This window comes from Trachurus japonicus, chromosome 11 (assembly GCF_045865225.1).
Source record: "Trachurus japonicus isolate A0001 chromosome 11, Traja_1.0".
Lineage (NCBI taxonomy): Eukaryota > Metazoa > Chordata > Actinopteri > Carangiformes > Carangidae > Trachurus > Trachurus japonicus.
This window is the reverse complement of record NC_140917.1, coordinates 21,133,209-21,268,252: the sequence shown is the minus strand read 5'-3', so window position 1 is coordinate 21,268,252 and position 135,044 is coordinate 21,133,209. Positions and strand designations below refer to the sequence as shown.

Genomic DNA, 135,044 nt, shown 5'->3' with positions numbered 1-135,044 from the left:
TGATAGCTCAATAGTTATGTGATCCATGAAACATTTTAATTTGTGCGTATTAAAAGTTCAAGTTCCTGAGTGAAGTAAGTTGAGGAGGATTTGAAGACTGTAAAAATATAATATCCTGAAAAAAGCAAAATATTGTATCAATGAGAAGAATAGAAACTAAATTGAACAGCTCAAGACTGAAAAACAAATAATGAAGACTGAAAAGAAAGAAGAAAGAAGAAGAAAAGAGCGCTGGATGAATCAGTATTCAAGTGCAACTGCATTTCAGCGTAACGCTCGTCTGTTTGTGCGATGGATCTTTGTTACAACAGATTTATTAAATAAGACACAGTGCAGGAACAAATGTCTAGTGATTTCAGCAGCTCCTTGTGTACGTGTTCACCCAGATGCTCACAGAAATGTTGATGTGCCAGGATGCAGTCAGGCAACACCTCCTCCCAATCCCATAACTCTCTGTACTCAGACTCTGACCTAAGCCCATTTCATCCTCTACTGCTACTGAGCAGCACGCAAAGACTGAGAGTCTTTCCTTGGTCTGTGTTCAGGTATTTGCATAAAAACATAATGAAAAGGACACATCCGTCCATTTTATTTATCTTTAGGAAATTTTGATGGCATTTTTGCACTATTATTATTTAAGAGTACAGATACCCCTCCCCCCCCGCTGCATCCCCTCCAGCGTCATTCTCTGTGGTAAATCAAAACAGGAATGTCGTCTTTATTGTCTGTCTTTCTGATGAGCTTTGATATACTGCTGCCTCAAGCAATGGTTGGCAACTGGTAAGCTCCTAGAAGTAAATTTTACAAGCCTAAAGTTGCAGAGAGTGTGTTGCGCTACTGTGGTACGGCTGTTGATCTGAGGAGCTGCAGTGAGTTTATGGTTTGGATGCACGTCATGCAGGCTTTCAGATTCTTCTGTTTCAAGGCTGTGGAAAAAGTCATGGCAGTATTTTAATTCTGAGTTCATTTGAGTTATCGCTGATGATCTTACAGTTGACATAATCTGAATGATGGTTATGTTTAACCTCCCTCAAAGACTAAACTCCGTTCATCAGGTCAGAGGCTGTGTTACTGTTGCTTTTTCAACTCTGTGTGACTCTTCTCTTCGTCTGTCATCAAGACAGCTGACACCGAGCTGCAGATTAATTAGCTAGATACTTTCTGCTTCTGTCTCCCACACCCACTCCAAAGTAAATAATTCCACCAGCCAATTCACAGAATTATCATCCAATCAATCACTGCCTCCCAAATCTCCCAGTTGTCACAGCAGTCATTATTATTATTATTAATTGTCTGGGGTAGTGATTGTGAACATCTGTGTGGGGGATGCTTGATTCTCCACAGGCTGCAGGAATCCAGACCTCCTTTGGCCCCTAACTCCCTGGCTCACTCCCTTGCCAGCCTTCACTGCCTTCTCTCCTTCACCTCTTGCCCCCCCACCCCCACCTACCTTCCTTATCTCACAGCTTCGTTTTGCTCTCTCCACTGGCTCTCTGTCTCCTACCCCTCTATCAAATTTGTGGCATATGCGCACATTCACACAAACATATGTCAGCAACACAAAAGCCTGACTTGGCACCCATGGATTTTTTCTTTTATTCTCTTCTACCTGGAGAGAGTACAAAGGTACAAAGTGGAGCCGTGCATGCCATGTGAGGGCAGTTTTGCTCGCTGTTTACGTAGAGAAAAAAAAGACTATAATAAGCTTTTGGCATGAGGATTCAGCATTTGGACTTCTGCACACTGCACTTCAATTCAAATCATAAAACAAAGGTGGTCATGGGTAATTGCAATGAGACTATGAGGATCTTATGAAATTCAACTGGAAAATAAATTATAAAATACGTCACCAATATGTCCTCTCAATCCAAAACTTCTGAGGTCTGAATAGGCATCAGTGCTGTACAAATAAAGTTCAACTTATACAAGTATAATAAAGCACGTAGGGATAAATCTTGATGCTTTAAACTACATCATATAATAAATTAAAATGTATCAAGTTGTTATATATTAATGATTGGAAGAACAGATCAACATCAAATACAATTTGTCTGAGTAGATTGATTCTACGGCTTTAAAGGGCAAGAAAGGTAATAAGAAGAAACAGTGGACCTGGGTGTGTTCAAAGGTAAACAATAAAAACTTGTGTCTACCAGCACCTCTAAAAACTGAAGTATAAAAACTGACAATTGTTTTATGGTTGGTTACTGTGGATCTATTGGGTTACAGTAATATGTAGTGAACTATTTCTTTACCAGGACCAGTAACTTTATGCAAAACATAGTCTGGAACATGACGGTCCTTTAATTAAACATTTGAGTTTTACACTTTGGTATTTGTATGGATTAAACACATTTAGTATAGAGTATTAATTGGTGCGTTTTATGGATATGAGGACGTTTGCCCTCTTACAAAGTCGTCAAAGATGTTGTTTCCTCTTGTTTCCAGCCATCATATTGACCTAAGCTAACCAGCTGCTGACTCTAATGACATATTTACCATACAGATGTGAAAAAGTGTTTAGATTTATTATCTTGATCTAAAAGAAAAGCAAATTACACTTTATCAGGTGTATGATTGAAAAAATAATCGAATGATGAAAAAAAATATCAGAGGTTATTGTTGCCACACTTATGACTGACTCAAACAGTCACCTCACATCTTTGATAAACAGCAATCCCTGCATTTCAAATTATTGAAAGTATTTTAGCACATATACAGGTTGGCAGTCCAGCACTACAATAGCTGTATAGCCTACGCTCTGCCCTGTGAGAGCCGTGTTTCTCTGGCTCTGGTGGGCACACAAAAGGTGAGTGGGAGTGGAGCTGTGGCACAAGCACCATCTGTCTCGGGCAGCACATTTCCACAGCTGTCCAGGGAGCAGTTGAACAGTTGAAAGTTCAGGCAGAGGCATTAATTTGCCCGACCAGTTCAGTCCTAAGTACCTATTGTTGCTCTTGCAGTACCAGACAGAATTTGTTTGGTCCCTGTGAAGCTTTCCGGTCCAGCGGAGGCAGTGCAGCAGAATGGCACGGAGCAACAGATCAGTAAATGGAGGGGATGTTGGCTGTGAAGTAAATGGCTCAGCAGGGTGTTGAGGAGCAGGCTGTAAGGCATAATGACCAAGCTGCAACCTACGGTGAACCAATTGTGTGTCTGTGGCTCGGTGTTTCTGTCATCTGGGTCCAAAGAGATGTGCTGGTAAAGCAGTGCTCCCTTGGTGTGGTTCGTTAGCAGTGCAGTCAGGCACTGACTATTCTAACAAAACTGTTATACTGAGTCACTCTGCAATAATAAATCAATACGGAGGATTGTTGAGTTAATTTACTGTGCTGTTGGACTGGTTTTCTCCTCTATGCGTGGTCATTTTGTCAAGGAACACTCTAAAATTATACTCACCATATAGGTTGCACATTAAAATCAGTAACTATGCAAATTCAAAATTCAATTTTGATTCTGGCTTACATCAACTCACACCAGCTGAAATTGAAGTGGTTTTATTGAGGCACATATAGCCTATAATTATATTGATAGGTTCTTAATATATATAATATAAGGACGCTTCAAAAATGAGATGATACATTTCAAGGTGCTATCCTTTGAAAATTAAGTCTCAATATAATTTCACTTCACATAGACTCCTGGATCTTTGCCATCTTACATCACAGTTTCTCTGATTGCCAGGCTATAAACTAAGCTAAAGAGCATACAGTAGTAAACATGTAGGTGATAAAACTGCATATCTGTCCTACAGTTGTGCATCAATTTAACCCCCTCAAAAAAAGCTACAACTTGATCTCCTCAAGGTGCCTCTGTCTTAAAGCTCTGTCTCTGCTTTTGGGTTGATTACACAACCTGTGTTATGATTTCATTACCATAAATTGTGAGAATGGCACCATACGCATATTTTCCATATTAAACAGTAAGGCTGTGTATTTTGGCTGCAGCTGAGGTGAGTGCACAGATTAGAGCTAATACTTTTCATCTGGCAGAAAAGCAGATGATCTTTTCATTGGCCAGTCAGAACGTCTGGACAGGGATGGTGCAGCTGGAGATCTGACTGGACAGATGAGCTTGTGATCTCTTGATAATGATAGCAGTGCATCACAGATAACATTCATTTGTAGAAGCTACTGTTTTACCAAAAAAGGCAATGTTTTCATACATGTTGACATCCATAGTCATCTATTCTTTGTATATTGTGTCTTAAATTCCCTGGCTGCCACAACACTCACTCCATTTTATTTTCAGTCCCCCCTATTCTGTCCTTTTCCTGTACCTGTGATAATAAGTTTCTCTCCAGGCATTTGACACGTGGATAGTCAGGGGTGGTATGAAATGACTGTGTGATGGATTTGTCCATTAAAGCAAGCTGAGCTAAAACCTGCAGAGTCCCTCTGGCTGTCTTTCTGTCTGATTTTCTGTGTTTCCCTCCCTCCCTCTCTGTCTATCTTTTTCCTTTTTAATACAGACGGACCCACAAAAACACTCTCACACACAAAACACACCACTCACTATTTCCCTGCTGTGAGCGACCAGCTGTAACATTTACTTGCTTTTAGCAAGAATAATACACCTTTTATGTAAACAGAAGTGATCTTATTATTAAAACAGTGAGTCATTTCAGGTTTGTATGGCTCACTTAGTAACAGAGCACCCCTACCTACAGCACTTACTCAAACCTCTAAGGCCATGTCTACCTCTAAAGATGTTAGCTGTGGGATTTTCATCTGTAATGCATTTTTGTATTTATTTAGTTTGTAATAAAGCTTAACTGCTACATATCCTTACATAAGAAATGATCCCTTTGCGAACATCTGTAAGAAAGTAAGCCAAATCAAGAACTGTCCCTGCTTTCCCTTATAGTTTCTCGGCTGAAAGTGCCGGCCTGGTTCACAGCTGAGGCATCTGGCTGAAGTCATTTGTTTTCAGAGTGACACTGACAACACCCACACTTTGCCAAAGTCCTTTTTGCAGCCTCAAAATGCCATTCAGTTGGCTTTCATGGACACTTTCTTGGATCCTAACTGACAAAGGGTCCAAATGGATGTTACATTAGCTCCAGTGCCATGCAGTAAAGGTGCAAGTTTCTTCCCTGCACCCTGCCAAGTAAGACACATGCATGTTTGACTTTGACTTGGGAAAGTAAATGAGATCATGACTAGGTATTCACTGTAATCCAATATTTATGGAACATTTATCGAGCAAAACCTGAGAGGGGTAGGAATGGGCACTTACAGCATGGAAGCATGGTTTTAAGAAAGACAGTTGACAAGCCGCCCATATGCAGAGATGTTAGCATCCTATATATAGAAAAAAAAGGAACAGTAAAAGACAGCAGCTGGACACTAGAACATATGGACTTAATAGCTCAAAAATGATGAAGTTGCTCCTGAATTACTGTTATCTAAGTTTGAGAGAGCCACGAGAGTTTCAGAAAAACCTCAAGGAATATAACTCAAACACTGCCTGTCATGGGCTTTTAGATTAACACAATTATCAGCTCCATCCATGCAGCACTTTACAGAGCACCGCTCAAGCTCTTATCTCTAGCAGTCAATTATAAACACTCAATTAGTCATTTTGGAGGGTCTGAATGAGACTGACCCTTGATGAGTACTAATCTAATTTCCATATTTAAAGTAGGCCTAATGCTCTGTCTACACCTTAATTTCTCAGTGGTGGATATTATCTACTTTACTTTATTTGTTACTACCCATAAACAAACAAACAGACAGACAGGAGAAGAAGAAAAAGGTGAATAGAGTATGGTTAAAACACTGAGAATTATAATTAGATATTTGGTGCTGCACAGTGTGGTAGTCTACGGTTTAGTCTCTCAAGCACAGACAAATAAAACGCATACTAAATCAGTACAGCCCCTCTGCAGGGAAACAGCCTTCTGCTGGACATCAGCGCCCTCTAGCGAACGGTCCTTTCACTCGGAGGAAGTGACGTCAGCTCATATTCCGACCAATCAGCGGCCGCGGTACGAAATTCGAACGTCAACTCGCTGGGAGGCGGATAAAGTGAGAAACAAATGCTACTTTTTGCTGCCTAATTTAACGATAAATGGCTTTTTTTGGAGGCTTTAATTCACGTATCAACTAATTTGGCCATAAACGCATGCTGGTAAGTTGCTTTCGTATGTAACATTTTACCGCAACTCCAGGAGACTGTTGGACTAACGTGTATGTCATCTAGCGTGCTAACTTGCTAGCAGGTTAGCTTCGGTGTTTTGTTTTGCCACACCATCACCATCGTCATGCTGCGCTGTTGATCGGCTACACAACGTAAAACCACTTTGAACAAAGATCTCGAGTCATGGCGAAAGAGCGGGCCCAGAAGAAGTCCTTCCAGCAGAGTCTGGAGGATATCAAGGGCAAGATGAAGGAGAAGAGGAACAAACGGCTGGCCAGTGCCTCGGCTCCAAACAGAGGACGGCCCAGAAAGATAAACAAAAGCAGTGGTGAGGAAATTAAAGCACAATTTGAACGGAAACAGTTAAAGCTCATTATTTTTTCCACAGTTAACTTTATTCACTTGTAAAATGCAGAAGGTGTTGATACGGAAATGGGATTTTAGTCTCAAACAAACACGTGTTTTCTCTCAGGCACTGCTTCCACACACACCATCCTGATGGGTGTCCAGCAGAACAACAAGTCGCTGGCCGTAGCCCTCCAAGCTGAGAAGGAAAACGTAAGGCAAGCCAAAGCAGTGATCCTGCAGCTGAAAAGAGAGCAACAGGCTCTGTTCCTTCACCTCCTTCTGCTCAAGAGGAAGCTCAAGGAGCAGGAAGCTCTGGCAGCGACTGTTTCAGAGGTACAGTTTGGAGACCCGGTGCTTATTTTTCTGCACATCCAGTCAATGTTTCATCTTAGAGGGGCTTCTGGGTTTTACTATGAGTGATCCAAATATGTAAAATTATTATTAACTATTCAGTCATTGTAAAAAGGATGATATTTTGTTTCTTTTTAATTTAGATGAAACCCACCAACATCCCGGTTGAGCCACAGCACCATATAAATTTGACAAGGTAACTTTATATCAAAAATCTACCACAGAAAATTTCCTGGAAATGTCCTTTATCAAGATTTTAAGATGTTTCTTTTTGATTTTCAGGAGAAAGCGGGTCAGCCAGAGCACTGATGAGCCCACAGTGTGCAATTTCTCACCAATCTCTGCTGGTACACACACAATACAACAATAACACATATCAATAGGATTGATCATAACTACAATTGATTCCCGTTGTTTGATGGCTCAGAGTTTTTTAAATGTAGCCTGCTCTTTAGATCACTCTACGATAGCTGTTGTGTAAAGTTAACAGTGTTAAGAAACTGTTGCATTTATTGTAATGTCAAAATTGAGTTGTTATTTTTTATAATGTTGATTTTTGTCTTTTGTCACAGAACATGAACCCTCTGAAAAGAGTGGACAACATGAAGGTGACAAGCATGCAAGTTTACCATCTACAGTGGGTGTTCGGCGTCGGCATACAGAGAGGAGAAGCAGGAGAAGATCTGGGCGTGTGTGGGAACAGAGGTCATTGGCTGAGGGGGACAACACTGCAGGATTTGGGGTGTTGGTAGCGAGTCCTATTCTCAGTGACAATCCAAATCCAAACCAGCAAACAACAGAACCAGAAATGGCAGATCCCATTGATAATGAGGAGTTTCATCACTCTACTCCTGAACCTGTTCCATCTAAAAAGAACAATCAACCCCCTAAGAAACAAGCCCAGCAGCAGCAGCCCCGCACCAAACCAGAACCGGCTGCGCGGAAACCCGAAAGAGGCCGCAGGGCAGAGCGTGCCCCATTAAAGAAACCATGGGAGAATCCCAAACCCAGAGCCCGCTCCAAGAGTCGGGACCGTTCAGCCACACGTTCTAAAACAGCACCTGCAACACAGAGCAATAAGCTCAACACCTCGCTGGGATTTAATGACACGTTTGACTTTGACTGTGAAGAGAAGATTCACATCACGCCCTTTAAGGCAAAGGCAGAGGACAGTCAGGTGTCCACGCCCAGCAGCACCAAGGCCCCAGGAAAAGGACAGGCCCAAACTGAAGCATTACCTGTCGCTTCCAAACAAGGTGACTCCAGCTCGTCATCACCATCTTCTGAATCAGAGGACAGCCTGTATGTCCCCCGAAAGACCAAGAGGAGGCAGACTTTGACTGACAAGACCAAAGCTATCACCACCCGAAGAGGACGGACCTCTGAAGTTAGACTGAAAGCAAACATCCCTCCAAAACGGGAAATCTCAGGTGACACTTTAGGCTTGTCCCTTAAACTCCTCCAACTTCACATTTCATTTTATACCTTTTATAAGAGAAGGTAAAGTGGTTATGATTAAACCATTTATTGCTCTGTTTTGTGTTTTACAGTCTTTAGAGACGAGGAGTCAAGTCCTAAGGCTGCAGAGACTGGAAAAGAAGAAGCTCATCACCATCAGTCCCCCGACTCCAGCTTCTTTAACAGCCCTAACCCTGTGGGGACAGAACAGGAAAATCACCAAGGTGAGAACATATCCTGAAACAAGTCAACTTTATGTTAGTCATAATGGTGTTCATGTTCTTATGCCACAGGGAGACTGAGAAAATGTTGTCCTGTTATGTATTCACTCCTGAGTATTTAGGCAGTAGTAATACGCAGCTTCATAACAGGTGTAGGGATGGGAATTTATGAATGTATTATCTTACAGGTATTACTGATTCTGCTCGTCACTTCCTTCGTCCATTTTTATTTTGTAGTGTAGAAACTAAGTACTGTAGCATAGTACCATGATCTTGTTGAATGACAAAATATGTCATGAAACTAACAGACCTGAGGTTATCTAATAGCTAGCATGTAAATATTAAGAAAATTGTTAAAGCAGATATCAGTGGAATGTTTTTGTTAATATAAGTCCTAAATAGTCCTATTTTCCGTCAGCAATCACTTACATGAAGTATTTCAGCCTAAACACGAGTCTCTCCGTCACTCTGCTCTGCTGTACCCGAGGAGAAAATTTTCCTTGTGGGATACAAGTGTTATCCAATGAGGGGAGAGAACGGCATGAAGGGCTGTGTGTGCAGCCAAGGGATGCGCGTGAATGTGGTGACGTAGCACGAGGACCAATTGATGCCTGACAAGGGCGGGGGCTGCTAACTCATGGTGCGTTCAAGGAAACTCGTACTTTGTGTTTTTCCTTCCTGTGAAGTCATACCAGTTCGATCTGGTACGAGTTCACGGGTCGGAAGTTACGAGTGGCCGTTATAGGGAACTTTCACAGACAACAGGACGGTAAAAACACGAGCTACGGGTTACCTGGAACGCTACCAAGTCGTAGTTGTGACTTGAAGCTGTAACTTACGGTTTCAAAAGCCTGCCTTGAACACAGCATTAGCCGAAACGGCCGTGCCGATGATATCTGCTTTAAGTCTATTCTTGGGGCTTCAATGCAGTTTTTGACTGAGTAAATTATCTAATGAAGGGTCTAATTTGTGAATTAAAGGTGGTCAATGTGTTTGTTCATCTAGGTCTGTCGGAGCCTCACAGGGAGGTTATGGAGAAGGACTGTTTGCTCCCTGTCAGCCCTCTGGTTGAAGCTGAGATGATGAGAATAGACAACGTCTTATACAATTTTGGAGATTCCTCCTGCGATGCACCACCGCTTTTACCCCACCAAACACCTCACAGGATCAAGACGTGCAAGAAACGTAAGTCTATTGTCACTTTCCAGACTTGCTTGTCCAAATGAAATTTCACTTATTGACCACTAAAAGCTCTGTCACTATAAGCGAACACTCAAGATGCCTGGTTAGATGACACTGTCATTGTATTATCACTTCTCCATGCCCTCATTGCACTCTGTGTTTTTAGTTTTTCACTGGTGTATGCACAATATTCACAACTCTTGTTTCCTTTTCTCTTTCCTGTGCATCATCACACCTTCCATCACGTTTCTGCAGGTGGGCTTGGTATAAGGACAGCAGGGCGGGGCTTGAGTCTGTGTGATGTGACCAATCTGTCCCCTGCAGCCAGTCGCAAGTTCTCTGACGCCCGATGCTCAACCCCTGTTCCTGCTCGCAAGCGGCGCAGCACAATGGTGGTGGACTACAAGGAGCCCTCTCTAAATGCGTAAGTTCACGTCAATGCTGCTCGGTCGACTTTTTTTTATTTTTTTACTTTTTCACTATGAATGCTGAATAGTTATCTTCTCATGTTGACAGGAAACTCCGTCGTGGAGACAAGCACACAGACGTGCAGTTCCTACGTTCTCCCATTTTCAAGCAGAAGTCTGGCAGGAGGTCTGTGCAGAAATCAAGGAACTCAATGAGCCAGCAGCCATTTGAGAAATACAATGAGTCATTTGTTGGATGCCGCTGAGAGCAGCTACCTTGTTTTGAGAGTTCTCTGCTTTATATACAGGTTTAAGAAGTGATCACTCTCAAGCCTGGGTTTCCTTACGTTATGTGACATGTAATGAGACTGTGACCAGTTTTAGATTTTTATATGTGTGTGTGACTGATTCACATAAATGTATATGTTTATGGTCTTTCTTTTCTCCATTTCTACTCTTTATCTCTGAGTAAATGCAGTAGTGGCTACTTTCCGGAGGATCACATTTTATAATTGTATGTCATCTTGCTTACCCTTGTTTTTTTAATGAAATACTGAATATGAGGACATATTATTGTTGTCTAATAAATTCTAGTTCATGTTTTCCTTTTTATTGTATCTTCTGCTGTATGTGACAATAAACTTCATTTTGTCACTTACTGTATCGTGTTGTATAAGTTAACGTTAATGGATACGGTGTTGCCATTCATGTGTGGCTGTAGCACTAGAAAACAGGTCGGAACTAGTCAGAGGGTCGGTGGTTTGGTCCCTGGTCCCCTTGGTCTGAAACTTGAAGCGCCCTTTGTGCTGAACCTCAACTTACCCGATTGCTGCTCCATCCTTATACAGTAAGTGCAGTCAATGTACCATGCCACTCTTGAATGTTAATTCTAAATCTTTTGTTGGTGTGAATGAGAAATTACAACGTCCCTAATTATTAGACCTGAGCAGCTCCGTTAAAAAGGAAGCACAGAACACTGCTTCCTGTTCTTTTTTTTTACAAATAAAAAACTTTCAAGTGCACCCTGGGAAAATTGTTGAAAACCAGAGTTGAATGAGTACAGACACTGTTAGCCTCACTTCTGTTTTATTCGGTCTATAAAATAGGCTAATACTATGTCATTAAAACCAGTTGTACAAAGAGCATGAAATAATTTTTCCAGACATATTACAAAATGTATTTTTTCCTAAGGTTTGAAAAGTACAAACACCTTTTTACAAAACGGCAAAACTACATAGTATTGCACAATCTTCATTTATCTCCAAAGTATAAAGTTATCAATCTCCATCTGCAGGACAAAAATAAGAAAGAATAAATTAACCTTGTCTTAAGCATAATTCTTTTAAATTACAGCACATAAATAAGAATAAACTCTAGATAATTAAATTAGTCCTTAGTCAACAGCGGTAATTTATATGTCAAACAAATTCTGAAGAAAAGAAGAAGCTCTCATTTATGTTTACTAATACTTGGAAAAATAAAAGTGCATTTTGATAGTCAAACAGCCCTAGGTGGCTTATACAAAAAAGAAGACTTTTTAGTTCTGAAAGAGAAAATATATGTTATATACACATTTAAAATATACAGTGGGTATAAGTGCTTTAAAATAATTAAAATCTGTACAAATTTAAAGTATGTATTCCTCTTTTGGCAGGATGAACTCATCACAGACAAACTTTGACCTCATCGGTGGCGCGCACGCTCACAGGAACAAGATTAAATACGACAGGAAAATCTGATCTCTCAGTCACGGTTTCCTCGAAGGTAACACTTGTGCAATGACTTCACACACAGTTGATGTCATTGCTGCTCACAACATCTCTACCTGAGTCAACTGAGAGGAGGGGGAGGCAGGCATTCATGAAAGAAAGGGAGAGAGGAGATGGAGAGACACAAAGTAAGGTGTGTGGAGAAACTTCGATCAGCTGTCTTCCCGCGGTGCTTGTCAACGTCTAACACAAACCAGAGCAGAAGCTTTCTGCTCTGCTCAATATGTATCACTTTTACACCTTCCACTGTCCTTTCTTTCCTTGGCACCCTGGGATATCTGATGAAATACGAAGACACAGCGCTTCTTTTGTTTCACATCAGCAACAGTCTCGCAGGTTGTCGATGAGGCCTTCCCTTGTGGCCTTGTCTTTCAGTGTAAATATCAGTCTAAGCTACTGATTCAGGATCTGGGCCTGCATACAACCACCTTTAAAACAGGCCTGATCTGAGACCCGTGTGCACGTTTTACATTAAGATATGTTTCTCAAACCGATCTGCTCCAGAATCAGTAGTCCTACTCTTGGCTTGTGTGTACTCTCCGCTGTCACTTGCATTACTTACAACCCGGCCTTAACCACTGACAGTCCAAGGGCCCTCTCAGCCTCTGTTGTGGGGAGGAGAAACTCTGTCCTCTCGTCTACTTCTCGATGAGGCCTGCTTCTTTGATCTTGGTGTAAAAGAATTTCTCCAGCAAGTTGGCACACTTGTAGTACTCACTCTCCGGAGGGTTATATTCACGACAATTGGTGAAGATGCGCTGCATGTCGGCCATGAACAGCTTGCGTGTTGTGTAGTACCTGCTCTTCAGACGCTCGCTCATTGTCTTGAGGTCTGTTTGGAGAAAAAAAAAGTCAAATGTAATTTCTGCTTCTTTTTTCTTTTCTTTGCAATGTCTGTCTCTCTTTTGTTATTTATTGTAAAGCCTGATCTTGAAGTGTCTCAATTGACCTTGTCAGCTTTACTCATGTGAAAACATACCCATGGGGAAGCGAATCACTTGGTAGTACCCAGGTGCCTCTGTTTTCTTCACAGGCTCCATGAAAGGCCAGGCGTTCTGGTGACTCTACAACACAAAGACCAGTCTTGTTAGAAACTATTGTGTATTGGTGTTAAGACCAGTCTTATTGGAAACAGGTGTGAATACGTATTAAAGGCACTTTGAGTGTATATGTTTGTCGGTCCTTCACCTTCACATGCTGGAGGATCGTCTTCAGAGTGCTGTACAGTTGATCAGGGTCTTTCAGTTCTTTCCTGAAGTAGAATAAATACAGAATACAAAAACATCACAACTGTAATAATTATAAATTATGGCGCTAGAGTAAGGATAAAAGAAATTAAAATATTTGTTCATATGCAATTCATATGAGCTATTTTCCCATCCCATTGACGCAAATTGTTCCCATGCTTCTGTCTTAACTTAATGAAAAAGTGCAGACAGTGTGAGAGTCTCTTCCTATCATTGCTGACCTTAGAGATCTAATTATATTTCTGCCAACTAGTCTTCAGTCCTCAATTTAGAAATTCCACTTCTTGCCAACATGGAGAAAACATTGGCCAAGTCATTTGGCGAAGCAACGCAAAGATACTCTTAACATCTTTCCCAGTAGGGTCACACTTACCCTTTGCCTACAGGTTTCCAGCCAGTTTCACCTGTTAATATAACAAAACCAAGATTAGCCTCATATTTAACACTGAAATTGTGTTGAGGAACTAAATGTTGATGTGAAATACTTTAAGATAGATGAGTGCCATTTATTGTAAAGTCCATATAAGTGACTTACGTATGCCAGGAATGCTTTCTATGGGAATCTGCCGAACTCCTTCCTTAAAACAGGAAAGTCCCGGATAGACTTTTCTGATCTGAGCCTGCTTCCTCTCTATCAGCTTCTTAATGATCTGACAGAGACAGATGAGAGTGGATTTTTTTTTTAAAGAAGTTATTACAGGGACAGAGAGAGATAATAAGTCTTCATTTAAAATTTAAACACCCACACACCTCTTTCTGCTTCTTGATAATAACAGAGAACTCTGTGTAGGGGATACTGGGGTTGAGTTCACAGCCCATGAGTGTGGCTCCCTCATAGTCCTTGATGTAGCCCACATACTTGGCCTTGGGGACTTTGATGTCCTTTGAGAAACCCTGAGAGGGAGGAAAAGATGTTTGTTTTCCTGCAGTGTTGTCCTACAAAGGGCCACTGAAACCACAGAAAAAACTAGCCCATTTAAAAAACACCCATCTTATTTTTCATGTAAGATGAAATCCAAATTCCAGTACAAATGCTGCCAAATGTAATTCAACATGTCAGTATTGTAAAACACAACAGACTGCAGCAGCAATTGTTCAGACACATAGATTAACATCAGACAAGTAAGAGCATCATTAGGTAAGTGGTAAGTTTTATCTAATGATTAATAATAATGTGATATGCATGCATCATTCGTATTAATGGACAAGACGTTACCTGTTTCTTGAAGTAGCCAATAGCATACTCATCAGCATACGTGAGGAAGTTGAGGATTTCATGCTTAATGTGATATTCCTTTAGGTGGTTCATCAAATGGGTCCCATAACCCTGCAGCCACACAGCCACAAACAAGGCAAAGGTCAAAACCGACCAATCAGACTCAACGCACTACACCAAGCTGACAAGCAGGGACCTCTCTCTCACCTTGACCTGTTCGTTGGAAGTGACGGCACAGAAGACGATTTCTGTAAAGCCCTGTGACGGAAACATCCGGAAGCAGATCCCTCCGATCACACGGCCATCTTTGATCAGCGACAGCGTCTTGTGCTTCCTGTCATTGAAAAAGAAGAGTTCAAGTCACCTCCACTACATCTCTGACTGTGACTGTGATGATGCAGCGGCGGCACGGCTCCACTCACGGGTCAAAGACCAGCCGGGTGATGTACTCCTTGGGCATACGGGGAAGCTGGTGGGAGAAGACGTTCTGAAGCCCGACGAGCCACATCAAGATCCTCTTATTGGGCTTCTGGTTTAGGGAGTTACCGATGACGTGGAATTCAATCACCCCACGCCGCTCCTCTAGACGGGCCGCTTCATCACGAGCAGAGTGAGCTGACAGCAGACTGGTCTGCACCAGAAGGAAGGTATACGATCATGATTATCACCTACCTTTATTCCAATCATCAACATTTTCATCAAAACTGCTTTCTAGTTTTGATCTTAAAGCAGAAGTAAGCGATCCGGTCATTTTGGCTAACTTCCTGTCAGCCATGGAGTTAGCAGTCCCCGCCCTCGTCCCTACGTCACCACATTCACGCGCATCCCTTGGCTGCACACACGGAGAGGACCGCCCCTTTATGCCGTTCTCTCTCCTCATTGGATAAAGGTTGTAGGATACAAGGAAAGTTTTCTCCTCGGCTTACAGCAGAGCAGAGTGACTGACAGACCCGTGTTTCGGACCAAACACTCTATATAAGTGATTGCCGTCAGAAGATATACTATTTAAGACTTATATTAACACAAACATTACGCTTACTTCTGTTTGAATTATATTCATAGGTCTGTGTGGGACAGATTAATTATTTTTAACATAGTTACATAACAGATGAGATCAAATCTGTTGACAGCTCGAGCATAGATTTCAGTTATTATTATTTTTCAAAGTGAGCTCTAAGAAGTCTTGGCGACAGGTGCGTAAGAAAGAGCAGTAGACCAAAAACAGAAAAAAGACAATCGAAAAAAGATTCCCACACACTGTAAAACTTGCATGACGACTTTTAAGGAAGTAAAGTCAAGTTTTATAGTGTGCGGGAATCTTTTTTCAATTGTTGTTATTTAAAAATGACTGTCTTTATTATCTCCTTTAATACATTTACATTTCTAACTTATGTAAAAAAGGACACAGTTCACGTAATTTCTTGATGTTTTCTGCTTTTACCTCAGGAATAGCAGCAGGGTCAGTGATGGTTGCCATGACTTCATTGATGAGATCCATGGGGATGTCACCCACCACCCTGGGTCTCTTGTTCTCCTCATGGGGAAGGGGTTCTGTGGGTTTACGCTTCTCTCCGGCTATAACCGTGCATGGAGAGAGAGGAGGTTACAAATCATCATCTTGTGTCTTTTGACCAGTGAAGTGAAATCCAAACAAGAAGTTAACCAGCATCTCCATGTGTTGTTACCTATGCATGACGGCAAAAATGCCTCATGAAAATGTGAACATAACACAAGGTTAACTTCACCCTGGTTCTTAGTGTCTCCCGGTGGCGATTAAGATGTTATGTAATAACATGGCAGCATTGTGATCTTATGAGTAATTGCAGGTTTGAATGTAACACCTGGGTTTGGCTCCAACACAGATGCTGTTTTCCTGGCTGGACTGACACTCCCACAGGAGGACGGATCCACCGACACAGGGCTGGTGCTGTAGTACAATGGCCTGGCCACAGGGGGCGCACTGATGACTGTGAAGCAACAGGAAGGACAAGTAGAGTAAGAGATCATGTTGTTGTTGTTGTTGCAGCAGCATTTCTCTCAGAAGGCTCAAGAAACAAGTCAAACTTTGTATGGGTTTGGGTGTGTGTTTCTGTTAAGCCTGTTGAGGGTGTGTGTTACCTGTGTGTATAGGGATCTGCCCTCCTGCCAAGAAGTCTTGGCTCCAGATGGGAGAGCTGTGGCTGTACACCTCCTCTTCCAGCATAGACAAGAACCTGAGCCAAAGGAAAAACAACAAGCACAACTTTACTATGTTAAAAAACAAAAATGTTATCATCAAGTATGCTTGTGTGACCACTATGTGGTTTGACGCTAAGAATATGCTGCACTCGTGGTGTATGAGTGAGTGGTTGTGGTTACTCCTGTGTTAGAGCGCAGTCTCATTGTTTCTGTATGTGTGTTTTTTCTTACTTAGGAAAGTGTGTGAGAATGAGTGTGCGTTTCTCGGGCGGCAGCTTGTCCTTCTCCTGCCTGGCCTGCTCCAGCAGCTGTTTCCTCATCACAGTGAACACCGAACGCAACAGCGTCCGGCCGAAGATCTGAGTGGTCTCGTACCGGGGTAGACTGTCACAGAACTGAGGTACATTGCAGTAGCAGAGCCATCTGTGGTGAGCACACAACACACAACAACATGAGTGCAACTGCGACGGTAAACGGGTGTGATGCGTGGTGGTGACAGGTTAATGTGCTTGTGCTGTTACCTGGTGTAGTTGGCTTTGTATCCGGCTGCGTCGTCATTGGGTACCCTCTGGCGCCTCTGGGAGGGCGTCTCCAACTGCCAGTAGTTGATCTGGTTGAGAAACATCTTTGCGAGTTCCATGATTGTTTGACGTTCTTTAGACGGTAGGTGGCTGAATTTGTACTGGACAAAATTGTTCACCCCCTATTTGAGAAAGACAAGGAACAAGAGAATTTACAAATTATAGTAGGGCACAGTAAAAGAGTGTTATTGTAGGGGTGTCAGACTCATTTTAGTTCAGAGGCCACATACAGCGCAAATTGATTTTAAGTGGGCTGGATCAATAAAATAATATAATACATACGTATATATAATATAACCTATAAATAATGAGAACACTAAATTTTCCCTTTCTTTTAGTGCAAGGAAGTAGGCTAAGATGTTTACAGTTAATGAACTATCCTTTTACAAAACATATTATGAACAAGATGAAATTCCTTGAGAAACATAAGTGCAATTTCACGGGCCGTACGTTTGACACCCCTGTATTAAAGTGTTGGTTTAAATACACATGTAAACATGTAATCACCTGCTCGATGCTGGGCTTTTCAAATGGAGGACTCTCCTGTGCTTCTAACATTGGCTTACCCATCTGTAGTATAGATTTCCTCAGCAGCTGAAATAGATACAGAAAAGGAGTGTGTATGTTTTTTGCTTGTACACAATGCAGGTTGTAAAATGGTGTGTCTGCGTGTTGTAACTGTTTTAGGCTTACTTTGAAGAGGGAAAAGTAGACCTGCTTAGTGTCAGCGTCCTCCTCTTTGTGAACGCACGTGTAGAGATACTCCACATCCAGGACAATACCTAGAAGTCTGTTCATTTCCTCCTCCGAAACGTTTTCTAGATGGGTCACATGATCACCTGGGAGATGGGTAACAAGAGAGTTTGTTCATCCACCAGCAGCACTTCAAATACTACATCTCTAACTCGTGCTGCTATCTTTTTTTTTTTTTTTTTTTTTACTTCTGTCCAAGTCACGCTGACTTACCCAAAGTGTGGGAGCAGCTCCGGCATGGCTCCTGCAGGTTGACTGCGTTGGACTGCTGGTCAGTTCGTGGGGGGGTCGGAGGGGGGTTCTGACTTTTCCAGCCGTTACACTTACAGGCTCCCTCGGCCTAGTAAAAACACAGTTTAAATGAATGATTGTAGATTCATACTCAAGTGTTTTAGAGTCAGTAGCAACAAACTGATGCCGGTTTTAAGGTTGTGATAGGTTATCATAGTCACTTGCACGGTTTTATCTGCTTTCTAATTGGTCAGATCTGCACCTAAAAAGTAAAGAGTAAACTTCCTGTATGTTTACCACAGCAGCACACAAACATCTTAAAACTTGGCAAGGCCTCTCAGGTTAATGGGGATCTGTTATGACTGACTTTGTTCAGTGTGAGGAGGCGGGGTCAGGAGGCCTGTCACCATCAGCTGGAGGTGCTGCACTGCGCATGCGCGGTGAAACAACAACAAACTCCGCCCCCTCCTCCCAGCAGCTGTCACCCTGTCAAAACAAAGACCCCGTCCCTCTCTGCGGATCATACCCTGCATAAACCCAATAAATGCTCTCCATTTAGCGCCGAGCGTTGACAGGCGGCGGAGGAACACTGTGAAATTTCCCGTGGAAAAGCGTATGAACGCGTTTCTGCGCACACACACACACACACACACCCCGGGATACAGCCCCAGTGCTCACAACACAGCTACTCCCAAGCTCCAACGCCAAGCCAATGTTTACGTTCACCAACCCCCCACCTTGACAGAAACATAGTAACACTGTAAAACCAGCAGACAGTATGCAGCTGGAAGCCCTCCGGCATAAAGGTGCCACGGTGAAAAAAATAAATAAAAATAATAATCGCTTTACCCAATAGAATTTTGATATTGCCTTTTCAATAATTGGTTCGTGCATGCAAAATTAAAAAAAAAAAAAAAAAAAAAAAAACGAAGTGCGGCAATGGCTTCCTTTGCTGCGCTTGCATTTTGTAAACTATTGCAACCGCGCGCAGGCTTCGTCAAAAATACGCCCTCAAACCACCCTTCCTGAAAAGTCCCCGATGTGCAGACATAGCATACTTTGCAGGATGAATACACCCCGAGTTTTTCCAGTTTCTTCGGCCGAGGTGAGGAGCGGAGTTGCGCCTTCTTCACGGCGATACGTGCGGATCCTCCAGCGGCGCCGGAGCCCTCCGTCCCCCCGGCTCCAGGAGCGGCCGGAACCGAGCCCGCAGCTCCGATGGCCGGCGAACCCTGCTGAATCCCCGCGCTGTCGGCCATAATTCACACCGAACCCCGACGGGACCCCCGGCCCGGGAAAAAATCGCTCAGCCGTCAGCTCTATTCCACAAGCGGAGGATCAGACATGGCGCTCATCCTTATTTTCAATTTCTTACTGTAGGCCCATTTTCCTCCGCTAGGGGACTGAGATGGGATAGGCCAATTCCACTACAATTCAGAGAGGAGAGGTCACAAAATGCAACCATTTATAGCAAAATTTCAAGGTCAAATGTAATGGAAAAGTGTGGCTTGCGGAGCCGTGTCCACACAGTGACTGGTGGATCGTGGTCATGTCATGCAACACAGAGAATTACTGGAATTAATAACAATAACCACACACAATAACATGTGTTCTTTATATTAACATTAATATCACAAAGAGAAGCCCACATGGCATCTTAACAAAATTAGACAAATACTATCAGGATTTTCTTTGTGTGTGACTCATACAGAAAATTTGTTATAACTGTAGGAGACAAAACATGACAAAAAAGACAGTTAAAAATATATTGTTTTTAAATTACTGCCCATGGAAAGTCCTTGAGAAAATATCCATGCACACACATATACAAACAGTCTGATTACAATAATAAATGATCAAATTTATTTCAGTATTTATTTGGTCATTACATAACAGTACTGTAAAATGCTTGCATTTTTTAAATGGTTTCGGCTGCAATTAAGTGTTCATAGCAAAAAACAAAAAACAACAAAAGAAAACATACAATTTACATCCCTATTATGTGTTAATTTATTTATTCATGAATCACCATTGTGCCAGATAGATGTTACACTGTTGCTACAATATTGTCACAATGTTACTGAGATGTTATTGGTGGGACAGTCAGTTGGTTAATCCATCTATTCTGTATTGTGTCTGCCTCCTTTGGAGTTTTTACAACCAGTGTCTCTGGAGGTTCAGGTCTACTTACAGGGAGGACAACTGGACTGAAAAGCATCGAAGCCTGATACCACTAAAAAAGAATTAGTGAACTCCAATAAAGATATAATGTTAAAAAATAGAAACCAAAATGTTTGGATATTTTTTTTTTTTCTTTTGAGAAAAAGGTACAAGACAGACAACTAAATAAATGCAATTTCCTCTTCTTTTTTCTTTTTGCTAATAACACTACATACATTTATAAAGACCACCACTGATTATAATTTAACCATTTGTGTGAAAAAAAGGAACAGCAACAAAACTCCAAACCCAGATTGTAGCTGTTTTTTTTCTGCTAACTGTACAGTTTTTTTTAATGATTATCTAGACAGCTCCCTAGCAAGCATTAGTCCTGTCACTGGTAAATCGAAAAAAAGTAGACTACACTGCAACACCCTATTTACAGTATATTATTTATATATTTATATTTTATATATATATTTATATATATTTATATCACACTGGCTGTAATTATGACAAGATATATTCATGAGCATCATTAGTGCAAGGCATGAGTAAGACAGACCTGTAAAAAAAAAGTTATTAACCCCATGTACTGTATGAATGTGTGTGTCTGCATGGCTGCATTTGTCTGTATATAAACAATGTATAGTGTGTAGGGGAAGGCTGGGATGGGGAAAAGACACAAATGTGTGATCAACATAAGTGATGGAGTGGTGTAACAGACTATGTGTGTGTGTGTGTGTGTGTGCTTATGTACAATGCTGTTCAGGTCTGAGAGGATCCAGAGGGAATAAGTAAATGTAATGTGTGTGTTTATGTGCAAATATGTGTTCAAACATACACACACATTAATGGGCACGTGTGAGTGAGTCAACGGATGAAATCTGTCACCAGCCAGAACAACCCAGGCCCAGTTTTTTTTTTTTACACACTGACACATAACCGTGTCTAAAGCACTTCCTAATCAAGAGAAGATGGCAAATAATTATAATTCAAAGGTGATTATGAAGCAACCTTAACATATTGCAACTCCCCTACCATCACCTTCGCTTTTTACCATGTGCAAACCCAGCAGCGGTCCTGCAAACTTTACACAATGGAAAATCTGCATTAACTTAATCATCCAAAGGCAGAAACCCAATAACCCCAACATAACCACTAAAGGGTGGTCTACACAAGATCTATGAAAGGACACTGCATCAGAAGATGGGGGTGTTGGTGACACTGATGTGTACCTTGGAGGTCCCAGCACCTTATTGTGGAGAAAGCTGGGTAGAGCGAGAGGGAGGGGTGGGGGGTGGGTCACTGTGCTGCAATGGTCCTTGCAGATGCTCTAATCACATCTAAATACTATGAAACATTGCACAATGCCACTAGGGACAGCTAGAAGCAGGCATGGCCCCAGAATGGAGCCGTAGGGTGGTAGAAGAGAATGTACACTAGTGCTACTAAAGGTTTTGAGGGTAAAAGACGTGGAGAGCAGTGGGCAGGCAGAGGGAATTAGAGAAAGAAAATCTAAAAGGACTACAGGCGACATGTATTAAACTTTCAGATAAAAGAGTCCCAGTTACAAAAGATAGGCAAGAAGCTTCGGGTTCCTCTCTGTCTGCCTCCACTTTCTGCCTTTCCTCTTTCTCTGATTCACAAGAATACCCTCCTCTTATACACTTTTTTTTCCTGTGCTACTGCAGACAAAAGGTAAAACACAGTTTCTGGTTTTTCTATTTTAGGCCATATAAGTATGTGCATCCATAATTTTGACAAAATTATAGAAAACAATAACTAACAAAATTGTCAACAAAATGAACAAAAACAGAAGACTGGTTTTAGAATTGCTGTAGTTAAGTCTTAAGCTATCCCCAAAAGGGGAAGTGATCACTTCCTGTAAATAACTCATATCTACACACTTGGAGGAAGATGATGGAAGGCAGGGCGCAGTAATACTCTCTAATATCGGCCGTCATTAACCATTCAGTCAAACCCGATAGATGTTGATGGCAGAGAATAAGAAAGGATGGTTAAGAGGCTTCACCAGGCAGCAGCAGAACCGCAATGTAGGAAAAGAAGCAGAGCCACATCGAGAGATCAGTGTAATGGCATTGACTTCGCTACTGCAAAATAAAAAAGTGGGCACAGGGCATCTTTTCTTGTTTTGTCGATCAGAGAATTGGAGATAAGCATTGGTAACTGCAGTGGCATTCAGGGCATCTGCCGCATTAGTTACTGCTGTACAGGTTGTTTTGGAGGGACGATGTTCTTCACTTTAGTTACTGCAGCATGGAGCCTTAGCTGGCTGAGCAGCTTCTGTCAGGTCCACTCCCCGGGTCCGCCCGCTGTTGGCTCCTGCGGCCTGAGGCTCACTCTTCGGCAATCTCTTTGCTGAAACACAAAAACGTGCAAAACTAAACAACAACAAAACAGAAACTACAACTTTTCATTTGCAGAGCAGAAGTAACAAATGCAAAAAAAATGTGATCCACAGAGCCTCTCAAACCATCCATCTGATTAGACTTTATACTTCACTGAATTATTCAAATAATTTGAGTTCCAATTACCTTCAAGTGTTACCTCTACAAATACACTGGCAAAACCTATGAATAAAGTATCAATAGTTACTCACCAATAGCCATAAATATCTCATTCACATTCATAGATGTCTTAGCTGACGTCTCCATGAAAAGTAAGCTGTTGTCATCTGCATAGGACTGGGCATCCTGTTAACACAATGCAAACACCATCAATTTTCTATAAATTCTGGCACAGGAGACAGACAATGAGAAATTATATTAAAAATGATCATCTTGGCAATGGATCTAATTACTTGTAATGTATGTTCTGGATGTATACACATTTAACAAAACCAGAGGTATCCTGCACATTTTGTCAAGGCACAGTTTGTTTGGTCTGACCTGGAAGTCCACAGCTCTCTTGCTGGCTAGGTCAGCTTTGTTGCCTGACAGAGCAATGACGATATTAGGGCTAGCTTGTCTCTGCAGCTCCTTCACCCAGTTTTTTGCTCGTGCAAAGGACTCCTGCAAATAGAAGACATTGTGCCATTAGTCAGTACATTCAGCTGTACTTTCACCTGTTGTACGCATCTGGCTGCATCTTGCAAACTGAATACATGCAAAGTACTATCAGAAGTTAGAACAACTTAAAAGTGGAACAATGTCAGGAAAATTGCACGAAGAACTGGGAGGTGGATGAACATGCCTCGTTTGTGATGTCGTAGACCACAATGGCAGCCTGTGCTCCTCTGTAATACATAGGTGCCAAGCTGTGGTAACGCTCCTGACCTGCAGTGTCCCAGATTTCAAACTTCACTGTTGTGTCATCTAGACACACTGTCTGGGTGAGAAAGGCAGCTGAAAGGATGAGATAAAATGAGGTGTGAGTCAGCAGCAGACAATCAATATATACACCAAAAACAATACTGTTTGCAACACCATGTAAGTAAAAATGCTCATTAATATATGAACACAAAACATTATCTATTCCTATTAAGTTAGATAAACTGTAGCTCACATCACAAGAGTCAGTCTTACTTGAACTGGAGAACTGAGTTACTAAGTTACAGTTAAAGTTTATATTTCTTTTAATCTGTATGTTAACAAACTGATAAACCCCGGCCTCTCAATATCCTCCTGAGACCCGGCAATGCATTTTTGTACACTGTAGTGCACATCATATTCAAACCCATTTCTCTCATACTAAACATGTCACCTTATTAAGTCCTGTTGTTCACTACAGAGGACAACTAGCCCTTTCCAATGATATCTTGTGTGGGGGGGTGTGACCTTCCAAACTTTCTGTGCATCTCTTTTAGAAATGGCCGACATCGCAACAAGCAGATTTTATGGGAAAGAGTACAAGTGAGCATGAAATTTACAATTTTAAGTATTTTGAGTCCTATATGTTGATTGTTTATTATAAATAAACATCTCAGCAACACTGAAGTAAATTTTCAGAACTGAATTGTTTACTTTTCATATGAAAAAAAGCAAATTTTACTAATGTACACTGTAGTGGACATCGGGACTCTGTACTTGTGTTTCCGTCACATTTCTTTGGGAACAGCTCATTGACAGAGGCTGAGTAAATTCTTATATTCTTAAATAGTTGAGGGGGATTCAGAAATTGATTTATCAGAGGATAACAGTCCATGGTAAGATAATGACCCTGTAGGAGAGTGTAAAAGTTCAGATGAGGAAGAGCCAGATGAGGGAGATCAAGACAAAGAGCTGACGTGGTGCACCATTGGTTTCTATGGGCCGAAACCAAAACATAGGGTTTTGAGGTTTTAAATCAGTGCAAAATTAATGCCCATGGAAATATACTCCAGAAAACAGGTACCTTGATTTTGTTCTTGACTCTAAATAATGATTAAGCAATGAAAACTGTTCATGGATGGACAACAAGCCTTTTGTTGAGGCATTAATCAAAATAGCATAAGATGCAACCTGTTTGTCTTTTGCTCTAAAACGTCTGAATGGTCAATGAAATATCATCTCTAATGATGAAATCACAAAGATAAATAGTGTAGTTGATGAAAAAGAATGAAAACCCTATAATTGACATTAGTTTTTATAATATATTACTGTATTTTACATGATAATTCTAGTCTTTCCATGTACATTATAAGCATCAAAATATTACACGTTTGAGAACAATATAGTCTTGTTGTACACTACAGTGCACAGGTCATAAAATTAAAATAAAATAAAAATTTCAGATTTTTTTCTTTGCAATTTGTTCTTTACCATCCCAACACTTAATTTATGTAAAAAAAAATCAAAATCAAAAAACTTTTTTTTCCTGGGTCTCAGGAGGATATATAGCTCACCTCCAATTGTGCTCTCCTGGAATTCATGGAACTGGCCCTTGACGAAGCGAAGCACTAAGCTGGACTTTCCAACAGCTGACTCGCCCAGCAGCACCAGCTTAAACTGACAGATCTTGTTCCCTGCATTGGGTCCATTGGGTCTTGTAGCTCCTCCCCGATTGGCCATGACCTAGTCAGATACCCCCAACCTCACTATCAGGACTTCTGCTGCAAGAACCAAAAGAAGATATTTCTGTTTGCTGATAATCACAAAGTAGAAAGCACTATAAAACACTACAGATAATCACATCGCAGAGTACATATAACAAAATATATCTGTAAGAATAAATACGTCCCTCCATTACTTTGTTTTGATATGCTAATGGTAAGTAATTAAACACGGAGGCTCTTGCCTCAGTGATCATCATCAAAACAAACATTAGTCAGCACCTTTGCAACAGTTAGATATGCCCTCATTCTCTATTACTTGTTAATTTAATAGTCTTGTCAGGCTAACAGTGACTGACTGTGCCAATGGTGTCCGCAGAGCATGCAAATTGAAAATAACGCATTTCACATCCACACATGTTTTGCATTCCTCCAGTTTTGCAGAGACCACACTACCATACTCACTACAAACAAGTAGGCATGACATGCCAACAATGCCTTTATGAATGACATTATCAAAGAGGCAGAGAAAGTCAGCCACAACCACATACAGTTAACAGCACGCCAAAGAAGCCTTGTCAAGGACCACAACAGTTGAAGGAGGTTTCACCCTCCCACCCACCCACACATCACATCACATCACTGGAGCCACCTACAAGTTGCGAGAACCCCTGTATGGATACATACCACGCATTGCTTACTAACTTATTTAGGAATGAACTGCTGACTAATTCGTATACAACAGATGGCTGTTGTCAAGAGATAATCACAGCCTGTGTCTGATTTTGCACAAAGACTCTGTCCTGACTGTGCATGTTTTGTTGAATCTTCTTATTCCACACCACCAACATGATGATGACTTTCAATGTGCACCCCACACTCCCTTATCCAGGAGACTACATAACTACATAACATCTTCAGCAAAAAAAACAATAACAACATTTGCTTGTCATACTCATACCTAATGTAATTATGTTCAATGGCTCTGCAAAAAAGCTACCTCTGTGTATCATTAGACACGAATTTCTCATATATGATCTGTTATATTGTGAGGCCATCCACTAAGGATACATAACCCTTTTCTATTGACATATATAACAATGTTCAAATACCTAACTGTCATAACGTGCAGAGGAAAAGACCAAATTTGCGTTCAAGTAACTAGATGTGGTATTATATCAGTCTGTCAAATGTATAACTGAAGCTAATAGCCTCTGTATTACAACAACCTGTTCGTGTTCAAATGTTTCACACCTGTGTGTATCTTTAATCCTTTGGTCGCAATATCAACGACTCTGTTTACCCAATAACAAAGTAAGAAGAGATCAATCTGACAATAACAAACTAAACACTCTCAAATCCGGGGGTTTTGGCATGAGACTGTCCTGGTAAATAAAACGCTTTGAGGCGCAAAGCACATGAAGACGACTGGAGAGGTTGCTTCCAAGGTAGTTAGACACAAATGCTTTACATTTCCCAAACAAATCCATCCTTCAAATGCAGTCGAACAGGAAGAAAACAAATAGACAGTCAGAAATTGCAGCGACAGAGCAGTAACTGCGTTAACTCTTGGCACAGTCTGTCAGCATTAACGCTGCGCACTGCGTGACTGCACTGCTTCCACAATGTGTGTCGTTAGTTTACTGTAAACACACTTGCTGTTGTTGTTAGCTGTAGCTTTATATCTCTTTTGATTTTTTTTTTTTTTTTAGAGGAGGACGCCATTTTCCAAGCTGTTTTTGTTGTCTAGCTTGTTAGCAGTCCCCCCTAACTACTTTATCAACAGCACGTCAGACGACAACAACAAGCACATAGCCAAATAAAAACTAAAGGGGAGTGTGGTGGGTCAACAAGCTAACTAGTCGTTGTCCTGCTACGTGGTGTCATTAAAACTGAAATGCCGTGCTGACTGGATAAGGTTGTTTAATGGGGAGTAGCCAAGCCTCAATTAACAAAACACTAACGCTAGCTTGTGTTAGCAGTGTTAGCATCCCACCCACTGACCTGAGTCCACCCATGTAGCCGCCAGCTAGCACACAGTCACTACTGGCCACTTGCTAATGGCAACACATCGACACGGACGAGAGGGACTTGTGCGACAAAGGGCCGTTTTTTCCCTGCATTATCTTGTCTGCACATATCACCGACATCAAGCAGCTGGAGCCCGCTAGCGACAGGCTGCGCTAGCTCACTTTTTAGTCCCCCGATCATGACAACTGAGCAAAACGTTAGCGCTAGCCAGCCAGCCAGCCAGCCAGTCCTCCAGCTGGAAAAACACACAACTTCTTCACGTCAAAATTCACGGCCAAAGTACCGACTTACCCGAGGAGCCAGGCGATGTTTTGAACTTTTTAAATGCAGCCGCTGTTGTTATTTACACAGGGAGGGGGACCCCGGGGGGAACTGTGGTGAGGTGGTGCTAAGGGGAAACCAAGAAAATTTCAACAATCCCGTCACGTCTCCTCCTTTTCTTTCTTTCTTCTCGCAACTTCCCCTTAGAACCAAGGGGGCAGTTGTCGGTCTGAGAAGTGAAGCTCACTTCCGCGTTCAAAAAACTGCAATCCCCTCGGATTCCTCTGGGGGCTGGTGTCAGAAGGGAGCATTCCCCATAGACCCCCCATGTTAAAATCGCCGACTTTACATCCTCAGTAAACATGTTAAAAGCCTGGTGTCAGAACGTTTTTTCGTCTCAATCGATAGTTTCTACCCCCGCACACACTCTGAGGGGGGTGAATTTTTTTTTAACTCTACCGTTTTACTGTTATAAGGTTAAGACTCTGGCCAATTAGGGCGCGGAAACATTGAGTGACAGGTCCGAGCAGCTCCGTGGACAGCTGCTTCGAGGCCAGTGGGCGGGTTCTCGGCCGGCCAATCCAACATGGCGCTGTACAGGCCGCCATATTTGAGTCACAAAAACGACTCCTCAAAACCAATGGGTGACGTCACGGACGCTACGTCCATTCTTTTTACAGTCTATGCTTAGAACCAAAACACAAACAAGCTCTTCCGCCTGCCGCGCCACGTCACACAGCACGTCTGCGCTGCACAACACCCACAACACAACACCCCGGCTATTAACACAGCTAGGGATGTTTATTAAAATGGTAGCAATGTATGAATTAAATCAGTTGCAAATGCATTTTTAATATTTCTCCAGGGCATGCTTTATTTTTTATTTTTATTTTGTACAACTGTTGTAATATTTGGATTCATGGTTTCTATTGCACCGCGCCTGATTCAAATAATCAATAGATTAGAGGCAAATCTATGAAACTTGTGAAAATATATGGAAAATAATATATATTCTAGAAACAATAAGGATAATCACCTGGGCATTTTGGTTCAGAAAATGTGTTTAATTGCAGCTGTTTGCACCACTGATGTTGTGTCAGCTATGTACAGTATAGATATGGGTACAGTATGTAGAGTTAGAGATATAGCCTTCCTATCCTACATAATCCATCTTGTTGACTATATTTTGTCACAATAGTTAGGCTATATCTGAGAAACTAGGGGGGGGTGGGGGGAGTAAAAAGTAAATAAAAAGTTGTTGACTTAAATGGTAGTGTTGATTAGATATATTTGCAGTAGGTTACAGTATATCAGAGTCAGGTGCCTTCAAAGATCTGCAGCACAATAGAAAGTCAAGAGGCGGCGCTGTTGGGACGATAACAATAAGTGTCGGGGAGGAGAAGAAGAGGAAAGCTCCGCCCAGTCCCCTCGTCTCTTCCGGACATAGACTGTATAAGGCCATAACAGCACGTTTTATTTATTGCAGAGTATATATTTTTATCTCGGGTTGGTGATGTGTCTTTTTTAATAACCGGGGCGCTTTAACAGGTTGTTTATCTACCGGTCGTCGGTTTGTTGTCGCCGCTAAAGGCTCTTTACTGAACAAAGTGAGCAACAGCATCAAGTCATGGAGGAGGGGTTAGTGGAGACAGCAGAGGAGCTGCTGGCCAAGCAGCACCGCAAGGAAAAGAAAGATCTACAAGGTAAATATAGCCTCAGCTGTTTTCATTCGTCCTACCTGTGTTAGTAAAAGGTAGCCTTTGCTCGCAATGTGTCTTCTTCTGTTGTGTTGCATTACATTTTTCTAACTCAGGCCATTTTAGCCACCAGCTCTAGTGTCAGAGCCTATGATGTGACAGGAGGCAGGTGTGAGATCATGGGGATAATTCAGTCATCTCAGTTCTTTTGTTTACGAGCCTAATAGCCAGTGTTAGTTACCATTATTTGGATAGATAACCGAAGGAGTTTAGTTTTTAGGGTCAAAAACCCAGCGTCACAGAGGGTAGGAATCCACTGCACCACACCACAGGTCTGTGTGGGTTGTAACTTTTAATGTATCTATACCGTCCACCTATATGTTCCCCACAAAGACAAAATACCATTTTAACAGTGTTGCCATTATAAGTATACACCCACTTTCTGTTTATAAATTTAGTCTTTCAGAATTTATTCCAGCAGTCTTGCATCATTGCACTATTGTATCCTTGCTTGCAGTTTATTCATGATTGTTGTTCATGGTTGCGTTGCATATTAATGTATGCATCTGTTTTTCATCTGCTGGTATTTACATAGTAGTTATATATTCATACATACATGGCATGCCTGTTTCTGTTTTATTTGTCTCTTTATACCATGTTATATAGTACTTTATTTCATTCATATTCAGAATGCTACAGCCAGAGTTTTAACAAGAACCAAAAGGTGTGAACACAATACTCCAATTTTAGCATCTCTTACTGGCTTACAGTGGAGCAAAGAATTGATTTTAAAATGTTACTTATGGCTTTTAAAGCTCTGAATGGTGCAGCTCCTTCATACATCTCTGACATGCTCACTGAGACACACCAGAAGTAAAGGTCTACTCACTATTCCAAGAATTCATTCAAAACCAGCTCATGGTGCTTTCAGTCATTTTGGTCCTACTCTTTGGAATTCCCTACCACACGAACTCAGGTCTGCTACAACAGTATTTTCTTTTAAAAGCAGACTAAAACATTTCTTTTCTCACAAGCTTTTAGTTTTTAATTGTTTTTTAATTTGCATTACCTTCTTTTATGTCTTTTTGTGCTTGCTTTTGTATGTATTTTAGGTGTATTGCGTAATGTGCTTTGTTTTGTTTTTGTGAAGCACACTGAGTTTGCCCTTGTCGTATGAAATGTGCTATATAAATAAAATTGAATTGAATTGAATGGAGGGAGGTTCAGCAGCAGTTTCCTGAAACATGTAATTTATGGTTGAAAGAAAGACATATCATTTGAATCTCTATTAACCTATAAACTCAATGTAAGGTGCATCAGTATCACCTCACCTTTGATTGTATCCAGGTAGTGCTTCTCGTTCATAAGACTGTTATATTCTGTATAAAGTGTGTGGGGTTGTTTAATTGAAGTATGTTTTCTGTGCTTGTGCTTAATTTTCAGCCAAAATCCAGAGCATGAAAAATGCGGTTCCCAAAAATGACAAGAAAAGGAGGAAACAATTGACAGAGGAGGTTGCCAAGCTGGAAGCTGACCTTTGTCAAAAACATGAGGAGGAAATCCAGCAACTCAAATCCACAGATGACTCAAAGGTAAAAGCATTCTCATGACTGACAAATAACATGGTTATGTATTAAACAAATACAGTTCAGTACCAAGCAGGTATGCACAGAACATGTATTTTTTCAGATTTGTATATCAGAATTCAGGTTTGCATTAAGAATGTTTATTTGATTCATATAAATGTATGACATAAACACAGCTCTGCCCACTTAATTTTTCAAGGTGGAGCAGGTGATAAATGGAGTTGAGACCATTGATATGGGGGATGGAGAACCAGAGGACGCCAAACAGCCACGTGTAACCAAAGCCCAGAAGAGAAGGGTAAGTAGGTCTCTTCTTAAACAGAGCAGTTTTAAGTGCTGTGTGTTTTTGCCCACAGCATTTGATTCAAGCCATCCCAGATACCCAAACAGAGGTTTGGTCTGAATAGAAGTATCTTGTAAAGATGACTAACCTTAATTGCTTGCTCCTGTCAGATCATTGCTTGGATGGGCACATGCATATGCCACAAGTGAAGCTGTCTACCTAAACAATCCTTCTCTTCATTAAATACTATTTAAATGATCCTCTTCAGGAGAAGAAGGCTGCCCAGGAGAAGGAGAGGGAGAGCAGGATAGCAGAGGCCGAGGTGCAGAACCTGCAGGGTGTGAGGCACCAGGAGGGTTTGAAGCTGGCTCAGAAACTTGCCCAGCAACAGCTTCAGATCAAGGAGATCTCCTCTGACGGCCACTGCATGTACCGTGCCATTGAAGATCAGCTGACACAGCGAGCAAAGGTACATATTGTTACGGATGTGTAACCCTTATTTCTCGATCGGTAGCAGACAAGTTATTTTTTTGTCTTCTAATAAACACCACCTACATGGCAGGACATATTAGTCAACTTTGCTCTACTCTTATAGCAGGATGTGCAACTCATACACTGTCACATTTATACTTGTCCCTTCTGCAAACAGTGGCAGGTTGGAGCCAAAAATGCACACTAACAAGTTGTTAACAACCAACTTGAATATCACACCTACACATTGTATAAGCAAAATAATAAAGTACTGCAATTGCACTCAACAAAGTGGTATGCAGTAATCATATGACATACTCACATAATATTGCACCACTTAATATGATGAACTGATAATTAGAATAACTCAAATGCGCACAATGAAGAAGTTCACAGATGTATTATAGCTGTAGATGTGGTTTCAATACCCAGTCGATAATGTGATGAACAATAAGTGTGCGAAATAAATACTAAAATAAAATAAAAATTGGCAACTTTCGATATGGTTTGTACAAAAAGGGTACATGATGTGTTGTTTTTTCTTCTAGCCCGGATTGTCTATGAGTATGAAAGAACTGAGGACCCGCACTGCTGACCACATGAGAAACCATGCTGATGACTTTCTGCCTTTCCTCACCAATGCCAACACTGGTGACATGTACACAACAGGTAACACTGTTATCTTTGCTTTGGTAAAACAACCAAAAATAGAAGCCACACACGCATCCTACATTTAGAAAGTGTTTATGCACTTGCACAGCTTTCAAACAGTCATTTGTGGGTGTATTGGTTTCCAGATGAGTTTGAGAAATACTGCGGTGAAGTGGAGCACACAGCAGCCTGGGGTGGACAGCTGGAAGTGAGTTTTTCAAGTTGTTTCACAGATGCGCTGTGTTGTTACTCCTTGTTCTTTATAGTAATCAGCCTCTTTTTCTAATCTTTCACCCAACAGCTGCAAGCTTTGACAAAGGTCCTCCACTTGCCAATAGAAGTGATCCAGGCTGAATCCCCAACTATAAAAATTGGGGAGGAACATGATGGTGAACCCATCACCCTTGTGTATGTTGTTTATATTTTTACTCATTGTTGTATTGTAAGCTCTCTTAGTTTTATAAATATATACAGCATAATTACATTTTAATGAGACAGTTCAGTCATACTGTGGGAACCAGACAGGGCATTCATGACAATGTTTGCCTACTGCAAGGTTAATCTGTAATCTGTAACTCCCATTATGTAAAATAAGCATTTATGAAGGGCTGTATCAAAGACTTCTCTCATGCAGCATGCTGCTGCCCTCACCAGTTAAGGTCAGTGCTAGTTTGAGTAATTGATATCAAAGACATGGACTGTACTGTACAGTACTGAACTGATATGACAGTTTGGGATCCTCATGTAACTACATTTGAATTTTATGCATCATGGCACTCACACAGAACATGAAAACAGCCATAGACAGAAAAATGTGCATATAAAACTATAATTAAGGCGTTGATATTGGGCTATAAAATTTGTGTAGTTTTGTTGTGTAGATATCTGGACTCAGAATGTATTATCTTATTGTTTGCAGGTACATGCGTCATGCCTATGGACTGGGAGAGCACTACAATTCTGTGGAGCGGCTAAAGGATCAAGCTAATGCAGAGGACAGCTGAGAGACAGCTGAGTCTTGGTTTGACATGAACCAGTTTGTGTAATGCAGAGTGTTCAAACCACTCACACCAAGGGCCCCTGAATACAAACGTATTTGAAAGGGTGTGTCGTGCTAATGAAAAATAACATAGGAAGAAAATTAATGTGTTAACTATTTTACATTGGACACCCTTGGTCTAAACTAGTGACCCCCGGGTTGGGGGGTGGGGATAAAGTGGTGTAAAGGTATTTGTTAAGAAAATCCCAATAGGCAGGAGAGCATAGAAGAGCTGTCGACCACGCATGTCACTCAACCACTGTAAATGTCAACAGTCCCGAGAGGTTATCGAACTTTTGCAGTATTCTAGGAAAGAACTGAGTTGTCGAACCTGTCAACCATATCGATTGTTGTTACATAAACGCATACAATAATCATGAGATTGAGTTGTCTTATCGATTTATTTGTGGCGTTTCTGAGTGGGATATATTCATTTTTATTTTGAAGTGACCTTTTATTCTACATGAGTGGGGAAATGTAGAGACACACACACACACACACACACACACACACTCACACACACCCCAGCCAATAAGTTCTTGAATAATAAATACTGGCTATTGTCTTGTCTGTACAAAAATGCCAGTGCTCTGCTGTCTTGTTCCAGATCTTATTCTACAGGTCCAATGTAAGATTACCATGTTATATTGCCATACTGTAAATACTTTAAATATTGTTCAAGTCCATTAGGTATCTATCATGCCAATCTATAATCTATAATGAAACATTTATTGTTTTTTCCATCATCTTTAAAAGTGCAGGGTAAAACCATGGATGTATATAGATCCATGGGTAAAACAGCTGCTATGCTCTGCTATCACCACTAGATGTCGACATTGCCTGAACATTTGGTTTGTCAGAAAGCATCTTGTCTCCATGGAAACTTGTGAGGGACCAGATTAGTTAGTTTGGTTTATCAAATGGCCGAGTCGGTGGTCAGAGCCTTGTTTGCCAGATCCACGTCTTTACATCTGAGCTCAAAGAAACTAAAAGAAGTCCCCTCGTGTGTTTCCGCCATTAAAACCCTGTCGGTTCTTCACCTGAACAACAACGCCATCTCCGCGCTGCCCGCCGAGCTGCTCTGTCTGCAACACGTGAGTCTCTCCCCGCTCCGCTCACCTGGCTAATTCGCCGTGATGCTGTAACACTTTGTTTCGCACACAGCATGGAGGTTTGCGACTAAATACTTTAACTTTTACAATGTCTGCAAGCTGGAGGAGCTGAATTTGGGAAACAATGCCTTGAAGGAGGTTCCCGCTGTCTTGGGCCATCTGGAGTCCTTGAAGAAACTGTACCTGTTCAGAAACCAAATTACAGCGGTGCCACCTGAGGTGATAGGTAGGCGCTCACTGCTGTGCACTATTAACACCTTGGAAGATTTGTTCAAAAACACAAAGCTAAAATTGTCAAATATTTTTTCTTTTACAGGTGGCTTACAAAACCTTGTTGTGCTCAATCTGAACCACAACCAAATTCAAAGACTTCCACCTGAGATTAAAAGGTAGATTTATGACATAGGCTAATTGATGCTTTATTTTATCTCTACCTATTTATATGTTTGAAGGGCACAAAGAGGGATAAGGTTGTTTTCTGTTTTAAAATCCCCTCAGTTTGCGTAATCTTCAACATCTCAGTGTGCTGGACAATAAACTGGAGGAGATCCCTGCAGAGATCGGTCATCTCACTAAGTTGTCTGAGATAAACTTGACTTCTAACAAGCTGTCAACACTACCTCATCAGCTGTACCAGTGTAAACACCTTACCAAGATCCATGTAGCCAGAAACAAGCTGACCAGCCTACCAGAGGTACGTAACTTCTCAAGAAATACTTCTGACCTCAGCTTGCACCTGTAGTTAGTGAACCTCTTTCTCCAAGTATTTCCTGTCTGTTAATTTTCTCTTTTTGTACTCAACAATGCACAGTCTGAATATTTTACATGTCATACAGGGAGTTAAGGCACTGGTAAAGCTCCAGGTGATGGATGTGGCAGGGAACAAGTTGTCCATGTTCCCTGTTGAGGTACAGTACATAGTATTGTCTCACTGAGACCACCATGTTGTAGATTAGTTGGACCAATCTAGAAATAAACCTTGCTTTCTGCTTTGACCCTGTCTAGTTTCACCTGCTGAGCTTGAAGGAGCTCCATTGCGAAGGCAACAGGTTTGTGCCTTGTGCGCCACAGCCATCAGTACAGGATGCAGACGTGCTTACTTTGAAGGTACTGTCATGGAAACACTCAAAATATCTCAAATCTCAAAGTATTTCTATGTGTTGTGTGTAGAGTAAATGCCTCATTATTCTTGTTTAATCTTTATTTACTAGGAACTGGTTGCAAGATTTGTCCTGTTTGAAGACCAGCACAAGTCCTCTCTGGTCCACAGGACGCTTCCCCACTACCCGTCTCTCACTGCCCTGTTGGCTAACAGCAGCTGTTGTGCACTCTGCTCCAGACCTTTCCTCAACATCTGGCTGGAGTGTGTACACTTTATCAGTCTGAAGAAGGTTAGTTGTGTACTATCATTAAATTGTAATGTAATTGAAACAAATGAAATGTTTATAATCGATATGTATTAATGGCTGTATGAAAACAAATGTGGTTTGTCATTCTTATGTGTGTTGCAGGACATGAAAATGAGGAATTCACTTATTATTCCAGTGCGCGCTCTCCTTTGTTCATACAAGTGCTTTAATACGGATGGACACTCCTATTATGGTGTTGCTACAAGATAAATATACATCTGATGAACAAAAGGTACTATGCACAATCCATTATAATGCTCTCCTAATTTCTAAAGAATAATAGTACACAGATCTATTAATAGACCTCATCAAGACACTGCAGTGATTAGTTGTGCTGAGTTTCCAGCAACATTCATCGGTCTGTCAAACACATCTTAGGTGATATTTTACTCTGTGGTCATTAGGTGGCAGCAAATGAACGTTGTTATTTTTTTTTACATTTAGGGCACTCTTCCACTGCTTAACATAGTCTTCAACTAAATTTGGAACACATTTGTGATATATGCTAATTTCAGCTACTGATAATAGAGTAAGCATGGAAAAATTCCACATCTACCAAAATTACACTGTTTACTCACATGATTTACAGAAAACCTCACATGTATAAAAAAAGACTACACCTGTTCTTTTTCACACTGGTTAGTTAGTGCAGGTATGTAACTGAGAATTCAAGCAGGTTTATATGACTTTAAGGTCGTATGATGATGCAACAATTCCACTTAATGGGAACAGAAGTAATATGTGAACAAACAATGTAGTCAAGTTTATTTCCTACACGTATTTTCACTGTTTTAATCCAAGGGGATCTTTTTCCCATGTCTGTGCTAATCAACCTGCATGAACACCCCATAGCTGCCTCATCTTTATCTCCATCTCCAGCCAGTGGCATCTGTTCCAACCTGCCAGACAAGAGGAAATATATATATAAATATATATGGAGAGAGAGGGAGAGGCAGGGAGAACTTAATTTCTAGCAAATTAATTTCCCATCCACGCCTCCAGAGCTTGCTAGCTCGTTCGCTAGCTGCTGCGGCCGCTGCTGCGTGTGTCTACTGAGTCGGAGCCTCATGCATAATGCATCAGGTTTAATTGCAAACCCAGAAACTAATGACTTTGGACTGGTTAACAGCAGGGGAGCCATACATCTCGAGCAAACTGAATGAAAAATCAGCTCAGAGGAGAGAAAAAAAGGAGCCTAGCCCCTAATTGATGAATAATTGAAGCGGCGAGCTACAGGGCATAATTGTGACATTTTGTTTCAATCAATTTCCAAGTGGTGTGGGCGAAAGTGCACTTAAAGGGAAAAGGCAATGACAATGAATGAGAAAGAAAGAGGGAGATAGAGAGAGAGGCTGGTGATGGAAATGGACATTGGGTCTTCAGTCATTGCAATGACATTTGCTGGGGCAAAAGACCGCACTCATTCAAACACAAAATGACTTTTCTCTCTATCTCCATCTCACTTTGTCGGTTTTCTGTCAAACTCCTGTTATGCCACCATGAGGTCGCTTTTTCATTCTAGTGGATCCATATCGTTTTTTAATATTTTTTTTTGTTCATTTTCACTTTCACTTTTTCACTCTAACAGTCTTTTTCAAAGCTGCTCTACTACAGCACAGGGAGAAAAGCTGCTCTGCTTGTGTGCGTGTACAATGTTTTCAGCAAAGCCTAAATTTGGCTTAGGTAGTTTACTCCAAGTTAGAGTATATAAGGGCAGTGGCCCAGTCAACCAGTGTGGCGGAACTAAGCGCCACACCAGTCTGTCTTGGCCTCACTGCTGTAGACTGGATGAGGCGTCGGGGGTCAGGCAAACAAAGAGCAGCAGGCAGGACCACAGGGGCACATTGCCATTTGAGCTTATGCATTTGTACCACATTGAAACTCTCTCCAAAGACAGATATCATGTAATGCCCTGAGACCTGTCTGTAACATTTAACATTCAGTATTCATCAGCAGGACCAGGCCTCAGTTGAATACATAGACGTGTAATGCAACTTTCGTTCAACAGTGTTTTTACAGCCATAAGCTTATAAAGTATTTCCAACCAAAATTTTTTCCCTCAGTAATCACAGTGGATACCTTATCGGATCTCATATTGCCAATAAAGTGCAGCTCTGGCGTAATATTAATACATGGCACTTCAGAAGAAAATTTTGCGTGGTTACATCACTGCAGATTTTGCTCTCCTGCCTGCGGCAGTGGATAGGAGCTGCATGTTCACAAATCTACATTCAAACTTTTTAAAGACTTAATTGCCATTACTAAGATTACACAGACACTATTTTGTTCTGTGGTACATTTTAACATAAATGATACATAACTTCACTAAATATTCACAACATTTACATAATAACATCACAATGGAGATTCAGAAATCATCTTAAGGGCTATGAGTAAGCAAGGCTGATAAATAGGTCATTTCAATCTACTGGCACCGTACTAATGGGTGAAAGGCCGACAGTACGTGCCTTCTTGCAGGCAGCAGATGTTGGGTCCTGAAGCAGTGGAGCAGCAGCAGCAGCAGCAGCAGCAGCAGCACCACTAGCTCAGTGGCCTCAGGACCTGTCTGTGAGTCGGTCTGGTGTCTGGTGTCTGGTGTCAAGCTTTCCGTGTGTATTCACACATACACACATGGCTCTTTAACACACGGCAGAAACGCAAACACAATCACTTTACCCTCTCTGCACTGATGGCAGATCATCAAGATAATTTTGCCCCCATCACTTTGTTTTCATCCCAGTACACACAGTTGCACCCCCACGTGTGTGCAGAGTAGACACACGTCTTCCATATCACTGAGCTGTCCTTTATGATTGCCATATTCAGAGAGCCCTGTGTTTTTGTACAGAATGTTTCTAAAAAAACCACGCACGGCTTGATTGACATGTATGGAAATGAGGAGGTTGCATCCTCAAAGGAGACACCATACGGATGGGAGCAGCACACTGACGAGAGGCATCTACAAAAGGCGCTTGTAAATTCCTGACATGCCTAGCATATGTTAATGAGCCATTCTCTTGCTCTGATATAATTACTGTGAGGGGATATTGCCTTTGGTGGAAATATCTGTCTCGCATGGCATGGCTACCTCATGGGGGTGAAAAAAGTAAAGAAAGATAAAGTAGCGGGTGCATAAATTCTCATTTACCATGCTTGGAGGTAAAGAGAGTGATGTTGGCAAATTCACTCAGGATGATATATTGGGTAGAAGGCACCTTGGGTTCATTACAAACCTCCTTTGTTAAAGTGCTTTCTGCAGTCTTGTATCGTTTGTTACGGGGTATTTAGTCTGTCTTGTCATTTGGAGCACTTACTTAGGATGTCTTTAGAGGAGCCTATGGCTGCTTGAGCTCACATTGCATCTGGGGGCTAGAAAAGTCAAGTGATACATCGGCTAAAAACAGTATATAGGATGCTGGTTGCTATAGCTTTCATTGTTATGGATATGGTAAAGATGTGTCTGCTTGCTGCTGAAGGTCACATGCAGCCTTGTCTCCATATGTTTGAGTGTGGTGCATATTCTACTCTCTGTATCATTATGTCTGTGTGTTCTCTGTCGAGGCTTAATACCTCATTTGCATTTTCTGTGGTTGTATATAAATCCATCCACACTTTTAAGTTTAATAGTATAATGCTCAAACAAGTATTTCCAGCTGGTTTCAATGACAAGCACTGTGCAGGCTGCTATCTTTACTGCAACACTGTATATTTGATCAGTCTATGAGATAAAAATCAAAGTCGTGATTGCGATCTTCACCTCCGAAGAATGATTTGACACTGGCTCTCTCTCTGATTTCTCCTCTTCTTTCCTCTGGGCAACAGCAGAGGTGCTATTAAAATGAGTGGCATTGATTGCTGAATTAGAAGCCTTGTAACAGGATAGAGAGAAAAACAGCCATTCAGTAGCGAGTGGTAGCCCAGTGTCATAGCCAGGAGTGTGCACCACTCCAATCAGTGGAATCTATTGTTGTGCATCGCTGCCCATGACAGAACTTGGTATCGAGCCACTGGCAGAGTACCAGGGTGTTGTCTGGTTGACGGCTGCACAATCAATTCGGTTGTGATCCTAAAGACTGTGAGCACTAGGGGGCAGTGTGATTCTCTGCTGGCCCTCAAGCAGATGGGGAGAAAGATGCAGTGATGCACAGCACAGTGAGATATGCCTGATGAATCTAAGAGATAGAGCAGCTAATAAAAGCAAGAACAATGAGCTGTTATTGGAATTCAAAGCTTAATTGAAATCTAAGCATCAAATCAGAGCTTTGTAACACACGTGTGACTGTAAAATCTAATATGTGCAACAGAATATGAGAAAAAGGTGAACTCAGTGATGCATATGAATAGAAAAAGAGATGGCAAAGACGCCAGATGTACAAGACAATAACTGCACTATCTCCTCATCAAAACCAATCAACAAATCTGACAAAAGAGCCTCTTTGATATAGTAGGTGAGAAGAACTGATCTAGACATGCAGTCCACCAGACTATAAAAAGAAGGTACAATGCAGAGCCACACAGATGTGCCAATCTAATAACCCAGCTTCCTCCTAATCTTTTCTATTTTTTCACATCACATCACATCACAAAATAATATAAAAAACAGCCTGAATGCAAGCAAGTAAACTGTGTGTCCTTTGAGGTTACAAGGAAGCAATGCCATTACTGAGCCATTCCTCATTAGAGGAGCTGAGACATGAGCGCGGCCATCAGGCCAGCAACCTCTCTCTGGCAGTTCTGGGTCAGCACCAACCACACTGCGAAAACACCATTACCATGCTACATTTGTCGAAGAAATAAGACAAAAACACTGCTGGAACTTCAAAAGAACTAATAAATCTTTAATCTTGAGTGTCTTTGAATCTCTTCGAAAGTTTCCTCGGGTTTGGTAATAACAGGGACTGTGGAGAGGGACGAAGAATCTGTGTTTCTGTTTGTTCGGGAAGACAGTGACTGTTTATTTATATGGGGAACAAAACTGGAGGGAAAAGGAGCTGAAAGAGATGGAGATGCTGCATTACATCTTTTGATGTTACTTCAGATAGTTCACTCAGTAGAGCACCATGTGGTCTTTTACGTGTGTTTTGACAGTGGCATTTTCCAAAAATAGTTCTTTAGGATGTGATATTCATCATTTTATTTGCTATGGTTTTGATATTACACCTTTTTCTATGGTTGAATTTAATTACAAAACAAACATATTCTGAGTCACAAGCATGCGAGTATTTCACACTTATGGATACTTTATTTGATTCATTATTCAAATCAATCTGGCACATGGATGCGGCCTGTCAGATACACGGTGGTGAACCTGCTGAGTCGACCCTGCGAAGTCTTTCAGTTCCGGCTCCGCTCTACTCTATCATAAAAATGTGATTGACGGCACATTATCTCAAAATCTAATCTGAGGTCATGTGATGGCCACTGGAGCATGCCCAGTATAGAGGAGCGGCAGGCGGGTGGAACACCAGGTAGCAGCATCTGGTCTCCGGGTTTTTCTAGAACACACAGTGCCTGTGGCATTGCAGGCTTGGCTGGCCGAACATCTGTCTGCGATGTGCAGGCCGGCTGGATGAGCAGACCCACAACCCCGACCAACCAGCCAAATGAACGTCCTACACACATGCATGTCCTTCAGGAATATGTGGGTTAATGTCTCTGTTATCGCAATCTGACTCCACTCATTCCCGTCTGTAATTTTTCCAAAGCTGCTGTCGTCATTCCCTCTTTGTTCTCTTTAAATAAAAAACACATTTCTCTACAGCTCCATGTTTATTAATGCTTCATTTGTTGTGAAGCAAACATTTTCTTTGCACACTTCACAAAGTAGCTGCTGCCTGCAGTGACAAAACCGAATCCAGAATGCTTTTTCTTTGCAATTTCAATTACAAACGTTGGCTTTGTTGCTACAGTAAGGCTGTATATATACTCAACTAAAGAGGTTACTTTTCTGCTCATCTTTATTTTCTAATCCTTTAGCCAATCCAAGCCTATTTGTCATTTCAAACACACCTGTTTTTGTAAATGCACATGACAAGAATGACCAACTTTTCTTCTTTAATGGTAAATCAACATTCTGACCTGATTGGTGCTAGATGAATGAGTTAAGGGACAACCACGGTGTGTAGGATTCATACTCTGGAGACCATGAATGTCTGAATAGAGTAGCAACCTATTATTGAGATATTTCAGTTTGGACCACAGTGGCTGACAAAATGTGTTGAATACCACAATCATTTTTAATGGCTCTAATTCATCTTTTATATATACAACACATTTAAAATTCATCATCGGTTACAGTGGGATAGATAGAAAAAATAGTTTATTGTTTCTGTGTTCAGACTGACAAGGACCTGCTGTGAATCAAGAGGCAGGAATCGTAACCTTGCCAGGATAATTGAAGAAACTTTGCAGCCACAGTCATGTCAATCAAGCATTCATGTGCTGTCTCCCTGTGAAGAGGGGTAAACATTTCCAAGATAATTAGGAGAGAGTTCATTTTGAGAAAAGGCAATCGTTTGCATGTGGTTTTAATGAATCCAAAACATTCTGTATGGGACATTGCTTTTGTGTAATTAGCATATGTTGAATTTTCTGATTTAAAAAAGAAAAAAAAGGTGTTAATGCCCTTAAGCTGCAATTACTTTTACTGTAACATGGTGACAACCACACAGTTGCATTTCGTAACTTATTGAATGCAAAATGTAGTTTATCATCTTACGGTTGTTACTGTGGCTATGTAACACCAGTAGGAGTGAAAACAACACAAGCACGATAACAACTCAACACTTCACACAGCTCAGACCAACAGAAAAGAGCAGCGTGATGCATTGTGCCCGCTTGCCCCCTTCCAAAACAGCCTTGCCGACAACAGATGGCCATCTCTCCCACAATGCCGAGCGGTTGCAGATGCCAACAGAAGAGGTGACAAACACTCTGCAGGTGTCTGTCCCTTTGCGTCTGTGGCGTGTGCGCACATTTATGTGTGTGTGTGTGTGTGTGTGTGTGTGTGTGAGTGCGTGCAAAAGGGACAAAGAGCATCTTTCTTGCAGGGAGAGGAGAGTGTAATTGATAGCAGAGGACAACCTGCAGGAAGGAAGTGCCATCATATGCTAAATGGATGGGTTGGCACAGACTGGCACAAACTGTTGGCACAGATGCAGTAAAACTCAACATTACTCACTATGGAAACTTATACTGAATGTCAAGAATCTCTTTTCCTATCAAACAGGTTTGCGAATTATTCTTTCCAATAATTTGACTGATATAGTGTCCTAAAAATATCACACTTTCACACTTCTATCTTCTGTAGCACTATGCTGAACAGCACATATAATCTGTATCACTGCTTTATTTCATGCTGAAATGTGGGACTGTTTTTGACTGCACTGTGCAATCTGTTCCCTTTCCCTGTGTGCTGGCCAGGCCAGGTGTGGCGGTTGGCAGGGGCTAGCAGAGCCAGGTGAGCAAGCTGGCCAGGTGCCCTCCAGAGGCTCGCTAGACTGACCAGATACCAGATGGCTGTGGAGCACCAGCAGGAAGGCTAGTGCACTGCCACGCACACACACACGAGAACACACAGTTACGTGCATAGTTATATATACACATGCACACACGCACTCTTGTGTGCACTAAAAAGGAGAGCATTAGGAAACATTGCAGCCCTCCAGTGAGTTTCAAAGTGAAATGCTTAATGTGTTTTTACTGTATTTCTCTCCCAGCAGCTGAGGTAGAAATCATGCACAACACAGCCAGTACAACTCACTGCACCTCAGAGCTCACATAAATGTCACTCATAAAGTCTAAAGCTGGACTAGATGCAGGATGCAAATTTGAGAGTTTTTGGGACGTCAGTTTTGGTGCTTAAATAAATTCTTTGGCGTGTGAGTTAAGCTATGGAAATGTTTGCCTATGGTTTCAAGAGATACTACAAAGAAATTATGCATGTCTTAAAATATTAATGTTGAGCTCTAACCCTGGTATTAAGGTTTCCTTTCCATCTGATTTCCTGTCCCTAATGATTTCTGTGCAAATTGGGTCTTTCCAAGTTGCTAAACCATTTTTTTTTTTACAGCATACATTCATTTATGTGCTTCTGAAATGTGTGTAAAAGAACAAACATGGGTTTAACCACCCACTGGCCACAAGTCATGTTACATATCACATGAAAGTTCTTTAAGCATATTACATGTAAAGGCACAGTATTTGTGCCAGTAGTTCATCATAACTAGCTTTGCAGCTCCTCTGTTTCCACATAGCCGCCCACGCCGGTAATAGGCTGCTTTGGATCCAGGGGTTGCTAATCTAGAGCTTTGAATCTCAGCCCAAACCCGATTAGCCTGACTCCTTGGGTTTGGCTTGATTCAGGATCTAATTCCCTCCGGCTCGAATTAGGTCAGGTTTAATTTTATTCATCATTTCCCCCTCTAAATTGGAGCACTATTTATTTGTTTATGTGGATTCTAAATTAATTGAAGTATGTTTTGAATGTAATATCTGATGTTGTAATGTTTGATCTTAAAGTTTGTTGTTAATGCCCAGCTCTTGCCTGTAATCAGCTTATTGGGAGCCAGCCTAGAATCTACAAATTGCTCTTACTCCACTAATAAAGGCAGATCATTTTCAAATAACAGGGTTAAAATGGCTCTTTGGATATCACATATTGTAGAGTTCAGTTCAGGTGAAACACAGGATCTATACCAGGTCTGGTAAAGTTATTTCAGAGCATTAATATATTCCATCTACTCTGTCTCCATTGCTGGAATCCACCTATTCTGACAAGACCTGACAGCTATTAAAGAAAACCTTTAGGTTAATACAGCCTCAAGAACCTGTTTGAAGTCGGCACAAATTCCATCCAGACTTGTAGTAGCAGCTTCTTGTGTATTTATAAAACCGTGTCTAAGACATGAAATACCATATAGCTATTTATGATACATGTAGTGTGTAATATCCAGCCTCCATACAGAAACAATGACAGTCGTTTTTTCCACATTAACTGATGGTTCATAAATCACACTCGTGGGCCTGGTCGGGAGAAGACAGATCGACCATCTGTAAATATTTATTCAGCATCTCTATAATTAAACAGAGCCAATGCATCATGTCAGGCATACATGTCTGATGACGCCGGCTCACTCACAGCACTGAATTATACAGTGTGGAACAACTCGGTCAAACATTTGTTGTAGATCTGAGAGAGAGCGAGACAGTGCAATGAAGCGATAGAGGATAGATGAGTCCAACATGTTAGAGGAGTAGGGGATGGACTGATGAATGCAAGATGCCGTTGGACAAAGAGTGATAGCTGAAGAGAAAGCAACAGATGAAATGATAAATACAAGATGTTGCAGCAGAGAGAGAACGGGTGAGAAAGACGAGCAGCGGGGAAAGATGAATCCAAGATGTCAAGGGAAAGGAAGAGACAGAGGGGGGATGTCTGATAATGGCTTGTCAGTCGCTGTTTGACCTAATGCAGCCCACCACAGATGGAGTCCCGCCTCCCCACAAATGGGATGAGTTGGGATCATGATTCACTGGGATCTAATCCACCTAATTCTCTGGATATTGCCATTTGGAGGAACGTTTTCCTGTGTGTGTGTGTGTGTGTGTGTGTGTGTGTGTGTGTGTGGGAGGTAGAGAGGGGAAAGTTCTTTGAATAGGCCGGGGTATTTTGTAAGTCTCATTAGAGGAAACTTGAGGCACAGACTAACAAAGTTTAGTAATTTATAGCTGGACGAGTGGTGCAGACAGTAACTGAGTGGATGGAGACACCATGGAGTTCTGAGTAGCATTAAACAGACAAATTGGATCCTTTTTTCCCCCAGAACATTAGATATCACATGTCTGTGCTTTCGGTTCTAATAAGTCAGAGGCTCTGTATCTCCTTTGCGAAACAAAATCTGACTGTAACTCTACTTGTTTGACCCTTGGCCTTAGCCTTTTTTGTCATGCACAACAAACTGTTTATTACGTCCCTGTTATTTGTAGAAATTCACATTGCGACCATATGAAGGTTTTAGGCTACATTTTAGGTTGATCTCAAAGAATTTCTGTCTGGGCTCAGTAGCCACATGAAAGCTGCATTTAACATTTCCTAAACAAGATTCTAAATATAGCTGCAAACTACTATTCTCAATCTAAAGATATGGCGGAGCATAAGAAATAAGAAAGTCACACCCCTAGTAGTATGAGTTTCTCTGTCCTTTGTTGTCGTATCTGATCTGGCAGTGAATGCAGAAGTTTTTTGTCCGTGTCATTTGTACTTCTCTGGTCTTTGACTTCTTCTACATCTCTGTTTTCACAAGATAGTGGCTACATAGGACATGATAACATTCGCCAACTTGCTGTTATCAATATGAATATTATAAATGTTTTTCAGTAAATGTTGCTACTGCTAACTAGCTTAGTGTCAGCCTTGTGTAGAACGTGTCATTGGTAGCATGAGCTTGTGATTGTGAGTTGTTTGCGTTCGTTGGCTTCTTGAGTTGAGTTGAGTCTTGATGTCAACTTTGCTGACTGAGAATTTTATGCCAGGGAAAGTAGCTAAACGGATGACAAAGCATTTGATTTGCTCTGTTGGTGCTCTAATGTGGTCTCTAGTGGCAGTGAGCATCTTTTCCACAAACTTTGAGGAACTTATGGGCACTGCAGAGTAAAAAAAAGCATGACTCCGAAACAAGCCCAGCAACAAGTATTGGTGTATTAGTTTAAGACATTAGCTGATCCATTAGTTTATTTGTCACCTCATGGAAATTTTTCTTAGACCCTCGAAAGAGCTGCAGTTCTATTACACACCGCAAAAACAACACAGACTACATGCAACCCACATAAAGTAACCATTACTCACTTTGACTCGATTTCCCACTGAGCTACACAGTATAAAAACACTTAAGCACCTACTACATGGCCCTATTAAGTTGCAAACCGCTAATACTGCTTACCCTTTCAGTCACAGGAGTCCTTTTTCTTGCTTTCCTCTATCAAATGAGAGTCCAAAATTCACTTATCCCTGGTTTGGTTTTACATCTCTGGAGAAAAATATCCAAGTCACTCTAGCCCGCTAGATGTTTGACTTTCTTCACCACAGCGGATGTTTTTTTCATCAGAAACTCAATGTGGAAAATTGCTTGCTGACTCTCAGTGGAATTGGCAGTCGTTTGATTCAATACGTACAGTACACCTGAAATATTGCTTCATATTGCTTGAGCATTAGTTGTAGGAAGTAGTAGGAGTGATTTATGGTGTAATATTTTTTCCTCTTCTTGTTTGTATTTAAACTGTATTTAATTAAAAATGTATATAGTTACTGCATGGTAACTATGCAAGGATGTGTGCATGCATATGTGTCTCTGCTAACATGCAGTTTGTTTATTAGAAGCTGATTGTGTCTGGATTTGAATCCATGTGGGAGCTGCCATTTCGTTTCACGCAGATATAGAACAATGTTGCATCCTCCCTCGCTCCCCTGACAACCGACCCTGGATAATCTTCATCAATCTTCCCTCCCTCTTACACCAATCAAATTTGTGTGCTCTGGGAGAGCAAAGAAGTCCCATGTATATTTCAACAAAATACCTCCAGCAGATCTGCAATGCAAAACCAGAGAAATGTGACATTTAGAATGAAAAATTTATCCCACCAACAAACGGTTCACCAATAAATAGCTTTTAATCAAGGCGGTTTGACGTGCCTGTGGTGTTTCTATCACACTTTAACGTTCTTATTAATACATAGCATTGGAATAAATTTTTTTTATATCATCCACAGGGACAAGCTCATGAAGTGCTCCACTATAAATATTCCATTGGCCCTGTCATGCTTTCCTCAACTTTCATCAATTCATTAATATGCAAATGTTTTTTTCCTGACAATCAGGACAAACATAGTAAGTAAGAGAGCACCCTGGAGAAACATTCAGTCACGTAGGTATTGTTAATACAATTCTCGCCAGGACAACAGGAAACTAAAAAGATAAAATTTCTCTTTTTATTATTGAATTGAATTGAATTTGACTTTGATATCTTTTTTCCGTGGCAGACAGCCAATACTTTGTTGTCAAGAAAAACCTTCACAGCATTCTTTTGATACTTCATAAAAACCAGTGTAAACAAACCTGAAAGGTGAGAACACGTCCAACCAAGTACAAACTACATACACTAGTACACTACACCTGATATTATGTATTCGGACAATATTTACTTGTTAAGTTTTGGATTGTGTTTGTCAAACCATGCAGATTATTTATGTTTCTAAACTCATTGATTATGGTTCATCATCTCTCCAACACTCAGACTCAGAGGTTAGTGCTAACTTTGCATGCATTAGCATATTCTGTCTTAGCTTACCCCTGATGGTGTTAATGTCCCCAAGTCATGACATATATTTGTGGCCAAAATCAAACCATTAAATGCAGGTTTATTGCAGCAGCACCAACCCGAAGCTATGCCATTTAGTTTTATCCACAAGACGCCCCCCTTTGCTTCCTGGAAGCTGCAGCAACCCCCAACTGCACACACACAGACATACACATACCTCACATGCCCCCTCAGAGAGATGGATGGCGTGCGTTCCCATCCTTCTCCCAGGCCAGCATCCAGGTGCACAACAGCTGGGGAAGCTGGGGGGTGGGGTTGGTCCGCTGGATATGGAGGGATGGGAGAGACAGAGGACCAGAGACGGGTGGGTGGAAGTGGGGCCAGGGGGGTTTAAAGGATGCTTCAGGAATAAGCTATAAATTTCTTCAGGAGTGCTTATGGTGTCTGTCTGGACAGCAGTACAAATGTGTAGTGTTGCTGTTTCATCACACACCCGCTCTGCTGTTCATTTTGATAGGCAGGAACAGACCTATGTAAATGTGAATAAAGAAAGCATAACAGTGGTTGTAAACAGGAGAAAGAAAGCATAAAAAATAAGAGGTTGAGAAGTTGAGGGGAGTTTTGCACATTGAAAATAGATCCTGCTGATTTACAACCCTCTTTTGGTGCTTTATTTAACATTAGAAAGAATACATCACAAACGCTCACTAGTCACATACTTGACATTTTCCGTGTGGCAATCAGTGAGTAACTTTCTCTCTCTGATAAATGGTTCAGGTCTGTGATTTAGCCTGAAGTATTCAACTAATGTTTAATAACGGTGCAGAAAGAGTTATAGGCTCAATTCGCCCATTTGTAGAAGCGAGCACTTTTCAGGGAAACACACCACACTGCCATTCTTTGTATATTACATTAATGAACAAGGTTATTTATGACTGTTCAGGATACAGGCAAATCCAATGTGCTGCTGAGGAGTTTCTGGAGTTAAAAGAAATACTGCTAGAGGTCACAGACGGAAGAATTAAACCATTAAAACATGTTCTCAAGGCTATCACTTGTTGAGCTGAAACAATTAGTTGAATAACTGAAAATTAACCAGCAACAGTTTTGACAGCTAATTCATTAATTAAATGTCTAATCAATTGAAAAACTTGCTTCTTTCTCACTAAAACCTGATAATTGTAAACTGTGAATAATTTCACAAAAATACTTTAGAAAATGTTGCTTTAAACCATCAATCAATTAATAAAAACACAATAAAAACAATTATGTTAATTATAAGTAGCGGCCCTAATCACTTGTATGTTTTCTTGCGCACACAAACATCTCAGTCAAGGTCACGCTACAGACCGATTTATCACTGATTGCACAAACCAGGATGATAAAAAAGGATATCCCAACTATCCATATGTTGCAGGGTTCACATGAGGCTTCACGTGGTGTCTATAGGAGATGACTGCGTGGTGGTTGAATGGTATGGGATGGGATCCACTGAGCAGGAAACAGTGGGGCTCAGGATGACGGATGGAGTGCGATGTCCCACTGTGTGTCATGGTAAACTGTTTTTGGATGTGATTTGGCTCAGTGGGTTTAGAGTGAAACAGAACGCGCTGAGAGAGAAAATAGAGAAGTGCTCTGAAGTTACCATAAGGCTTCAAGAGATAAATGGGAATCAGCTAATGCCAATTTTTTTCCATAGTACAACCTGCTGATACACATTTAAAACAATCACAGAAATGTGAATACACCTTCTCTCATCACTGTGATATTTATAGAGACTGCATGCAGAAGCACATCCACATAAACTTCAAACAGTATTATCTGTATGTGTGTGGGTACTGTAACTCAGCGTGCCATCCATCATTTGGTAAAGGCACAGTAGGCAGTATACAGTGTGTTTGGCCTCAGCTCCTCGTTCAGCTCTCATTAACCATCAATCACCCCCTCTCTACTGGCTGCCTGCATGGGAGACCTCCTGACTTCACGTCCTAGCAAGATGTTCACATAAACCCCACCCCCACCCACACCCACATGCACATACACGCGTGAGGGAAAACATATACCACCTCACTCCGTGAAGTCAATGTCAAACACAGGGATTTTGAGAAATATTTATTTGCTTAGAGGTTAGTGGCTGTGGGGAGTTGTTTGTTTGCTAGTTATTTGTGATTTGATGGTCTGCCAGTTCTTGAAGTTAAATGGCTTGTTTATCCTGTAGACTACACTTCGATGAGAATTTGAAAATGTCAAGGAGAGTCCTTCATCATTACAATAAGCACTTTGAAAGGGCAGCAATTTCCATGATTTTCGAGCTGTTTTTAATAATGAAGGGTATGGATTGTCATCTGATATTGTGCAAGAATGTAACTGCAAGATTTACTGTTTGCAGAGATTCTCTATCATTTTCCAGTAAAACTGTCATAGAGGAAAATTTCCATGCTGGGTTTAGTATTTTTATTTTGTCAGATTGAGAAAGAAGCAGCCAGACGCGTACATATACGTTTTTAACAGCCAAACGTGATCGAAATTCCCCACCCTCTTCAAGCTTTACTTCTCCACACCGAGCAAGCATGTGTGTCCATGCCTGTGTATGCCTGAATGTGCATTTCTATTTGTGTGAAACAACTGTGGCTGTTTCAACTAAAACAAATGCATGGTGGATTATAGGATGCTGCCATGGCTAAGGGGGGAGACTGGAGGAGGTGATAGGGAAGGGGGGAGGGTGCAGAGAGTAAAGAAAAGGAAAAAGATTACTTTTTTTTATTTTTATTGAATCTTCCTGGTGAGTTTTCAGTTTTCCCCAGGGACGTAAGGAAGCCTTGTGTATTTTTTTTTCTTCACTCACCTGCTGGGAGGCCATTACTTGACATTGATAGCTGCATGGGCTTTTGTCCTTGGCCTGTACATGCCACAGCTGAATACACTCTACTGCACTGCTGAGGAGACATAAGGTTAGGGCGTTCCCTCACTCAGCAAGCTACAGTGTTTGTGGTGTAATTGCAAGTCTGTCTCTGCTGCATGGTATCCCTCCTTCTCAATGTGTTGGACTAACTAACAAAGCACCCCCCCAGTGCAACTCTGAAGCATGATCCACCTCTGATCAGGAAACAAAGTTGTCTAGTGGGTAACGATCCCCGATATGCAAGTGTCAATGAATTATTATGAACATTGCTGGCCACTTTTAACAAATGCCACTGATGAAATCAACCCCTGACTTCCTTACTCTTCCTCTCGTTCTCTCCGACTTCCTCCATCTATTCCTCCAGCTCTCCTCATCCATCTCTGCCCCCTCCCACCTCTATCTCTTTTGGTTTATTTCTTTTCCTCACTACTGTTCCCTGTGTGTGTCGTCTTGACTGTGTGAGAGAGTGAGAGATGGATTGAGAGAGAGAGAGAGGCTGAGAGAGATCTGACACATGGGCCCAGTTCCTTAATAATGTCATTCGGTGTGAACGCTATTAGCAGATTACCCTTGGCCCAGGGCAGCCTAGCCATGTGCAGGAACTAGATAACCTTGTGTTCGGTAATTTAATATCAACACTTCCCCTCTTTTCTTACCACGCTTTACAACACACAAATACCCTGCTTGTCCCCTCCGGTCCTATTTCTTGAAGAGAGAGAGAGCGAGAAAGAGAGAGAGAGAGAGAGAGGGAGGATTACACGATAGTGACTTCTTGAAGATTTCTTTCCTCTGCTGAGGAGTGTGGTAAATTGTCCCTTGTCCATGGATGTGAGAAAATACATAAACAGGCTTATAGTGAAAATTCCATCAGATTTAATGCAGTGAATTTAACTCAGCGCAACATCAAAGGAGCCGCCCATCTTTTAAAAAGCCCTAGATGGGGTAATGTCATTTTCCCCCTCCTTCTAGTTTTTCTCCTGGCGGGCTATCATAGGCCCAACATTTACCACATATCAGGCCTATATGAAAAGCGCAGAAGAAATTTCCTGTCACACAGTTTGATACTGTAAGAGTGGGTGAGGGAGGCAGGGGCAGATAGAAAGGGAGAGAGAGAGATCTACCACTTAAAGGAGCAACCGTTATGGAATCAAATCCCACGCTCTATCCCCCACAAGCTGAATCACAATCCTGCATTAGCTGAGATATCACACCTCGTCCTGCTGCTGCTCTTTTTCCCACCGCCCGTGAGCCAAGCGGGAGCGAGAGGCCAGACGGCCCGGCCCTATCACTCACCGGCACTCTCTCACACCGGCATTACCACGCCTTTATCTCATCTCCTGCAGCCCGCCATGGCCGGCCGCCTCTCGGTCCTCCAGGCTACTTTACTAATAACCTATTCCTTATCAGTCACTGTGCACCTCTGCCTGTGATCAAAGAGCCAATTAATGGAGCGGGGAAAGGTGAAGCATTCAAATAATGGAGACAGCTGTTTTTCTCTGTTTGAGAAAATCCATTTTGTATTGTTATCGGCTCCAAGCAGCCCCCCCCCCCCTCCCTCCCACTCTCCCCCGACCAGCGCTTAATTCAAGTCGCTGTCTGCTTCTGCCTGGCTTGATAAGAGAGAGTGAGAAAAGACAAGGAAAGAGAGAGACAGGGGGGGTAGTGAGTTGAGGGGGGAGAAGAAAAGAGTCATGGTCACAATGAACTTTATGTAGAAGAATGTGGCAGGAATATCACAGCAGTCCAACTCATCCCTGAGCTTTATCAAGTCCAAAGCGGTTCAACACAGAGATAAAGACGGGGGGAGGGGGGTGGGTCATGGAAAGGCAGAGCTTCTGGGGCTGACGAGCTGCTTGACGGCTTCACTGTCATTCAGTGTGAAAGGGAGCAGCTGATCCCAGCTCTTTCAGGTCCAACACAATCTTGTCAGGCAAAAAACCTGAGGTTAGTTAAGAGGTTAATTGTACTGGTGTCACTGCAGTATATAAATAGCTCCATCAAAGACCCATATCGTAACAGCTTTGTTGTAATGTGTTATGTGTATTACTCCTTTATTTCAACAGTCCTTTTAGCCTCGTCAGCTAAGCCTGGTGACAATTCAGGGCACGGAGTAAGTTTGTCACACCAGGATGTCTAATCAGTCTTTATGTCCAAGATGGGACCTCGTATAGTCCAACTCACAGTAGAGTCAGCAATGACTAGCCTGGTCTGTTTCTCAATAAACAAACAGCGATACATGCCCAGGAAACATATATTAATGGAACTGTAATTACTGTTTAGGTCACAGATTGGCTCTGGCTGACTTGGCTCAGCCACCTGAGGCTGCCATGTATACGCTCAATATCAGTCATTTAGTACCTGTTTTCATTTATTAAACAATGTGACTGGTCCGCCAGGAGGAATAATTTACAGCCAGTCAGACAGGATGAGGGCATTTGAACACAACATTTTTAATGGATGCAGTGCTGCAGAAGACAATATATATTTTTTATCCCTCACTTGACAGATGGTGCACAAGGTTGACCGATGATTTGATGTCCATTAAACATCATGTCAACCTTAGATAGCTGTTTGTTTCCTTTTTTCATTTCACTAATTTTAGGTCAAGTTTCCCAGACAAGGTTTTTTATCTTCTAGAATCTAGATATTGTATAGGATTATTGTATAGGATGTTTTCTCTGTGGGCGTTGGGTTCAGATTGTATGTGATGCAACATAAAGGTTATACTGTCTCAACAGTCATCACTCTGGAAAATTTAAAAAGTTGTGTACAAACTAATAAGTAAACGTACAGTCAGAATCAACAAATTTTCCACCTCTCACTGTCTGGATGTCACTAGCTGTTTTATCTTATCTTTTATCTGTTTTCTATTCTATTCATTGTTCACTTACACAGGGTTCTGTGGGCCGCAGCCAAGGTCAAAACAAATTTACAGTAACTGGTTTCACAGATTAATTGAACAACTTTCAACTCACTCCAACAACTCCTGTTGTAAATCAGCTCCCACTTCCCAACTAGCACAACAACCTGTCTCCCAGTCAGTCACAGAAACGTTGTTTAATACAGATCACATGTCTCACTGACATTGCATGCACCAACCTTACAACCTGGATATAGCTATCTGGAATTATTAGTCATTTCTAACTGGATTAAATTGAACCCAGAAACCTATAAAAGAACAGTTACATTAACAGGTCTCCCAGTCCATTACAATATGCTGTCTTTTGCCTGATATTCATACCCATATAAACAATAAGCAAGACATTTGACGTGTGTGTGTGTGTGTAAAGTAATTTTATGTTGGGTGGCCTGAAATTGGGAAGCTCTGCCAACATGTATTGGCAGGTGTATTATTCCTAGACCTCTAAATGTATTTCACATTTTCATTACAGGCACACAGCTGGTGTTCAACACTAATCTGAAAACTGTGTGTAACCTTTAATTGTAATGGTTTTTATTTGCAGGCTGTGCTGCAGTGTTTTTGTTTGGAAAAACATTCTATTCATAATCATATCCTCCATCTCTTCCTTCACTTCCCATCACTCTGCTTTCTTTTTTTTTTTTTAGTTATTTTGGCACAGCACCAAACAACCAAAACAACAACCAACAACAGCAGAATAACCAACAGCAACATAACCTTAATGACATCATCAGTATTTGTAGTAAGTGCCGTCAGTAAGTAATCTTGGATGCTGCTGCTGCTGTAATGAAAGAACATGAGTCTCAAGTCTCTGAGGCAGGTATTAACATATTTATTACACCGTAAAGAGAACAACAATACCAGAATTATACTGCAAAGTTTCACAGACTGACAGACCATAGTTTACAGCCCAAAAAAGAATAAAAAAAAGAAACTAAAAGAAATAAAATCAACAAGAAACCACAGTTCTGACATAGTAGACTGGAAAGCTCTCTAGAGGACACTGACCCTAAGCGATGGAGAGACCGCTCAGTGTCAGCCTACCACTAACCTGTGGTTTTCATGTCTCAATTAAGTATTGCACAACAACTTCAAATCATTTGAGCTCTTTTTTTTCACAATAAATTTTCTCAAGAGAACGCAAAATAAACACCCTCCCACCCCTCAAGTTCAACTCACTCCCCCCAGATTAATGCTATGGCCTTTGCTGTTCACTGTTGGCCCCCACACATTTCCCCAAAGTTTTTTGTTAAGTAAGAAATTGAAATATTTCCCCCTATTGTGAAAAAACAGGCATGCCTAAATTCATAGCCTTAGTCTTTTTATTTATTCTTTTTTATATTTTTACAAGCTTTTTCTTTTGTATACCCACCAACCCCCCGTTTGAATTTTACCCCAGCTGAACAAGTCGACAAGCACTTTAGCATGTCTTCACAACGGAGAAGAGAAAAGGAGAAAAAGGTGGAGGGGAAACAGGGGAGGAAAAAAGAGCGAGAGAGAAACAACATTTCTTATCTGTGACCTTAGCTTATGTCATCGAAATAGGAATCGACAACATTTTTCTTTAAAATTAGCACAATTTCTTTTAAAATCTGTTCAAACAATTCAAACTCTTGATGTACTCTAGAAACGCCACAGGCATAAAGGAACATAACAAAAGTTTTTTTTTTCACTTTTTTTTCTCATTTCTATTCATTTATGTTTCATTTATTTATGAGGTCTGCATTGTTACCAAGTAGTGATATGGTTTTGCAGCTGTATGAGCTTCGACTTTGGGTTTTTTATTTTCCTGTTCTCTTGTGCCCATTTGGTTTCGACTAGACCAGTATCAGCGCCGCGACTGATGCTCTTATCGTGCTGTAAGAGGTAGAGTGAGACTTGTTTGCCACCGAGGAATTTGTAGCAAAACACACACAGAGGAGGGAAGAAAGAAAAAAAATAGAGCTTCTCAAATAATCATTGAGCGATAATGTTTGTATTCAGTTTTTTCTTTTCTTTTTTTTTTTTCAAACCCAGGTTTTGCCCTGATAATGATGAACACACATTGTTTGTTGTATACTTTCAAATACACTAGTGTTAAAACAGCTTTGCTGCTTCTTCACAGCTTCTGAGGAGTCGTGAGTAGGGTGTCAGACACCTTTTTGGATTGTTTAACCCTTTTAGAGTCAAGAATGCAGGTGTGAGTGTTTTATTTAGACAAGATAAGGGAGAGATGAGGAAGTGCAGAGGGAGAAAACTGCCCAAAACCTTTGTGGGCCTCCACTTGTTCCTTGAGGTCAGAATTTGTAACGCGCTTCTGTGTAGCACCAAGGTGTTTGGGGTGAAGAGCCTTTGTGTGCGTCAGGGTAAGTGCTCTCTTACTGCGAATGAGAGGTTTGTTAGATTTACATTGAAGGTTTACAACAAAGCTGTTACTGATTATCTATCCCCCAAACAATGACATACTCTGATATAAATAAATATACAACTGCTGTAAATGATGTTGGTGTGAAAGCCCAGTCTCACATTCACCTCTTTGAGAATAAAGAAATTAACTGCTTAAAGCTGAAATGGGCACTTAATCTGACATTTGTGTAATGAGAAAATGCACAAAAAGATATAAAATATCCCAAGAATTTCTCCTAAATATGATCACAGAAGTTATTAGTGTTCATGTCACATTAGTTATTATTGCTCCAGTTAAAATGTAACACTGCTGTGAAATCATTATGTTATGTAATATTATGTTTAATTCACACCTTCTCATTCCACAATGCAAGATGAGTGCTGTCGGTTTCCAGAAAAAATTAAAAGAAATGACTCTATGACACTGAAGTTGGTTTTGTTCCGTGAACGTGTGAACAAAAACCTGCAGAAATAAATAACCAAATATTTGTGTGAACAAACCTCTTTTGAAAAGTTGTTTAAATCAGGATTTTGGTCCTTGGTGTCAGTCTTTGGCTGTTTTTGGTGATTTTTTTTTTGTTTATCTCTTGTGTTAATACTGTGTGTTACCTGGCGCTTTGCAGTGTTAAAGCTGTCAATCGGACTCTACACCTCTGCATTTGGAAAGTTAGTCTGTTAGAATATTTTTTAATTTTTTAATTTTTTTCTACTTTTTTTTTTGGTGGTTTTTATGTTTTCCTAAAAAATAACAAATATTTAACAAACGTTCAGTAATGTGCATGCACTGTCTGTAACTATTTTTTAAAAAAAGAGAGCGAAAACATTATGGCTGCTTCTGATAGCATGATAAGAAGAAAAAAAAAGTGGGTTTGGTGATTTTACATTTTTCCAGCCCTCCCTCCCCCATTCCCCGAAAATGTAAAAACAGATTATGCTATCACTACATACAAAATGCTTGATGAATTATGGCTCTATACCGACAACACAAGTATGCTGAAAAGAAGCATGCTGAAATAACCTCTTTGACAGTGCAAATACATGTATGTATGTCCCTTGTACAAAACATTTAGGGTTAGCATTCCACGCAACATGCTAGTTCTCAGAAAAGATCTGGGTCGGACTCAAGTAGCAGCTCTGAGATATAGCTTGTGTCTTTTCTTGAGGACAAAGGGAAGTAAAACTTATAGTAACTACGAGGGATCTACCACTTACACACAGAATAGAAAAGCAGCTTGGAAAAAAAGATAACACTTCTTTTTTTATCTCTTTTTGCACCAGCTGGAGAGAGAGAGAGAGAGAGAGAGAGTTATGAAGGACTTGTGACTTGTTTGAAGTACTATGCATTGTCACAATTGTCCAACACATATACAATAAATAACCATTGATGACACCACAGGACAGAAGTCTTAAACACCATGACATCTATAGAAAAAGAACATGAAGAAAGATGAAAATGTTTTTCAGCGTTGAGACAGGAGGGGAGCGTCTGGGGCGAGTCTCCACACTTCAGGTTTTCAGCTCTGCGGCTGCTGTCCAGGTGATTTGACAGTCCAACCAGTGGGATGATGACTTCACTTCCTGTTTGAGAGCTTCTGTGTCCCCCCCTCCCCCTCCACCTCCCCAAGCATGCACGTGTGAATTGTAGTCAGTACATCCTCCACATGTGCAGTGGGCAAAGTTTTGTATCTTGTCCAAGAATTCTTCCTTTTACATCCTTCAGGGAGATGGATTTGTATTTCCCAGCCCACTGACCTGGATATTATTACAAGTGAGAGGGAAATAACATTGGTTGAACAGCTGGCTCTGCTTGCAATCTGCTGCACATCTGCCCATTTCATGGCGGTCTGTGGACCAGAGATTCAGTCCACCCCTCTCCCCTCGCCAGGCAGCAAATTTGTTTATGTATCCATCCGTTGGTGTGTCTTTCAGAGAATTTAAATCCAATTTCTCATGCTTCTGACAGGATACATATGTTCCCTTTGTTTGCTGTTTGGTAAAATGTCTTCTTGAGGTTGACTAGTCTCATGTCCCAGGTATAGGAAGGAAACGTGTTAATTCAAGGATGGAAAATAAAAACATAAAAAAAAACAAAAAATACAGGGGGTGGGGGTGGGGGTTCGGATATACGTGTCTGGAATTCACGGCAATCTCTGCTCAGTCTCAGTCTTGTATTTACAGGAGAAAATAAGATAAGCTACAATGACAGCAACATTAACAACAACAGGCACAACGACAAACGGACAACAAGAATAGCAAGTGTAACGATAAAAGGATGTCAATATTTAAATTCATTCATTCAAAACAAAGAATATCTTTGTGTTTCTTAAAGTCATGGCAAGTCAATATGACCTGATTATGGACCTCCTCCTCCTTCTATGACTACGCTGCAAGATAGACAGAAGCATTGCCATCTCTTTCTGTTAGCCACGTTAGCTTAGCATCTTTGCAAGGCAATGTAGACAGTCATGCTGTTTGTGGGGTTGAGGGCTGGCTCTTAGGCCCTGGAGGCTTTGGCCTCCTTCCTCTGTGGGTCTCTTAGCGTGGTGTGCCATCTAGGGCAGAGGAGGATGGGGTGCTGGGGGTGGATGAGCGAGGGGTAGCAGCAGGCGGGGTAGCGGCCGGACTTCCAGTCCCGCTGCTCGGGGTGCAGGCCGATGAGCTGATGGGAGCGGGGGTCTCTGACCCTGGGACGCCTCCCTGCTGCTGGTTGGCCTGCTGCTGCTGGGCCTGGAGGGTCTGGCCGCAGACGTGGTGGTGCTTCTCCCAGTCTTTATGCTGGCAGAAGGAGCCGCAGTAGCGTGCTGTGTTGCAGCCGCTGCACGTCTCACTGGCCTTGCGGCCACAGTTCCAGCAGCTCTGACGGACAGATAGAGATAGAGAGAGTTAACTAATAGAAAACACAATTCAGCAGCAGGATTCACAATCACACAGGCAGTTGGCTTGCTCAGCTGATGGATATCTGATAACTGATAAAACTGCAATCAGGGACCCTTGTTTGTTTTATTTTGTGCTTCTATACACTTACATAGATGGCGATGTTTGATAGATGACAGCAGACAGCCACATCAAACAGAGAAGTAGTGAACATGACTCTGAGATTAGCAACAGATACCAGTGCCCCAGACTGCACATTAACAGAACAAACGTCTGCTTTTACAACTAGCTTAAAACAAACCGCAGACAGATCAAAAACCCATCTCTTATTGCACTTAGGGCCTCTTATATATCTTAGACCACAGAGGGGGATGTTGGGGCGGCTGCATACACAGGAAACAGGAGAACAAGGTTACAAACAGCTTCTGAAAGTTCTCCTCTGGGGCACCTCTCTCATAAACATCACTCCTGCAATTAACATCAGATGTGAGTCATATATCCCTCTCACTTAACTGATTAAACGTCAAGGTCTCCAATGGTGATTAGCAAATGAAAGCTCCTTCCCTCTTTTCCTCTCAGCTGAATTGGTAACACCGTTCTAAACATGTTAGCTACTCGGTCGGAAAAATAAAGAGGGAGCAGGAAATCGAGGGTAATAGATGCTTGATTAATCTTGTTTTGATTTATTGTGCTCTGTCTCTCAAATCTAAAATAACCTCTGTCTGTTTGCAGGAGCATTTTAAAGCTGTGAATACTCAGCAACAGCTTTCAAGTTTGTATCATCAAAGTGACACCTTTTGATGTTTTGAGGTGTGTGTATACCTCGCTGGAGTCCTCCTGCTGGTTAATTATGGAGAGTGCATCCTCGGCTGCCTGCCGCTTAGCCTCAGCTACCGTGCGCTCCATCTTGGCCCGCTCGCTGCTGATCATCTCGTGAGCCTTGCGCTCAGCCTCTGACACGGCCTTCTGCAGCTCTGACATGGCCTGCCGCTTTACCTCATTCACCGCCTCTTCTGGAAAGAGTGTGGAGACAGAGGAAGTCAAGCCTCCCGAACCTGCAATGTAGTTTGCATTATATCACACTGTCGTTGGGACTTCATTTGTAAACAGTCACTCATGTTTTTACTTTTGTCACAGATACCACAGTTTCACTTTACATACACACACAAGCATGTTAGAGAAAGTTACATCTTTTTGTAAAAGCATGTGTGTGCGTCCACCGTTCTAAATGCAGTAACACTTTTCTGAAAGTTTAATTCAACAGTAGTGGTATCTAAGATTGTGCCTGCTGAAAGATTAATGGTAAAAGCTGTTTCATCTGCTAAATGTGTAACACATCTGGAAGACAGAACCCGTAACCATAAAACCAATGCTTTCACTCATTTTTATGGGAGGACAAAATCTGTGAGATGTACTCTGTAGTTCTGAAGATGATGAGAATCATTTTACTTGGCAAAGAAAACTACTGCAGTTATTCTCATTCCTAATTTTCACACTTCAGGTTCTGACTGAACATCAAATCTGAGTGTGGTACATACGGAATCACAAGTTGATTTCACCAAATTTCTTTAGGAAATCCTATTTGTCAAACATCATCTCAATAGTATATATTGCTATGACAGCGACAGAGATGGTGGCATGTTAAATCTCTTAGTTCCTCTAATGCGTCAATGTGTGATGTAATTGGAATATAAATTATCATAATCTCATCTGAAGATAAGCAAACAAAATATATACATTTTTTCTTTTAATTTGAATAATATCCTTGGGACAACACCGTGAGCCAATTAATCCCAGGTAATCACTCAGAAAATGTGCGTATGAGCCGGAGCAATGTGTTATTTTATACTTGTTTTTTGGAATGAATAACCTTGCCGCGCGGGTGTTAAGCGGTGGTATTTCAACCCAAACGTCAAAGCAAAAGGAGGCCTTTTTTGTTTGCTCCCATCAAGCCTGTAACTTGACTAATTGTGTATGCAAATCAGGCAATTTATATTTAAATTATGCATTTCCATTGTGATCCCAGATGCCCATGCAGTGAGGGGAAGTGGGAAACCGGTAGGACACCGTGCAAGGTGCTTGAATATTTATCACCAACTGTAAACATTTTGCCCATTTCAAACAGATGTATTCACCGCCACACTCCATTGTGTTAAAAATCCTATTTTGCAATCCTCCCTGGGTCACATTTAAATCAGTCCCTCCTCAGCCAGAATACGTGCAATTGAAGCGAAAAGGATAACAGAAATACCGAGAAGAATGCAGACAAAATGGAAAATAGCAGTCACCATTTATCTTACAGACAAAAGATAAATGCAGCTTTATGCCTGACAAATATGCTTCACTTTACTTTGTTTCCTTTGTACAAATTATACATGTATTACAAATGTAAAATCAGGTTCAATACCAGACAGAATGTGTGCTTTTCTAAAGACAGAGATATTTTCTCTTCATCGTGACTGAGCTAAATTTTTAAACCGGGGTGGTTTTGTCTTTAACCTACTGTGCTGCCTGAAGTCATGGAAATTGCCCTGGTGCCGTGTGATATATGCCTTGTGCATGGAATTGTGATTACACACCAAATGCCTTAGATGGAAGATCGATCAAAGCTGGTGAGAGGAGGGGAGTACTGGAGAGCAGGGAGAGTCCCGATGGTGATACTCAATTCAATTTAAATGCATATTACTTGTTCTGAGTATCTCACACATCATGCTTGGTCAAGCAAGGGGACAATTTCTTTTCTCCAAGGGGTTTAAAAAGCAGATATACTGTATCACTGATGGTGAAAAACAAAGTGGATTCCTCAAGCATCGAACCCTCAGTGGAAAATTCTTTCAGTTTTTCAGGACAGCGATAATGATGATTGCAGCTGCGTTCACGAGTTTAAAGAATGCTGTTTGTGTACACTACAAATGTAATGGCGACTAATGAAAGCTGTTAAAGCAAGAAATTAGTTTCGATACTTGATCTTAACTCGCTCAACAAATTTGCCTCCACAATTTTACATCACTTTCTTAAATAGAATAGCTGCAATGTCTATCGCTGAGGGGATTATAAAATGGCAAAAGCAAAAGGATACCTAATCTTGCTACTGTACTTTTAACAGCAGAACCACTGGACCAGCTGCAATAGCTACTTATGTCCCTTATTTGACTGGTGCAATAAAAACATTTTACGGCCTGACATCATATTTGGAGTGTGTCGAGTGCGGTGGTGGAACTCTTATTTTTTAACTTCCTACTGTATCAAATATAAATGATTTTCTAAGAGCCGCCTGACACTTAAAATCAGCTCAGCTTCAGCAGGGGAGGAGGTTGCACACAGCACACTATGCTGGGATGAGATGGGAGAGTGGGGTTTAAAGGAGTGCCTCTCAACCACTTCCAGTCCTCAGACACCTCAGTGAAAAAGATGGCTTTGATTTCAACAAAGTAAAATGTCTTCAAAACTGCAGAAAGATAAAGAGAAACAGAGAAAAGTGTGTGTGTGTGTGTGTGTGTGTGTGTGTGTCTGGCTGGCATAAAAGTTCAGCTCACCAGCTTTCTTCCAGATCTCTTCAGGGACGTAGCCAGACACAGGCCGATGCAGCAGCTCCCTGTGAATTTCTGAGAAGACACAAACACATGCATGACATAATGCAAGAGACTGCAAAACAAATCAGTGTGTTATTGAACCTCTTGGTTACTCTGATATTCCCATCAAAAAGTTTCAGGAATAAAGTCTATTTTTTTTTACTGATGGAATAAATTAGGGAACTGTAAAATGACTGGGGACACCAACATATGTAATAATATGTAATATATAATATTAACTGTCAGCAAGATAATCATACTCAATAGTAGAGGACCTAGAATTGAACCCTGGGGGACGCCATAGTTATAGTCAGCTTCTCAAGACAAAAAAACTGCAGGAGAAAAATTCCTCATGTACCACTCAAGTCATCTAAGAATAAATCAGCTTAGACTAAATAATTATAGGGCTGACAACTGCATATTTAAGAAACTAGGAAAAATGACAGATTTCAAGGAAATGTTTATAGTGCTTGTAGAGTCAAAAGTGTAGAGGGGATAAATAGAGGCAGAATGAAATTTTCCAAATTCAAAATACAAACCCTTGAGGAAAAAGTTTGTGGAGATACCAGAGAAGAACATATTATACCACTTAAAAATACTTGCATGCAAACAGTCTTTTAAAAGAAATAATTTTAAAAAACTGGTTGTTGGCATCAACTTAAATCTGCAAGTGAAACTTACCAATTGGAACAGTCTTGTAAAGGCTATATTAGGTATATTTATTTTACTACCATGTTCTTGTGTGTGATCCCCCACCTGATGTTGGGTTTTCCTGTGCTGTGGGGCTCTGCTGCCTCGACTGCCCGCTAGTGGTGCCCTTCTTCAGCTCCTCGGCGTCACTGTATCGTCGGATCCAGTAGTTGAGCTCCTCGCGATCGGCCTCCTGGCACCGCCGCAGTACTGTTAGCGAGCGCCTTGTTTTCTCCACCATGTCCATGATACAGTTCAGCAGCTGGGGGGGGGGGGGGTTGACAGGGAGCAGACACGGCGCTGAGTTTCAACAGATGTAAACAGATTCATTGAAACTAAAAAAAGATGTGGCGTGGTTTTAAATTAAAGCCGTATCTGTCATGTTACTTTAGTTATAGCGTATCATTTGTCTGTTCATGTGGATGGCCGAGAGCGACTCCAAAACAACAAGTGTATATTTTCAATACACTCACTGCTGAACTGTTGATCGGGTTTGTCAGATCACACTCTAATCTTATTTCACCATGTCAGTCAATAAGTCAGGTTCATACTATGTGATGGGTGATTCAATTTTAATGGCAGTGAGGTGAAGTACTGTCATATTTCATGCAGTGTGCAAATGAAGAAAGTAAAAGATTAAAATGATGATGGGGAGCACACACAACAATTTATCACTATTTTCATTGTAGACAGACATTTTACATGCAGGGATGCACATAAATTCTATACAAAAAGAATAAATGAAAATATTTTCACTGTTCTTGATGTGCACATGCCTTTTTATTCTGTATATAGCAGTTAATGCACATAACAGAGACTTATAGGGCAATCTCATATAGCATGTTATAGTCTAATAATTCTAAAGTAATAGAAATGAGAGCACAGATTATCTCTGTTCCTTACAGAGACATAACTGTAGTAGTGTATAGTAATAAAAAAATGTTATTACTTTTCTTACATGGTCAAGGTGCTTCCACTCCTCAGCCCACTCTCTGTCTGTCAGCCTGTGGTCAATCACTTCCTCCTGCCTGGTCCCTGTGTGCATTCCTGTGAGAAAGGAGACAGATAGACAGACAGATGGAAGGATAAACAAAGGGCAAGTCAGCATGGCACAGAGGATCAATTTAACATTACTCCACCACTTGCTTGTGCTCCCTTTCATCCATCTTTCATTCAGTCCCCGGTTGCCACATTCTCTCCATCCATTTCTTTCTCTTCCTCCCTCCCTCACTCCCCCTTTTCTTTGCTGTCTCTCCGTTGCTCTCTCTCACCCTGAGGGCAGGACTCAAATAACGGAGCTTCTAGTCCAATAAACATTCATCACAAGGCGAGACATGGTAAATGTCCCCCTATTTTTGGAACAGAGCCAAAGTCGTCATTATAGCTTCATCAAGGCTCGGTCTACTCTACTCAGAAAAATGCCTCTAATACAACAGCACTGGGCCTAAATGTGCCGCTGTTGTGCGCGATCATACACGTTGTAGTGCATCATTACAGTCTGCCTTCAGGTTTCAGAGGCCTAAGTTGTGGTGAGTGCTCTGTGAGGCCTCAGACACACGTCCACATGCTACACCAACAAGCATCTGCCAAACAGAAGTGGACACTGACACTGACTGATAATCATTATTTTATAAATTTACTGATCTTGGTATATAAAGAAGTGAGAAGCCTGAGAAATGATGTAAAAATGATGTAACTGTTGTAACTGCATACTTCTGTATATGAAATCCTCTTTATGTTTCTCTTTGACTCTATTCCATACAGTGGGATTAGTTTTTGTCTAACAATTCAAACGCGCGCGCGCACACACACACACACACACACACACACACACACACACACACACACACACACACACACACGTATATAGTCCCACAAGTTCTCACCAATGGACCTCGCTCTCTCCCTGATCTCCCGATGATTGGAGGCGGGGTGTCTGTAGGTGTCTCGGTAGTGATGGGCGATGGCCATGTCGTCCAGCCTGTAGTGCTGCGGAGGGAGGGGGCCTGGGTGGGGCAGGCCGTTGGGCTGGTAGGAGAGCCCATTGGACGGGCTGAAGCGCTGGGCGGGGCTTATGGTGCACGGCCTTTTGCTGGGGTGAACATCCTGGTGAAGGGCACCATCTCGCTCAAAGCCATTCTCTTTGGTTCTGGTAGGAGACAGAGAGAGATGATTTTTGAGGTGCATCTAACGCTGTTATGTCGTCATTTTCTCCCCGTGAGGTGCTGTTTTCAGTTTCAGTTTAGAGGAAATTATTGGGGTTTTTCCACAAGAAAACTGAAACAAATGTATTAAGAACTTGCAGCATTATTACACCCTACTGGCAAAATATTTCACATGTTGCAAGTACAATAAGATTTGACACCACATATGAGTGGATTGTTTGCTGTTGTTACTGGATTTGAACACATTCCTGTTACAGTGACAGCCTGGCAAATAACAAAGGACCTCTTGTGGCAGAATGGAACAGGAGAAAAGAAAGAGGAAATAAAAGGAGGGGAGAGGAGAGGAAACAGGCACAGTGCGATTTTTATATCACACCTATTTTGTAAAAATGACTGATTCAAAATTTGTTTGAATGTGAAACATATCATCACAATAACTTGTGTTTTTGCCCTTTGTGCAGCAGTGATGCTCTGAATTCAACCTCTCACTAGACAAAGGAACTTGCATGGAAAAAAAATAAAAAATCTTGGAATCATCCTGGAATTCTTTCATTGAAAACATGAGCATTCAACACACAACATGTGTGATCACACAAATTACAGGTACACACACGCACACACACTCACACAAGTAGCTTCCAGGGGATCAGGTGGATTTTTGTCAGCCTGCTTCCGAAGATTAATGTGGCCAGGTGTGTTTGTGTGTGTGTGTGCATGCTTGCACATGTGTGTCCAAATGTCTGTGTGTGTGTGAGTGTGTGTGTGTCCTTAGCTTTGTCAGTTCACAGTTAAATCTTTCCAACCCCCCCGACTTGCTGCAGTTTCCTCTCTCTCTCTCTCTCTCTCTCTCTCTCTCTCTCTCTCTCTCCATCTTCTCTTCCTTCCCATCTCTCTCTCTGATGAACAGATTGAACTTCTTAATGAGCTGTTTTTATGGGCTCCTAATGCTCATCCACAGCTCTCCATATGCTCTTTCCCTCCATCCGTCCGTCTCTCCCTGCCTCCCTTGACTCATCCATCCATTCTTCTCCCCCCACCAACCACACTCTTTTCTCCCCAGCCTTCCTGCTGCAACAATGTTTATATCTACAGGCACTGGAGTCCACACATGCATGCACATTCACAGTCACCTATACGGGGCTATAGGTCCGCACACATAACTCAGCTACTGTAGATACATACAAGCCAAATTTACATGCACATGTCACTGAACCTGACATTTTAATACAATTTTTAATATATGAAAGACGCAAACTTCTGTCAGGGCCCCTGCTCTGTCATAACTAACACACACTCACATGCACACACGCTCACACACTCTAGCGCATGTCAAGATTTCTAAAATTGGGTCCTCATTGTCTCCACTGTAATGTGATTAACAGTGTCTCATAATGACCAACATATATTATTAGACTCACACTTAATATGAGATAGGGCTTTAATTTTTCACTTTCCTTGTTTAATGAGTGGACTTTGTCTTATTTTAGTGAACTATTTCCCTCTTTTGTTGTTATACAAATGTAATATTCCAACTATTTCACATTACAAACATTTCAGATTTCGGGGGCATGATGCCTTTGCTTGCCTGTGAGACTTTTACTGAGAAACAGCTGCAATACGTGTTGGCTTGCATTAACAAAAGCAAGTGAGACGGATCAGAATTAATCAATTAGTGAGTGAGAAGAGTATTTCTGCTAAAAAGAGACACTCAGAGCAGTGAAGTGTTGGGTATTGGGTAATTACATTGTATGCCATTGATGAAATTAATGCTGTGAAAATATGCTGAATTATACTGAATTTACCGTGCGAGCCATTACAGTACACGTACCAGTAATTTTGCACTCCCAGCTATTTAAATATCGCCTTTTCAGTAAGAATTTATAGACCACCCTATATGTAAATCTTTTTTTCTGCTGTGCATATTGTTCTGTGATATTCCTGGTCTGGTTTTCTGCAAAGAACGGTATAAATCAGAATGCATTGATAGTGCATTGTTGTCTGTAATTAAGGATTCCCATTCAAATTCCAATATTCCAACACAAGGCTCCAATAAGTGAAAATGCAGAGCAGAGGTAAGCAGAAAGCAGAGGTGCTTAGCCAGCCATATTGGTGCTGGAGCCTCATCTGTATGTGTTATCAGCCCATCTCCCTAGGTACACACACACACACACTCACACACACACACACACACACACACACACACACACACACACACACACAGAGGTGCACATACATGAACCATCGTTATACTTTCACACTCAAAAGACAATCATGCACACACACACATTCATACAAAAAGACCACATTTTCTCACAGAATACAGATGCCGACTTCTCTCACACATTTACACACACATATCTTTTCCCCTAAGCTTGCTCCCCTATGCACCAGGCGGCCTGCAAATATGCAGGTATTACAGAAAAAGTCTGCCTATCCGACTGTTGGGGGAAAAGAGAGGTGAGAATTATTAATATCGCATTTGGCATTTTTGTCCCTCAGCAGATATAAAAAGTACATTTTCCTCTTCCCCTGCCTGTATTAAAAATTTGCGACCCCCGGGAGTTACTCTTTTATTTCAAAAGCCCATGCACACATTGTACTCATAGCACAAAGCACAAGCACAAAGTCACAACAAAGCACAAACACAAAAATGCTCACAAATCTCTTTCCAGGAAGTTAAAAATGCTTCGTAACATTCCAAAGAAAAGTGTTTGCATAGGTCTGTGCTCATCTGGTGGCATTTATTGAAGGTATGTTAATGTCAGTTATCATTCTGATGAGTGAAATCCCTTTGTAAATCAATTTTCTGAGAAAATTCCTACAAATGAATGCAGATAGACTGAATATTAATTTCAGTTTTACTCACACTGGCTTGGCCATCTCTGACATACAACTATGTAGTTTACTGGGCTGTGAATGAGCCACAGTCTTAAACATGGCCAAATGTTCAACACACTGGTCATCTGTGTGTTCCTGGATGGCACGTCTCGCTGCTCATCCATTAGAGCACGGAACATTGAGTCATCGCTGAAGTCCATGACAACAACTGATTGTAATGATGTGGCTGGGAGCGACGCACAGGCGCACACGCTGTACTTACACAACCAGTTGAGCATGGAAGTAAATGATATTCATACAAATCCACACTGAGTGGTCTTCCTTCGTTCTTCTGTCCCGAGGATGTGTGTGTGTGTGTGTGTGTGTGTGTGTGTGTGTATCCAGGTCTATCTTCTATCTCTTCCTCTCCTCAGTTCTGGCCCATTAAGAGCCGGAGCCGGGAGCCGAGGTGTCCAGCGGAGCACGTCATGAGGCCCGGTGGCGCACTGACAGACACTTCCCATACATACATTAACACATCACACTATTGCCTTGTGTTGGCTCAGCCTCTGTCTGTGGAGTAATGTATGGGCTCATGGGGATGGAGGCAGACTCAAAGGGATTTATGCATGAGATCAAATAATAGAAGAGTAAGAAGCCTCAGCTGCTTTTATGTTCAGAGCTGGTAAATTTATAAACTCCACACTCTGATCCCTGTCATTGTGTAACCGCTCTAACCCAAATTAGGATGCACTCACTCCTAAAATCTTATTTCTCAAGTGGTTCCCGCTGTCTGATTCACCCACCTGTCTGGCGTCCTTCTCTTGCCGTTCTCGTTGACGTCCAGCAGGAGCTCAGAGGAGTCGACCGGGGAGGTGGTGCTGGTGTCCAGGAGCAGCTGCTCGTGCTGGGCCAGGTACTGAGCCGGGTTCTGCTTGGCCAGCCTGGCACAGTGCAGCAGCTCCCTCTGAAGGAGCGGCAGGTTGGCCTGGAAAGACAGACAGCACTGAATTGTTAGAGGAAACTCTTGTATACTGGGAGGAAGAAGAAGAAGAAGAAGAAAAAGAAGCCCCCTTTTTACCTTTCAACAAATGTTTCCTTTTTGGCTAATTTGGGAAACAACGATGATAATCACTCAGACCCTGAGCTGATCTGTCTATACTAAAATTAAACAGCTGCATCTTGTAGTGAAATCATGATAAAAATATTTTAAACAGCAAAAAGTCCTAAAATGAAAGTGTTTGTGTTACTGCGGCCGTAATTAAAGTCGACTCAGGCTTTTGAAAGAGGAAATGCGCATTTGAAACATACAAGTTGTACTTGCTCTTGGGCAAAATGTGACAGCTTATTTATGTTCTATGTCATAAGAAAGATAAATTCAATAAAACAGATCCATGTCAAAATGTAAAGCTTTACAAAACTGAATCGAAACTGAGTTTGCTCTCAGGGAATATTATCTGATAGAGCATAAAAACCTCCAAAAATATAGGAAACTCACATAAACACATGCTGTTATAATAATATGAAAATAATAAGTTTTTCAACAATCATTTCATTCCAGAAACACCAATTTGAGGTCAGAGGAGCTCCATTTCTTACATGTCATCCAACCCCTGTTTGCTCATTACCACTGAACCAAGACCACTTCCTGTGATCCAGAGTGCATTAACGCTCTCTCCACAGCGCACGCACGTTCTCTTTTTAAAGAAACAGCAGCTATTTTCAATCTCTTTGGCATAACAAGGAGGTCTGCTTTCTTATGCGGAGTTACAGGGTCATGCAGGTATGTGAGCATCGACTTCAAAGGCATCTGATGGGGTGCATTTTGAAGCAAGAAGATGAAAGTGTTGCGTCAGGCAGGTTCAGAATGAGAGTGGGGGCTATTTTGGCGAGGAACATCACAAGAGCCTTTGGAGGGGCCATCTTTGTTAAGTTTTAGGTTTGTTAATCTTTGTTTTGTTCTCAATAACACAATCTCTCTCTCGCGGGCTCTTGCTTGGTTTGTTTTATTCTTATAATCTTCTCCATTCTTTTATTCACTCCATCCTTTTGTCCTACAACAGCTAATGAATTGTTTCCGTGTCTTTGACCTTTGCGATCTCATGTTTGCCATCTGCATACAGAAATAATACTCACAAAACACAACCATGATTTCTTTACTGGTATTTATGTTTAATAATCATACAAAAATCCCTCTCCAGTAATTGGCTGTAAAAGAAATGCCAAGCACTGGCCTTCACTTTACCTGCCTGAGTTAATGGTCCGTTAATAGTTTATGATTGTAATTACCCTCTGAAAAAAAAGAGCATAAAATAGATTGCTTTGACCCTGGTGAACTCATCTTTCATTAATTAGAGGTCATCCTAATTGCCAGAGATGTGGGATGCATTAACAAAAAGTCTAAGACGAGCAGTGCAGACCACTGAGGGGACTGGATCATTTTTCATGTGATAAAGTATGGAGATTTGCCTCTGTGTAGTTATGGCAACCAACGTCTGTACATAAAAGGATAATTTCAAGTGTTCGTTCAATGGCTGTACGGCTAAAACCTGCTATGATTTATTGTGAAAATGTTGGATCTGTCACTTTTGTCAAACGGTGCCAAAATAACAATTCTGAATATGCCATGTTCAGGATACGCTGCACTTCATCAGTTTCTGTTTCCTGTGTAATTTTCCTGCGGGAGGAGAATGGAGATGACTTTGTTTTTGTCCCATTTCAATTATTTCCTATCACCACTCTTTTTCTCTTTAGCTAAATGTGTTTATTCCTCTGTGCCGCAGCGCGCTCCTCTCACTCCTGCCTGACACAAGAATAACAAAACGCTTGACAGCTAGGAGGAAGAGAAACTTAAAAGAAGCACAACTTTTAACTTGAAAACAGAGAAACACTGTTACTTTGTAAGCCCGTTGTCTCGTGTGGCAGGCGTCCCGCCAACACATCACGTCACTGGAGCTGTGTGGTTTCTGATTGCCTCCTTCCAGTAAAGAGTCCCAACCAATTTGTGGTTTAGTATTAAGAGAAGGGGAAAGGAGTTGAGTGGGTTTGGGTTGGAGGGGGGGAGCTGGTGGCAGACTGGAGGGGTCGGCTCGGTCTAACATTAGCGTAATGAAAAACTGTGAGCCCTGATGCGCATTGTTGCAGCTGTGCTTCAACGCACCTATAAAAGCTCCCCCACACCTCCAACCGCTCTCTGCTACCATATGGTAGCTGGCATTAAAGGCCCCGCAGTGGGAAGACACTAAAATTAGACTGGGGAGAGAGAGAGGCAGAGAAGGAGCGAAGGAGGGAAAAAAAAACGAGTTGCATCTTTGATTCTGCCGCCATCCCAGTGATACACTAACCATCTGGCGAGGAGAGGAGAAAGGAAGGAAAGGCTGGAGGATGGATGGATGGATGGATGGATAAAAAACTGTAGATAAACAGACACAGGGAAGGTATAAAGATATGGAGAAAGAAGAAAAAGAAAGAAATGAGGAAAAACTTAAGGACAAGGGAAGGATGTTAGGAAGGAGAGAGTGAGGACACACGGCCCCTGTTTGTGTTGTTAACAGCCAGTAATGGTGGCTCTAGTGGGACCAGTTTCTGCCGCCCACATCCACGCAGGACCTCAGTGGATAATATAAGCCCGTGAATGTCAGGTCACACGTGCACACATGTGCGGATTCACTCACGCACACGCACAGAAGCAGCAGAAAATGAGATGACATTGTACTCAGGGAGAACTAACTGTCTTGTTTCATGAATAACATTTACCTCATGCCTGTCACTCAGGCACAAAGCAGATAGAGCAAGGTAGGGAGGGACAGGCGAGGGGCAGAGAACAGATAAAGAGGAGGACTGAGGGGAGACCTAGTTGGCACAATATGCACATAAATTGTGACTAATTCACCTGTAAATACAAACAGGAAAAAAAAACACACCAGCTCTCTTTTTTTTTTTAATCTCTCAAGGTGACCGGTGACAAATGGGCTGAAGCAAGGGCACGGCTGGATGCTTGAGAGAGTGCTCTTTCCTCTGCTAATATACCATACTAATGGCTGAAAATGGGAAATACTTGCTGAAAATGTGGCTTTAGTGGGATGAAGAATCAATGACAAAACAAGCCTGAGAGAAAGAGGAGAAGGAGGCTGGTGAAGAGCGCATGAAACGGGATGATGTCCTCGTGCCAAAACCACACTCATTGTGCTCTGTTCCAGCACAGCAGTTTCTTCAAAAATACATAAAACAACACTTTCTTTCCAGTTCAAATAGTGTGCAGAAAACTCCAAACAACTTGTGCACTATTTAACTTGGAAGAGAGAGACTGAACAAGGGAAAGAAAAAAGGAGACGACATGACAGACGAAAAGGAAACGACAGTAGCTTGTGAAATTGTAGAGAATCAGAGTGACAAGCAAAGACAAACCAGGTTAGGGATATATATAAGAGAGAGATAAAGATTCAAAGAGGAGAAATGGGGAGAAAAATAGGGATATCATGAAAATAAGTATGCATCTGGATCTGGGCTGGCTAAATGTTTTCCAGATTTGCTCAATCAGGCAGGCGGACGGGGAGGGGGGGAGGGAGGCAGAGAGGGAGGGAGGCAGAAGCGTGTGTAGTAATTGTATATTTGAATATCTACCTTCAGAAAGGGTATGACAAAAGGTCGCAGCGGGAAGTTGGTGGCTTCTTGGAGCTTGGAGTGAAATTCTTCGATGGTTAACGTGGAATTCTGGAGGAAAAGAGAGAGAGAGAAACAGAGGAGAAAACACATGAATCCATGTGGAAGGCATTAAGCGATAATATTACTTATTGGAAGCTAAGCTATATCCTGGCCTGGAGTGAATGTTTCAGGTTTTTGTAATAGGAAGCACATGGGCAGGCCACAGTGAAAAGAGGCATAGAAAACAAAGACACACATCTCCTTCGATTAACAAAACAAATACACATGCCGGTCTGCCGGAGTCACAGAGGAAAAATATACTGCACGATATAGCAACAGAAACTTAGTGTTTTACTGAAATAACATGGGCTTGAATGTGAATGTTTTTTTCATCCGTTTACTTTAGATGTTGAATGGCTCTGTTCTATTTTCACATTAGCACATACCTGTTTATTTCTGACATGAATGAAGATGGGCTAATTTTCGCTGTGCATTTTATGTCAAATGAAATAAGCACCTCACGGCTCACACAGGGTTTTGCTAGTGAATATGTGTGCATGCATGGCATCCTTTGCCTCATCAACATAGTATATGAGACTTCATGCTCCGCGCCTGTGTTACCTCTCTCCATCAGTGCCAACCGAATAACTGTCTGCCTCTTTTCACAGACCAGATAAGACCAAGGTGACCAAAATACATTCCAGCTGCATGTGCATTGGGTGGACTGGGCAAATGTGCAGTAGACAGGCAAGGGGGGGGAGGGTATATTTAGTGGTTATTTTAGTGTTTTTTCTGTATGATGTGTGTACTTTATGAGTATTTGCAAAAGTGGGTTATGCATCTCAAGTCTAGTCTCTACATCTTTTCTTTTGTGGTTGCCTGTAACTCAAATTAATGGCTGACAAGACAGCAGTGACACTATTTTTAATTTTCAACACGACGTATTCCCAAGATGCGTGGAAAGAGTGAGAAAGCGTTAGAGAGAGGTGAATGCACACAGGGGAGTGAAATCTGCTACATAACAAGCAAAAATACAAACAAAGAAAAAAAAAATCAAGCGAGTCGGAGACAACATAAAGAAGAAAAAAAAGCTGCAGATATTATTTTTCCTCCCCACACTCACAGCCTTATTTCCCAGACCTGAATTTTGTTACATTCAGCCTTACATCTGTTCGCCCAGATTGCGTAGGGGCTGTTCTTGACAGCTAGTGAAACCTCCTGAGTCTCCCTCTCTCCCTCTCTCCAGCACACAACTAGCTAATTAACAGTGTCACTCTTTTCAATAAGGCAGGGGGAGGGACACGGAGAGAGAGAGAGAGAGAGACAGAGGGAGGAAGAGTAGGATAGAGAGAGAAAAAGAGGTATTGTAGGGGGGGGGAGTTGAGGAGTGAGGGGTGTACGCAAGCCAAAAGGACACAGGAGAGGCATGCACATATGCAGACGGTGAGAAAAATAAACATAGTGAAGCCAAAAGGAGGCTATGCTCTGTGTGGCTAATTAAAAAATTCCTCCCTCCATCTCCTCCGCCTCCTCCTCCTCCTCCTCCTCCTCCTCCCCCTCTCTGCACAACATTCAATCACTATTTCTGTATTCCCCGGTTTGTTATGCTCACATTTTCTCAGATCACACGGCGCGCTAAATCTTCAGATTTGTGTTTTATTTACCACATGGACTTGGTGATGTAGCCTTGATAGAACCATCAACCTCTGCGCACGCCACGGTTGAATATTTTCACTTGGCCCGTTGTTTTTGTTGTTTATCTTTTCTATTATTGGTAAAAATCAGACACATTTTAATTGCAATTTTGAATGTCACACTGCTTTTATTCGCCGGGGCGTAATTTGGTTTAGACGTGATTATTGGCACTGCTTTAATTTGTGCATCCTCTTAAGGACACAATAATCAGTTTGTTGTATTTCCAATAATTTATGAGTTAAATAAATAAGTGCTTAATATTGCAACTGGCTGAGTCATGTCAGGTTATCAGGCACCTGCACAACCTTCGTGATACCGTTAGATTGATGTTAAAATAAGAAGCCTAATCCTCATTACTGTGAGCCTCTGGTTTTCCAAGCTGTTCCAAGCGTGTTGTATTTCAGTTTAAATGAATGTAAAGCAGTTAAATCCTGAGGGGATCAGGTGAATAAAAAATGGTAGTTTGATGGTTTTGATGTGAGTCTTTGTTCTCCTCCTTCCCGTGTTTTGCCAGGCATTGTGTTACACTAAAGAAAGCACTGACGGATGTCAATCTAGAAGGCAAAGTTTTACAAGTCTCCCCAAGTGTTTATTTTACACTTATACCTCAAGGACCAGATGGTGAGGTTTCTGACATAAGAAAACACACAAAAAAAAAGCTTTGAAAAAATACCCCTAGCTGTTTCCCTAATCAGTGATAAGTATTTTAAAAATGATTTAAGTTTTCATCTCTGTGACTGACAACTAACCTGCCACTATTTAAACTTTAACGGTTTTAACACCCTCCATCTGGTGCTTCAGGCAAGAGAGAAAGCAAAGAAAATTCTCAACTAGCGACTAAGTGATTTGCTTAATCCTGCTAACTTAAGACCTGGTGTCGGCTTCCACTCTACGAGCCCTTTGAACCTCAAGCTCACACACACAGTAGCCACTCACCACTAGTCCTAGCACTAATGTGCGGACCCGCTCCCCGATTTCAGGTGAGATGTCGTTGCCAAACTGCTGTAGAGTCGTGAGGAAGCGCTTGAGCTTGCTGAGCTGCCGGGCGCCGCACGCCGGCGGCAGCTGCTGGTTGGCCAGCGACGATGAGGAGGAGGAGCTCGGGCCGTTGCTGTAGCCGTTTGGAGGAGATGGAGCGCCATTGAGCGCCGTAGGAGAGTGGCTACTGCCGTTGGTTACTGCGTGAGACAAAGGCAGAAATAACAGTATTAAAACGAGGGAGGGTGAAATAAAAAGGATTATGTTTTTGGTGAACAGAATTTCCATGGAAACTGTTGTGCCAAAACAACACTGCGTTCTTGCCTCACTAAAAATAACCTGAAACTCTGTCTGCGCTGACTCTTCGTCGAGCACCAACAAAGGGAACAACACAGGTCAGCTTCATGGCGACCTAACCCCTGATTTGAAATGATTTACATTCCCCTGAAAACATTCACAATCCTCGACATTTGTTTCCAATCAGGGCGGCTCGTTTGATCCTTTGCGGCATCCTCTCATAAAAAACATATTTCTGCATTTGGAGACTCGCCGCCTTTCTCCTCCTCCTTCTCCACTTCTCTTCTTCCCTGCAGTCTAAACAAGCAGGGACAGTGTGACCCCCTGTCTTGCCAGAGCACACGAGCTCTATGTGTGTGTGTGTGTGTGTGTGTGTGTGTGTGTGTGACTGTTGGGGGAGTTGGTGTACAAAGAGATACAAGGCGGCATAAAGCTTTCTCTCTAATGAGATTAGGTTTTGACTAGCGATCCACTCACTCCCCCTCTGGCCGCCGTCCAAAGCCGCCACTGTAAAGAGAGGAGAGAGAGACGAGATACTCAAACTGCATCTGGTAACAATTACATCGGGTGGAAATCAAAGCGCGCTGCTTTGTTAAAACCTTCGGCATGCGTAATGAGAGAGCTGGGCCTTTCCTCCCTCATCGCACGGAAGCCCCGACGTTAATTGTGGAGTGTGAGCGTTTGCAAGAGAAAGAGGGAGAAACAGACAGATACAAAAAGAGAGAGGGAAAGAGAGAGAGAGAGAGCAGATACCATAGACTAAGAAAGGGTGATTGAAGGAGAACAAAAATAATGCCTCTGTTGCAGAGAAGCACCGCTGCTAATGCAGACTTGAGTGCTCTGAGCATTTTGAACCACAGGGCCTTTGATTCTAGTGCTCTAAATGCAAGTGGTTAAGTATGTACTTCTAAGTGAATACTAGGGTGTAATTTACTCGTCACTGGGTATGTGCACGTCATGGCAAAGCTCCAACAGTTTGTAAGCGTGGGCGTTAATGAACTTGTTGGGGGGAGTTGTTGGGAATGACTGCAATTGAAAATCCAATGCAACTTGTTAAGAAGGTCTTTTTTTTTCTTTTACCATTGCGTGTCGCCACTATCTTTGCATGTCTGAGCACACAACCCCCCTGTCTCCTGCAATTTATGTTTCAGTACAACTAAAGCGCACGTGTTTTGTGGGAAACATAATCGCTGGCTGGATTACATTCACAGGCTATGTATTTTTTGAGTGAATGAATCCGCAGCTTTATTACTGTAATGGTGGTGGAGTCGCCAGCGGGTGGTCGCCGGGGTGAACGGCAGGTGTGCAGAGTGCATGGCTGTCACACCAGAGGGCGGAGTTCCCACCCAGAGTCCTGCCTGTGGTTTGGTTTCTTTAACAAAGGCAAATATGTCGTCTCTGAAGTCACTGTGAACTTCTTCTGAATTAAACCAGACTGCAGCCTCGAGTCTTAAGCACTGAAAGATGGTATTATACTCTAAGACTGGAGGATTCAGAACATTTTTACTGACACATTACACATGAATGTATTTGCAAAGGTTTGCCAAATACTAAAATTAAGAACACATTTGTGATAGTAAATAAGTAGTAAAGGATAAGTAAAAGATGTAAATATAATCTGAAAAGATATAGATTATTTGCAGTTGCAGTTTAAATGTTATTCCTAAGAGGTAGATCTGCTCTGTTTTAGTTAGTTAGGTTTAAAGTAGAATAATACCTCACTGTAATTCAGTATTATCTGAAGTGTTCAGTGGTTCAGCTGTCACCTTATTACTGATTGACACTTGAGCATCACCTTTGTGGTTCATTTCAGGATGTAATAATCCAATTTACAGTCAAAGTGAATTTAACTCTAGAAACTTGGAGATGAACACAACAAGGATCTGAAGCGCTGCTGTTGTTACACTGTGACCCCTTCATGAATGCATTAATATTAATCTGTCTCTACTCACAAGTTGTGGGGGTGTAGGAGCTGTTGCGTGGTGCTCCCTGTGTGCTGGGTGGGGGCGGCATGGTAGGGGGGGTCAACCTGGACTGTGTCTTGACGTCCGCAGGTGAGTCGGGCATGGTGGAGCGCTTCCCAGTGCGATCTGAGGGGAAGACAAAGAAGATGAGGGGAAAAAAAGATTATAATAACATACCCAACACAATATGCTGATATCTTAACACAGGAAATACAAAACAACTGTTGAGGGCGACGCACTCACACTACATCTGTTTGCCTAGAAAGAACCGTATCATCACCTGCACATAAACAGTGGCAGGATTTAATATGATAGCGAAGCTGCTGTTAAGGTGCAGCAGACAGACGAGATCTGGATGCATATGCTCTGTCAAATGAGAAAAGAGAGTGAGTGAGAGAGAGGAGAGAGACAGACACACAAGCACAGATAGACAGACGCCCGAGAGAGAGAGAGAGAGAGAGAGAGAGAGAGAGAGAGAGAGAGAGAGAGAGAGAGAGAGAAGCATAAATCTGCAGTGAGTATGGGTCTCATTCCACCACCATCTGTGCCATCCTGCATGGCCGTTGTACAGAATGGCGACACAACACCTCTCCCTCCCCTGCTAACGACCGCAGTGCTCATTACACACACACACACACACACACACTGCCCAAATGCTTGTATCTCTGGATGCTACACTCACATCTGTTCAGGATGGGAACAAGGCAGACAACCAACTATGAATTGATTTCAGTTCATTAACAGATACAAACTAACTTGTTCTTCACCTTTGATATTCTATGATAGAATACTTCTCGCTGAAACCAGATGTCTGAAAATCAGGGAAGAAAAACACCCACATGTTACTTATGAGCTATTTCAAAGATAAAACATTAATCAAAAACAAAACATTTTCTTTGATTACATGCCCGTTTTCACCTAATTCAGTTGCTTTGTGCTCAGCAGATAACTGACCATATCAATTGTATGAGAACAGCAGCGAGACATTATCACCGTCCTGCACTGGTGCGAGGGGCTGAGCCCATATTGTGCAGGATAAGATACACAACTTCTCTCAGCAACAGCAGCAACACGCCTATCACAGAGTCAACAGACTCTTATCAACTGTCTCTGTGGCACATTGTGAAGGGGAAATTAAAAAAAAGAGGAAGAGAGAGGAAGGAGGGTGGAGGGCAAAAAGATAAAGGAGAGAGGCAGAAGGAGGGAAGGGCGGAGCTGCAAGAGAAACAAAAAATATTGTCTGTGAAATTAGAGAAATGTAGCTATGATCATTGAGGGATTGCATGTACCATGATTCAAACATAGACGCAGGTTGGTGCAGGTGTTTGTTGCAGAAACAGGGTGGTCACACACCAAAGACCTTTCTGTGTTTTAGTGTGTGTGTGTGTACAATTTTGCATGATGAATACACATGCTGTTACATAATCCTATATTTTACATGTAACCATGTTTGTTTGCATATTTCCCCTCAATGTTTGTGCAGTCAGGCGTGTAAAGTTGCAGGCTGCATAAATGCTAGAGCTCCTCTGTGCCTACTGTTTGGATCCATAGTGTTAATTTTTAGGCAAAATGAAAGAGAAAAAGTGATGTGAGAGAGACAGAGTAGCCTAAGCCTGTTAGCTATAGGCCCGAGCCTCAGTAGCACTCTGCCTCGCTGCTGCTGCTGAGGTGCACTGTGACTAAGTACTTTAGTCACGCTGGTTCGGCTTTAGCAGCCAGGCGAGTGAGAGATGGAGATGTCACTGAAATTCTAAACACAGCTCGCTCCATAGCTTCATTTCCAGACCAAACCTTTAGGTCAGTTTTATTTCTTCCACTTGTTGACCTTTTAAGGAATAAGCTGGAAGAATATGATGGAGATGAATGGAAGAATGAGATGTAAGTCCACAGCAATTACACCAAGTGTCGTGACCAGGATCATGTTCGGGAAGAATAATGATCAGTCTCTCTAAGCTTTAAAGGTTTAACACACAAAGCGATGTGACATACATGAAAATAAGGACTCATTCTTTGTGAAGTGAAGAGTGTTTTCCAAGAAATAAGAGTCTAAATCACTGTCAGGCTGCTCAGAGATGCTTCACTGTCCAAACAAACTAAAAATGATTTTAATTCACTTTCCTTGAGCTTCTCACTGGGACATTTATGTATATATGGAGCAACACGCTGTTATCAGGATACTCTGTTATTAAATGTGAGAAACAGTGGATTTCATACTGTAAGTAAACAGATCCAGCAATATAGTCAGAAAGAAAACAAAAGGAAAGACCCATCACATCCTTCCCCCAGACAGAGGTCACACTCCTGCTAACTAACCACGGGGCGCTGTCCCTCTCAAACCATGCTCTCTCTGGTGCCGTCCTAGGAGGAGTCCACTGATAAAGTCACTGGGAAGGAGGGAAATATCTGGCTCCCAGCACATTGGCATCAAGTCTGTGTGACTTTTAGGAAGAACTGGGATATTTAGACCAGGCCTGAGAAGCAGAGCACAACAGACTTTAAGCCTGAAGTCCAGTTGGGTCTGAATCTCTCACATTGAAGATTCAGGTTGGGTTATTTAATTCTACGGTTAATATGAATTTATTAATGTGAATGTATCACTGACTCACACTAAGCTTTAGCTTAGAAATGGAGGATTGGAATGACGTGAAGGGAAAAGGGGATAAATTGCAAGGGAACAGCATGAATGGATACAGAGCAGAGATTAGTGGAAAAAAGCCGAGTGATTAGGAAAGCAGAGAATAGAGGAATGGAGGTGAAAGACGAGTCAATATGAAGGAAGAACAGGGAGAACAGAGTGACTGCCCAAACCTTTAACTGTCTACCCACTCTGCTGCACATTCGGTAACTGTCTGTGTCTTTCTCACCCTTCTACCTTTCTCCACACTCACACATGCACACTCACAAACACACACATTCAGTCTCCATCCTTCCAACCTGGCCAGACAGAGAAAGCTTTACTCTAATTTCACCACAGAAAATAAAAAAGTCTGAATCTAACTATTTATTTTATAAACTCAGGATGTAGCAGAATAGCTCATGAAAACATATAGTCTTACCTCTGGCTGCCAGCTATCATATCCTGTATGCCTGCCTAAAATATGATCTTTGAAAATACAAGGTTATTAAAAAAGCGACGGCCGGGTGACAGGACCCAAGGTAATTCATCATTCTCCAGTCAAACACAAAGACTTTACATGTATATACTTAACGAGCCCAAGTTAAATACAGAGTAGTCACCATATCACACATGGTTGTACTTATCCTGCTTCAGTGGATCTTTGAGCTCATGCTTTCCATACGTCTGTATATTGCCTTTTCTAATTGTGTGGTAATTTATGACCCAGTTTGCATGATGTATTGTAGATAGTGGGACATCAAATTAGGATCCAAATCATCTTATAATTACATTAATCTTTAAGACTAGATAGGGAAATGGATAAAGTAAATGACTCACATCACCAAGATGCAATTTGAAATCCCTAGTGTACAAATAATATAATTATTTTTTTTAGTTTACAACAAAGTGAGGTGTTTAAAGAGATGACTAGAACATTATCCCTCAAGGTGTTATTGATGTAAAAGGAACATAACATTTTTTTTTATTATAAAAACTTTAAAAGTCAATTTGAATCCAAACATGTAAAGGGAGGACTAGACTCGAGATCCACCTGAACTCCTGCGTGGCATTATGGGCCCTGCGGCAGCATGGGAAGATGAGTTTGGTTACAGGCTTGTAATTGGGGATTAACACCTGGGTCAGTGGTATCGTTGGACGGCAGTTGTCGGGTAGAGATGAGAGAAACATAAACCCTGAAAGCATTTGAAACTCATCTGCAGTCCCTCAGGTGAAGAAGATGAAGGATAAAGAATGAATTAGTGTGAAATCCATGCACACGGCAAACACATACACATGCATCCCGGCAATAACATATTCTCCCTCTCGCTCGCTCTCACACACGCACAAGCCCACGCACACTTTTGTGATTTATAAACGGCATCTTCTCTGTTTCTGATTTGATTGAGAGCACTGCAAAGAATATAAGCAGAATAAAATCAATGGCTTCATACTAACCAACAAGGGCTGTACCCAGCCATTCACTCAGCAATTACTATGCCACTTGAATCAATAGCAATACTCCCTCCACAGGGTAATTTACCCAGTCTTTGGGAAAAATAAAAATACATCTCACAAGTGAAGCACATTACTGAAAACACACATGACTGTGTGCTCTCCATTTTCATGTGCAAATATAGCTTCTATATGTTGAAATGAGAAATATATGTACAGACAACAGCCAGACAAGCCTCCATTTGATTGCAGCAATAGAGCAGGGCTGAACAATAGCGAATTCATGCATAATTCAATTCAAAAAAGAACAAGCATTCTTAAACAACCTTGAAAACAAAGTCAGGCGTCTCCTCCAGTCTAATACATCTGTTAAAACCTGATGGCTGAACTTAATGCACATCCATTGTCCATTTATTACCCCCGTTACTGCCCCATCAGTTGCATATTGTAGGCAAAGCAGCAGATCTGCGGCTGGCCGATGGATGGTATTCCAGGACTGGACAGGTATCGATGTGCAGAGCTTTAATGGAAATAGGGTGATGAGTGCTTTGACTTTGTCTAACTCACTTTACGACTTCTCAGAAGTGCTGCTGTCCAGGAATTAATGGATTGAAGAGGATGAGGATGGTTGTTGAAGGGGCGGCTATTAGCTATAAAGGAAGAGAAGAGCCTCCAAAGTGTGTGTTGATTCATCGAGCAGGCACAGGTGCCAAACCTATTGATGATCATGTGTATGGATGACAGTGATTAATGTCTCACAACAGCCACTTGGTGCATGGTTTTATATCAAGCATCATGAAGGAGCTCTTAGTGCAAATATTTGTAATACAAGCGTCCTGAATGAGGCTCAGACCCATGAAAACATCAGTGTAGTGGTGCTTCATTAAATGCATCTGCTGCTACACTGCTATCAGCTATCACATTGTATGTGTCAATGGTAATTACACTCAGATGTGACTGACTGATGGGCTCCAGCAGGGCTGGGGCTTTTGTCTATATGAAGTCACGATTACACCAACAGAAGTGCAGTTAGCATCCTGAGTGGTGGTAAGAAGTGCCTACTCCTAACTCTGGAGGTTGCATATGTGTTTGAGCTGTGAGCACTGCTGCTTTTGTTTAACTGGTTAATAACTTTTAGAAAACAGAGGGAAAACTTTCTCAGATTCCACAACCTTTATCAAATATGTATCTTTCAATCCACTTGGTTGGAAAGTATTGATATAAACCATCGTATTTTGGGCATAACAATTTGATTATGCTAACTGCCCTCAGCTCGGCTCTCAGAGGCTCTCCGTTAAAATAACAAAGTTGAATTTCTCTTGTTTGTAACTTTCAGTAATCACTTTACAATCTATCCCTCTGACTCATAGAGCAATCCTAGAAATGAGGCAAAACCCTGGACAACTACCTGCCACTCAAGGAGGATGTCTTCACACTTACATCACCCGTTTGCATCGTCCGTGATCCTCAATGTTTGCAAAATCTTGCTTTCTTTCCTTCTTGCCTTTCTCTCCCTTTCGCTTGTACCCTCTTTCAGCCAAGCTCAAAGAAAGGAGATTTTATCCCCCCGCTGACTTGTGATACGCGCCTTTTCTAAGGTTACATGCAAGTTACATCACTCGCCTAAAACAAGGTTGTTGCAATGAACGATATCTAGAAGGAACGCGGTCCCTGAGAAGCAGTTCAATATGTTACAGAAAGGACTCGGCTAACCCACAACTCAAGGCAAAAAATACAATGTTATATCAAGACCTTATACATTTCATCATCACACACAAAGCTGGGAGGTCATTTCGCATTCAAATCACCTTGCAAAATGAGGACAACATTGCCCACCCTTGCTATTTTAGATTATTCATAGAGGCTACAATGACTTTAAAGTCTGTCATCAGAAGATAGAGTCAAACAATCTCCATTACACACTTCATAAGCTAGAATTGCCTCTGTGTGTATGCATGTGTTTGCACGGGTGTATGTGTGCGCTGCGATCGTACAGTTGGAGACCCAGAAAATGATGTGATAACAGTGGCAGTAATATGCCACTCGAGAGTACTTCACACAGGCAAATCCCATTCTTCAAAACGACAATGGATTTCAATCACGCTGGGTGAATTTTCAAGAGTTGGCGGCTGTGACATAAACAATTTGCGTTGCGCTGGCGCCTGTGTGCGCACAAGATTGTATTAGTCAGACATAAGATATCATCATTATGGAGTTAAATGGAAAAATGCATATAGGGTGACCCACTAATGCCCTGCACACACGCACGCACACGCAGGCAAATATATAATCTAGACATGCATAATACCGTCAGTGCGCACACTGATTTGTAGGTGTGGAGGTGAAAACTGTGAGGCACTGAAGCTGCAGGGAGCCTGTGAATTGAGCAGTAATGTCCACAACATACCAATGTCTGAGCAAAATGGTGCCTCCGGGTGTGTTAGACCCACACACACACTCACACGCATACACATACACACCTACATATACACAATAATGCGTAGAGAGGGAACAGGACAAATAGGTAATGGAATAGATGAAGCGATACAGAGATGGTGTGATAGTGGCTTGTGGTGATTGCCCAGTGTGTTGCGTACCGATGTGGGGAGAGGGAGCAGGGGACGGACACAAGAGAGTGATAAAAATGGGGAGAACGAGAGGACAGATGTGTTAAAGAACACAGCTGAGGGACAGGTGGGACGATTGAGATTCAGGCAGCGTACACAGTGAGACAAGAGGAATCTATCGGTATGCAAGTATAGTAACCCCTCTTCTCTTTCCATCATCCCCTCCTCTAGACCATACACACACACACACACACACACAAACAGATTCACCGGCAGCCAGATGGAGCAATATGCAGAGCATGTCCCATCAAACTCCACCCACTTGTCAAGAAGATGTATGGATGCAACGCCCTACCGCAAACCCACAAACACACAAATACACAAATACATACACACAGCCGCAGAGATGCATGTGTACACTACAAGCAAGCAACAAAACACAACTCTCTCCTTTCTCCTCTCTCTCTCTCTCTCTAGTGCACACACATAGATCTGATTTCCATCATCTAATTTATTTCCCTCCCCAGCAGAGGCGGGATGCAGAGGAGAGCAGCACCACCACCATCAGTGTGTCCCCTCGGACTTCTCTCCCTTTTCTTTCTTTCCATTTCTCTACCTCAGTCGCGTTGCTCTTTCTTTCCGTTTTCCTCCTCTTTCTCTCTTTCTCACTTTCATTGCTGGTCCCACCCCACCCCTCTTCCCTCCCTCGATTCCTCTCCTCCTCCTCTGTGAGGACTCACTGGCGAACACATGTTCTTCCTGAAGGCTCTTTTTCACTGGTGGCTGCTGCTTCACCTTGTTTCCCAGCAAAATTACAGTAAATGAGGCAAAGAATTTGGCCACAGCGTAACAAGGCTTATCCTCTCCAGTAATGGTGGATGGTCTTTACCCATTCCTCTTTATGCATTTAATGCAATATTATACTTTGCATGTTACTCCATGGGCTCTGCTCAGCCAGTCAAATCCTCTGTATTTTGATGTCCGATGCTCCTGGCAACTCATAGTATATTAAATCAAAGTGGTTGGAAAAACAAGGAAGCCTTTAATAACAGACATATTTTGTGATTAGTAATTGATAGTGTGGATTAGTGGACTGGTACCATGCAATGTTTTCCCGACTGAGCATCTGGTGAAGTAGTTTAAAAGAGTTTAATGTGGTCCACTAATCTAAATATCATTAGAGTTTCTCTTCTCCAGTTATATTGTAGACATGTGGGAATTTGGTTATCTGAAAAATGGCTGTCTATCAGTGTGGGAGTATCTCCCCGAGACTGGGCAATGCTGGAGGAATGTTGGGGTTAAAGGTCACTGTTTTAGCTTGTGATGGATTATTTGTATCATGAGGAAAAAACAATATTCATCCCATTTTTGATGAAACTCTGCTCCATAATAACTGATAATATAATAGTACATCACAAAATAATATGTGAAAAACTGCAATGGCCAGAATGTGTGCTTTCCCCTTGTCGTTTTCTGAGTTGTAAGTCTGCTTTTCCTCCTTTTTACCTTAAATGATGGTCCCCTAATGACTGAGTGTAGTAGTATGAGTGATGGTACAACCACAGCACTGGAGCAAACAGATCTGCCTCTGATCATCGTTGACAGTCCTTTGCATCTCTCACCATATCTGTATTTTTCTCTCAGTGTAACATCGTGTGTTTACACTTTGTCAAGCCAGCGAAGACATAAGGAGATTTCTCAGTCGCACACAAAGGTCTGAACACCATCTGTTCCACCGCACAAACATTAACACGCACACGCCCGCACATATGCACACAAACACAAAAATACATAAACTACGCAGACAAATCCTGCAGAAGAACGTAGACTTCACACACTCGTGCACACACGTACACACACACAGTGGACAATAAAACATATGTGGCGTATAACATTAAAAGTCTTTCACTCTTTTTCAAAAAATAGATTTATAGTAATGTCTGTTTTACCCATCTGTTGAAACAAGGTCTCTGTTGCAGAGAGCCGGAGAGGAAGAAGTGTTAAGGAACAATAAAAATGATTCACAGTGCCCGTTACACATCCTCTCAAATCGAACCGATTCCTGCCACATCTTGTTGCCAGGCAAAATTAACCTACAGGGTCTTGTAAAAGAAAAGACAAGCAATAGGAGTGGGTGGTGGAAAGAAAAAAAAAACAGAAAAAAGGAGTTGGGGGGGGGGTCAGGGAGAGGTAAAGGTAAAGAAAACATCAGGAGCTGTATGCGACAGGAGGAGATAGCATGAGGAACAGATTGACATTATATCTGAACTGACTATTATTCCACAGCAGGGTTGTGCGGGGGCTGAACATATTGAAAACACTCCATTGAACACCTTTTTATTTATTTATATAGAGCTGGTTTATCATTGTCATTAACAACATGACCGCAGAACAATGGTATAAATGTTGCTCTCTGGTGGACAAAATGGAGGGACAGGAATCCGATGTAAGCCTTGGTGAGCTCTGTTTGCCCGTTTAATGGAAACCAGCCTATTGAAAATTGCTTTCTGTATACAGTTTGGTTCATTTCTGGTGCCACGCTGACACAGAGCCAAGTGAACCCAAATGGATCTGGGTGTTTTCCCAGGCAAGACTTGATGCCAGCAGAGGACGACTCACACAAAACCCTCTACACACATCCTAATGCCGACGACACATGGTTTTATTTTCCTAATCTTCGCACACAGCCAGTGGGTTATACCTTTCTTGCCTTTGTTATAATTTGCCTGTACTGTATATGTTGTGTGGTTGTGGAATAATACTGCTGCATCGTATATACGAGATAAGACTCTGTGCAGTATGTAACAACAACAAGCTCAATGTGGGAATCTCATTTTTGGTCTATAAACACAGAGGGAAGAACACACACACATACACAAAATCCTCTGTGAACTGTTTGACCCAAGTAGCACAAGCACAATTTGAAATCACTGATGCATCCACTCAATTTCTAAACACAAACACACTGACACATACACACACATATACACACACACCCAAGTGGCAATTTGTTTTTTGTTTTTTTTGCCTGTCGTCCCTTAAGCTACATTGAAGCATCTCTCTGCAGTCAATTTCTATCTGTGTGTATCTGTGCGTCCTGTCTTCGGGAGCAAAATCAATTTTCAACAGACTGTAAAGGCCTTTGTGTTTTACATGTCAGTTATCTTTTACTATGTGGAGACAGGCAGAGGCACAGAGAGAGAGGAAGGATGGGGGACTGGTTGGGAGGATGGAGTGATGAGTAAGGGGCACGGCCATTGTGTGTGATGGGGAGAAAAACAGACAGCCAGGGATGAAAGGATAGAAAGCATGTGGGGGAAAAAAACGGAGTTCAAGAAAGAAGGAAGAGGTAGGAAAAGGGAGGTGAGGATGCTGAGGAGAAGGACTGAAAAGGAGAGATAACAAACGCCTGTGAGAGACAGATGGGGAAATCAAACACGAGAGGCAGAGGACAAGCACAAAAAAAAGGGGGCAGAGGCTAACAGTAAGGGAGGGAGGGTTCCTGGGGAGGGGGGAGAGTATGGTGGGGGAGGGAACAACCCGTCTGCCTGGTGTTTTCAAAATATCACATGACGGCTGCCATGTGTTGGAAATTACTGCCGGTTAACTATCTTCCCCAAAACCGCTCCGAAAAAATATGTCTGCAATTTATGAAATGTGTTCCAGGGCTCTGCTAAGTAGAACCAGATTTTCAACACTGAGAAAAAAAAACCTTTACCCCTCTCTGCCCCTCCTCTGAAAACCGCTACTCTCTTTTCTTTTTACGCTCTCTCTCTTTCTCTCCTCCACTCCTCCCTCCTTTCCCCCCTACAGGAGAAGATGTTTAAAATGGGGTCTTAGTCACATCTGGTGAACAGGAAGGCTGAGAGTGGTGGCTGGTGTGACCTCGCATCAGGGCTTTTCCAGGCTTACATTGTGTGTTGTGTGTATTGTGTGTGTGTGTGTACATGTGTATACCTGTGTTTTTTTGTGTGTGATATGGTGACCATGGTTTGCTAATGGCTCTGAGTGGCTGAAAGTAGAGTATGACTGCAGACGCGGATGACAGAGGGATGGCCTTTGCTCACAAACACACACGCACAAACAGCATCACTGTGACCGTTCCAGGTCACCAATGGGTCTTTGTCTCCTTTCATGTAACCATTACACACTTTCTCCTGGGCTCTTTTCTCTCATTGTTTCACCTTTCACTGGCTCACCTCCCTGTCAGCTCACAGCCATCTGAGTCCACTGACACACACACACACATGAAGAGAGTATTTCGACACAGGCAAGGAAACCAGTTCACACAAACAAAGCTTTGACACGCACAGACCTGTGAAACATCAGTGATAGCGATGAGTCCACCATGAACTTGCTGTCTGCTGTCTTTAAAAAATGAAGTATATTTCAGCATTTAAGTTTAAAGGGACAACAAGGAGTTTGTATTTGGTTATAAAAAAGTCTCATATTAATGTGGATGAATCTACGTTACCCACTTGTTAATGGGTCCATTTTCGATAAATATCGTTTTTTCTCTATCGTTATTTTGTTACTATTATTAGTTGTAGAAATGCTGGGCGAGCAGCGTTTCCTACTTTCGGTTTCACGGACGCTGCCTGGTGGGTCATGGGAATAGCGCCGCCGAATCGCCGTTTATGGTTGGAACTACGACGGTATCTGATCGTCTTCGAACCTCTGACTTTCATTCTTGATGAATGAAAACATTCTTGGTAAGACGTCTGTCTTGTGTCGGTCCAAGAATTTCACCGTGCGCGCGGAGGCTCATGGGAAATGTAGTGTGAAAACACTTCGCTTTCCAAAACTCCTCGTTGTCCCTTTAATATCGCACAACCTGTGACACAAATGAAATGATTGAAAACAGAAATAGCACAGAAGAAGGAAAATGTGTCCAACACTGTCTGTTTACAGCTGGAAACAAACAAGTCATCATTTAAAAAATCAAGTATTTTTCAGGGGAAACTAGAGAAAAAAAAAAGATTGATGAGCCTTGTATATGTAATATATGATTAAGTAAAAATTGCAGAGACCTGAAATATATTTATACATGTGTGGCTAAAAAATCTCAGTGTCGTCATCTCTCTGATCTGTGTGGGCAGTGTCGCTTGGTTTGCAGCCCTGAGTGGCTACACCAGTAAAAACTTTGCTGTGACTTCATGAAAGTTAACTCTGCACTGTGGGACACATGTTGCCGTCTTTGTTCTGCAGGAGGCGTCTCAGATCACTGACCTTCCCACGTCCACCTCCCACTCTCCATCAAACAACCGCGGCTTTTTAACCAGAACAACTCTGAACTCTGTCCCCACTCCCACCACTGATACTACTAATAGCATCAGCGCGACAATCCCATTGTTTTTGTTTTTCTGCGGCATAAACACAAGTGCACATACGCACACACATTCACACACACAGACTCAGACACACAGCCTAACCGCTCTCCAGTGCTACAGATGGATGCCACCACTCTCTCTGGAGCGTTGCCAGCGCCAGCTAGTGAACAGCTTGCCTGGCACAGCTCTCTGAGTGTGTGTATGTGTGCGACTGTGTGTGCCTGCAGAAACAGTAGCGAAATAGCCTAGCGCAGATGGGTGGCCAAAATAACCCCCCCCCCCCCCCTTCTGCATACACACAAACATGCAACAACACAGACACACAAACACACATATGCTCCAGAATAGAGACACACATGTAGACACAAATACACACACACACATACACAGTGTCTTGGTTCTGCTTAAGTGTTCCCGACCTGCCACACGCTGCCGCTTGCACAGCTGCTTCCTCAGATGCACACACACACACACACTTATAGACTCACTCACACAAGTCACACGCACAGTATACTCACAGTGGAGGATTGCAGGATCACACACACACGCACGCACACACACATACATCTGCGCTAGGTTTACACTTCCTGTTTAAGACATGGGAAGTATAAAGTCCACACTCCCCACTCACACACAAATAGGCTTATATACGCACACACGCACACATCGTCACCACCAAAGCCCACACGCAGACAAGACATGCATTCCTGTGCATCTGCCACACATAAATAAACACACAAACACTTACTAATATGGTTCTTTATCCTCAGTAGCTATTCAACCTTGTGCGTATCTGCTTGTTTTCTCACCACACAGACAGAGAACATCAAGGCGTTCAGCTGGAAAGCCTCCAGTGCTGGCAACCTGCCAGTGGAGGCCTATAGATCAGCATGATCATAGCAGTGTGTTAAGACACATCACTGTTTAATGATTTGACAATGAAATTAAGACATGAAAGCTCTTGCTGGAACAATAGAATCAACACAACGCAATTACAATGCAGCTGTGTACAGTTATGGCCGTTTAAACCGCTCAAGGTGTGATGTGCTTTCTTGTGAAGGCAACACGATGCTGCTTTTCATTAGCTGCAGCTTCTCAACAATCAGGAGGCTCGATGTTCATTTAGGGTGAAAGGACGCTCTCTACGGATCCAAAAAAAAGACAGAGAAACTTTACCAACTGAATAAGTCAGTTGGTAGACAGCCTGCTACTCAGTCAATGAGCTTAGGCGTCTGGCAGCAGGTACCCTCGCCCCAGTACATAGGGGAGAGCATGGTGGCTGGCAGTGCCAACTGTGCACTGCGTAGCTGTGCCAACTCTGCCAGCCTTGCAGTGTCTGTTTGCCAGTGCCATCTGGGAAGAACAGCTCTGCGCACGTACTGTACCTCTCCTCAGCTCAGAGGGCACACACACACACACACACATGCACGCACACACACATGGATACCCACAAGAAAGCAAGGGCAGACATGCACACCACATACATGCGGCGTGCACAAATATGCATGGTATGAGCACCACACACACACACACACACACACACACACACACACACACACACACACAAACACATAATGGCACACACATACACACACGCACACATGCACAGCCGGCCACTGACAGCTCACCATCTGTGAGCTGCCTCTGACTTCTCCCTCTGCTTCGTTCTCTGCCCTTGTTTTTGCTTTCATAAACTCTCAGTCCCTCTCCTCGCTTCCTCACATTCTCTCCTCGTGTCTCATCTTATTGGATGAATTTCCAAGCCACAGATCGGAGCATTATATCATGAACACCTGTGTGTTGACACTATATATATATTTATATGTTGTTCTTTTTTACATCATATGGCATATGAGATTAAGATGTGCCATCGCTTAGGTCTTTTTCACGTTACCTGGAATTAAACAAGACAGGCAGAGTCCCACAGAGGCTCACTTTTAAATGCCCTTCCCTCTTTTTGCCCAGTCACTCCCCATCAGATGCACAGATGAGATGAGGGACCGCAAAAGATGTCCTTAAGTGGGTTACTCATACTGAATCACATGTATGCAGCGAATACGCTACACACCTAGGAATTCACACACATAAAAAACCAACATCAGATTACCCTGAATACATCACACAAGACCTAGAGAAAGATGAAAAATGGAGAAACAAAGGGTGTGAGTGTGAGCTAGTAAGTCACATTATTCTTCTTTGGAGCATTGTGAGAACAAAGGAGAGGAGAGGAGAGGAGAAAATAAAAAAGGGAGAAGAAAAATAAAAAGGAGGAGGAGAAGAGAAGTGGGGAGGTAATATGAGTTCAGAACCGTGGAATTCACATCAAAGAAAAGCTAAAACAGGTCAGTGTCTTCACCAGACTTTCGCCTTAGGTCAAGCTCTCTCTCATATGTTTCTCATTTAAACCCTCTGAACCACTGTTTGAAAATGAAGTCCAAGGAAAGACACAAGTACTCTACACGAATCCAATCTCCTTTTTTCTTTTTTTTTTTGTTCTTGTATTTGCCTGTGCTCTGCCAGAGTATGTTCACATGCGATTTAGGCAATTAGTTCATTTGCTGCAAACAGTATCGATAAAAATCTGTATACTTTTCCAGATGGCGTTCTATTTATCTTAATATTTTTTATTCCTATGTCACAGTTTAACAGTTCCGTTCTTGGAAGAGCACCAAGCTATTACTTTCCTCTGCAATGCAACAGCTGTAATATTTTCAATCACAAATCCCCCCACCCTCTCCTGTTCCTCGCACCATTTATTTCTTTCCCTCTCACTGGCCACTGCTACCTGCAATAACTGATTGTCTCTGCCATCATCTATCCTTCCCTTATCCCCTCTCCCCGCCAGCACCCAACACCCTCGCAGAGGTCCACCACTCCACTATTGTTCTTATTCTCCTCTGCTTCTCTCTCATTCTCAGTCGGCCATGCCTCCTCCCAGCGCTCCCCTCGCCCTGCCCTCACTGCTCTCCTTTTATGACTTCCACCCTTCTTCACCACTCATCTCTCCTCCATCCCATCCAACCTCTCCCCAAAAGCAGCACATGCTCTGGCAGTGGCAGAAGAAGTAGCCTCATTACAAACAAGGAAAATCCATTTGGAGCAGCCGTCTGCTGTTTCTCTGCCCCCCTCTGAACTCTCTTGAGTAGAAATGCCCCACATCTCTCCTCTCCTCTCCTCTCACTAATTATTTCTGTCTTTTTCTCTTTCTTTTTGTGTTATCTGTTTATTGAGCCACACATTTACAAACCTCTGTAATAGCTTCATATTGCTATAAACCGGGTCCCATATCACAAATGCTGAAAACTATTCAATTATCAATTTGTGTTCCAGTATGGAAAATATATGCAAAATAATGTCAAAGTGATAAGAAATTACAATGAAGATTTCAATTACATTACACAAACTATCTAATATGTTTCCTCTATCTTTAATTAAATTGCTTAGAATCACTGTTTTGGATGACATCTTAATAGTTGGGTTGATGAGTGACACATATGACTTTGCGATTTCATCCATCATTATTATAAAACCAATTACCATAGCAACATTAGTAGGTACTAACGTATTACCCTGTTTCACATTGGGTTTGTTTGTATGGTGGCAGATGTCAGATGTTACTTATAGGCTAACACATGATAACAATGCTGATTAAAAGAAAAAATTAAAACTCACACTGTGCATGGCTAACGTATCCAGCAACAGGAAACATTTATCATTCTTGCTCAGTGACTCAAACTTATAGTGTAGATCCGTTCAGGTAAACTAATGGATTGGATCGATTCTCAGCAGTGGTTTTTGCAGTTAGAAAATTAATCACTGCACCATTTCCTGTCATTTTCTCTGTTCTCCACATACCTCTCCTCTTTCCTCCTGCACGGCTCCCTTTTTCTCTCTCCACTCTCACTCCCGTCTTTTAAAAGCTCTGCGCTTCTTTTCACCCCTCATTCCTCCCTTCAGTGCTCTCTCCCTCTCCCTCTCTCCCTCTCTCGCTTTCTCCTTCTGCTCTGCCATCATCACAACATCTGATTAACATATGTCTGGGCTTTCACTCCCTGTCAGCTTGCAGGCATCTGCACGCACACACACACACACACACACACACACACACACACACACACACACACACACACACAGGCGCACACATTCACACACATTCCTGCACCACGTCTCTGGTTCAGAAGGGTAGACGAGTCGACCCAAAAAAGAAAAAGAAAAAAGAAAATGGAAAAATTCCCAACAATTCCTCCTTTTAACTGCATTTACCTCCTTTCCAATGTGACAGTGTGTTTGTGTGTTTGTGTGTTTGTGTGTGTGTGTGTGTGTGTGTCTGCCCACAATGTTGAGGATGAAAGACAAAGCATCTTAACATTATTGCAGGCCAACAAGCATCATGTTCCCTAGTGAACTACTTAAAATGCCAGTAATGGAGGAGAGAGAAAATGATAAAGACATAGGACAGCAAGAGAGACAAGATAGAGACAGATGAGAGAGAGAGAGTGTGTGTTTGTGTGTGTGCGTGTGCGCACACAGGAACTGATAAACAACAGCAATAGCTCCACCAGCTCCTCTGGGACTTGTGGCATCTAAAATTACTCACATCCACATCCACATAGTCTCTCTCTCTCTTTAAGCTTGTATTTCCTTTCATCATAAGACATTGATACAATGAGTTTAGTTCTTCATGAACTTCACGTCCCACCTTCCAGTTATCGTAATCAAAGATCTGCTATTGATTATTTTCAACTCAAGCGGCAGGAAGTTCCCGTCATGCAAACCACTGCCAGCTCATGCCAGTCAAGCTACGTGATCAGTTTGTAGTGGAGACTTTTCTTTCTTTCTTATTTTTACCTGATAAGGCTTTATTGGCTCACAGCACCAATGAAATCATCTCATATGTTTGGAAGCACGGTGCTGTGGGATGCTGAAGCCTTTTTTTTCTCGACTCATTTGTTCTCAGTCCTCTCTCCTCCCAGATTGCCTGGAATCAGTCCCACTTTCACCATCTCATCCGCAACAAAAACATGTAATAACAGCAACAGACGTAGGCAAGCAAACAAATACTTTAGTGAGAGGCATTGCCAAAACACATAATCCAACTGACAGCAACAAAAGCTTTGCAAAGCTCCACGGCCAAATAGTGATGATTGTTTGCATTGGTCTACGTTTTGTAATACCTATAATTTCACCTGTTTGTTATAATGGCATTCCCTGCCATTTGGACACTTTTGTTAAAAAGGGACAAATACATTTGAGGCTCTCACATTGCAAATACCACATTTACAATTGTAGGGGATATGAGTCGTGCTGTGTTAAATTACGCTCTCTGTGTGTGAGTGTGCCTGTGAATGAGCATCATGGGCTTACTTTATGCAAGTATTAAACAACTCAACTTGTCAAAAAGCAACAACACTGTGGCTTTAAGTGAGCTTGCTGAATCCCAAGCACAGACCTCTGTCCTCTTGTCTCCTTCCCTGCCTCCTAACACCCCCCCTTCCCTCACCTCCTATTCAGACTATTAAAGAGTCGTTCTCAGTGGATGGGTTAATATATGTGCTTAAATTCAAACCAGGCAAATAAAGGGCTGTCTTCACAGAGGCGCATTAACAAACTGAATAGTTACACAATGCTAATGAGGACAAAACGTTTTGATAAGGAGATTTCATTGGAGCGTCAATGCTGTTTTGTGTGGGACAGAGCCACCCTATGAGCATCAGTGTGTGTGTGTGTAAGGGTGGTGGTGGTGGTGGGGGGGTTGGCTTCAACAAGAAAGAACGGGAGTGACTTTTTTGTGGAAGACTTGATAAACTCAATAGAGCTTTGGAGGGCCCACTCAATGATGAGTCAATGAGGTGGACTTGAATAGTGTGGGTGATGGAGTGAGACACACACACAAAATGCTCTCTTTCTCTCTCTTTCTCTCACACACACACACACACACACACACACACACACACACACACACACACTGAAGCTCCGTGAGACGCGGCTCTGGCCACTCGACATGTGTAGGCTTAATAGCACAGACCGGTGTGAGTGAGGGGAGGGAAGCAGGAACTAGAACCAGCAATATGCAAAAGGAGTATAGATGCAAAAGCATGTAAATACAGGGTTGTGTTTGGACTGACACAGTAGTACACCACATCATCACACACACCCAGACAGAGCTACTCCCTTTCCTGTCTTCCTTGCCCACTAACCTGCATGTGTGCTGTTGAAAATTGATGTGTTCCTCTTTGTATGTGTGTGTGTGTGTGTGTGTGTGTGTGTGCAGCCTACAGAATACACACAGAACCTCACACAGTTTACACCTCAGTGGAAACCATTACTGATCCTCTCTACCAGACACACAGGGAAGACAGAGTCTGAGAGAAACACAGGAAAAAGCAGGCAAAAGTGTAGAAGAGAGAGTGGTGGGGGGAGAGAATCAGAGAAAAAAAAGGATGAGAGAAAGAGAGAGATGGTGACAGACTGGCAGACTGATACACAGACACACACACAGATGGGAAGATAAATGAGCAGATATTCTGGCAGCGCTACACAATACAAAGGGAAAAGGAAAGGGAACATCAGGGCAAACGTCAGTACTCTTCCTCCCTGCGACTTTCTCTCCTTCGCTCCTCTTTCACTGTCAAAGGATCGACCAAAGATGGCCTCAGCTTTAGTGCAATCTGATGTAACTCGCCAGAAACAGAGTCTCAATACTGCATATCAAACATAGCCGAACCCCAGTCATCAAACTGAAGAAAGAGCCTCTGTGAAATCTGTCCAGAACGTGTCAGACTTTAAGCTGGACAGTTAGTGTAGCTAACAAACTCTATCCCTGTAAGCCTTTAATTAAGGCTATAGTGACGGCCATGTATTTATTAGTGAAGATATGATCACAAGGAGGAGAGGAGAGGAGAGGAGAGGAGAGGAGAGGAGAGGAGAGGAGAGGAGAGGAGAGGAGAGGAGAGGAGAGGAGAGAAGAGAAATCTAGAAATAGGAAACTCACCAGACAAGGTGGAGTGAGGAGGGATGGATGAGGAGAAAGGAGGAGGTGGCTGAAAGAGACATAAAGGAGGAGAGGAGGAAAGAAGGGGACCAGCTTGTGTGGAAGTGCAATGGGCCACAATAGGTGCTCCACTGGGCTGCACTCAACTGCACTCTGCCTCCTGGTCACACATCGCCTCTGTCTGTCTCTGTGTGTGTGTGTGTGTGTGTGTGTGTGTGTGTGTGTGTGTGTGTGTGTGTGTGTGTGTGTGTGTGTGTACGACACTGGCTGCATGTGAGCAACAACTCTGGAGGAAGGGAGGTTACATATGGGCTTGGCCTTTGTGTGTGTGTGTGTAAGTGTGTGTTGATGGAAGTGAGAAAAAGAAGGAGCAGCAGATAGACAGCAAGTGAAAGCGAGTGCAGTCGAAACGGTGCAATCAGCGGAGAAGGGGAAAAAAAAAGCGAGCGAGAGACTCCCTGTGTGTGCGGCAGGTCCCCAGCCATCTGGACACTCTCTTCCCCTCCTCCTCCCCGTCCCCCTTCACTCTCCTCCCCCCTCCTTTTCCTCTCCTCTGCTCTGCCGACTGGTGTGCTATTCATGGCGGACCCATTTCACCTTTCAGTGTGTTACGCCTGCTCGCCACAATACATGCTAATGAGGTAGAACAAATGACTTTTTTGCTGTGGGTGCATGCGTGTGTGTGTGGGCCTGTGTGTGTGTGTGTGAGTGGGTGGATGGGTTGCTGTATTCTTCCAATCTCAGCTGCTTGCTACCAAACCAGTCGGTTAACTGCTGTAAGAGTTGTTAATGGTTATGCAGAAACCATTTCTTCCTCACCTGAAGGCACAAAATAGCAGCAGATTACTCACACGTGATCTGATATCTCTGCACACAGATGCTAGAAACAGTAAACTCTCAATATAGCCAACAACCCTTTTTACACTGAGTCTATAGGGAGCTGTATTTTAGAGTCCCCTCCCACTGTGCCTCAAGGATCAATAGCAAATAAACCATATGATCATGATAGGGCTCTACCCCATTTCATTCCAGCTTGGGCAACCTCAACCAGTCCTATAAATCCTCGCTCACAGCCACCTTCCATTTATCCAGCACTGAGTGACTTGGCCCAGCTCCAATCTGATCTGCTCACCGATGATAAAGTGGAAAGGTGGCTGTCAGTGGAGACAGAGGAGTGGAGAGACTGCACATTTCCAGTTCTCTGTAACACGGATGACACGAGATGAATGGAGCACTTGATTTGTTGCAACAGTACAAGAGACAGCGCAACTGACATCGGCAAGAGAAGTGGCGACAGGGAAAAGAGAAATAAAAAAGAAGAAAAATCAAGAAAACGGAGCAAGAAAGAAAAAGGGAGCGCTGGGGTGTTGAAAGATTGAGGCGCAACGCAGAAAGGGAGAGGAGAGAGAGGAGAGAAAGCAGGGAGGGAGATGTTTGAGAAGAAGGGATGCGAACAAGAAAACAAGGGGAAAGAAAAGTGTTTAGTAATAGAGACAGAGTGACAAACAGTTTGTCAAAATCAACTGCCCTTCAAGTCTGTCACCAGACGGGGGCTGCTACTCTCTTCTCACCGCATCACTAGGTGGCGCTAACGATACATCTGTACACCTGCCAACTCTCTCCCCTTCCCCTCTTCCTCCTCTCTCTCTCTCTCTCTCTTGCTCCATAGTGAATCACTGTGACAGCCCGGCTTGGCAGTCGTAATTAACCGAGTGCACTAGCTAGTGTAGCGCTCCACAGTGAGCCAGGAGTCTCAGAGGGAGAGACTTAAAGAGAAGCACAGAGTGGACTCAAGTCACACTTGGAGGTGCCACAGGGACCTACTGTTGTGGCTGTGAGTGTGTGAACAATTATGTGTGTGTGTGTGTGTCTGCCTCAAAACCAGAGGACAACCCCGTGCAGACGTCCGAGGTACACATGTACACACTGAATTGTGTTTTCATCACATCTGACACCCCACTGAGAGACATCGAGGGGTGGGTGTGTTGAGTGTGAGTTGTTCTTGAGGACGGGGAAAAAGAGAGAGACCCATGTCAGTGTTATTGTCCTCTCTGTGGATAATTATTGGTGCTTGGCTGCTGATGAAGTCAGTACTGGGCCATAAGGTACCAAATGATCCTAAAAAGTACCGCTGTCCACAATTGTTAGTGTGAAATGAAAAGAGTCACATTAAAGGCTGATGGATGACTTCCTGCACACCTTGATTTTTGAAAAATGACCTTATCCATTTGATATAATGAAGAATCTGAGTCACTCCACAAATCCTGACTAAAATCGAAGCCGTTTGTTTTTGTGCAGCATGTTCTACATGTAAAACACACACTTGTCCTGCAACAGCTGTGGAACAAATTGTGTTATTAAGTTATTTTAACAACCAAAGCATTCAATTAAACTGCTCAATTCTCCTTATCAAAGTCATTGTTCTCTAAAAACGAGGGAAGCAACTTACATGAATATAACTGTTTCCGCACAAATATCCCTAAAATCAGTTTCACAGCAGTTATGATGGACTAATGGAAACGCTGCTACAGTTCCTTTAACTAGTACAGCAACAGGAACCAGGCCATTCCTGGCTCCCCTCCCGGCCCCCGGGGCCCAGGGCCCAGCCCAACTCGCCACACAATGGGCCGGCAGAATGAGAGGAACCGCCGGCCATCCAGAGATAGCCCCGCTGGTCAGGAACCAGAAAGGGAACCAGAAGGAACCTGGGAGGGGAGGGGGAGAGGATGGGAACCCAGGGAGCAAGGCAGAGGAGAAGGGTGGGGATGGTTGGCTGGTCGGGGTCAGGATGTGTGTGAAGGGGACACTGTTTGTGTGGAAGAGAGTATTGCCCTGTTGAGATAAATGTCTTGTTCCCATGCAAAACACGCTACGACACATGCACACACAGCAACACGCACACACATTATAGACCCAGTCACTGGTTCTCTCTCTCCCCCTCTGTCTCTCTCTCCGGATCCAGGATGTTTTTACTTGTTTTCAAGTAATTAAAGCTGGAACAGCCATTGTGGGATGGAGGGTGGATGGAGGATAGTTGATGGAGCAGGGAAGGTTGGGGGGGTGAGGGTGGGACCGGTGGCCCTGGACCTGACCCCATCGTCCTGGCTCCTGCCCTGGGTAAGCGGACTGTCCTATCTGTCTTCCTCAGACGCTGCCTGGGGCATCAAACAGTGAGTCAAACCAGAGCAGCAGCGGCGTATTTACTGATGGGAGACAAATACTGAAGAGTGGAGGAAGTGGATAGTCGGAGAGGCCTGAACGTGGCCCTGGTCCTCCTCGCCAGACCTTCTGCTCTTCTGTTTTGGGGGGTCTCCGCCGGTGAAGCACACATACATACATACATACACACACACACACACACATAACACATGCAGTGCCTACTGTTTCCATGACAACAAGAGCAGCAGATATGCTCTCCCAACTGTCAAAGGACACGCACGCACACACATGTGCACACATATGCACATGCTAATATACACACTCACAGTGCAAGGATAGGTGTGTGCCAAAGTGCTATTGTTTTAGCACCTACTCGGCTACTGGCGTGACGGAGAGAGAAAAGGAAGCAGAAAGATAAAGAGACAATGGCAGACAGCAGGAAGGAAAGAAAGAAAAAACAGAGAGAGAGAGCAGATTTAAAAATATATTGTTACACAGACTGTGGATTTTTATTTTACCGCCAGCACTGACTGCAGTGTCTTCTTTCAATTTACCTATATGAGTTTATTACAGACTAGTTCAACTCAGAAAATATGAACCCACTGCCTCTGACCCATTATCCTCTTCTCCTGTCTCTCTCACCGTTTGTCTGACTGGTAAAATAAAACTTGGTGTCTTTGCATCTTCCTCTGGCACTGGTGCACCATTACAGCTGCTCTCAGACATTAAAGAGAGACTGACAGAGCCTGTCTGACCTTTCCTAAATTAAAACCACTCAGCAGCATCAGGACTGATGCAGGGATGTGAGTGTGTATGTGGAAAAAAAAAACATTTCTGAGTGCATTACTTTGTGTATTGTGTATCTATTGTGTCACTGTCGTTCCTGAAGGGCTACGCGACTCAGCTCTGTGATAGATGCATACACAGACAGGGAAACGTTCTTGTTTCTGTAAATGAACTATTTTAAGATGTGAATTTGTGAATGTAATTTTCTTACAGTGTCACATTCGTATCACAATCCAGATTCTGATTTAATTTGCAGGGTGTGAATAAATACATTGGCACATTTCAAATGAAAAGAAGCAATACATTCTAAATTGGTGCAGCCTCACACACACAGACACACAAAAAAAATCGCATGCCACTCTATCCATCTTCATGAAACAAGGCAGCCTCACACTGACAGTCTTCTGAAAAGCAAGAAGTTCTATTAGCTGCAGGCTATTTATGTCACATTTTACAAGCTCTTCCACATACCATGAATACAGCATTTTTCCCAACCTCTTAATTCTCACTTGCACTATAATTTTCTATTACAGTACAGCAGCTATATAAAGTGTAGGCCTATAGTGTGGCTCGTATGTAGCTGTGGTTAAGAGTTGCTGAGTGAAGTCCTTCACATGGACTAGTTAAATATAGGTTGACTGATCTCATATGTTATTTTTCCCCCAAATGCTGAAAAGCCTCTGGCGTAGAAGGAGACTATAGCTGCCTGAGAGTGAGACAGAGACTCTCAAAAACACATTAGAGGTCTAAAAGCTGAAGCTTGTATCCGAGCTCAGCAATTTGGAAACTCATAAATGTTGTTTAACATCTCATACGGGGGTTATTTCTTTCTCTCCTTTTCTCTCTCTGTTGTCTGTCACTACCTCCATCTCTCTCTCCCTCTCCCTCCCTCTGTGGCTTCTGGCGTCAGTCTCCAGCGGTTTAGAGTCGCTCACAAATGTGTCCCACTTGCTTTTCCTCTCCGTTTCCCACTCACTCTATTTTCAGGGTCTTGTTCTCCAACTGGCGCAGGCAAACAGGCTTACATCAGAGCCTCAACCTCACTCACCCTGCCTAATAACCTGGCTTTCATTCTCAAACACAAGAATCACATTTCTGGATTGTTCCCACTGGCCTGACAAAGCCCTGGTACCTAAAGGCTGACAGGGCCCATACTCTCAACACATACAAGTGTTTAGTCATGAGCATTATGTCAAATCACTGGATGTCTACCTAATACAAAACAAATCCCCTGATTATTACAAGGAAATCTTTGTTCCATATTTCAAACATGCAGATGTTTCTGAGGCAAAAAAAAAGCAGAGTAGAGTTTAGTTTTTGTTCCAGCAATGACTTTGGCAAAGTCTGCACCTGATTTCCTCACATGATGGATATCTTGCTCTGGTACAAATCGTCATTTCTTGCCTATCTCGTCTCCCCATTTCACCTTGCCTCACCTCTCCCCTTGTCGCCTTTCTCTCTCCCCAATCTCCACTTTTGTCTCCCCACGCCCCTTTTGTAATCACAATCTAATCCTTTGCAATCAATTCCCCATGGAGATACCACCCGCCCCCCAACACGCACACACACAGATTCAACACAGCGAGCAAACAGAGAGGTGGCCATCACCAGGCTCCATCTTAATCTCAACACACCACTACCTGCACACAGATTTGTGGTCACAATGAGGTCACATTACTTGTAGCCTACGCACAAACTTCAAATCTTGGCACATTCAAATATTTAAGATGTCATGTGAAAGAAGATGACAAGAATTAACATGTGTGTTCACTCATTAAAAAAAAAAATCAACATTACTCTGTACATTTTGCTACAATTGGAATTTGATATTGTAATGGGAATCAAACATGGCCTCAGCCAAAACACACAAATGTGCTTGAACTGGTGTAGTTGTGCGACCTTACACATCTGATCAGCTGGTGACTTGGTCTTGTTATTGTCCTACCAGGCAAAAGCCCGGGGCTGTGCACGACTAATGCATTAGTGTCTTTGGCAGTAAGGGGCATCTGTCATTTGTGGGCACATGTTTTTTTGTGTGATTGTGTCTTGTAGCCTTGGGCAAAGCAGCAAAACCAAAGACCCAAAGTAAATACAGTGACTGAGCATGTGGTACGAATCCATGCTGGGTGTTTAAATGTAAAGCTGCATTTTAGTGTTAATTTCCATTTACTTGAAATTATATGACAGTTTGTTGTGCTGCAGTAAAACTACTGATTTAATAGAACACAATTGGCAGTAACAATGAGCTCAGCTTGCTTTTGTTAAGCTGCTACATGATGGAGAGCAGGACAAAGGTATGTGGTAGACAGAGAGTGATATGCATGTTCTGTTCCTTCACACAAGAGAATTTTGAATTTATGTTACTGTAATATGTTCTGCCACACTCTCCTCAAATGCTGCCTCCCCATCAAATACACATCACTGACATGCACCACCTTACACGACACCCTCAAAGCTCCCTCCGCATGCCTTCATTTTAGATTGACAACTCTGCCATATGGTGCAGAGCTGCGTGTCTTTGTCTGAATATTCAACTTCTTACTGTCTGTGAGCATGTGAGAGAGGGAATCGGTGAGCGCACACCTGTGTATCCATTTGTAGATGACGTGTGATTGTGTACTTGTGTAGCTCAGTCCTGTGTGTGAGATGGTTAAATTCGCAAACATGAAGTCACAGCTGCGCCACAATGCACGATCCCTGCGCAGCTGTGAATTATATGTGGACAATTTAATACAGCCAAAGAGGAAATGGCAAATTAAGGTCTTCGTTTAGCGGCGCCGCTAAAGTGGGCAGCAACAAATGCTTGTGTGCATTTATTCCCAAATAAACCCGTCTTCCTCCTGCAAGTGAATTGATGCAAAGTGTCTCTGATTCTACCTACCACCCTGAGCAGCAGCTTTGTGCTCTTCACTCCTAAATAGGTAGTCGAGGTGCAGACAGACACCCAAGGGTCCTACTCAGATGCTTAAGGGGAAGAGGCTTTCCTCTCACTAAAGCATCCTCAAACTAACATCTAGGCAGTAATTTGTCCTTTCGCAGGGGAGGCATAAAAACCAGAACCCCAAATTCTTTGCAGTTATGGAAAAAATGAAGAGAGAACAAAAAAAAAGCCAAAATACTTTATCTCCCCCTCTAACTGAAAGTTATTACATTTTCTGAATGGTATGACTTTCTAATGGTTAGCATATGTGAATATGTGTGCACAGAGAGAGAGCAGTAGTTGAGGATAAGTTAATAGCACAAGCAGAGGGGGAACTGCGAACCCTTGGCTTATAAAGGATACTTGTTTCCCTGCCGCACTGAAAACCAGATGTTGATAAAGAGACATAAGGGGGAGGAGAGAAGACAGATGGGTAAGAAATTACCGTCACTTGGGCCAAACATCTTGAAACATCTGCAAAAAAATTTCGGACCTTACAAGGGGAGATGGATTTATGCTCTCTCCTGGATTTTTATTGCTCCGTGAGAGCCCTTCTCCCTCCTCTGCTCTGCGCCTACTCTCAGTGTAACCAGGACTAAAGAGTTTTTACCGCAATCTGGAGCTGTTTAAATCCTGGAAAAAGCTTGGATTCTTCCACAAATGGCTTTATCATGTAGAGAAGACAAACACGTCCGTACACTGTAGGAGCCATAAAACTTCTGAGTGCGCCGTGATATCAAGTCCACACAAGTTCACCACCAAGCCGGCTAACTCGATATGAAACACCATAAATGTCAAGGTACATTGCAATACAGACACCAATGTGTGGAGACATCATGCACATGTGGGACCAAAAACATCCTTTATATCATATTTCTAAAAGTGGAGTTTGGTTACTATGGAGACACACCATCTACGCTACTATGAAACGCGCAGCTGAGGATGACATGTCCATATGGTGAGAGTACGACAGAGGGAAAGAACAGATGCTTTGATGAAAGGGCTGTCAATCGCAAATCCATAAGAGCAGCTGGGGTCATGAATGTATATCAGATGACACAACAGATACATAGATGGATAGATGGATAGATGGATAGATGGATAGATAGATAGATAGATAGATAGATAGATAGATAGATAGATAGATAGATAGATAGATAGATAGATAGATAGATAGATAGATAGATAGATAGATAGATAGATAGATAGATAATGCATCATACTGCACTCTGTCTCTTCCAGTTCCAAGGTTTTCCATCTGTAACACGCTTACACAGGCGTTCGCACACACACATCTGAGGAGAGGCAGCTCTTGAGATCTCTATCTATTCATCGATACACAGCTCCAGCCTCACACCTAATCCCCGTGTCCAACTGAATTACAGCAGCTTTCTTTACTTAACCACAATTTTCAGCCAGACTGGACTTTTTTATCCCCTTCAAGAGAAAAAACCCATGGAGTGTGATTATTCTGAGCATAATCTTCTTTTTTGGGGGGGTGGAAATGCCATCAAATATCATTTCAGTCGAGGTAAAGTGGACTGTAATTTTGTTCCTGGCAAAGACTGTATTGACTGTGAGCATACAAACACTTAGCAGGGTGGCTAGCAACAATTCAGGCTATTGCAGGTTGGATGGGGATGAAGAGGGAGGGGGGAAATACTGAGGACAGGATGCACTACAAGTTAAACAAAATGGGGCTTTTACTTGGCCCCATTTTGGGAAAATGGACCAGCTCCTTTTATTTCTTTATATAACCCCCACTGTCTCCTCTGCCACTCTCCTCTTTCTCTTTGAGCCAATTTCTAAAATGGCCCTTCCTTGAAATAACTGACACTCTGCGTTTATCACTTGAGGCACCTGCTGTCGGTTTGACAACAAGACAATCGGACGGAGCAAGTGACCGTCGTTCCATTGTCCTATCTCCCTGTTTGTCTGTGACACTAACCGACAACAGCTGGAAGCCCTCTCTTCCTACAATACCCATCATGCAAGTCAAATTCAACCACAAAGGAGAAGGGCTTCGTTTATTTGGCTGCAGTGGTGTGGATTTAAACCAGCAAAGAGAGGAAACAATGATTTTGTTGTGTCTGCTGATGTTAGATAAAAGACTTGGAGCAACTGGTGCAACAGTGGAAATGTCTGCTCTGCAGTTGTTGACTGTATTTTATTATGAATATTAGAGAAACACATCTTAAACGCAGATGTGTGTTGGCTGTTTGCACTTACTCACACACACACAAACACACACCCACATGAGTGCAGACGTTCACAATAACACACGCACACACATCTCCTCGCGTGCGCACACACAAACCACGGACTCCTACATCCCCATCTCTTCTTCTCTCTCTGGCTGTAATTGACTGAACACGTCAATACTCGGAGGGAAAAATACAGAGGGTCCACTGTCTGCATCTATTGATCCGCGCTTCTCTCTTTCTCTCTCTCTCCCTGTCTGCTGATCTTAATTACACTTCTTTTTACCAGGCTGGCCAAGGCTCCACTCCAGTGGCTGCCCTTTTCATAAAGTGTACCGTCCAGATCCATACATCAAAATTAATGCGAGAGAACAGAGCTGTAAATCAAATATCAGGGGGTATCCAGGCTAAGAAGCTGTGATGGTGAGTGTAAATTATGCCTTTTAAAAAAAGTGATAAAAAGAGAAAGAAAGAGAAGGACAGGAAGAAAATTATTTTTTACATGCTCATGCAGGTCGACGTTAACAATGTAGGATTTTTATGCAGTAAGCAACCTGGGTTTAGGTGATTAAAGTCACTAAAGCGTGACGGGGGCTGAGGTGAGTTTCTCCCCTCCCTTGCTCTCCCTCTTTCTCATCTACTTCCTCTTTCTTTGTGTCTCTCTTTGTCAATTTGTCTGATTTTCTGCCTGCCTGTTTGTTTGTTTTAAGAGCTGTCGGTCTGAGCCCACCCCTCCACCTCTCTCCCTCTGTCTCTCTAGCGCACGCACAAACACACACACACACAAGGACAAAAACGACTTTTATGGCCAGGTTTTATGGACTGGTAGCAAAGCAAGCTGGTCTATTCTTCAACAATTGTCCTCTCGTGAACTGGGGAGGGGGGGAAAAGGGCTCCTAATCGCACAGTTTCACAGCTCATACTCCCCATCAATCAAACTTGTCTGTGTCCTCAGCTATTGTGTGTGTGTGTGTGGTGTGTATGTGTGTGTTCCCCCACCTTCTATCATCCTAAACCTCTGCTGAATCACAAAACAAAAGCTATTAGAGATGGCAAGTGCAGTAATCTCTTTCCACACACGCCCACACATGTACGCACTTTTCATACCAACCTTCACAAAAGACATGTAAACACACACATAAATATACACAACCACACACACACACTTCCGTCTACCACCCCTGAATCCCTGTCCTTTCCCCGTCGAGTCTTTAAATGTAAATTGGGTGACAGGTGAATATCGAGGAGGTGAGCGATAACGGGTAACATCTTCATTCGGCCGCATTATCGCCAGTCCACATCACTAAGAAGCTCCCATTCAATATTGTTACCTTCGCTAGAGAGCGGGGAGGAATACACTTTTGTGTGTGTCCTTTTGTATTCTTTAGACATAGGCTACTGTATAGACACCTGCTTGTGCGCTTACACACACACACACACACAGTCAGAGAATCACATCCAGTGGCTTATCTATTGGAATAAGAAAGGGGGGCTTGTCAGGATGGCACATTGTATACTTGTTTGTGTGTGTGTGTGTGTGTGTGTGTGTGTGTGTGTGTGTGTGTGAGGGGAAAGCAATGTGCATTAGGGCGATTACAATATCAGCCGACTCCAGATGGAGGCAGGAAAATAAACAGTGGGAAAGAGAGAGAGAGAGAGAACGAGGGGACAGACATCATGAGAAGGAGCCTAAGAGAGAAATTGTGCGTGTATGTGTGTGTGTGTGTGTATGGCAGTCTGCCTGTGTGTGATACAGTTAGAGAAAGTGAAGTTAATTAGCAACTCAATCCCAGTCTATATACAGAGGACTGAGAGGACAGTGTGTGTGTTTATGTTGCCCTGCACATGTCTATCAGTGTGTGTTTTAGCCTGAGAACTGTGCACACTGCACAGTGGGAGATACTGTTAACTGTCCACCTGCACAGCTGAAGGACTACACTACCCAGCTGTCTGTAAAACTGGATTAGGTCACAATCAGGGAACTGAATTTATATCAATGAGTTTGTTTTTGTTTTTTTTGTTTTTTTACATTTTCTTCCTAAATGACTCGAAGTGTAAAAACCTGTGAAGAATTTACTGTTTCCATGAAAGGTGATGAATTGTCAGACTCTGCCCTATTGGCCTCTTCTTCAGTTGCCCTATAAGTCTCATGTTATCTGGAGTAAAAACACGAACAAGGCCAATAAAATCAGTTTGTAGTGCTTACTGTTGACTTTGACATTAAATAAGCCCCTGTAAAGGCCAACTCACAGCTACAATAAAGCAAAGACCTCTTGCTTTTGTGAGCATGGGAAAGCGTACAATATTGCGCATACACAACACACTCACAAATGTGTAGACTGCACTGAGGCACACACACACACACACACACACACACACACACACACACACACACATACCTGCAAGCTCTTTTATACCACTGCTGCTCTTTCATGGGTGATGAAATTCAATAAGCAGTGAAGAGAACTGCCCTCTCGCTGATAACCATCAATGGGCCTATCGATCTACAAGGGCATGTGTGTGTGTGATTGTGCACGCACACACACACACACACACACACACACACACACACAGAAACACACTACCATTCCATCTATAATTCACTCTGGCACTTGGTAACAGACGGCTCTGAATAATCAGAACAGATCTATACATCTTGAAGGAGTGCATGCAACAGTGGGTTCAGTATCTTATACTGTGGCTGATATTTGGCCTCTGACTCTGAAATTAAACCTGCACCAACTTCAAAACACCCTGCGATCTTGATCTCTGTAGATATTACAGATATTAACACTGATGTGTTTTGGAATGTTTCATATTTTACAAAGGTGACAGCAACAAGACTGGACTCTTAAATGGCATTTACAGCAAAACCAGTGAAGGTTGACACCGATTATTTTTATTCTCAAATAATCTGATGATTATTTTCTCAATTTGTATACGCCTAAAAAAACAGGGAAAAGCAATTATTCAGCAAAAGAGTCTGAATCGATACAACCAACGTACAAACAAAAGATGTATCTATAAATTTGAAGTAATCCCAAAATGTCTCAGTTAAAACCAAATGAGCACGGAGGAAACAGGCTTCTGCTGGGAGAGTAGTTTATATGCTTGCTGTTGACACCAGAGGCTTCAAGGTGTAGCTGGCATATTAAACTCTGTTGAGTCATCATCACTTATTCACCATATAGCAATCCTGGACCGCATCCAAACGTCTGTGTGTCATACTGCTTTGTAATTACATCACAGCTCCGGAGCCTCAGTGTGACTCTGTGCTGAAGGGGAAATCAGTTGAAATAATAGTAATTTATTGTTTGGGGCTGTGATCTAAATGCTGTGTCTGGATGCAGGATAAACCACTAGGAAGCCATTAGCTGTGGTTAGCATCAAAAAGCACTAAAGGGAAAAATGTGGATAATCAAAACAAAGTGACTGTGTGTGTGTGTGTGTGTGCGCGCGTACGTGCGTGCGTGTGTCATCCATACACCATATTGTTTGTGTTGATGACACTGTGTTTTTAACCTGCCAACTAGGGATATAGTGTCTCTGTGTTTCTGTGCCTGTGTGTGTGTGTGTGTGTGTGTGTGTGTGTGTGCGCGCGTACACATACTGTATGTGTGTGTCTGTCTGTGTGTGAAGGCGAGAAATAAAATGGCTGCCATCATTTTTGCAAGGCCACGTCCATGTCTGTGAGCAGCAGTCTGATGCATTTGACCCTATAGCCTTAGAGATGGAGGGAGGGAGGGAGAGAGGAGAGGAGAGGAGAGGAGAGGAGAGGAGAGGAGAGGAGAGGAGAGGAGAGGGGGGGAGAGGAGAGGGGGGGACAGGTGTGAGGCAGGCTGGTGGCTGGGCAGATGGCCACTGGACGTGCTGCTAGCTGATGCTGCAGAGCCTGAACCACAGTTAGCAGCTAACATTAATACAGGCCTGTTTATTTATACAGTGTGCACAGTCGTGCACGTGCATGCAGCTACACACGCGCACACACGCACACACACACACACACACACACACACACACACACACACACACACAGTGATAACCTGCAAACAGCACTTATCATTTACTCTCCTCTCATCACCAGCTTTGTTTACCTTTCATTTACTCTCTCTCTCTCTTTCTGTCTCTCTCTCCCTTTATCTCTGTAAACACACACACTCCAGGTAATGGTCTTTTCAGTCAAGTCACTACTTTAATGGAAGTCCCGGTGGTTAAAGAATGGAAAAAAACAACAGATGACACACTAAATGATGACCACGGCAACCAATCTGAATAATATGACCAGTGCAGTAAATAATATAAGGACAATTTATACTGACAATAAAATGCTTGTTATAATGATATTCCTCCCATGTACCAATATTTATCTACATAAGGATCATGACAGCCCAATAAAAAAAAACATTTCTTGGTGTCACAGAAGACAACATTTTCTCTTTCTGAAATACTGAGATATTCTGTTTTCTTGTTAATATGCAACACAAACTGCTAATAAACAACTCTCTCAATCAACTCATTTTACTCAACAAACACTAAATCAGCAGTGGGTCAAGCTTTTGAAGGGAGTAAACAATCACCCTCTCGGATGCCTACAAAGCTTTGCATGGGACTACTTGGCATGCGTAAAAATGTTCAAAGCCCAGTGGGTTTCCAGTAGATGGTTCCCTTCGTTTCTAATCCCAGCCTGTCAACAGCCGGGCATCAACAGCAGGTTGTGTCCCAGCAGCCCCCCCCCCTAACCCGCATGTCTGCTCTTTTCTCTGTCGGGGGGCGAAAAGATTCCCACTATAGCCCGAGCCCTTTAATTTCAAACCTACGCCACTCCATTAAAAAAAAGAATGTGCGCTTTTTTCCCTGCGCTTTCGGGTTACGTGATGATGACAAAGTCGCAGCGGGTGGAGATGGAAACTTCACATGGATTTGAGAAGATGCGTTTGACAGTTGTAACAGAGCTTTGGAGGATATCCTCAAATGCAAACTCCGAGAGTCTCTCTGAATGCTTTCCAGGGCGCCCGAGAGGAGAGGAGAGGAGAGGAGAGGAGACACAGGGGAAGGCAGAGTCGCTGCATCCAGAACTCTTTCAACCAAAACTGCGAACATCAACAAGCACTTTGTCTTGGAAAATTACAATTAGCCTACTGAGAAAATATTTAGTCGCTTCTTGGAGGAACCACCTGAGATCTGTCGTCAGGTGTGGGATTATTCTTATAAGACACGGGTGATGAGTGAATTCACCTTCTGCTCTCTCACTTTGAGATTTAAAACCCGTGCAGACTCGCAGCCCTCAGAGCCACATGATAGTCTTATCCCGTGCTGAGGAGTGGCGACACGCGCCTTATTGCTTTAAAACTCAGAGGCTACACAGCCTTGAGTGTCGATGCTTTGTGGGATTTTGTCACCTCACTTCCAGAAAAGGTTTCTGACAGATGGAAGAGGTGTCATCAAAACTTAAAGTTGCCTGTTGCCGGAGAACAACTCCATCCCGGGCTACAGCTCATGAATTGATGTCTGCCAACTGACCAACTCATTGTTCTTTTGATATCACATTAATGACTGGATTATTGGCGGAGTTCCCTCACCTAATGGGTTAAACGGTTAATTATCTAAGGTTCGTTTTAAGTAGCTAGTAGTATTTTAATTGTCTAAAGTTATGACATCTACAACTTAATAGTCTTTAATACCAGCAAATCCATTTAAAATCTATTCTTACTGCTAATTTCCCATTAGAATTAAAAATGTTTAGAGCCTATAAACACAGACGCGCATCGTTTCTGCGATGGGTTTGTAATTTCATTGAGTAGAAACGAAATAAAAACACATCTCTCTAAATATTTCAAGAAACCCTGTGACAGTTGGCTTGAATTCAAAACGTCTAGCACCGAGAGGCTCCTCGCAGTCTGCCTACCTTACATATATATACATGAAGCAAAAAAGAAATAAAGAAATATCACATTCTGTTGTGTCAACATGATTTTTTTTTTCCTAGATTTGGTGCACGCGTGTTTGTACGAGAACGCAAGACATTTAAGATGTAAAGTGAATATACAAGCAATGTGGCAGAGACAGAGGGAGAAAAAAGAGCTCTACTTACACTGAAAAGAGGCAGAAATTCCCACCATGCGGTACGTTGGTGTGAGAGGGCTAAATAATTTCCAGTCCCTTTGACTCCGCGCAAGGTCCCCTCGATGATCCGCTTGAATCGGGTAGACGAAAGCTACAGAGTCCGGCCAGCTCTCGGGGGGGCTCTGGCGGTATTGGTACTTCCAGCAGCTCAGAAATGTGGTTCAAACTCCGACAAAAGAAGAAGGGCAGCTCGCAGATTGCAGTGAACGATCAGTCATTGAGGATATGCAGGATGGGAGAGCCAGGAGTCTTGTTTAAAAAAAGAAAGAAAAGAAAAGCAAGCACAGAGGCAGAGAAGGAGGAGAGATGAGAAAGAGATGGAGAGGAGGGATGCAGTAGTGCGCAGGGCACCCGGCTGATAGGTTTGTCTTTTTTTCTTCTTTTTTTTTTTTCTTTTACTCGTCTTCGCACTTTCCTCCAATATCCTTTAAACGTCGAGTCGCTGTAGATTGTAGAAATCGGTTTTGAGGGAAAAAAATCATGCACACACCCTCGGTCTCGGGTCTCCCTGTTTTTCCGCTTCTCCGTCGGCGTGGGGAACAGGAGTAGCTGCACTCTGCCTCCAGTCGGCGGTGCGCAGCAGAGCCAGGTGGCGGTGGGCGGGACCAGAGCTGCTCAGGAGGAGGAGGAGGAGGAGGAGGTGGAGGAGGAGGCGACTGGGCAGCAGCCAGCATCTGTGTGTTCTAAAACAGGTTGGAAAAAGCAGGGTCAGGTCAAGTCGAAGTGTTTTCTACTGTGCCACTGGCTCCCGAAGCTTTTCCACGTCAAGGACTCCCTGGGTGATTTTACCCCCTGAGGTGCTTTATCCAAGGAGGCAAGACTGTGTGTGTATTAGTTTGGGCAAGAATTAATTAACATTTTGAAACAATACTTACATGCTCATATCTACATGAAAGTGGATGACTTTTACTTAGATAAGTGCCTAAAGAGTGACTGTATGATGAAGTAACACAATGGTTATTGCCTGTGACCCACTGATGAAATCATGTAGAGGTTGTTGCATTTTACAGTTTTATTAACTGAGTCTCTGGTAGGCCATGACTCACCCATAAAGTAACAAAGATGCATGAATCACTAATACAAAGTTGTGTTATTGTGCTCCATCACCACTGAACGCTCCAGTGTGGTTGGAGGCAATTGTATCACCGTGGGGGTAATGCTAATGCTAACTATGTGGCAATGGCAAAGAATCATCCCCTGCACATATGATGATGAGAAGTATTGCTAATGCAAGTGATAGTGCTTGTACAGCCCCCCTTTCTGTGCAAAAGTAGATTCTGAAACTAACATCTAAAACTCGCAGTTTGGGTCAGACTAGTCAAGTGGCCATCTTTCAGAGTTCGTCCTCCAACCTAAACCACCATATAGACTGTTGAGCCCTGAAATAGCACACCTAAGGTGGGCAGCAGTACAGCGATCCAATCCAATGCCGTCATGGTCACAAATATGAAACACAAGAAGGCTGGTTCGGTTTTTGAAAAGATTGTGGTTTGGGTTGAAATAAGTACTGTGTTAAGGTTAGAGGACCTTGTTGCCATGGGGTTGTAATTATGCCTTATTCCTGAGAGCAAGGAATAAAAAGGACATAGAAAAATCACACTAGTCCTCTACCTCCATTTAAACGGCTTTATTAGGAAGTTTCTTTGTGGCTTTATTGGTCAGTAAGCTGTTGTTTTATGTGTACACTAAATCTCTGTTTGCTTATTATCATTTTATTTGTGAGTCAAATTTTGTTCTTGAGTTCTGAGTTGGGACCCCCTGGCGTGTCCTTGTGGTCCTTGGATCCTAATTTGAGAACCACTTGCACAGACAGCCGCAGAGTGTCACGGACAGGAACCAGCCAGCTGAGTGCTTAAGGAGCTGGTTGGCTGTTGTGCGTGTGGGTGTGTGTGTTAAAAAAAAAAAAAAAAAAGTAGGACTGTGTGATACATGTCTACACTTACACACATACACACACACACACACACAGACCCACACTGTATCTCTCTTTCTCTCAGCTGAAAAAGGCACAGGCAGGCTGGCCTGCAGTAACCTAAGGCAAACACTTTCCCCGGACCATCTGGAAGTCATCTCGCCTGCAGAGCCAGTGAAAGCACAGAGCAGAAGCTACGTTTACAACTCGGTGATAACAACTGGTCCACTTGAACTGCATGGTTGAACAAGTCATGCACCATAGCCTGTTCATAACATCTCATAAAACATTCTTTTGTAATCTGCCCTTTTCTATTCTACTCTATTTTGCAGTGCCCATACTATTGCCGCCTTGCCATTTGGCTGAAACTAATTAACATTATTGTGGTGTTAGCAGGGATGATTCATAACTTCATAAAGAAATGCCTTACAACTAAACTGGACACTCAATATTTTTTAATTTTGTGACCTGCTTCATTAAATAACCAACAACTGATGATTTCCAGGTTGTAAGAAGGCTCTACCTGAGGAGCATCATCACATTGTGATTGCACTGAGAAAGTGAATCTCTTTTTTAATGTACCTTATTCAGCTAATGAAGCCCCATTGCAACTGAAGTAACACTGACTACTTTTGTCTGTCATGCACTGCATGTAAAACTCGTAGTGAACTGTTAGTGAGCCAACGTGGAGCTCATTGTTCCCTCAATGCAATCTCTGTGGGGAAAAGATGATGCCATTAATGGCAATTGTTTCCACCACTGCCATTGTACATTTCTCGCTTTCATTTCATCCTTCTCTCTCCCTCTCTCCCTCTCATCTCTCCCTTGTCATCTGGAGTGCTTCAGCGGTGGGTTGCATTGTGTTCTCAAAGGGAATATGGATAGATACTGTCTCTCGCACTCGCACAGGCACAGAGCAAGGACTGTGCGCTCCACTTCTATTTTCCAGTGTGGGTCCTTTTGTCAATGTCACACATGGGCAGTGGCACTTTTGCAGGATGTGTGAATAGATATAAGGAGAGAAGGTAAATCGTGGAAGGAAGCGATGGGATATTCAATGATAATGAGAATCAGACATGAGTCATGGTGAAATGAAGGAAGAGGGAAAGGTTGTCGTGAGTGCAAGTCTGAGAAAAAAGTGGCCTCTTAATCAGACATGAGAAAGGTCAGGAGAGGTGCAGAGGTGATGTTGTGCCCACAATTGAGCAGCACACGTGGTCAAAAAAAAAAAAAAAAAACTCAGCAGGGCCGTGAGGATGCCGTCACTCCTCGCTTATTTGTGTCCTCTGGTTTGTTCCCGGAGAGCTACTTCTTTCATGACAATCACAGCGAAACATCTTGACGGCCGGAGGCACAAGGATAGGCGTTGAGGAAACCTGCAAGGGAAAAGAGAATAGGGCAATGATCCGTGTGTGTGTGTGTGTATGGTTTTGAGTGTGTGTGTGTCCTGTGATAACGGTGTGTGAGAGCAGGAAACACACAGTGCCTGTTTTTGCTGCAGGGGTTCCTGGAAGTCAGCCGCCCAGTGTGATCGGCGACATACATGCACACACACAGACACACAAGGACACACACGCACATACACACATACACACACACACACACACAGGATACCTCGCCTCTGAAAGGGAAAAACATGCTGCGTCTGATACATGTGCACACAGACAAGCAGACTTCCTGCATTTTCCCACCTACTGGGCGGCCACCTGTAACACAGTCATACACACACAAACACACTCATATTATATTCATGGGGACAAATACTGAATGAGGCAAATATAAGTTGGGAGTTGACAGTAAACAAGTGCCAATTGAACCCCTATAATTATCTGCAACTGGATCAACATTGCCCGAGGCCAAGAAGCCTATCACCAACAGCAGCAGTAACAAAAGCAACAGGATGAGAAGAGAAACAACTCAAGCAGAGCAGCTCATTTAGTGTTGTATTTCCTGATCTATATGGATCATTAAGATAAACAGGTCAAGAGTGAAGGACGGATATAATGCTAAAAAAGGTCAGAAACACTTCTGCACGTCAAGGAATTGTCCGTTTATTAAAAGGTTATACAGGTAGAAGTGGAGGAAAATACTCTGATGGCTTTAATTATAACACTCATTAGCACCAACCTTAAATCTATGAAGAACATCATGTTAGAGGTAATAGGTTGGGGTGGGAGCAGTGCAGTGATAAGCATCTATTAATAATGACCGTGGTATGCACATTCATAAGTACGGTTGGGCGTAACTTGCCACACAGCTGTGAATGCATAGTATTTTGGAATCTGATCACCTAACCAAATAAAAACACAGCATTTATTGCCATTGTCATAGTTTGTAAACTGTACCTACCTACCTACTGTACAACATATCAGCCCAAATCATGTGTATTGTAAAAATGTCCTGTTCTCTGAGAGAAGAGCCTTCATTTGTTCCTCTGCAGATTGAATTTTGAAAATTAACAAAAGAAAACTGGGGTGCACCAGTAAATTCATTCTTAAGAGAATGTCCAAGGTAACAAAATAACTTTGTTCTCAAGTGAATCAGCAGAGATTGAATATTTGATGAATCTGTGATAGAGAAGAAGTGATGCAGACAGAGAGTGCCATTCTGTCAAGGGAAAATCAAAGCTTTTATTGAATGCCCTTGTAAGGTTAATTGGTTGAAATGTGCATGTTGGAAGGGACTGGGATTTTGTTAACTTCCTCAGATTGAATATTTGGAATATTTGGGTATTTTAACCCTAGATTGTAGTGCTTGATTTCCAATATCAAAATGCCACCGAAACACACACACAAGTATGCAATAGCTACTCACTATTATTTATCTTGTCTTAAAATAAATATTTAAATATGACATGCCACCCACATTATTCCACAACTCATGGATAAAGTCTGAAAAGCAGTGAATTAAATTCAACAAATCAAACAAAATCCCTAACCTTACTAAGATAAAGATGGAAAGGGGATCGTGAGAGGGAGGAATAGAGACAGAGCTGCATGATGGGATAGCAGCTGCAGTGCAGCATCTTATGCAGGTACAGTGTCTGTGGAGGGATCTCTGTCACTCACTGGGGTATTATGGAATTCAACCCACCGTCTGGCTCGTAGCAAAGGAGAAGAACTAAGTGGGCGAAAACTGACATGCTCGCCTTCCTCCATGAGAATGTAAATGAGTCTCTCTAACTTCTAGAGAAAGGTGGATAAATATCCTGACAGCATGCAAATATGGAAGACAATAACTTTCAAATCACACTGCAGATAATGATGTCTTATTTTGTCATGGTATATTACAGGACAAACCCCATGACTAATGAGCAAACACATCAGTTGTCATCTTAACGAATGTACTATTTTGAAATATGATGAGATGTTACCTTTGTGCAAGAAGGGAAATATCCCCACTGTATTGTCTCTGTAGAGGCTTCATCCCAAAATGGCGTGCGCACACACACTTTCACATACAGTACATACAGTACATATAGATACAGATATATATACTGTATAAATATATATGTTAATCTGTCATTCCTTTTCTGCTGAGGCCTGGAGGGTAATCCCACAACCCTTTGAGGTGCTGTAGTTTTCCATACGCATTTGATGTGAACACGTGAAAAACACATCTCCCCCTTACCACCACACCGCCTCTCCCTTCCCTCCCTCCCTCCCTTCTCCCTCCCCTCTCCTCCTCCTCCTCCTCACTCCTCTTCACTCCTGTGCTCCCTCCGGTCGTGGAGAGACAAAAGAAAAGTTGACAGACAAGAGGAAGACAGACAAGATGCAATAGATGTTCTGTTGCTTTCCTCGTCAGTGGGCCTGACAGAGAGTCTGCTTTTTTGGAAGAGAGCTGAGCCTCTGAAAGTTGAGTCTTGGTTTTACACCGGGGATGATGGAGTGAATTCATTTGCCAAGACTATGTTTTAACAACTGGAAGTGTACTCAGTCGACGAGACCTTTACAACACATCTCAGGAGGGTTTTCCAATTGCGTGGGTAAATTAAGAAGCCAGATATACTTTACGTATTCTTGGGATTTTAAACAGTACAGCTCACAAAGGCATATACTGTAAGAACAACGGCTCATAGACACACATTGCACAGAAGTTCCCACCATTCACCCTTCACAGTTTTCATCAAGTGGGTGGTTACTCAATTATAAGAATACAATATGAGCATTTCCTTTTCTGTGCAGGTTTTGCCCTTTGTAATTCGTAGCTTCATAGCTCCCTTTCGACAGCTGTGCTAATCCCTTTGTTATAATGTCACTTGGTTGATGAATCGTCTTCTGAGCCTCTTGATGTTGGCAAAACAAATGTACAGTGGAATTGAAATGATAAAACTACTCATCAGCTCAGAAAGTAATTAACCACCTAACATTACTCCTTTGTCTCGGGAAACAGGAGCGCTCGCTAGAGACAAACACACTTTCGCTGTTTATTCGCATCACACAAGGACATTTAATGCCTTTGGATGTATGACCACTCTGAAGGAAAACATTTCATTAATTACCATTTCAAGAGAGAAAGATTGTAATAACAATAGTGAAAAAAATATTCTTTATATTGTTTTCTTCCCTGATACGCACGCACACACATGTGTATATAAATATATTCATACTGTAACTAGTATACTACCTATCTATCTATCTATTGGAAAAACTAACTGATAAAAACTAATTGGTGACATATTGCTAGTTACATGAACCCAGAGAAACAGCGTTTAGCATGCATCTCTGGGTACTGACCATCAAGAGTTAGCTTAAAGCAGAAGTAAGCGATATTTCTGTGTTAATACAAGTCTTAAATAGTTATATCTTCCGACAGCAATCACTTACATAGAGTGTTTGGACTGAAACACGGGTCTGTCAGTCACCCTGCTCTGCTCTGAGCCGAGGAGAAAACATTTATCGTATCCTACAGTTTTTATCCAATGAGGAGAGAGAACGGCATGCAGGGCTGTGTGTGCAGCCAAGGAACGCCGTGAATGTGGTGACGTAGGGACGAGGACTGTTATGGTGCGTTCAAGGCAACCCGTAACTCGTGTTTTTCCGACCTGTGAAGTCGTACCAGTTCGATCTGGTACGAGTTCACCGGTCAGAAGTTACGAGTGGCCGTTATAGTGACTTTCACCGGTAAAACAGGTCGGAAAAACACGAGTGGGTTGCCTGAAACGCTACAAAGTCGTAAGTCGTGACCTGAAGCTGTAATTTACGGTTTCAAAAGCCTACCTGGAACGCAGCATTAGCCAAAACGACCGGATCGCTTACTTCTGCTTTAAAGGGATAGTTCACCCAAAATTCAAATTTCACTCATGATCTACTCACCCTCATGTCGACTAAGGGCTGGGAGAAGTTTCAGAGTCCTCCATGCCTTCTTTGAGTTAGAGCGGGGCTCCGTGCAGCACCGCATGTCCATATGACGGTTGTGAACGGGGCTCAATTTTCTTCGTCCAAAAAGACACACCAAAAACCATCCAAATACCTCCACACAGCTCGCCTGGTCCATCCAAATACCTCCATAGCCTGATCCTGATTGGACGCATCAGGAAGAGCAGTGCTGGGAGCTTCCGCTACAAACAAGCTTAAAATATATACTTATTTAATAAGTAATAATTTCTCATGTTGGGGCTTCAATACAAGAGGGACATTACAGACGAGCACATGGAGGTATTTGGATGGTTTTTGGTGTGTCTTTTTGGATGAAGAAAAGTGACCCCCATGCTGCATGGAGCCCCACTGTAGCTCAGAGAAGGCACGGAGGACTCTGAAACTTCTCCCAGCCCTTAGTCGACATGAGGGTGAGTAGATAATGAGTGAAATTTGAATTTTGGGTGAACTATCCCTTTAACGTTAGCCACGGTGACTGCACAAAGCTTTACAAAACTCCTTGTCAAGGTGCAAGGTCGGCTCATCGATTCTGGGCTAAACCAGATCATTCCTTTCTGGTTTACTGGTGGCTGGTATTCACAGCTAACAAAATACAACATGCAAATAGGACAGCTTTTTTCCAGGGTGATGCAGTTAGCCTCTGTTGGCATGTGAATGTGTGCACATGCAAAAATAAATAGATATGCCAAACAGCTATTATCTAACTCTCCTGCATATGCATTAGGTTATGATACACTTTGTTTATGATTGTATTGTATAATAGCTACAAAGGTTGCCCTGATCAGCAGCAACGCTCCAGGCCCCATCCATCATCATCACCCACCTCGCTATACCTCGCTTGCGGACCTGACTTTCCAACTTCCCCCAAATCATCGGCCAGATGGCCCTCTCCAACGCTCGCCCGCTTTACACACCTGATATGAAGCTATCCGTCATCTGATAACGACCGAGCTTTGGCGGTCCCCCAGCTGGGGCCTCTGCTGCAGCGCTGGGCACTGGCGGGTATCAGGGATGGGTGGTGGCGGGGTGGTTCACAGCCTGACTGCCTCTCTGATGGATTAGTGCCAGGTAGTGTGGTTGGGGAGGGGTTGTGGGTGCTGAGGGGTGTCCCCTAATAGGATTCACAGTGATCCAATGGACCATGGAACAGGTGGAAGCAGAGAGAGGGACAAAAGGGAGAAAGAGAGGTGTGTGCGCATGTGGTAGGATGCAGTATAGAGAGATGGAGTGTAAATCAGAGAGAAGGCAGAAATGTAAAGAGGAAGAAAGTAGAAACCATTGAAATACTAAAAAGAGAGCTGAAGATAGAAAACTGATAATTCAGAAATCATTCTAGAGAGCATGGGCAAGAACAGATGTGTTGGTGGTGACACAGGAGAGTGCTGGTTGCTTTCCATTTTTCTTACACAAAGTCGGTGCTGATGATTTCTAACCAAAACCATTTCATAACCTTGACCCAATTGTTTCCGTGCCTACATCTAGACAAACCATGGCAGTGTTGGGTCAGATAATGGGTTTATCTTTGGAAGGCACTTAATAATGTAACGTTAATAATGCTCCACTGGTATAGGGCACCAAATCAGGAAAAGCTCATCTGCGTGACTTGACTAGAAAATGTGAATGCAGACACAACAGGAGGACGGAGAGAAAGGGTTTTATGGCAGATTTTTAAAGAACAGCATGCTTGACATCTTAATGATGACAAGCTTACTAAAAGTAACAGTAAAAATATTTTACTTTCATAAATAAATGAGGGCAAAATTACCTTTACCATACCAAGATAATTGGCATCCACACATCACATTATTCTGAAAGTGTTTGACTGTAAATAAGGACTATTTAAGCAGTGAGACTGAATTCTTTACTTGTTAAAATATCTCGGTGTGAGGGTGATTGACACGGGAAAAATGCCTTAATGGCTTATGTTGAGCCTAATGTAGCGATGTTTCCGACTTTACACATGCCAGTGCACTGCCAGAGAGGCTGGCAGTACAAATGCAGTGTACACAAACACACACATACAGACTCTCGCCCATTGATGGCTATACATTTACACAGTTGCTCACACCACACACACACACACACACTCACACACACATTCACAGACCGGCGGTTCTCATTAGTGAAGTCTGTGTGCTTCTAGGCAGCCGGGGCCCCTGCAGCAGTCTTTGGGAGTCAGAGGAGCCATTTGTCAGTGGAAAACAATTAGCAGGGAATGATCCGTTCCATTGGTTTTAATGAGTACAGCCGGGTCACTCTGCTCACAGCGGCAACGCGCAAAGGTCGTCGGAGGCTGAGAGCGACACACACCGAAGTCACATTGATGCGTAGGCGCGGAAACATCAACGTAGGTCACACACATCTTTGTTTTCAAAGATCTTTTTTTTGCTGTCTTCTATGTGCACACACACACACACTCATACAAATGGACACACCCTGCCCCCTCACCCCACACCCATCAATTTCTCATCCTTTCAAGCAACCCATCTCCCTCCACATCATCGCCAAACATTGAAAAGGCTTCATGGTAAGTGAAGTCTTGCATTATTAGTATGTTATCGTGGATAGATGCGACCTTGGACAGTACCTGTGGCATAATGATACAGACTATGTAACACATACACCTTGTCAGTGTGGATGGTTAGCTACGATATGGTAGCTATAGTAACACATGGAAGAGCCATGTACCTTTATTTTCCATTTCAAAAGAGAACAACAGCATATGGCAAAAGGATGTCGGTAATGGGAATGAATGGGAGTCACTTATCCAACACCGATGTCATAGGATGCACCAGACTCAGATCTATGATTACAGGTTATCTAAATATGCACATAACTGCTTTGTTTCTCCAACAGATCTCTGTGTGCTCAAACTGACAAACTCAGTAGCCACAGACAAACAAATTATTGGATTTTTTTTTTTTTTTAAGCATATTTTTCGGCTTTTTGCCTTTATTTGATAGTGATGACAGTAGAGATAGACAGGAAATGGGGAGGCAGAGAGAGGGGGAATGACATGCAGGAAAGGTCTGCCCGACGCGGGATTCGAACCGGGGACGCCTGCAGCGAGGACTGTAGCCTCTACATGGGGCGGCCGCTCTACCCACTGCGCCACGCACCGCCCCTATGTTGGAGATTTTAAATAAATTTGATTAAACATTGGAATGTATGATGGATACATACCAGCACATAGATAATTAGGATGATTTTACTGTAATCTGTTTAAGTGTGATTGACCAGAGCGCACAAGATTGACTCAATATTTAGGTTACTTGTAGACGACCTGAGGCACCCTAACAGACGATGTGAGGAGCCTCATTTCACTTGAATATGGCAAATAAAAGGCAAATAACAGTCCTAATGCTGCACAGTCCCATACAGTACAACATTATACTAACCTGTTAAACATGTAATACCAAACCCTATATGTTTATATGTTTCTAATTTGTCCAAACAATTTCTAATTTGTCCAAACAAATGAGTGAGAAGTTTCTTTTAAAATAAGTTTAATACTGTGATAGACTATTGAATAATTAACATACACATCCACACACTAGCCCCAGACAGTATTGTATATACACGATGTATCTTCAAGTAGCTACATAAACATACAATTAAAAAAAGAATAGAAAAAAATTTGATAAAGAGGTTTTGTTTAATGCAACCTTGTATTCGTTTTCTATTACGTCGGTTATTTAGCATTTACCGGTATCTTAAATGATAAATTGAGCCTGTAATGGCTCTGAGTCACTGACCTTCAACTATGCCCACACAAAACATGAAAAGGCCGCTCTTTCTATCTACTGATTTACTAGTCCTCCTGATTCTCCGCTCAATACAAACCACTCAAACTCCCATTTAAAATGTTTCCTCCTGCCCTCTTCCTTTAACACACAGATATATACATTCATGTGCCCTTGTGTGTGTAGCTACACCAACTGTATATAGTATACTCTACATTAAAATAACTTCCAAAGGGAATTTTTTTTTCTCCACCTCTCTCCATAAGGTAAACCAACCATAGTTTGCGTTGTAATGGCACTTCAGACACACTGGGGAAGTGCAAAGTGTTGGAGAGTTATGCAGCACATAACATGACTTTCACTGTCAGTTCGTAACAGCTATGGTTTGAAAAAAGGGAAAGAGACGGACAGAGAGAGCAGTAGAGTAAGAGAAATGGAGACCACCAGTGGAAACACACCAGGGTTCACGCAGTGTTCACACAGGAAAGGGTTGTCCAACAATATCACCACTTCACTGCCTTTAATGGGCACATTGAGGGAGCCACAGCCATTTAGCAAAGAGCCCACCTGGTGGAACGGCAGAGCTGAAGCCCTTCCCCCCCATCCCTTGTTGAAACGAATGGAAAAGAGCTCATGATGGTTTGTGAACACTCTGACAAGTAAAACGTGTGTTGTTGGTGGGAGGTGTGGTGTTTAAAAGGGGGAGTCCCAGTTCAAAATTGAATTGAATTGAATTAGTTATTCCTAAAGGTCAGTTTCATGTTGGAAGCTGAAACACCTCACCTCAAGCTGAACAGCACAACAGGTGTAGTGATGTCATCAAGTATGAAATCCTGGAGCTTCTCTGGAGACACTGAAAAATAAGAAATCATAAACAACCCATTAAAAATTATTCATGGAAGGTTTTTAGGAAACAGTTTTAATCTCTGGTTGTTGGTTCAACAAAGAAGTACTGCTCAATTGCATTGCGTTACCCAGGTGAGCACTGATATACAAATGTGTATTTGGAGGTTTCAGTGAAGCTTCTCTGATGCGGATTTGAAGGTGTCATACAAAAAAAGTTTGGGCAACTACGAAGCTTAAGCGAATCAGCAGCATCTTATCTCGCCTCTCGTCTCTCTCCTGTTGATCTCTGCAGTACTGTAGCCTACTGATGAATGAACCTTCTTGCAAGAGAAATTAGTAACATGATCATTTGATTCATTCTCGGAGGAGAGACTCATTAGTGCTCGTAAGAATAAACTCAGAAAATACATATAATTAGATATATATTGTATTCTGCTGCAGCTGGCAGTGCTTTGAGCACAAGTTTAGACATGACCCGCAGAATTTCTTTGATGAGGACATTAGAGGAAGAGAGAGAGAGAGGGGTTTAGTGGTGCTCTCTCTCCCTTTTACCTCCTTCTTTCTCGCTCACGCACTTATACGCCGGCAAAGTGCATCAGCCAATGAAAGGATGTGTCACGGCAATCAGAACAATGTAATTAGAAGTGCGAGAGAGGTGGAAAGTGCTTTGTGGTGATAATGTGGCACAGTAATTAAGGGGAAATATCATGACCCTAGTGCCCACGGCATTTTTAAAAAGAGTCATTTAAGCCCGAGATTACACAGTGATTGTCAAATCAACGGCGGAGAAGGAGGGGGAGGTAACGTGGAAAATGAACCTGTCTTGATGGGGTGCATCTGTGATGAAAGAGACACGTTCTCTATGCACATATACATGTTTGCATGTGTGTGAATGTGACGGCTATTGGACCTGTATGTGCAGATACATGGATTTATGTCTTATAACAAATCCATTCATCACAGACCACCACTGCACGGCTGCTGCTTTTTTCTTGGATCTCGCAAAACATCCTAACATTTCAAACAACAGTGCAGTATGCCGAGTGCGTGCCGCTGTGTTATGGCACTCACTAATATTTTGACACTGTCTAGCTCCAGTTGCAGAACAACCACAGAGTAGAGGAGTTAGACAAAAGGGAGAGGGGAAGAGAGTTAGACAAAGGGAACAAGGGAAAATAGAAGGGGAGAGATCTTGGTAATGACAAGCACTTCACAGTCAGATCCGACCTCCTTCCACCCACGCACCCCAGTGAGATAATTCGTCTCCAAATTGCAATCAAAGCTCAGAAAAACACTTGAGGAGCAGGAGCCCTTGCAACCATTAACTCGCCAGGTCCTGGGGTGCTGCTTTTTAAATATTACATTTCTTTGAATGTGTTTTCTGCATATTGTTTCCCCCCCCTGCTCTTAATTATTATTCCTATTTCCCTTTGTCTTCATCTCACCATTAGCGCTGTTTGGGAATTATTAATATTCACGCTAAGTAACTGCACTGACAAAAGGGTATTAAGACACTGTGTTTTCAATGCTTTAGTCGATACTCACATGACATGATTCAACTGTGTTAGACAAAGGACTACAGTCAGGTGAAGCATGTTTATTACACCCTGGGAAATACTAGTGGGGCCTAACACAACCAGCACAAACAGCCAATGGCATTAAAATGACAACCGACAACTTTATATTATAATTATGAGGTTGATGTTGGTTGCACAATGCTAGAGTGACTTAGTCTATAGTCTAGTTTCATGATAAGCCTTGGTTTCACTATGCACTTGTTCCATCCTTGATTTTTGGCACAACTAAAGTGCAACTTCAACTGCACAATAAAAAAAGAAAGCGGCCAGAGTCTTTATTTTCCACTGTGTCCATCAGTAAGTCTCCCCAGGTAGCAAAGATGGCAGTCAGTAGAACAACTGGTGAAACTGTGTGAACTCTGCAGGCCAAAGAAAAAGACTCTCACTGTGGGAGGTGGCAAAGAATCCAAAGATGGAGAGTAATAAAACTAAAGGTAAAACAGGAGTGAACCTTGGACAGGTATTCACTGCATACAATGGACCACTGTGCTTTGTGCTGGTGGTCTGTGTGGCCGGCCTGACAATGGAGAGAGCTCTTCTACTTAAAGATTAAAAAATCAAAATCAAAATTCAGTAAGCACTAATTGGATAGTTACTGACAATACAACTTACTATTTAAACAAGTTTCCTGTTGGTCAACTTTCAAGTCTATTGCCTCTTTAAGGACAAACCTTTAAAGCTGTACGACCCGATGCTCTGATGCGACCTGACTGCTCACACTATATGTGAGTATACGTCGGACTTCTGTATACCGGAACTGCAACGTCAAAAAGAAGTAGAAGAAGAGGATGAACCCGTCACACAGACACACAGCAGTCAGTCACACACACACACACACACACACACACACACACACACACACACACACACACACACACGAAATGACAGCAGCAGGGGCTAAAAACAATAGCTCCTTAATTAGCTAGCATTAGCTAATGTTAAGGTCCAGATGAGTCTATAAAAAAATAAAAAAATAAAAAAAGAGTCTCTGCGCCGCCATGTGCCTCCGTGTTTTGACGTGACATCAGAGATTGTGCATGCTCTCTGCGAGAGGATGAGGCAAATCGGGTCGTGGCACTGCTTCTACTGTGCGATACCTTCACGAGGAGCGACCAGGATTTCAAACAAGTTTGATTTTCTTGCGAGCACGCGATTTCTGATCGGGAGTTCGTCGTGAGGTTTTAATCTCTCGTCGTTACCCCACGTATACTGCACGAAGCACGACCCACGATTGGGTTGAAATTCGGCCCGATCCAAAAAATAGTCGCACGACTGGAAAATCGGCTCAAAACGAGCCGACAATCGCACAGTGTATGCTGTGCTTAAGGAGTCATCACTGTCACAAATGCAGGAAATCATATCCAATTCAAGAAACAGCTCAGTTTCTGATAATGATCCATCATCTATATCATTTTATACCATGGGGCTCTGATTTAGGCATTCAAGAAGACTCTTCATAACCAGTGCAGCCCCCAGTTTCTCCAGAGCACGGGCGGGATGTGCTAATGAGGAGGAAGCTCAGTCTACCTGGAGGACTGAGACTGGGGTGGGGGTACATATTTGAGTGAAAATGCTGTGTGGGTGAAGCAGGAGATGTTTGATGTCATTTCATGTATAGCTATAGGTAAAATATGAATGGGTCAACGGCCTTAATGTAGCAAACTATTTCAGCACTCTTGTGCCTGTAGATGTGAAAGACCGTGAAATGCAGAGAAAAGAAAGCTCTGTCCTATGTTGTAGATTTGGTGTCAAGTGGCTCTATTTGTCATAATTATGTGGTTGTAAAGGGAAAGTCTAGAAAAGGTCTAATCAATCTGATTTAATTAAGTGCAGTCAGTCATTTGAAATGAGCAGAATAGAATTAATAAGCACACTGTAAATTTGCATTTATACCCATGTAATTATGCCAATTCAGTGGCCTCACACATTTCATCAAAAGAACAGAAAAGAGACAGAAACAATTTCCCGTTTTTCTTTGATTCTGAATCAATATGCAGTGAGAGGAAGTGGTTTAAATAATAAAGATGCCATCTGATGGGTAGGATAGGTGTTAAAACATTCCTTTCCACTTGAATAAAGATGCTTTGATGCTTAAGTAATAAGAATTATGCATCTCATTTTTGACATGTCTGTCAATATGCCAATGTCAACTGAGGAATAACTAATGTCCCAAAAGGACAGAGCCGTTGAATCATTAAATTTGGCAAAAATAATTATTTTATGAGCAATTTGATTATTTCCAAATTCACATTCAGCTAAATAAGCACTTAAAATATGCAACAGAATATCAATATTTTTTTACAAGTTTTTAACATTTTCTGCTTCCTCTAGTTGCATTTCCATTCTAGATCAATAGACCTGCAAGTATTAGCATATTTTGAGATCGACTCAAACCGAAACTCAACTGCAACACCCAGCAGGAAAATATGAATACCACTATACAAGAACAAGCTGGTTTCATAAAGTGCAAAATACAGAAATTGTTTTGACCAACCAATGACGAGCACCATGTCTGGAGGACCATGAGTGTATAGCAGGAGGAAAGAGGTCCTGACCTGCAGCTCCACCAAGCATGAGTAAGTGGAGGAGACACCGGATCGTTACAGGTCTATGACGCTCAGTTGGTGTTGGGCAGTTTGGAGAATGGAGGGTGGAGGGATGAGGAGAAAAGGGAAGGATCAGTGACTAGCTCGCTGGATGGTGGACTGGCCCACTGACTGACTGACTGACAAGGTGACCGTTGATGTGTTGGGTCTTGCATGCATGGATTGTCTGAGATGCACCGAAGCATTTCCCCTGGAGAGAGCGCAGCACGTGGAAAACTTCCTCCACTTTCCTTCTGACCTCTTTTCATTGGAATATGCTTTCCTGAAAAAAACATACTCTAGAAACCTTCAGTTTTAAAAGACAAACAGCCTCTAAAGAAATTGGTGAATGCTGCAAAATAAAATCCCAAACAGTTCCTCACATCTTTAAACAGTCGTGCACCTAGCAGTGTTACTGTAATTTTCTTACCTTGCAACTTTGCCTTGATTGCTGCTTTTTTTTTTAAACCTTTTTTTTCCCTGTGCATATTTTTCAACTGTGAAAAGCATGTCAAACATAATTTTCCATGCTGTGTAGAGAATGAATGGCACACAAATACACATCACAGCCTTGCCGATGCAGCTTACCTGCCATGGAAACAGCTGAAATTAACCACCTTCAACAATCCTTTGTTCTATTTACATTTCAAATTCCGCCTGAGCAACTCCACCTCTCCCGCTGAAAACCATATGGGCATGATGCAGGCGCAAGCTCTAAACAGATATTGCACTTTCCATCACAAGCAGCTCTGCACATCTGTCTTTTAACTAGGAACAGCTGAAAAGGGTGGATTTTTCAACAAAAGGTGTGTTTGTACATATGCAAGTGTGTGTGTGTGTGTATGTGGTAAGATAGAGATTTGTTATTGAAAGAGAGAGGAGTGACTCTGTCGTTGAAAAGATGCCTACAAGGATTTACTGTATCTTACACATCTATGCTTTTTTCTACTCCCCCCCCTCCATGATATCAGAACGTCGCCTCGCACTCCCAAGATTTCCCAAGCGGCGTTGAGTCATTTCCAAGCGGCTTCCTCCATCTTGCCGCTAATCAACAAAGTTAATTTGTTTCCCCATTTATTTTTATGAATCCTCAAGCAACCACACTTGGGTTTCTGCTGTTCCACAATATATTTCTCCAGCTAACTGGCAAAAGCTCTCTTCATTTATCAGATCCACACAGCCGGCTTATTACAAGAGTCCTCTTATCTGTCATATTTCCTTCCAGTAGCGCTGCAGTGGTTACAAATGGGACTTAGTCTATCTGGCTTGGAGCTGATGAGGGGGGAAATGAAATTATTGCGATTAGATCTGACCCATATGCTGGAGTGCTTGGAGTGTGTGTAGCGTTGGCAGAGGTAGTGCTACTTTATTGTGTTTGTGTGTCTCACACTGTGGTGGGTGGCAGTGGCTAGCAGCTAGATTAAGGCATTAGACAGAGCTTGCGCCAGTGAAGGTGGGTGATAATAAGCAATGGATCTTCTCCAGTCAGAAATATAAGGTAATGCTCAGCACTTGAATTGCTCTCTTTAACTCCATTCATCTACCTTCATTTCTCTTTCATTCCCTTTTTCTTCCTGTCTTTCTCCCTCACCTATACACACACACACACACACACACCCTTTATTTTTCTGTCTGTGAATAATTGAAGAGTTAGCCCAGGCCACGGTGTAGTGCTATCATCCAGCATGCCGTCTGACTGCCAATCAGTTGACTCATCTACTCTTGTGGAGAAAACAAACAGGAGGGCACTGATGCAAGCCAATAGGCAGCACTCCACACACACACACACACACACACACACACACACACACACACACACACACACACACAGCGGATCGTGGACCAACAGAATCAATAGTGGGCTGTTATCTGTAGCAATCCAAACACAAGAAGAGAAATTAGATGTCAAGTATAGACATGTAATAGATTCAGTTTTTTCTTAAACACAAATAATTCAGTGGAGATCTAAGGCAAAGTTTTTCCAGCTGCAATGATTAAGTAATAAAGAGAAAAGAGAAATTGCTTTAAATTAAAAAAAAAAAAAAGTTATGACTCAAGGGATACTTGTAGTTGTGTTTAATGTGCTTTTAGTCGGAGCATCTGTGTCTCACATTCCTCCATATGTCAAACCATCTTTCAATGTATGATGTTTGACAATATATACAGCATATTTTTTGAAGATAGAGTAGGCCTATCCCTGTGCAACCCTCTCATTCCTTCCACAATTAGACAAGCCAAGATAAATCAGGATCTATCTATTGATAAGGCAAACGAAGCCCACTTTGGTGCCGTTTTAGTTGTCAGTGATAAGTATTTGCACGACCCAGTTTTAAATAAAACAATGTATTATTGGTCTCCAGAGACTGGGTGGTTTCAGAGGGTCCTGGCCAACAAGGAAAGTCTTTGTGTAAAAACAACAACACTTTCAAGAATTAAAAAACAAGGACGATGAAAAATAAGATGTGTAATTGTAAGAGTGAAATGGAAAGCTATTGGGTAAACAACAAATGAATAAAACAGACATAACAAGCAAAAAAAAACTAAATAAGTATGAAATTTGAATGGTTGTTGAAGGTACAGATCTGCCCAATAACAATACGTTTTAAGAGAACACTTGAAAACTGCTGCAGTAACTGTTCATTGTCAGAGCAGCCAGTGAGTAAGACACTAATTACAATTACAGCCCCATGAATAAGCAAAAGACAAGTTACAAGTTCCAGACAATGACTTATAACGGCTCTTTCATAGACTTACATTGGATCAGGAAGACTTTTCCAGGCTAAAAAGGCTGAAGCAACAACAGATGAAACTAAAGAACAAATGAAGAACTGCTTTTGCACCAACAGAGCAGGGTCGTCTTTGCTCACCATCAGCTGATGAACATGACGATAGTGAAGCTGTCTTTATGAAATTACAAGTCCTCACAGCTTCATAATGCAGCTGCTCCTGGTTAAACTTTGTTTATCAGTGTTGCTGCATACTGTCACTGTTTTATAAATCCTGCCAGTTGATTACTCTCCATCACCTTGGCTCTTTCTGTTCTTATACCTATGGGCCAGCTCCATAGATGGGGTCATATATCGTGTTATATATATATATATAATCGATTTATTTGACAGCACCCTCAGGATTTCCTTTGAGTTATGACAGGTTAAGTACATGCAAAAGATGTGGCTCTGCAAGAAAAGACACCTACACATCCATAGCAGTACACGTCGAGTTGCAAGAGCCTCTATGTAACACATGCCGTTGAAGTTTTCCTAGTCTAACCACCACATCCAGAAACACGCCTCCGCACTTCTAACCCCCAAAACATCTTTTTTCCACGTTCACACACAGCTTCACACCATAACGCCTCCCTCCCCTGCCTCCCCTCAAAAAAGATCAAGGCACTGCAGCACCAGTCAAGCTGTCACCATAAGGTGCCCTCTCCATACTTAACAGGGCTCGATCGATAATTATTGGCTGGGAGGACACAAGGACGAATAATGAGCAACAGGCCCAGGAGACACACACACACACACACTTGCACACACACATCCACACATCCACACAGCCTTGTTTTATTTTATTCATGAGGAGTCGTCATTGACATAATGCATTCCCAAGCCCCAACCTTAACCACTGCAACTGAAAGTGTAGCTCTAACCCTGACCTAAACATAATGGTAACCAACCCTCAAAGCAAGTCTTGACCCTAAAACAGCCATTTAAATGTCTGAGTGCGAGTTCGAGTTCCCACAAAGTTGTTGGACCCAACAGTTACAGCAACAGCGGTCCCCACAATTGCAGTAAAACAAACTTACACACACACACACAGCAATTTCTTAAGCTTATGAACTGCACATTGAATATACCCTGAAATGGAACCAAGTGTTGACTCATCAGTGAAGTAATAACCATCGGTCCAGCAACTTTTCACTAAAGAGCCAAATAAAAAACAGATTCACTCAAAAAATATCTCAAAGGTCAAACATTTAAAGTAATAGGCTGTTAAAGATTGGAGTTCAAGGCAATTAAAAATGTCAAACACTTTCCGGTTCTAGCTTCTCCACTGTGTTTTTTTCTTTTTCCTGTTTTATTTAATTTTAAACTAAACATTTATCTGTATCTGGTCAAACAAAACACATAGCCTAATTGAAATTATTACCTTGGGTTTAAGAGTTAATATTTTTAGATGAAGAAAACAAATTGATTAATCATTCAAAGAAAAAGCAGGAAATAACTGCTGCAGATCTTGTTCTATTCTACAGCATTTTATTCAGTTCGGCTATTCTCTTTTAAAAGCAACATGCTGTACCTGCTGCTGGAGGAAAGGTGATTGTAGGATGGTGAATACATGGATACTGCAGTGAAAAAGAAACCATGTTTCTCTTCAGCTGCAGCATTTCTTTCTGCCTTCATTCAAACTGTCATGTGCGAGTCGACCGTTTGTTCAGCGACTCACAGAACGTAAGTGGGACTTGGATCTTTGTGCCTGGTTGTTCCCATATTTCATTTCAATGTAATGGCATTAAAGTAGCTCAGTGTTGCCCTTCCTGCTCATTTCATTAGCATCATGACCTTGGTCGGGACTAGCTGGGGTCTCTAGCCGCAGCTTGTTTCTACAATAATGGGCTATGCGGCATGTAAGTAGTGAACAAAAAAAACATTAATATTTGAAAACATTTTGAAAACCATTAAGCTTTTTGTGTGTATGTGTGTGCGTGTGTACGTGCATGTGTGTCCAGGCTACATATGTGTTTTACTATGACCAGTAAGAGGTTATTGATGGTTAAATAAGTGGTTGTACCAAAAAATCCTTGATGCAGAGGGAAGGTCACTTCTGTCGGTCTTCTTTGTCTTTGTGAGTATTTTCTTTGAAGCTTTAGTCAGACAGTGCATTTTATTTCTTTTTGTTTATTTCTTTTTAATTCAATAAACTTTTTTTTTTATATATAAACAGTCCTGTCTCATTGAATGTCGAACTTTCTTTCTGAAAATTTGGGTTCGGCTAAATGTGTGTGCCCACATTCATGCTTCTGTGTGTGCGTGTGTGTTGTGTGTATGTGCTCAGCAAAGCAGATTAGTGTTTCTTGGCCTCTAAGTGAGCACATCTGCAGTGAAGTCTCGACATCTGGATCTCACATTTTCTCCCACCACCACTGCTCCCACTGAAAATGAGCACAGGGGAGAGAAGAGGAGAGGAGGAGAGCGAGAGGGGGAGAGTTACTCCACCAGAGGTTCGCTTTATGAGACCACTTTAACACCCTGAAGCCCGTCTTTTCACACAGGTCCACCATTTGTACATCACTGCCTTTCATTCCTGCACTTTATTGTTCATATTCAAATCTTGATGGTATCGCCTGATCATTTATCAAAACACAAACATACGACTATATTGATGACAACAACAGTCCATTTGTGAGCTTTGCTACTGAGCTTTCGATCATCCTCCATGACCTTCATCTCCAAGTGCACTGCGGTTTTCACAAAAGTGCAGATGTTCAATGTTTCGGAGAATGTTAAAAAATATTTGATCAATGGCTTGAAAGTTGATTTCTCGGTGACCTTGGAAACTGTGGCTAACAGAAACAATCTCACCTAGAAATCCATTGAGGGGCTATTATGAAATGTTCAGTCGTATCGCTTGGTCTGAAAAATGAGATAGATATTTCTGGAATGTTCTTCTTGTGCTCCAAAATACTTTTAGTTCAGTTTTTCCTTCGGTTTATTCATTGATCCTTGTAGAGAAGTGAATAACCTGCACCCAAACCACCTCAATTTGTTTATCACACTTCAGGTTCTTAGGGGGGCAGATTTTATTTCATGATGGTAAATCACTAATACATGTTCATATGAAGAGGTTTTTGTCCCCACAACATGATAAACACATAAAACAGACACACACTCATGCACACAATCCAGCTTAGATGGCAGCTTTTCAGCTGGGCTGATTTAGCGGTCACAGAGTCAAGCTCTCTGTGCTCTGGGACAGACAGTTGGTCACAGAGCCCATCCAAGACCCATTTAGCCCTCTCACCCAAAACAGATGTCAGAACTCAGCGCACACACAAACGCACACACACAGTCTGACCTCGCAGCTACATGATATACCTACTTTATTTTATGTCCAGAAAAACAGTATTTCACACACATTAACATGTCAGTTTTCAGAACAAGGTCGACATATTTTTAAGATTATGTTGGAATACAATAACTCTGTTGGTTGCCCCCCCCCAAAAAAAAAAGAGAGAGACTTTTTTTTTAACACTTTAAATGGTGCTCTATTAGTTAAGTTTTCTCTTGTTCAACCTTTGATTTCAAAGTTTGTGGTGTAAAACTGTCTTGGCTCTGCTGATACTGTAGCTGTTGTTATTGCCTCAAGTCTGCAGAAAAGAGTAAAAAAAAAACAAAAAAACTTGACATTTGGAAGTAAGGCAGAAGTGTTAAGTAAAGTTTAACTTAACTTTGGCTGAAAAAATTCTGAAGGGCATAAGATTCTCCGTCTTCCTCCTTTCTCTCTCTCTCTTCACTTTTCTTTGATCATGATACAAGTATATTCACTTCAAAAACTCCCCAGGCCTTCTCTCCCCTTCCCCTCTCCCTCCCTCTCTCCCCCCTCCTCTATTTCTGTCTTGCCACCATCTATTAGATGACAAGGGACCAGTTCAGAGGCCGTATCAAAGCCCATCTGGGTTTGAAGTCTGTCTTTCTCTGCCTTGCAGCCACCCTCTGGAGTCAGTGTACAGCCGTCCATGACCAGCTCAGCGCGTGTTGCTCCCAGTCCCCTTGACTTTGGAGGATTTCTGGGGCTGCAAAACCCTCAAGGTTGGTGGTTAGATAGAGCATGACCCGACTCCATGCTGGTCAACTTCATTAT

At 42.3% G+C, this 135,044-nt stretch overlaps 6 protein-coding genes across 9 annotated transcripts; 3 read left to right on the top strand and 3 right to left on the bottom strand.

Annotated features, from left to right (window-relative positions):
* The first annotated feature begins 5,991 nt into the window (after positions 1 to 5,991).
* Positions 5,992 to 10,766, top strand: sgo1 (shugoshin 1). Its single transcript, XM_085791679.1, has 10 exons — positions 5,992 to 6,132; positions 6,315 to 6,469; positions 6,614 to 6,822; positions 6,984 to 7,036; positions 7,123 to 7,187; positions 7,413 to 8,270; positions 8,391 to 8,522; positions 9,525 to 9,704; positions 9,957 to 10,125; positions 10,218 to 10,766. Exons 2-10 carry the CDS (start codon positions 6,325 to 6,327, stop codon positions 10,372 to 10,374), a joined length of 1,968 nt encoding a protein of 655 aa, XP_085647805.1. The 5' UTR covers positions 5,992 to 6,132; positions 6,315 to 6,324; the 3' UTR covers positions 10,375 to 10,766.
* Positions 10,767 to 11,177: 411 nt separating this feature from the next.
* On the bottom strand, positions 11,178 to 19,459 carry kat2b (K(lysine) acetyltransferase 2B). The gene is made up of 18 exons (XM_085791678.1): positions 19,142 to 19,459; positions 18,066 to 18,192; positions 17,793 to 17,938; positions 17,607 to 17,693; positions 17,040 to 17,221; positions 16,750 to 16,941; positions 16,459 to 16,553; positions 16,182 to 16,307; positions 15,782 to 15,915; positions 14,763 to 14,971; positions 14,548 to 14,674; positions 14,341 to 14,451; positions 13,875 to 14,018; positions 13,660 to 13,774; positions 13,498 to 13,528; positions 13,066 to 13,129; positions 12,857 to 12,941; positions 11,178 to 12,709 (listed from the first exon to the last, which is right to left on the bottom strand). The coding sequence occupies exons 1-18, from the start codon at positions 19,340 to 19,342 to the stop codon at positions 12,516 to 12,518; spliced, it is 2,370 nt and encodes a 789-aa protein (XP_085647804.1). The 5' UTR covers positions 19,343 to 19,459; the 3' UTR covers positions 11,178 to 12,515.
* A 1,662-nt stretch (positions 19,460 to 21,121) lies between these two features.
* Positions 21,122 to 27,737, bottom strand: LOC146978771 (ras-related protein Rab-5A). The gene is made up of 6 exons (XM_085791677.1): positions 27,559 to 27,737; positions 25,090 to 25,296; positions 23,460 to 23,611; positions 23,156 to 23,278; positions 22,867 to 22,960; positions 21,122 to 22,625 (listed from the first exon to the last, which is right to left on the bottom strand). Exons 2-6 carry the CDS (start codon positions 25,253 to 25,255, stop codon positions 22,510 to 22,512), a joined length of 651 nt encoding a protein of 216 aa, XP_085647803.1. The 5' UTR covers positions 25,256 to 25,296; positions 27,559 to 27,737; the 3' UTR covers positions 21,122 to 22,509.
* Positions 27,738 to 28,921: 1,184 nt separating this feature from the next.
* Positions 28,922 to 33,637, top strand: otud6b (OTU deubiquitinase 6B). The gene is made up of 8 exons (XM_085791676.1): positions 28,922 to 29,231; positions 30,669 to 30,817; positions 31,011 to 31,109; positions 31,363 to 31,563; positions 32,114 to 32,234; positions 32,363 to 32,424; positions 32,518 to 32,624; positions 33,136 to 33,637. The coding sequence occupies exons 1-8, from the start codon at positions 29,156 to 29,158 to the stop codon at positions 33,218 to 33,220; spliced, it is 900 nt and encodes a 299-aa protein (XP_085647802.1). The 5' UTR covers positions 28,922 to 29,155; the 3' UTR covers positions 33,221 to 33,637.
* A 501-nt stretch (positions 33,638 to 34,138) lies between these two features.
* lrrc69 (leucine rich repeat containing 69) lies at positions 34,139 to 36,015 on the top strand. The gene is made up of 8 exons (XM_085791674.1): positions 34,139 to 34,349; positions 34,467 to 34,593; positions 34,684 to 34,756; positions 34,866 to 35,061; positions 35,204 to 35,275; positions 35,373 to 35,474; positions 35,579 to 35,758; positions 35,879 to 36,015. The coding sequence occupies exons 1-8, from the start codon at positions 34,176 to 34,178 to the stop codon at positions 35,984 to 35,986; spliced, it is 1,032 nt and encodes a 343-aa protein (XP_085647800.1). The 5' UTR covers positions 34,139 to 34,175; the 3' UTR covers positions 35,987 to 36,015.
* An 18,713-nt stretch (positions 36,016 to 54,728) lies between these two features.
* Positions 54,729 to 112,717, bottom strand: runx1t1 (RUNX1 partner transcriptional co-repressor 1). Of its 4 annotated transcripts, none has more exons than XM_085791672.1 (11): positions 112,108 to 112,614; positions 77,982 to 78,119; positions 75,691 to 75,932; positions 73,039 to 73,128; positions 69,222 to 69,403; positions 65,320 to 65,582; positions 64,383 to 64,480; positions 63,500 to 63,695; positions 62,708 to 62,776; positions 59,994 to 60,184; positions 54,729 to 59,153 (listed from the first exon to the last, which is right to left on the bottom strand). In XM_085791672.1, exons 1-11 carry the CDS (start codon positions 112,133 to 112,135, stop codon positions 58,833 to 58,835), a joined length of 1,818 nt encoding a protein of 605 aa, XP_085647798.1. In that variant the 5' UTR covers positions 112,136 to 112,614; the 3' UTR covers positions 54,729 to 58,832. The 4 variants fall into 4 exon arrangements, with proteins under 4 accessions (XP_085647798.1, XP_085647797.1, XP_085647799.1 ...); XM_085791671.1 differs by having other exon boundaries at positions 59,994 to 60,226; positions 64,392 to 64,480; XM_085791673.1 differs by having other exon boundaries at positions 64,392 to 64,480.
* Positions 112,718 to 135,044: the final 22,327 nt, after the last annotated feature.

Excerpts from the sequence above, each read along its gene's own strand:
- lrrc69 (XM_085791674.1), top strand. The coding sequence starts at position 34,176 with ATGGCCGAGTCGGTGGTCAGAGCCTTGTTTGCCAGATCCACGTCTTTA. Across the intron at positions 34,594-34,683 it reads GGTGCCACCTGAGGTGATAG|GTGGCTTACAAAACCTTGTT; the intron begins GTAGGCGCTCAC and ends TTTCTTTTACAG. Across the intron at positions 35,062-35,203 it reads AGCTGACCAGCCTACCAGAG|GGAGTTAAGGCACTGGTAAA; the intron begins GTACGTAACTTC and ends CATGTCATACAG.
- kat2b (XM_085791678.1), bottom strand. The coding sequence starts at position 19,342 with ATGGCCGACAGCGCGGGGATTCAGCAGGGTTCGCCGGCCATCGGAGCT. Across the intron at positions 14,019-14,340 it reads TTGGCTACTTCAAGAAACAG|GGTTTCTCAAAGGACATCAA; the intron begins GTAACGTCTTGT and ends CCTCCCTCTCAG. Across the intron at positions 12,710-12,856 it reads AGTGATTCGCTTCCCCATGG|ACCTCAAGACAATGAGCGAG; the intron begins GTATGTTTTCAC and ends TTCTCCAAACAG.
- otud6b (XM_085791676.1), top strand. The coding sequence starts at position 29,156 with ATGGAGGAGGGGTTAGTGGAGACAGCAGAGGAGCTGCTGGCCAAGCAG. Across the intron at positions 32,235-32,362 it reads TGGTGACATGTACACAACAG|ATGAGTTTGAGAAATACTGC; the intron begins GTAACACTGTTA and ends ATTGGTTTCCAG. Across the intron at positions 32,425-32,517 it reads CCTGGGGTGGACAGCTGGAA|CTGCAAGCTTTGACAAAGGT; the intron begins GTGAGTTTTTCA and ends TTCACCCAACAG.
- sgo1 (XM_085791679.1), top strand. The coding sequence starts at position 6,325 with ATGGCGAAAGAGCGGGCCCAGAAGAAGTCCTTCCAGCAGAGTCTGGAG. Across the intron at positions 8,523-9,524 it reads AGAACAGGAAAATCACCAAG|GTCTGTCGGAGCCTCACAGG; the intron begins GTGAGAACATAT and ends TTGTTCATCTAG. Across the intron at positions 9,705-9,956 it reads GATCAAGACGTGCAAGAAAC|GTGGGCTTGGTATAAGGACA; the intron begins GTAAGTCTATTG and ends ACGTTTCTGCAG.
- runx1t1 (XM_085791670.1), bottom strand. The coding sequence starts at position 112,135 with ATGGTGGGAATTTCTGCCTCTTTTCAGT. Across the intron at positions 78,120-112,107 it reads AATTTCTGCCTCTTTTCAGT|ATCGCACTGGGAAGCGCTCC; the intron begins GTAAGTAGAGCT and ends TCTTCCCCTCAG. Across the intron at positions 62,777-63,499 it reads ACAGGAAAACCCAACATCAG|AAATTCACAGGGAGCTGCTG; the intron begins GTGGGGGATCAC and ends GTGTCTTCTCAG.
- LOC146978771 (XM_085791677.1), bottom strand. The coding sequence starts at position 25,255 with ATGGCCAATCGGGGAGGAGCTACAAGACCCAATGGACCCAATGCAGGG. Across the intron at positions 22,961-23,155 it reads AGAGAGCTGTGGACTTCCAG|GATGCCCAGTCCTATGCAGA; the intron begins GTCAGACCAAAC and ends TTGTGTTAACAG. Across the intron at positions 22,626-22,866 it reads TGAGATATTTATGGCTATTG|CAAAGAGATTGCCGAAGAGT; the intron begins GTGAGTAACTAT and ends TTTGTGTTTCAG.